At 48.4% G+C, this 140947-nt stretch overlaps 5 protein-coding genes across 5 annotated transcripts; 2 read left to right on the top strand and 3 right to left on the bottom strand.

The window, feature by feature from the left end:
• The first annotated feature begins 33291 nt into the window (after positions 1-33291).
• Positions 33292-48043, top strand: Krt7 (keratin 7). Its single transcript, XM_026398765.2, has 9 exons — positions 33292-33615; positions 35111-35322; positions 37181-37241; positions 38335-38430; positions 40605-40769; positions 41915-42040; positions 44739-44959; positions 47486-47520; positions 47886-48043. Exons 1-9 carry the CDS (start codon positions 33292-33294, stop codon positions 48041-48043), a joined length of 1398 nt encoding a protein of 465 aa, XP_026254550.2.
• A 1855-nt stretch (positions 48044-49898) lies between these two features.
• Positions 49899-56847, bottom strand: LOC113189787 (keratin, type II cuticular Hb1). The gene is made up of 9 exons (XM_026398767.2): positions 56467-56847; positions 54377-54585; positions 53637-53697; positions 52699-52794; positions 52058-52222; positions 51690-51815; positions 50749-50969; positions 50523-50554; positions 49899-50074 (listed from the first exon to the last, which is right to left on the bottom strand). Exons 1-9 carry the CDS (start codon positions 56845-56847, stop codon positions 49899-49901), a joined length of 1467 nt encoding a protein of 488 aa, XP_026254552.2.
• Positions 56848-80867: 24020 nt separating this feature from the next.
• LOC144254869 (keratin, type II cuticular Hb1) lies at positions 80868-85553 on the bottom strand. Its single transcript, XM_077798583.1, has 9 exons — positions 85185-85553; positions 84258-84466; positions 83599-83659; positions 82793-82888; positions 82431-82595; positions 82106-82231; positions 81612-81832; positions 81311-81342; positions 80868-81103 (listed from the first exon to the last, which is right to left on the bottom strand). Exons 1-9 carry the CDS (start codon positions 85551-85553, stop codon positions 80868-80870), a joined length of 1515 nt encoding a protein of 504 aa, XP_077654709.1.
• A 9957-nt stretch (positions 85554-95510) lies between these two features.
• Positions 95511-100936, top strand: Krt86 (keratin 86). The gene is made up of 9 exons (XM_077798593.1): positions 95511-95876; positions 96638-96846; positions 97434-97494; positions 98192-98287; positions 98483-98647; positions 98848-98973; positions 99247-99467; positions 100590-100621; positions 100755-100936. Exons 1-9 carry the CDS (start codon positions 95511-95513, stop codon positions 100934-100936), a joined length of 1458 nt encoding a protein of 485 aa, XP_077654719.1.
• Positions 100937-108681: 7745 nt separating this feature from the next.
• On the bottom strand, positions 108682-114865 carry LOC113189783 (keratin, type II cuticular Hb3). The gene is made up of 9 exons (XM_026398762.2): positions 114482-114865; positions 112764-112972; positions 111456-111516; positions 111234-111329; positions 110872-111036; positions 110532-110657; positions 110038-110258; positions 109328-109359; positions 108682-108833 (listed from the first exon to the last, which is right to left on the bottom strand). Exons 1-9 carry the CDS (start codon positions 114863-114865, stop codon positions 108682-108684), a joined length of 1446 nt encoding a protein of 481 aa, XP_026254547.2.
• Positions 114866-140947: the final 26082 nt, after the last annotated feature.

Raw genomic sequence — 140947 nt, 5'->3', positions numbered from 1 at the left:
GCCCTCCCAAGCAACATGTCTAATCAGCCCCTGTATGCAGGTGTGTGCACATGAGTGTGAGTGTGTGCATGTGAGTGTGCCTGTCATGGTCCTGTGTGTGCCTGTGCAATTGTGTGAACAAGTGTGGAACAAAGTGTGAACATGATTCTCTGTGCCCCATGTATGTGTGAGTGTGTATGTCTACTCTTACTGGTATGTGTGAACATGTGTGTGGTGCCTGCTCACTGTGTGAACACGAGTGTGCACACGGAGGGTATGTCTGCTCATGCTCCTCTACGTGAGCATGTGAGTGTGCAAATGTGTGCACTCGTGTCCTCACATGTGAATGTGAGTGCGTGGGAATGTGAATGTGTTCATGCTTCTAGGTGAGTGTGCAAGTAATGTCTGCTCACACATCTGCTTATGAGCATGTGAAAGTAAGTGTTCAGGTGTCTCCTTCCTCCTCTGTGTGTGAACCTGGGTATGTGAGTGTGCACAAGCTCCCTGCACCCAGCTCTGTCCTCTCCCCCTAGTTGGCATGGCCTCACCCTGTGACACAGCTGCTAATGACTGTTTGCCATTGTCTGTGCGCGGTGGCATCACCTGCTCTAATGACAGTCTCCCTGCCTAATGACCTGGCTCCTGCCCCATCATTTAGGAGCCACAGGGGCACTGGCCCCGTAGGGAGATGTTGACGAGCTCAACACATTTCCCGCTGGGTGTCAGTGGGGGTGGGGGAAGCACCATTGTACCCCTCCCCCGCAGCCCTCGGGGTGCCCGCCCGCGTGGGCTGGGAATTTCAGCTGGCTGGTGGCATTCCTGGGCAGGAAGCCCTGTCTCGGCAGGGCTGGGTGGCTGCTGTCTGGGCCTGAGGATGCTCCCTGCTGCCCCTCCCCACAAGCGTGCTGGACCCTGGCACGCAACTTGACTCCATCAGCCACCACACACAGGGTCTGCCTTCCCGCTCTGAAGCCCCAGGCCCTCTGGCCTTTGCTAAGGAAGGGGGATGTCCCTTCTGAACAAGCCTCCTGCTGCTCTGATATGCTCTGGTCAGGGGCCACCTCTGGGGAACAAGAGGGCCTGGAAATGCCAAGGACCCCCCAGGAGTTCATAGGCCTCAGGGTAAGCCACCCTGAGTTAAAAGTTCACACATACCAGTAAGAGTAGACATAAAAGTTAAAAATGGCCTTTGATTCTGAAGGAGGAACTAGAAGGTTCGCTGCTCGCTTTCTGGGCACTCACAGCCCTTCCTTTTGCTCTTACAGCTTTGAAGCTACTCCATCCAGCTGGTGGTCCCCAGTTATAGGTCTGCCTCCTCCTACCTGAAGTTTCCCTAGAGAGACCTACCACTCTCTCTGGTTCCAAGGGATCATTAGAGATTTTCCTGGTTAGGGATTCACGCCTGCAATTAGCTATGTGGCCTTGAGCAAGTGGTCCTCAGTGTCCTCTGCAAAGTGTGGATGCTGTCACATCTGCTTCCCAGGTTGTCCTGGGAACCGAATAGCTATCTGCAGAGCCCTCTGGACATGGAGGGGCACAGAGCAAGCACACAGTCAATCTTTTTAAAGCCTCCCTATGCCTTCATTTGTTGTCTATAAAACCAGGAGGACGGCGGCTGGCTGCTGGTGCTCGGCTGTGGGGAGGATTGGGGAGCATTCGTGGCAAGGGGACAGTTTATGGTGTTTCTCCAGGGTTCTCAGTCTTGGCACTTGTCTTCCTACCCATGAGGGGCCAAGCAAGGGAGGAAGAAGGAGCAAATGCACCAGTTGTCCCGTCTGCTGGCTCAGTGTCCCTGTCCTGCTGGGAGCACCAACTCCTTTGCCAGTGCGGGCTGCAGCTCCTCTAGGTCACTAGCAAAAGGGTTTCTCTGCCTGTCATTTGTGACTCTCAAGAGGCTCATGAAGGCAGAAAAGCATCCTAACGCATTATGAAGTACTGTTTTATGGAGATATGTATGTGTTAGTCTCTGAGTAAAATGTACTTGTCCTGTAGGGAGGTTAAGAAGCTGGAGACACTTGGCCCACTATCCCTTGGGCTGGGGCAAGACAGTAATGACCCCTGGGTTTTGCCTGGTTGCACTGCTCTACCATGAAGCCTGTGCTAAGGGCTCATGTGTGCTGTCTTGGAGTGACTGCTCTCCAAAATGGGCAGGCTCTGATCCATCTGGGGCATATCCCTTCCTGCCCCAGCTACCTTCTGGAAACTCTCTCAACCTTTGCCTGGATAAAGTCCTGGCTAGGCATTTAGGAGTGGCTCGAAGCAGAGAGTGTGGGGTGGACATTGCAGGGGGCCCTGTTCTGTGGACCTGCTCTTCGGTCAGGATCCCTTCTTCTCCTATGACCCAGGGCCCTTGGCTAGCCAGACCCATAGTGGGGCAAGGGCATCAAAAAACACTTTCTACCAAAGCAGACCAGTTGGGAGGGGTGGCAAAGAAATCTCAGCCTTAAAATTCAGGGATAGTCTCTTCTCTTTCCCCAACACCTGAGCTGAGGTCAGTGGTGGGTTAGAGCGGGGGATGCTATAGGACTGAAAACACCAAATTGCACTCGGCTTGCTGAATGATGAATTCATGCCAGCCACGGCACAGGTTGATTTACGTTTATCAGGTCCAATCTTTACCACCCTTGTAAAGAGTTCCTATTATTGTGATCGTTTCACAGATAGTGAAGTTGAGGTCCAGAGCAGTTAAGTCCACACAATTAGGAAGTGCCAGAGACGAGATTGCATCCTCCACGTCCTGTTGTGGCTTCTGAAGAAGCTGTGTGTGTGCTGGTGGGGACACTGTATTGGCAAGCAGCCTGGTTCCTGAGGCCAGAAAGAGCAAACCCAGTCTTGGAAGGGTTTATAGTACTCTTGAGGAGAAGCTGACCCCTTCCAGGTGGCCTAGAAGATTCCTGCCCCTACATGAACTTATGTGGGGCCTCCCCAACAATCAAAGCAAGAACTTGAACGTGAGGAGAAGCTGCTCATTGTTGGGAGTTTCATCAAGTTTAATCAAGCATCAAGTGAGATTGTATGATTATCAAGAGGAAAAAATTGCAGCAAGAGAGATGTGGCTTAGATTCCAGAGCCTTCCTTGGCACTCCTTAAGGGCAGGGACTAATCCTCTAGTAAAATGGGCTTAATTAACACCAGGGACTCTCACAACTAGTGATGATCATGGAAGGTGTAACTCTGTGAGCACGTTTGCAAAGTAACACATAAATGAGGGCAAATGAGCACGAGGTATTTGGATCTAAGTACTGAGGGGACACAGAAGAAGCTGGTGGTAAGAGTTGGGTGGTGTCCACCAGGCTTCTAAGAGCAGGGGAGTGTGGAATGGGTTGGGGAGGGACAGGGCTTTCTTTGAGGTGGGGGCAGGCAGGGGGAGCAGCAGCCATCATTTTAAAATAAGCCAGTCCTTAGGGGGCTCCACCCCAGAGACCCAGCTCAGTGACCTGCTAGCCCAGGAATTTGTCCTTCCTCCTGTCCAGCCACTCTCCTGCCCAGCCAACTGGAAAAATGACAAGGAAATATCCTGTGGCCCTTAGCCAGGTCCTCCTCTCCAGGGATTTTGGACCCCTGAATATCCAAGAGTCTCCTTCATGGGGCGTGGGGGGGGGCACAGGGAGGAGAGCAGCTCCCTGAGGTGGGGCTGAGGGAGATTCTAGGAAGTGAGTGGGGATGCTCAGCCGGCCAACAGCCTCCCTGGGATCCCAGGGCTCCCCTCCCCAAACCTACTTGGCTGCTTCTAGAACTGGAACCTGGGCCTGGGCTGTGGAGAGACACTCAGATTGCCAGAGCTCATGAGCTGGAGGGGACTTGAGCCTGCCCCTTTGTGGGGAAGAATGGAGGCTGGGGTTGGGGAGGGGAGGGGATGCCTGTGTGAATATGTGTGTGTGTGTGTGTGTGTGTGTGTGTGTGTGTGTGTGTGTGTGTGAATGTGTGGCAGGCTAACATGTGAGGAAGAAGAGATACTGCTGGTTTTCAGGGAGCTTCTGGAGGATGGGGGAGACCAACACATCCCTAGGCATTAATACTTGGAGGTGGGTGGGGAGGGAGAGCAAGTCTCATGGGCCCCCGTAAGAAGAGTGGCCCATGGGATAGGGCTTTGGGGCTACAGGGGCAGGGTCTTGGCAGGGGCTTCCTGGTGGGCAGAGGAGCTGGGACATGCTAGCACTTGGCTTCTGGGAGGTGGAGAGTAGACCCGAAGGAGCTCTGGCCAGCCCAGATTTTTGCCTGCAAATGAGACCAGAGGACCACCCCTGGGCTGTCAGCCAGGTCTTCTCATGCTGGGCTCAGGAATCGGCACCCTGTCCAACTAGGGCTTGAGGGAGGGGTCTCTTGACCCCAGATGTAGATTTTGGGGTGGGTGAAGACGATTATTTGGGGATGTGCATCTAAGAGTTGATGGGGACAGAGAAGTTGAAGGTCAAGGCTCAGGAGGACTTTGGGACTGGGGTTGACTCCAGTTTGTCCTACCTCTAGGGACGCCCTGAAACTGGGACAGAGGCATCTATTTGGGGATTCATAGTCATTTTATAACTGGCATTTAGGTGCATGCCTGCAGCAGTCTCAGGAATTTGGCTCTTCATCTCCTGCCCAGCAAACTCTTTGTGGCTTAAAACCAGGGCATCTCGTTCAAGGTCAGCAAAGAGGAATGGAGGGGAGGGTGCCCCTGGGGAAGGAGAGCGAGCTGTTCCTTCCCTTACTCCTTGTCTTTGGAGAGAGGGCAGTAGTGGTGAGCACCAGGGGGCCTGGAGTAGGAGCGCTGGCCAAAGGCCACAGGTGGAGGCCAGAGGGACACCATATCTGAGCCCCGTGGGGATGGCTCTGCTGTTGGCTCTCGGCTGTCTCCCCGCCCCTCCATCCCCAGGCTCTGTGCCCAGGCCCTGTTGTCAGCACCTGCTCTCTGAGCCAGTGCCTGGCAGAGGCAGCCATGAGATCATGGGGTGGGGTAAGTTGGCAGGCCCCCGATCTTCCCGGAGCCGTGGCAGGTGCATGTCGCAGCCCTGGGCCCGGCGCCTCCGTAATCTCCCTCCTGGCCCCATCTCCTTGCAGGGAGGTGGCTCCTTCAACCAGCCAGTTCGACTTCTTCTACCTCAGCCCTGGACTTCAGTAAAGTGGCATGAAGTCTTGGGATTAGACTCTGAGAAGGTATGAAGGGGAAATGTGATATAGTTGGAAGAGCTGAGATTTGGGGAACCTGCTATGTCCCCCCAGCACACAGAGTCTGAGAATGTTAGACACACACACAGAGTCTGAGGATGTCAGAGCTTGGCACGAAGTCTGAGAAGGATTTCCTACTTGAAAGATGCGATGGTGGGACAAGGGAAGGGGGAGTGAACATCAAGGGCAGGTGTTAATAATGAGCGTAACTCTTGACTCAGAGGGAGGGCTCATTCTGTGTCCCACTGTGTGCGAAGGGCTTTGCAGGTGGTTCTCATGTAATCTTCACGGCGACCTGACAGAACTAAGGCTGAGCTTTCACAGCCAGTAAGCAGAGGAACTGGAGTCACAACTCAGCTGGAGTCCAGGGAGACTGGCCACTGGAGGACCACAGGGCCCCAGAGTGCTCACTCCCGCCATGAGACAGGCTTCTGGAAGCCACGAGCTGGAGGTCAAATGGGCAGGAGAGATAAGAACGGTCACGTTCCTGAGGGTGGAAGTCAGCCACACGGAGTGGGTGGGCCTGTTTCTGTCTGGCACATCTTGAGTCAGAAGGGAAGCAGGGACATCAGAATTGCAGCAAGAGGGGCAAGGTGACAGCTAGACATTCCAACTCCTGAGACTACATGACATGGGCAGGTGAAGGGTGTGTTTCCTGGAGAGAGAGCAGTGGAAGGGCCTCCATTTGGAAAAGGGGCAGGCAGCCCAAGTTGGGGGTCTGTGAAGGTGTGTGTGTGTGCCCGTGTGTGCGTGTGTGCATATGCCTGTATGCCTGTAATCTCTAATGATGTGTTTTGGCCCCACCAACTCCAGACTCCCCATGGCATCTGTGTTGTACCACAGGCCCTAGAGAGGACTGATGGCCTGGGGGGTACTCTGTATTTGGTGCAGCGCTGCCTTGATTGGGTTTCATTCTTGTACCACAAATGTTTCCCAACTTGTCAGACCACTTATTTCAATCTTGAAGCCTTGCCCTTACTTATTTCCAGAAGTTTCTCTGCTTCCTTTCTAAGGATGCCATCTCTTCCCCTTTCCCTGGGATTCTAGGTCGTGGTGGGCATGATCCATTCCTCTCCCTGGAGCCCATAGCCCACCTTGTCCACGTTGTGTTCCAGCTTCCTTGGGACTGGACCCACTGTCTTGAGGCCATACATTTGTAGCACAGATGAATGGGAAGGAGGGACACAGATGAACCTGGGTGTGTAAATGGGACCAACCTTCAGGCTTCTCACTAGGGCTGCTGCCCCCGTTTGCCTCTGGTGTCCAAGCCTGTCCCCCTTATCAGGGGTCTCGTGTCAGATTCGATTTCAAGGCCCAGCCTTGACACACACAGAGTCTGAGGATGTCAGAGCTAGGTGGGACCTCAGAGACCACCCAGGCTCATCTATTGTTCATCCACAGACAAGCCATTGAAAGAGGGGAAGAGCCTTGCCCAGGGCTGTTGCGACCCCTTGCCCGCAAGGAAGACGCAACTCAGGAATCTTCTTTCAGCAGTTTATTCAGGTCCTTGATACTTTTTCTTCTTTCAGCTGTTTATTCAGGCCTTTGTATTGACATGTCTTTTAGCTTCTACTGCTACTCCTACTACTACTTCTACTGCTACTCTTACTGCCACTACTACTACTGCTACTACTACTGCCACTACTCCTACTCCCGTGTGCCCCAGCCTTAATAAAGCAGATAAAGCCCCAATGCACAACTGCCACGTGGACTTTTCTCATAGGGTGCCAAGTCACAGCGTGCCAACTCATTCTGATAAGGAGTTGTTTGTCACAGACTACAGGGGAAACCAGCGCCATCTTGTAATGGCGGCCACAGTTCACAGAAACGGCTCACCACACAGGGCCACTCAGCATGTTGGGGGGACATAGCAGGTTCCCTGAACCTCAGCTCTTCCAACCATATCCCATTGTTTCCCTCATTAAAAAAATTTTTTTTTTGGTTGTAGATGAACAGAATGCCTTCATTTTATTTTTTTTATGTGGTACTGAGGATCGAACCCCCACCAGCCCCTGTTTCCCTAATTTTGACAAGCCCTCCCCCATCGGTTTGCTCTTCTCCATACTTTTCTCATCCTTCCCCTGCTCAAGTTCACCACCCAGACCTTGTCCACACCTCAAGACATAACTGGCTCTCGCCCGTTCTGGAACCGTCAGTTTCTCTCCCTGCACTATTAGCAGCATGTCCTGCTAATTCCCATTCCCTAATTGTCTGTAACACAAATTAATGCTTTATTACTTGATGCTCTAATGACCTGGGTTCTACCCAGGCTCAATTGCTTCCCAGCTGCGTGACCTTGGGCTAGTGACCTCATCTTCTTAATCCTCTGTTTTCTTATCTGTAGAATGGGGCAGGCTGCTGCTGGTGAACAGCATGGGTCCTGCACGGCTCAGAAAGCCCACTGGAGAGATGGCAAGTTGAAATCTAAGATGTGGTGGGTGTGGGTGGGGATGGTGGTGGAACAGGTTATGGGGGAACCTCTACTGGGAGGGGTTATGTTACTGGTGGGGGAACCTTTAGAAGGGAAGGAACAAACCCCCTCCTAGAGTTTGGGGTGGCCACGAAGGGGAGTAGGCTTTGGAGTTGCCAAATTTGAATTTGAATCCCAGCTCTGCTACTAGCAAGCTGTGTGACATTGCACAAATTGCTGTATCTCTCTGAGTCTCCATTTTCAGTCTATAAAATAAGGACTACCTACTCTATAAAGTTATGGGAAGGATTAAATGAGAAAATGTCTATAAATTACTTAGCTTGGATTTTTTTTTAGAGTAAAGCGGATTGAACCCAGGGGTTCAATCAACCACAGAGATAAATCCCAACTCCTTTTATTTTAAATTTTGAGATAGGCTCTCACTAAGTTGCCAGGCTGGCCTTGAACTTGTGATTCTCTTGCCTCAGCCTTCTGACTTTTACTGGATTGGCTCCGAGTCCTGCCTTTCACAGTGCTTAATGAGGGGTAGCCAATGTCACTGTTGTCATCCCCCACCAGTGTGTGTCCACCTGCCTGTAGGCTGGCTTCGTGTCTGGGCCTTCCTTGGCTCTGGGTGTCAGGCCCGCTCCTCATTTTCCTATCTGGAAGCCTTCCAAGGGCAGGGCTCACAGGCATCATCTCTTTGCTCTAGCTACTGCTGAAAAACAGGTGATGTCACCCTTGGGGCCTCTGGGTGGTTCTGTTGGGGCCCCAGGGATCTGCAGTCAGGTAGGGGTAATTTAGAGTCCTCTAGGCCACCCACTGGCCTTACTGTGTCCAAGGGGATTGGGGAGCCCTGGGGAGCTCGGTGTGGACACGGCCTCTGCCCAGCTCTCTCCTGGACTGTCTAGCCATCTCTCTCAGGGATAGTCTTGAGGGTCTCAGGTGCTCTGCTAGGCCTGCTGCTGCTCATGAACCCCATGGAGGGGACTATCCTAGCACCCAGAGAGGGAGTCCTGGGTGGGGAGTTTAGGGGATACTGACTGCTAGCTACCCTGCCCCTTGCTGAGAATCTCCTTGGCCCATGAAGACAGAGAGGGGATCCAGACATACACCATCAATGAAATCATTAGTCTAATAATTATTAGAAAATATTTATAAGACGCACATTAGGTGTTGAGGCAGGTGCCATGGATAATCATTGGCAGGTTGGCTGGATCCCTGCCTGTAGAGAGGTTACAGGTTAGAGGGATTCAGACAAGCATTCAGAATATAATCCATTCCCCAGGAAGGGGGTGGTGCCAGGGGCTGCATGACTCCGAGGGTTACACTTTGGCCTGCCCAGAGTGGTGGGGTGTGGCGGTGTGCGGGAGATGTAACTGATCCCTATAAGCAGAGGGGCCTGAAAGCAGTTTTGTGATTTGAGAGCAGCCAGTGGCCTGGGAATGTCAGCTGGAGATGAAATCAGAAAAGTTCATGGGGGTCTTGAATGCCACATGGAGTTGTGTGCTCTCTGCCTCTAAGGGAAGTTGGGGGCCACTGAATGGTTTTTGAGGAGGGAGAGGTACGGTCAGATGCAGGGATATAGGAGCGGGGAAGGATCGGGTGGTCTGCCTTTAGGTTTCTGGAGGAGGCTGTGATGGGCAGTGGGGAGTATTGCGCTCCAGGCAGGGCTGAGGGGAAGGGCGGATCCTGCCTGCCATGGGGGTCTTACTGGAAGCTGTCCCTTTATGGTGTTAGGCAGGTGGCAGACTGGGTTGACAAGGTGCTGAGGCAGTGTACCCCCTCCAGGGGATTCCTGTGAGTGGAGGCTGGTGGAGGGGATCCTGCCTACCCCAGGAGAGGAGGAAGGGAGCTCCTGCGGACCCATGCATACACATGGGTCCCTGTTCCTGCAATGGAGCTCCAGCGGCTCACCCACACTTGCCCAGCGCCACCACCTTCCATGTGGGCTGGGGGAGCCCTACCTGCCTTCTGGGTCTCAAAATTCAGGGACACTTAGATCCTGGGTCTGGAGATGGGAGGGGGACAGGGGAAGCAGAGCCCTGACTCATTCTGTTATGCCTGGGGCTGAGGCTGGTAGGTCAAGGAAGCCAGCTGGCCAGCTGCAGTGCCCTCCTCTTCCCTTCCCAGCTCCTCCACTCTTCGTCCCCACTTAGACTCCCCGCTCCTGGAGTTCAAGCTGCCTGTTCTCCCTTCTTGGAGCCCCTGCCCATCCAGGCAGGAATCCAGGGCCATAGGGATGCCTCTCTCCTCCCTCCTCAAGGCTGGTTGGGTGCTGGCATGAAGCCCAGAGGTGTCACCTGCTGCCCGCCTGGTTCTCAAGCAGAGGTGGGATGGACTGTGCTGCAGAGCCCAGGGCTGGGGCTGTGGGCTTGACAGCAGCCCCCAGAGGTGAGGCGGGGGATTGCAGCCTCCTACTGGCCCGTGGCCCCTCCCTGCTCATATCCTCATGGCCTCCTGCCCCACCCCCATCTGCCTCCTGAAGGTTCCACCTGTATGTCTAAGGGTGTGAACAAGTGTGTGAATGTTATGCTGTCACTTGGGCATAGTATGTCACTAGACATACACTTGTGTCTGGGGTATGTGTGACTTGAGTGTGTTCATTCTTCTGGGCGTGGTGTCTGTGTGTCGGTGTCACTGTCCAGTGCACAGATGAGTGTGCTTGTGTGTGTGTGTGTGGGGGGGGCAGGGCAGACTATCTTCTACAGTCTTTGCACACCTGTGAGTGTGTACATGCAAGCAGTGTGACAGAACACAGGCATGTGTGTCTGTGGGCACTTGGAGGAACCTTGCCAAGTGTGAGCTCACCTGTGCTTGGGGACTCAGGGAGCATGGGAGTCGCATGAAGACCTGTGGACACAAGAGGGAGTGAGGGGCTGTGGGTGCTCACCTGGACACATCTGTGCTGGGAGAGCCTGGATGCCTGCCTGAATTAGGCTGATGTCCAGGGGAGGGAGGCGAGACGACCCCCTGCCCAGAGGGTCTGTAGTGCCACAGGCACGCGTGAGCCGCAAGGCTGGAAGGAAGCTTTCTGTATGTTCCTGTGGTTTCTAGGCTGGGGTGTGGCTGGGCTGAAAGGGGAAGTATTCAGAGATTTGTAAGCTTTAAAGAAATGCCTCAGCCCCCAATTGGACCCCAGACACCATGAGTCCCCTGAGTCACTAGGCCCTGACTCAGTAGGCACCTGAAACCACAGGAATGAGGGGTGGCTGCCTTGGTCCCACCACCTCACCTGCCCACCCCCTGTAGGACTGAGGCCAGGAGAGAGCAAGGACACCTGCTCTGAAGTACCCACCGGGAGCAGGCCTGTGCGGCCCAACCAGAGACCCCTCCCCAGCCCCAAGGCCATGCTGGTTCTGCCTCTTAGCTGAGGTGGGGGTATAGGGAACTTGGTGGACTTGGGGTCAGGGTGGTCCCTTTCCCAGCCAGACCTGGCTCCTTCAGGGGAGCTGGGTGGGCCTCCTGTCGGCTGTCATTTGGGATTGAGTGGCCATAAAGCAGCAGGGAGGGACCCTCAATAAATCTCAGTTGGGAGAATGAAAGAAATGGCAGTTCCTAAGGGGAAGGTACTAAGAGTAATTGGGTGGCTTTGTGCTGGGAGATCAGTCTCCGTATTCACCTCCGCCTGATCTTCTCTGAGCCTCACTTTCCTTCTTTCTAGGAAAGGGACCCCCTCTTTCCCAGGCTCATTATACCAATAAAATATGACAGTGTGCCTGGTGCTGTGCATGTGGTAAGTGTCAGGCAATGGCAGGTGTCTCCTCTGTGAGTGCTGACAGCCCGGCATTTCCTGAACTCCTTTCCTAGCTCCCCCTAGATCAGTCAGCTACTGCTGAGCAGCAGGACTCCTCAGGTTCCTATTTTGGAAGCATGAGTCAGGCCTGGGCTGAGGAGGGAGGTCACCCTGGGGTCAGATGCTGGACCCAGGCAGAGCAGACATATGTCCAGTTGCTACCTTAACACTATGGCTGTAGCTAGTACCTGAATCTTAGGAGCTGGGAAGCAAGTCCCTGGGGTTGCACTGAGCACCCCAGCTCTGTGGGCTGAAGGTATGTTGAAATGGATTGCGTGCAGATATTTTTAAGAACACCTGGAAAGGTCCCTGACAAGCCCCAGAAAGCATTGCTTTCATGCTACCGCTACTCATGCTGCTGCTGGGGGCAGGGGCTCCAGCTTTGGGCTGGCCCAGCCTGGGAACTTCCTCACTTTAATCAGAGCCCCCAATTTAGCTTGCTGGTCCAGACCCCTGCCTCAAATTCCCTGACAACTCAGTTCTTTATCTAGATCTGGCAAACTTCTGTCAGAACCCAGATGCATGTTCCCCAGGATTTTTTTTTTTTTTTTGGTATCGGGAATTGAACTCCGGGGCACTGGACCACTGAGCCACATCCCCAGCCCTATTTTGTGTTTTATTTAGAAACAGGGTCTCACTGAGTTGCTTAGTGCCTCACTGCTGAGACTGGCTTTGATCCTCCTGCCTCAGCCTCCTGAGCCATGGGGATTATAGGTGTGCGCTACTGCACTGGGCATTTCCCCAGGATTTGATGAACATCTAAAGAGTGGCTGTTCCTATTGTTAACCCTTTTTCCTCCATCCCTGATTCTGAGTAGAGAGACCTGTCATTCCCTGCTGTTGCAGACTATGCCCATTCATTACAATGGACAGCACCTACAGGTAGTTGGGGTGGGCAGGGGATGTCCGGTGCCTTGCAATAGGCATATTTTAGTCATATTACACATATTTCCGATGGGTAGCTTCTTGTTTCCAGGGGCTATTGTTTCTCTGGGGCCAAGAACTTGTTGATTTCTTATGGCAGGTCACTATGGCTTTTCCATCTCTCAGACTGCCATTCCAGTTATCCGCATATATGAATGAGCTTATTTAGGACGGGGTGTCTCAGAGAGAAACTGTGCAGGTTGAAAAATGGAGGGAAGCCATGTGGTGATGGGCTTTTCTCTTTGTCCTCCAGATGTGCAGACAAAGTGTGAATGCATACACATGGAGAGAAGCACAGCACTCATTGAGCATTTGCTATGGACCAGCTCTCATTAGGCACTGGGAGGGAGTGGACAAAGATGGCGGCATGAGGTTGATTGGCACAGGCCTTAAGGGGCGGCAACTTGCAGTTGGACAGAGGACAGACACATGGCATCAGTAGAAATTGAATTCCTTTTCCATTTTTGACATCTGCAGGACTATTCCAGAAGGTTCAAACCTGTTAAGATATGCAAAAACAAAGCAGCAGCTTTGTTGGGAGGGAAAAAGCCAAACCTCATAAACCTTTGGTGACCAACCATTGAAACTCTGATCTCTAAGGCAACTCACTTTTGGTTCCAGTGGCTACACACCAGTTGGTTCCTGCCTACCTCTGCTGGGGAAGCAATGCCAGGAACATGGCAGAGAGGTTCAAGGACAACAGGGTTTGATGCTTTAAATAAAATCAATAAATACAGGGGCCGGGATTGTGGCTCAGAGGTAGAGCGCTTGCCTAGCATGCGTGAGACACTGGGTTTGATTCCCAGCACTACATAAAAAAATAAATAAACAAATAAGATGAAAAGGTATTGTGTCCATCTACAACTTAAAAATATTTAAAAGATCAATAAATATGTATTTATTGTAAACATCTCACTGAATAAGTGTATAACTATGTACAGGTATTTATGTAGATACACATATAAACAATTTAAATCTGTATGCATTTTGAATCTGTCTGCCTATCCATCTGACAATACCAGAAGTCAAAGGTTCTGCTGTCTTCATCCTGTCTTCCCTCTCTTTCCAAGCTCCACATTCTCAGAGAGCTCAGGCTGGCCTGAGGAGAAGGTCCTGGTCCCAGTGGGGTATGGAAAAATCCAGGTTTGCTTCTCCTCCTACCCTAAGCCCCAGAGAATACAGGCTCCTGACCTACTCCCAAAGGGCTGAGGTCCCTCCCTTAAGCCTTAGCCTGTGGCCTTAGCTCAGTCCTCCCCTGCCCAGTCTGGGTCTGAACCCCTGGACAGAGAGGTGTTTGCCAGCCCACGCCTGGCACTCTGTTCCTGACAGTCAGGATGAGCAGGTTTGGCCACTTGAGGTGGCTACAGCCTTTGCTATTAGTGAGATAAACCAAGAGTCAGATCTTGGCTGTAGCTGAGAAAAGGTTTTTGGACTTTCTTTTTGAAATCTTTTCTAATTTATGGAAAAATTCCAGTAAGAGTACAAGGAACTTTTTCTCCTTGGAACTGTTGGAGAGTAATTTGCTGACCTGACAGCCTTTAACCCCCAATATTTTTAAGTATTTACAAACAAGAGCATTCACTCTCTTACTAAACTATAATACAATCATTGGAATCAGGAATTTTTAAAAATATTTTTTTAGATGTTAATTAACCTTTATTTTATTCATTTATTTATATGTAGTGCTGAGAACAGAACCCAATGTCTCACACATGCTAGGCAAATGCTCTACCACTGAGCCACAACCTCAGCCCTGAAATCAGGAATTTAATATCAATATGGTACTTCCATTTAATCTTTAAACTCCATTCAAATTTTACCAGTTGTTCCAATAATGTCCTTTATAGCAAAAGGACCCAGTCCAGAATGACATGTTATTGCATTTGATTATCATGTTTTTGTTTTTTTTTTTTTTTGTGTGTGTGTGTGTGCTAGGGATCGAACAATCCAGGGCCTTCAACATGCTAAGTGAACGCTCTACCGCTGAGTTGCATCTCCAGCCCATTGTTATCATGTCTTATTAATCATCTTTAACCTAAAAACAGATCCTCAGTTATGACTTTGTCACCTTTGAGGATGATTAGGCAGTTATTTTTTTATAATGTCTCTCAATTTGGGTTTGTCTGATGTTTCCTCATGATTAGATTCTGGTTATTCATTTTGGGTAGAAAATCACAGAAACCACGTCATTTTTTTTTGCTATGGCATCCTCTCAGGCATTGTATGATGTCAATTTATTCTGCTACTGGAGGAGTTAATTTAATCACTTGAATTAAGATGTATTTGCCAGTTTCCTCCATGGGTCAACCATAAAGAGAAAAGTCTTTGTAATTAAGAAGCACTTCATGGCAAGATACTCCGAGACCATGTAAATATCCTGATCCTCATCAAGCTTCCTTCTATTAGTTTTAGCATTATTGACATTTCTTGGCTTAATTAATACTATACAGTTGCCAAGTCCATTATCCCTATTACATTTATTAGCTGGCATCTTCTGAATGGTAACACACCCCCTCCCCCAACCAACAACAACACAACGACTTTCTCTTTTCTGTATTTAATAATAAATAAATTTCATTTATTTACATTAGTATAGACTAGACTAAGGGATCCCTACATTACCCAGTGTTTTCATTTTATTCATTGTTATTTTGGTGCTCAAAATCTTCCAACTTTGGCTGGAGGTGGGTGGCCTTTAAGCTGGCCTCTGTCCTTTTGATATTTCCCTTCCACTCTCTAAGCTCTTCCTAACTTTCTGAAAGGAGGAGTTCCTCTCTTCTTGGGTTTTCCTGTCCCAGCCCTGGAGCTAGACATTTCTCCAAGGAACATTCAATTCTTTCAGTGGAGAATGGTATTTAGATGCCAAGAACTGGGCACTAGCTGTGCTCATTGCCTTTGAGATTTTACTGTGGACCCTTGAGTCAGGAAGAAGGACACTGCTTTCAAGCTTTCACATTCTAGAACAGCAATTCTAAAATCTGTTCAGGTGGTGGACAACATGGAAACAATGGGATTTTTAATAAAATATGATATACAACTCTCTCTCCATGTCCACAGGAGATTGGATCCACCAACCTCTTTATATGTCAAAAATCCAAGGATGCTCAAGTTCCTTGTCTAAAATGGTGGAATATTTTCATATAAATTCATATTACATCACTTCTAATATTTAATACAATGTAAATGCAATGTATATTGGTGACATTCTGTGTTGTTTGTGAACAATGACAAGAAAAATATCTGTACCACTTTCAGTACAGATGCAGTTCACCCCCCTCACCCACTGCCCAAGTATTTTCAATTCACAGTCGATTGAATCTGAGGATTCAGGACCTGTGATTAAGGAAGTCTAGGCTGTATTGATTGAGTAAAAAATATTTTGTAGGAAATAAAATCATCCCTGGAGGGTTAGGCAATACAGTAAATGTATCTTGCTGAATAAGTGTCTAACTATGTAAAGGTATTTATGTATATACACATATATACAATTTAAATCTGAGTGAATTTTTAATCTGTCTGCATACCCATCTGTTTTTTTTTTTTTAGTGCCAGGGATTGAACCCATGGGCACTTAACCACTGAGCCTCATCCCCAGCCCTTTTTCAAAATATTTTATTTGAGACAGGGTCTTGCTAATCTACTTAGGGCCTCCATAAGTTGTTGAGGCCGTCTTTGAACTTGTGATCCTCCTCCTCAGCCTCCAGAGCCACTGGGATTACAGGTGAGTGTCCCCGTGCCCGGCTACCTATCCATCTTGAAGGCCATGAGTTCACACTAATACCTCTACCTTCCAAACAAAATATCACATGGTTCACTCAGTTTTTCCTTTCCTTTCTTGTAAAGCCCTTCTGCCACAGAGAGAAACCTGTCTTTCATCATATGCAGGTGGAAAACCCATGTCTCCCTGCGCTCTTCTGTGCTGGGACAAATGACCTTGTGTGCTGTGGTCTGGCATGGATGCCTGCCTTCTTAGGCTCCATCTAATTGCTCTGGGACTGAATGATTCAGAAAGGCAGGCAAGCAAGCAACATTTTGGATATTTTGCTAACCAATGACTCATGACATTTCTGATGTTGGGAATGTTTTGATCAAGAAGATGGCTTCCTGTTGGCTGGGGCCCGAGGGTATTGGGTCTTTCAAACTGAAGACATAAATCCAAGGCAAACCTCTGGCATTCATTGCCAGGACTGCGATGGTGCCGGAAGAGAACGTGAAAGGTGCACACAGGATCCTAAGCAGAGTTCTCATCATGGATGAGCTCTTTGAGGATGCTATGTAGTGGCAATACTATAAAAAGCCAGGGACAGTGGGTAGACTGTGAAACCTGCCACTGATTTTTTAAAATGTTTTTTTATTTGTTCTTTTTAGTTATACATGACTATAGTGAGTATTTTGACATATTATACATATTTGGAATATAACTTCCGATTTTTGTGGTTGTGCATGGTGTGGAGGTATACCAGTCATGTATTCATATATGAACATAGGGAAGTTATGTCCGATTCATTCCACTGTCTTTCCTATTCCCATCCCCACCCTCTTTCCTTCATTCCCCTTTGTCTGACTCAATGAATTTCTCTTTTCTCCACTGCCCCTTATTGTGCGTTAGCATTTGCATATCAGAGAGAACATTCAGCCTTTGGTTTTGTGGGATTGGCTTATTTTACTTAGCATGATAGTCTCTAATTCCATCCATTTACTGGTGAATGCCATGATTTCATTCTTCATCATTGCTGAGTAATAGTCCATTGTGTGTATATACCACTTTTTCTTTATCCATTCATCTGTTGAAGGGCACCTAGGATGCTGCTACTGGATCTTCAACCTGGAAATGGCACGAAGATCAAATTCTTGATGTGAAAGAAAGGGTTACATCTGTGACAGGGTTGCAGGAGCCTGTGGATGGAAGGCCCTTTTCCAGTTTGTGTCTCCATCTCTTTTTTTCTCCAACTCCATTTTCTGTTACCTTTCCCCACAGTGAACTCAATCACATGAAGGCCACTTACACAGACACCACCCACAGTCAGCAATGGGCGCTCTCTTCTTAATCGAAAGTCCAAAAATAGAGCAGAGTGGTGGTTGCCGCCAGCCCCGGAGGGAACAATCGGAGTCAGCGTTTAATGGGTGCCGAGTTGAAGCTTGCAAAGATGAAAACATCCTGCAGATGGATGGTGGTGAATGTGAATGTCCGTAGTAGTGCCACTGAACTTTATACCTCAGCGGTTGAAATGGCAAATTTTATGAGTATTTAACCATGACTTGTTTTTTAGAGTCAAAGAATGTTTGACTCAAAATTTGTCTTAAAAATGATGCTTAAAAATGACGTTTTAAAAACCAGGTGCAGTGGTGCACACCTGTTATTCCAATGACTTGGGAGGCTGAGGCAGGAGGATCGAGAGTTCAAAGCCAGCCTGAGCAATAGCAAGGTGCTAAGCAACTCAGTGAGACCCTGTCTCTAAATAAAATACAAAAAAAGGGCTGGGGATGTGGCTCAGTGGTTGAGTGCCTCCTGAGTTCAATCCCCAATACCCACCCTCTCAAAATAAAGATGTGTTTTGCCATTAGTAAAAGATCAAACTACAAGATTAATATTAGTAACGGAAAATTGTTTTTTTACTCACAACATTGTTGACACTAAGCTATGGTTTTTCTAAACCAAGCAACTGCAGTTCTCTCGGAACAACAACTGGCTGCCCTATAAGTTAATGAAATTCTGATACTAACTACCTGGAGCTTGTGGAGACCCTGCAAGGCAAGAGTGTAGTCCCACAGACTACCCACACTTCAGATACCCGTCACAGGTATTGGGCCCAGGGTGCCCAACACCTGTGTCCAACTTGGCTAAAATTCAGGGGTCCCTACCACTCCTGTGGCAGTTTTGATAATTTACTATCATGACTCACAGAACTAGAAATACTTCACTCATGTCTACCAGTTTATTATAAAAGAGGCTGAGGAGGTAGCTCAGAGGTAGACTGACAGCTTAACATGTGCGAGAAAGGCCTGAGTTAGATCACCAGTAACACACACACACACACACACACACACACACACACACACACGATACAAATGAATAGTCATATGAAGAGGTACACAAGGAGATGACCAGAGGGCCCTGAGCCCAGGAGCTTCTGTCCCATGGAGTTGGAGTCTGCCATCCTCCTGGCACGTGGCATTCACCCATCTGGAAGCCCTCCTGTTCTGGTAGTTTAGGGATATTTATGGAGGTTTCATCATGTGGGTATGGTTGGTTATTAACCAATCTCCAGCCCCCTCCCCTCCCTGGAGCATGAGGGATGGGCTGAAAGTTCCAAACTTCTAATCCTGGCCTTTCTGCAACTAGCCCCCTTCTTGAAGCCATCGGGCAGCCCACAGGAGTGGCCTCAGTACAAAAGAAGCAGCTTGGATCACCCAGGAAATTCCAAGCTCTGTATCAGGAACCGGGGTCAAAGAATAAATATTAGAACAAAAGATTCTCCTAGCAACTCTGTCAGTCATGAAATTCCAAGGGTTTAGGAACTCTGTCTGGAACTCGGGGCAGAGAGCAAATATATACTGTGTGTTTTATTATGTATAATCTGTCCCACAGAGAAAGAGAAAAGTCATCCATAATTTTACCTCTTGAATACAACAATCACTTGATATGTAAGGGTATTTCCTTTTTTTTTCTTTGTCCAGAGAATCTGTTTTTCTTCTAAGAACTACTATTACAAATGTGATGTTGCTACATCTTTCCATTCGCCTGTCTACTTAAGACGATGACAGCATATGCTACTTATGAAATACCGAGGACAGTCTGTGCCAGGCTCTGTGTGGATTGTTTTCTCTTTCTCTTTTAATCCTGACATAATCCTGCAGAGTAGGCATTTTCCTGATGTTAGAGATAGAGACTTGCTCTGCATTTGAAGTAAGTGGTAGAGCTAGCACTGGGACCTTGACTCTGGAATCTGCTCTCTGCCATGTGGTATCCAGCCTCTGCAAACCATAAATGTTGTTGTTTTGATAATAGAACATGATTCCCATGACCGATTCTAAATGCAGACATGATTAATCAATGAGGAACGGTTGCATAACTTACTCAATGACTCTCTATTGTAGAACTTGTGGCGGTTTCTCTCTCTCTCTCTCTCTCTCTCTCTCTCTCTCTCTCTCTCAATAATACCCTGATAGACATCTTCATGGATGTTTTTTATCAAATTGTTTTTCTAATAGGTTGTGCTAATTTAAATGCTAGATTCAAATCACAATGGCATATTGTTTTTTTTAAAAAAAACAGTTGATACTTTTTAAGGCAGAAAACCTTGGCACAGCTTTCTTTTAGTTTCAAGTGTACCCAGTAATGTGAGGCAGAGTGCCCTGGCCAGTGGGCTTGTGGCAGCTGCCATTTTGGCTGAGAAAGTGGGCCATTTCAGAACATTCTGAGTCTTTCTCATCAGGTCCGAAATAGGATGTGTCTGAATGGGCTGAGAATTGCTGAATGGAGAAAGTGAAGCTAGGATGTTTGGCAGCTGTAGGTTCCATCAAGTCAAGGATATCTCTTGGAGATGGGAGTCCACTTAACCATAGTCTTTCTTGATAAACCCACACAAATGGTTTATTGTTTATTACACTAAATAGCCACAGAACAATTTCACATTAACCATATTCATCAGTTATTAGTGAGCACTTAAGAAGGGATAGATACTGTGTAGACTGTGGGGATTTGGAGGTCTAGTTACCAGCCCTTGCCTGGAAGGTTCCACTGTCCCTCAGGGGTATACATATGTGAGGAAATGAATAATGGCTTCCATTTCAATATGGCAGGTGGAACACACATATTAGTCTTCTGCTTTTTGAAACCCATGAAAACTGCAGCGAGGTTTACTTACTTATTTAGATATATTCAGTTGAAAACAGAAATTGGTTTCAACATGACTGATACTTTATGGAACAATTTGAGCATAATGTGAATTTCACAATTTCTTATTTACAATTTTGTCTGTGAGCAAAACTGGAACGCAGAGAACCATATCATGCATAATCGAGCCCTGTGGGACTACACAAAAACACACACCTTAAACATCTTCAATTTGCTGTTTTCATTTGCTATCCATATCCATCTACATCAGGGGTGTTCTCAGATTTTGGGTAATTTTTCTGCCACTTCACAAAGCTGTAGCCTTCTAATTGCCCCCTTCTGCAAGCAAATTTCAAATATTTTCAAGGTAAAATATCTTATTTATTGCAGTAGTTATGCATTTCTTAACCACTTAGTAAAACAGCTACTATTTTTATTAAATTCTTATTTTTTTTTGTGTGTGTCACTGATGAAGTTTTTGAGTGTTACGCTCCTAACCCCATTTCCCCCTTTAAGTTTTGTTTTTTCTCCCAATATTTTTTGTGTATCAGGGTGCTTTTTAGGAATGCATCTGTAAAATTATATAGCACACCACTGACTGAACGTGAAGACAACATTTTCACCTGTCAGCATGTACAACAGACAAAGAAAACAGCAAGGGACATGATTGCAGAACTCTTTTGAAATTAGAAAGCAGAACAAGTTGTAACTTAGGCCCAAGAATGCTGAATCTTAAGCCAGCTATGGGAAACCAGGGAGCTGTGCAGGAGAACTCCAGCAATCTGCTGGGCTCCTTGAGTTCATTGCTGAATGGTGCATTGCATCTGTATAGTGCAAAACTCTGTCAGGCCAGGCAAAGAATAATGACTGAGGAAGTTGTAGGCTGAACAATTTCCAGAACTCAGGCGGGGTTCTAAGACATGTTAAGTTTCAACCAGTCCAAGAGGAGAGTCCTTATTGAACACTCGGGGCATTCAGCAGAGACCCCAGCAAGGTAGTGTTCGGTGGGAGACTTAGGCTTCCCAGAAGAAGGATTACTCTAAACTCACCCTACCAAAGCTTACTGTTGAATTAAGACTCTCATGTTCTTAATTCAAAACTTGATAAAAAAGTACAGTAATCAAGACAAGTGTGATACCAACAAAAGAATAGACATATAAATCAAAGAACAGAATAGAACCCAGAACAACATATATGTGGTCAGCTGATACTTGACAAACGTGACCAAGCAACTCCATGCAAGCAAAACAGTCTTTTCAACAAATGATCTTGGGAGAACTGGATATTCATATGAAAAAAAAATTTACAAAAATTTACTGAATATGGATCATATACTGCAGTAGAAAATCTAAAATTATAAAACATCTAGAAGAAAACCAGAGGAAAATCTTTACAATCTGGAGGGGCAGAGAGATATTTTTTAGCTAAAACACAAATACATGGAGCATAAAAGGAAAAATCATAACCAACTTAGACTTAATTAAAACAAAACATTTTGCCTTCTTGAAAGACAGCATCAAAAAATGAAAAGGCAGAGCCATAGACTTGAATAAAATATTCATAATTTTAAATATTTGATAATAGACTTGGCTGTAGAATATGTAAAAAGCACTTACAACCAAATGAGAAGACAAATAGATTTAAAAATGGGCAAAATATTTGATCATATATGTAACAGAGTAAGACATATATGGCCAATAAGCACATAAAATATGCTTTTTATTAATCATTAAGAAAATTAAATCACAACTATCATGCACTATCACTATAGCTCCCATTGCAAGTACTCAAAATATCAAGAGTTGAATATGTCAAACAACTAGACTTCTCATATGCTGCGGTAGGAAAGTAAAATGGTACAGCCACTTTGGAAAACAGCATCATGATTTCTTTTAAAGTTAAAAATTCACTTACTATATAACCCAAAAAATTTGCTTGTAGGTACTCATTTATTCAAGAGAAATGAAAATTTGTGCTATAACAATACTTGCACAAAAGTGTTTACATCAGCTTTATTCATTTAATAACCCAAACTGGAAATACCTTAAATGTCTGTTACAGATGGATTTATAAAAAAAAATTGTTCTATCTGTAACAATGAATGCTGCTCAGCAATAATAAGGAATGGAAATTGATACGTATTGTAATATGGATGAGTCTCCAAAAATTTGTGTTAGCAGAAGAAGCCAGATGGTCAGTAGTACTTACTGTATAATTTTATTTATGTTAAATGTTAGGGAAGACAATCTATTCTATAGTGACAGAAAGCAGTGAGGGTGTGCTTGGATCCTGGGTTGTGGGGATTGATTGTCAAGAGCACAAGGGAATCATCTGGAAGTGATGGGAATATTCCCTCTCTTTATTTTGGTGATGGTTACATAAGTGTGTACATTTATCAGAACAGCTTCAAATGCATATTGAAAATAGATGCACCTGATTGTGTGCAAATTGTACCTCAACCAAATTGGTTTAAAAAGCCCTGGGAGATTGATTAAATTTGTTTAATAAGCCATCGGACTTTTGAATCTCTGCTCAGAACAGGTAGATTCTGTCCCTTCCCACCTCAGCAGGGACTGTAGCTTCTTCTCTGGAATGGTTAAGTAGAGGGTCTTTGTGACAAAGCCTGGTGAGCCCTTTTGTGGGTATAGACATCTTGCTGAAAAGATGGAAGTAAATGAAAGTTTTCAGTCAAATGCAGAAACCTTTAGCCTTCTTGTCCTCCAGCACTCTGGAAGCCCGGTCTCTATGTTCCAGGCAGAAATTTGGAAGATTCTTCACTGGGCGTGACCAGATGAAAAGAAAAACCTCTAGAACACTCTAGAACATATGAGAACAGTTCAGCCAGCTTACCTAGGGTAGAAGGGCTGCCTCCGTGATCCTGGAGCACCCAGCCAGTCTTTTAGTGACACCCCCTAACTTGTGAGTTGGCCTTGGGTCATTGGTCATCTGAGAAGGGGTTCCCTCAAAAACTGGAGCTCAGATTATGCACAGGAATGAACAAACAAAAGACCAAATGAACAAAACAGAATCCCTAAAACAAGAAAATAAAAAAATAAAAAAACCCAAAATGCCGTAAGAAAGAAGAGATAAAGTAGGAAGATGGAAAAATACTGAAAGTGAAAACTCCTTTCCTTTTACTAATATTCTCAGAGAAAAAGAGAAAGTATTTCATTCATGAAATACGAACAGAATATAATAACAATGGCAGTCAGAAAACAAAATAATATTGGCCCTTGGAAATGGATGATAGCAGAACTGAAAAATTTAGAAAAGTCTTTGAAGATAATCTGAAGGAAATCTAAAATGCAATTTAAAAGGACAAAGAGATAGAAAGAGGGACAACAAAGATAAGAAAACTAAAGAATCCAGCAACTGAATAAGAAGAGTTCCAGAAAGAGTTTTTGGAGACTCATCCATATTGTGACAAGCATCATGGAAATAATCCCAAGGGAATTTTCAGAACAGAAAGGCATGAATTTGCAAATTGAAATAGCTCACTAAATTCCAACAGATCTCATCCAATCATTTCACTGGGACAGGGAAGATTTTATGAACTTATGGTGGGGGTTTCTATAAGAAATCTAAACCAAAATGGGACTTCTCAGCAGGGATACTGGTAGCTAATAGTCAATAGATACTTGCAAAAAATTGAGGGAAAATATTTTCACAGCTCAGAATTCTGCAACTGTACAAGCTAGGATTAGTTTTGAGAATGAGGGTGCATTTCCTTAGCACACCACTATCAGGTGTATAATTTACCAGAAAGCTATCAAATAATGTACTCTACCAAAAGCAGGCAGTAAACTAAGAGGAAGAAAAAGAATGTAGAAGATGGGGAGTCAGGAGCCAGATATAAAGAAGAGAGTCCCCTGGGAGATGGTGAAGGAGATGCCAAGGTGAGAGCACGTGATAGGCTTGGGGAACAAGGGAGAGAACTTGGGAGAAATGGCTCTAGGCAGTGAAACTGACCCGAAAATTGCCATGTTTGAACAGACTGAGAGGTTTACACAAGTGGGGGAGATTCTGGGGGTAATTTATGAACCCTGGGAAAATCAGATTAAGAAGGTATATTGATCACATGGTCCAAAAGGTAAATGAAGTAGAAACAAGGTGCAGTGGTGTACAACCTGTAATCTCAGTGGCTCAGGAGGCTGAGGTAGGAGGATCTCAAGTTCAAAACCAGCCTCAGCAACTTAGTGAGGCCCTAAGCAACATAGCCAGACCCTGTCTCAGTATCTCCAAATGAAAAAATAAAAAGGGCTAGGAAGGTGGCTCAATGGTTAAGTGTTCCTGGGTTCAATCCCTGGTACCCAAAAGAAAAAAGAGAAAGAGAGAGAGAGAGAAAAGAACTATACTCCATGGTTCTGCTGTGAATATGAATTAATGGAACAACTCTATCAGGATGAGGGGAAGGTGGGAAATGTGGTGGCCTGGGGGACAGTTGTGAAAGAGATGAATTCTTACTTTCCAAGGTGACAAGTCAATAGTTAATGCCTAATCCCAAAGAGTGGAGTAGTAGCAGTGTAAACATATTATTTAGAAATGTGGATATTAAAAATTAAAAAATTAAAGGTAAAAGGCTAAAACTTGAATGTGGTTGCCTTTTGGGAATTGAGGATGTGTGTGGCTGAGAGCTGTTATTTTTCATCACAAGCCTTGCAATTTGCCTCTTCAAATCACATGCATGCCTAACTTTGGTAAATTTATATTTCTATACCTATATCCATCTGTCTGTCTGTCCATCATCCATCTATCTCTAGGGCATATTGGGGAAATGGTGGATAAATTTCCCCAATATGCCCTAGAGAAGGGTAACTTCTTTTCTCATTGTCCTGCTGGCTCAAATGCTCAAATGACAGGAGAAAATGCTCTTCAGCTAATAAGGGTGGGTGTGGTTTCATATTGGAGCCCAGAGCAGATATACAAGTGAGAAGGGAAATGAGGTGACCATGGTTGTGTGTGAGGGTGAAGACAGATACTTTCAGATACACAAAGACACCCCCCACGAACCATTTCTAAGGAAACTATTCAAGAAAGTAGTCTAGGCAAATAAAAATTAAATTTTAAAAATGAATAAACAAACCAATCCAAAACTTGCAATCGGGGAAAACAAGTACCCCAAGAAATAGGAAAAGAGGGATGGGTATAAGGAGTACCCAGAATGATAAAGCTAGTAAAGCTTACAGTAAATAAATAGACGATGATAAAGGGATTTGAAGTGAGTATAAATTCAAAAGGAGTTTTGAAATAAAAGATAAGGGAGGAACTGGGGTTGTGGTTTTGTTGTAGAGCACTTGCCTGGCCCATGTGAGGCACTGGGTTCGATCCTCAGCACCACATAAAAATAAACAAATAAAATAAAGGTATTGTATCCATCTACAACAATACATACATACATACATACATACATACAAGGGAGAATAATCCTTAAGTACTAGGTTGGAACTAAAATTATAGATTATTTCAACCAAAGCCAGGATTGAGGATGGAGGTTTGTGGGGTTGAGAGAAGAAGGGATGAAGATAGGAAATAAAAAGGGCTAAGGTGCTATAGGGTCTGGTCCAAGTTAAGGGGGTCTGGCCCTAATTCTTTTGATAGAGCAACCTGGGCTCAAATATAACTTGAAAAATGAAAGTAACAGTAGAGAAAGAAAAACCTTCAAATCTCAGGGAGGGGAAACTTGCCTATGGGACAGGTAAGGAGAGTGGGATTTAGGGAAGGAAAAGGAGAACTTTTGATTTCCTCCAATTCTTCTTTCTTTTTGAGTTCTTTTTTTCTTTTTTTTTTAAACAAAGACTCTGCATTGATTCATGACCTTTATACTTAAAAAGAATGATGTAAGAAATACTGAGAAGGAAACAGCATTCCAAGATGCAAGGGGATAACCATGAGAAAAGTCTCTGGAGAAGCTTTGCTTCCCACCACCACTTCCTGTCTTTCCCAGCATGCTTTTCTTCTTCTTCTCAGAAACAATGAATAATGACTGTCACTAGGGAAAAGCGCTAGAGAATGGTATGTAGATAACCCTGGGAGGCCCCAAAGTCAAACCAAAGAACATATGACATAAGTAAAGATGGGTATCTGTGTGCTCACAAGTCCTCATTTGCTGGAGGAGGGCGATGTTCTAGCATGCCTCACAGGGGATTCCTTGTTCTCTTTTGTGAACATTGGCCTTTGTGATGGGATTTAGAAGACGAAAGGTTGGAGGCCAACAGGGGAGCAGCAGGTGAGAAGCTCTCTGGCCTGGAAGTTAAGGCGCCTGCCTGTGTTTTAGTTGTGTCTCTGCCATTTTTGTGAGCTATGTGTCATTGTGCAAATTATTTGTTCTCTCAGAGACTGATTTTATCTTCCCAGAAATGCTGTATTGCTGCACACTGTCAGCACTGGCTAAATGTCTGTTAAATTAATACTCAATAAATGAGCGATTAAAGTGACTTGCCCAAGGTCAACCTTAGGGCGAGCTGTTCCGGAGCCCTCAGGGGTCCCGATGGAGCCCGATGCTCTGCCCGGCTTAACATGTAGTAAGGAAGGGATTCTCTTATTTCCCTGTGCTTCACTTACCGGCCTCAGCAATCTGCACACTTCACCGAGGATCTGTTTTTGGTTCTTCATGGAGCATAGCACAGTGGTGCAGACTATCACAGCCACAAAACTGTCAGCCACCTGATGCTTGTTCTCCTTGGTAGCCACCAAGAAGCACTAAAATTGAGGTGACAGTTCTCGGCAGTTCTTTTGAATAAGAGATTCTCAAAGTTGGGGTTGGGATCATCAGTACAGGTCATCTGCCAGGTCGATAGAACTTGAAGTTCGTCCCAGTGCCAGAGCCTACCTCTAGCAGGGAGAGGTTCCCAGAGGGCCCCACAAAGTCCTGCAGGTTACTGAAGAGGCCATCTGGTCATTGTACTTCACAGAGAAACTTACCAAGAAGTAGGGAAACCATTTTTTTTGGATATCTAGTTCCACAAGTCCAGAAAGTTCAAGTGGGACATGGAAAAGCCAGCATGCAGATGACCAGAAAGGGAAAAGGGGGATGTGTATAATGAATACCCAGAATCATGGGGATGAGGAAGAGGCCAGGTGTGGTAGAATCTCCTACCCCCAGGACCATATAGTTGTCAAATGGGGGTCAAATCAAGGGCAGTGGTGTCCTGAGTCTTGATCTCCTTGGTCCCTGTTATGGTTTGGAAATGAGGTGTCCCCCAAAAGCTCACATGTGAGACAATGTGAGAGGGTTCAGAAGGGGAAGCGATCGCATTATGAGAGTCTTAATCCAATCGGTGAATCAATCTGTTGATAGGATTAACTGGGTAGTAACTGAAGGCAAGTGGAGTATGGCTGGAGGAGGTGGGAATTGGGGGCGTGCCTTTGGAGCATATATTTTGAATCTGGCAAGTGGGGTCTCTCTGCTTTCTGATCATCATGTGGGTCACTTCCCTCACCACACATCTTCCACCATGATGTTCTGCCTTACCTCAAGCCTTGAGGAATGGCACCTGCTGTCTGAGACCTCTGATACTGTGAGCCCCCAAATAAACTTTTCCTCCTCTACAGTTGCTCTGGTTAAGTCTTTTAGTCACAGTAATGAAAAAGCTGACTAAAACAGTCCCTCAACAGTAAAGAGAGGTCCACAGCATGGCAGAAGTTCCAATGATTGGCAGCTACAGTAATAACTTCAGTAACACAGCTCCCATTCATTGAGTCTTGGTGATGCGTTCAGGGTTTTAAGTACATTGTATGCATTATCTTCTCCAATACTTAAGCCTATGAGAAAGACATCGATTCCTCATTTTATTAATAAAAAAACTGAGTCTCTCAGAGGTCAGCTATAAGGTCATGTAGCTAGAAAGAGGCAGTTTGAGTCAAAGCGGAGTCCAACCTACCATTAGGGTGCTGTGTGGTTTCACTAGACTTCAGATCTTTTACAGGCTATAACTGCCATGTGGACTGAGACCAGAAAAAGTCCATGGGCAGGATGATCTGGTATAAAGGACTCAGTAAAACAGGCCCACGAAATGTGTCTATCTTCTCTAGAAGCAGAAATAGCTGTTGTCAGACTTTCTAGAACCTTCTCTAATCTGGCCTCTGCCCACTTGTGACTATCTATACCTTGTCCACCCTTAGTTCCTCCCTCCTGCCATAGACATGGAAGCATTTCTTCTGGGCACCATGACTGGCCCCACCTGGACTCAGACCCAGCCCTCTGGACCTTGCTCCATTAATTAGCTTTAATCTCTCATATTTATGAGAGATTTTAGCATGTCTCTGCCTCCCCTCTGTCACCCCCACTTACTCAGGTCTCACTGGTCATAATCATTCTTCACTTAAGCTGGCTTTCTGTGCAAGCTAACTTCCTGTCTCACTTTCCCTTCCTGCCAAACATTTTTGGAAATGGCGCTCAGCACTTCAAGTTTCCACTTCTGCACCCCATTGAAACTGGGGCCTGCTGACATCTGATTTCTTCCCCCACAGCTTCAACTAAAGTACAGGATGATAACTCTGCCAGGAAGCTTGGCTGTGAGAAGGGAGAGGGAGCCAGAAAAGGAGGGTTTGACAGCATTAGGAAGGAAGGTAACCAAAAGACCAGAATACCTTAGGAGGTGAGAGAAGCAGGTGTCCAGGATACAGGTGGAAGGATGGTGTGCTGCAGTCTGGAGAGAGGGAGAGAGGTGGAATGGAGGGGTTAGTTTGGGTGAGGGCAGGAAGGCAAAGTTTTTATCAGCTCAACTTAATGTTCTCAGTGAAGAAGAATGCAGTGATTCTTTGTTGAGGGGGGAAGAGTATGGGGGTATCCGGGGGGTACAATGAAGGTCTGGAGGTTTTGCAGTAGCAATTGGGAGGCCTGGGAGAGGCTGCCAATCAAAGGCAGAGATGGATGCCCAGTAGCAAAGAGGCTATGGCTGAGCTATAGAATGTGTGTTGTGGTGACACTGATGAAGTTTTCTTCCCTGGGCAATCCACAGTTTAGAGCTGCAGGAGGGAAGTTCAGTGTTCAGGCTGAAGAGGGCTGGAGGTTTATCTAGGTGGAGGAGACTGTAGATAAGGGGTCAGAGAGTGAGGTCATAATCAAAGTGTCCAAGTTGCAAGGAAGAGGGTGGTGGGTGGGGAGGAAATGAACAACCAGGCTCAGGGCTGAGGTGCTGGTGTAGTAAATGAGCCCATCTGCTGACACTGAGAGACTTCGGAATGGTCCTGCAGTTAAGAACTCAGAGATGGTGCTGTTTAGGATCTAGAGTGTTGACTATAGGCAGTCAGGAGAAGAAGGGAGAAAATGAAACTTACTGGAATTGAGTGCCTCAAGGAACCCTGAGAGTGAGATGTGGGTGGGTCTGTGTGGAAAATGAGGGTGCCTGGGGTGGAGGGGAGTGGCAGGACTCAGGTGCCAGGGTCCTGGGTGAACATGAGGTCAGGAGATGGCTGTGAGCCAGCAGGGATCAGTCACAGTGGAGGGAGGCATAGTTTAGCTGGACTGCCTGAGCCCAGGAGGAAGTTTTAAAATTACAGATTTTACAATCAATATGTAAAAGTTAAAAACTCAGCTGGGTGTGATGGTGCACGCCTGTAATCCTAATGGCTCATGAGGCTGATGCAGGAGGATTGAGAGTTCGAAGCCAGCCTTAGCAACTTACGGAGGTCCTAAGCAACTCAACAAGACCCTGTCTGTAAATAAAATATAAAAAAGGGCTGGGAATGTGGCTCAGTGGTTAAGGACTTCTGAGTTCATTCAGACAAACATACACACACACACACACACACACACGTATACACACACACCAACCACAACAAAAACCCCTCTATCAGTATATAAAAAGAATTTATTCATTTCAATAATAATTGTTGAATGCATAATGTAGCTCAATTCATTTATTCAGTTTCCTATAGACAGACATAAAAGTTCCCAGTTTTTCAGGAATATAAAATAGCAGCAGGGAGCATGTGTATGTATTTGTTGTGAACATCTGCAGGATAAGAACCTGGCAGTGGAACTACTTGTTGAAAAGACTAGTACATTCATTTTTATTTGCTTTACTTATTCATGTAAGGGATAATGTCTTTGTAAATTTGAGACCTTTTGCCAACTTGTCCTCCAAAGAGTATGTACCAATCCATAATCTTCCAACAAAGGACAAGGCTTTCTGTTAAGCATACAGCCACCAACCGGAAAGCTGTCATTAAATATTTCAGTCTTTGATAATTTGACAGGCAAAGAAAAATGGCTTTTTTGTTTCTATTCTTGTTGTATATCTTTGAGTGAAGTTGAACTTTTTTGTTTCGTATTTGCTTATTGATTTCCTTTTTTTTTTTTTTTTTTTGATGCTGGGGATGGAACGCAGGCCTCGCACCCACCTGCCTGGTAAGGACTCTACTTCTGAGCTATACCCCCAGCCCATTTTCTGCTTTTTTTTCCCCCCCAAGTAATCTGGTGATTCCAACTACCAAGGTTCAATCAAATCTTAGCTTTTCTACATCCTACTTGTGTGAGCTTGGGTAATTAAGTTCTTTGTACCCCAGTTTCTTAAAACCAGGATAATAATATTACATACCTGCATCATTAGGTTATTGTGAGAACTAAATGGCTCAATAAGACAGGACCAGGCACATGTGTAGGAGGCACATGTATGGCATGTAAGCTGTAACTCCTAGGATTCACATCTGTTGCTCTTTTCTTTTGGATCATTTATCTTTTTCTTATTGATTCATGTTTTCAGGAAAGTAGCCTGCTGCCTGTCACAGGTGTTGCTTCTTGTCCTATATCATTTGACTTTTTTCTTTTAAAGTATTATATTCCATGAAGGAAGTTAAATGGCTTTTATTACGATTATATGCATTCACATTCCAAGATAATGAAAAAAAATTATTCTTTTTTTTTTTTTCCTGAAGAATGAGAAGATACGTTTTTTTAGGGACTGTACAGTGAGTAATAGTTCTGAACAGGAGGAAGCCAGAAAGAACCGCTCCCAATGAGAGCAGAACAAGAAGTTCCACTTGGAGCCTGGGCTGCAGGGGCCCTGGTGTCTAGGTCAGGTTTAGTGGAGCTGGGCAGGGCTGAGAACCTGGTGCTGCTGTTCACAGCTGGGTTCCAGAGGATGCAGAGGGACCGAAGAAGGAGGGTGGGAGGATAGCAAGTGTGTGCCTGGCTTGGTGTCTGTGCGGGGGAGGGAGGGGGAGAGAGAGGATGCCTTTGGGTGGGCAGAGGACTACTGGCTTTGTGGAATTAATTTATTAAAATACTGTCCAGGATCTTGAAAGGTGGTCTGCCGGCAGACAGAGGCATGTGGGATATGCGCATGCGCACATGCGAAGCCTGAGTTTGGGTGCGAACTAGACTGCGGGGCAGGAATTTGATCTGAGGCCTTGTGGTACTGGCAGCTTCTCAAGAAGCCCTCCAGAGGCTGCTGTGTTCAGCGCTGCCTGGCACTGAGTGGGCTCCTGGAACTGGCTGGGAATGTAGCAATCTGGCCAGGGCTAGAGCCTGCAGGAATGCTTCCAGAAGGGACGAGAGGCCCAGGGTGGGTGTGGGGCAGGCCCTGGAATGGGGAAGTGTTGCTGGAACGTGGAGAGGAGCTCAGGCCTGAAGAGCCCAGACACCTCTTCCCCTTTGTAGAACCCTCTCACAGTTCCCATTAGGTGTGGAACCCAAGGATTTGGTGAAGGAACTGTGGGCCAGGGAAGGTCAGTGACTTGTCTAGGGTCACAGTGCACCAGCAGAACCCTATCAAGTCTTCTCGGCCAGGTTCTAGGAGGCAGGGAGGGACCCATGCGACAGGGAGGTGAGAGAGGTGGGGAGGGGTGAGAGAGGCCAGGATTTGGAGTTGAGCATGAACCCTTAGGGTAAGGAAGTTGGAGTGTGTATGTGTGAATTAACAGTTGGTCTCTTTTGCATGCCTAGGGTTTCTAACTGAAATGGAAAACCAGGAAGGACATTCCATTCCACCCTCCTCCATCCAAGAGCCTCCAGCTTGGCCAGCTCATTGTGTGGGGCTAGAGGTGGAGTAAAAGCCAAGCAGAGGGGGTATGACAGGGAGTGAGTGAGGTGTCTGGGAAAGATGGAGGAGGGTCCTAGAGGAGGGGAGGTGAGCAACTGACTGGGACCCGAGATTTCCTCTTCCAGCACAGTGCCTGCAGCTCTCTCCACCAGGTTGAAACTACTGGAAATTGTCTGGTGGTGACTTTAGGTGAGGAGACATGGGAGGTCCAGGGCTTATAACAGAAAAATTGGGGTGGGGATGGGAAGGAGTATTTGAATGTGAATAGAAGCATCTGCTTCTATTCAGATGCGTGTACAAATATGTGCAACGGGTGTATGCAGACCCTCCATGCACACACAGACTCCCACTTGTATAAATACACTCACAGATGTATATATTCAGGGATGTGGGCACCCAGAAGTGCACACATAGCCACAAAGTGTCAGAGATATACACAAGCATCCACAGATAAAATATGTGTGGAACACTGGGGAAATGTGAGTAGGGGGTGGAGGAGATGGGCTTCTAGGGTGCAAATGCCCAATGGGAAGGAGAAGGGCCAGAAGTGGATCCATCTAGTTTCTATGTGGAAATGTGATGTGTCATCTTGGATGCAGCTGAGGAAACCAGCTAGGTCAGGCCCATCCTGGGGTCAGATTATGCAAGACTTGAGCTGATCTTTCCAGGAGCAGCTGGACTTGGGGGGAGGGCGTGACAGGAAATGCCTTTCTGACTTGTGGTAGGGGGTTTTGGACTCTGACTTCTGAGCTGGAGCATTTTTGTCCACCTCTTCCCTAGTCCATTACCACCTGGTGTCTCAGCTGGCCTCAGGAATCTGGATGCTCTTACCCCTTGCAGAAACCTTCCCTGATACGCTGTAGATGGTCTCTGTGAAGTCAAGAGAGGGCTCTGCCTGCTGTTCCCTTCTGTTCTCTGTGGCCACCTGCAGAAGGTACGGGTGTCTACGGATGGCGTTTCTGCTTACTGCAGATCAATCCTGCTTGGATCCAGAGCCCGGCCGCCTTGGGGTGGGCGGTGCGGAGGGCGGAAGTTGGCGGAGGGGCCTGGCGGCGGAGGAGAAAGGTGCCTGGCGGCCAGCCCTGCCCCGCCCCGCCCCTACCTGGGAAAGCCCAGCCACCCGCGCGGAACCATAAAAGGGACACAGTGTGCTCGAGGTCAGCGAGTTCGCGCGCCTCCTCGTTCGCCGCAAGGTCCAGCGGGGTCCGGCCACTATGTCCGTCCACTTCAGCTCACAGGTGTTCAGCTCGCGCTCGGCCGCCCTCCCTGGCCGCGGAGGCCAGGTGCGCCTGAGCTCGGGTCGCCCAGGCAGCCTCGGCAGCAGCAGCTTCTATGGCTTGAGCGCCTCGCGGCCGCGGGTGTCGGTGCGCTCCGCCTATGGGGGTCCAGTGGGCGCCGGCATTCGCGAAGTCACCATCAATCAGAGCCTGCTGGCCCCTCTGCGGGTGGACATCGACCCCTCCATCCAGCAGGTGCGCCAGGAGGAGCGAGAGCAGATCAAGACCCTCAACGACAAGTTTGCTTCCTTCATTGACAAGGTGAGCCGGACAGGACCCTGCCCAGAGCCACACTGCCGGCCTCACCAGCCACCCTAACCAACCCTGCCCACGTGCAGGCCGGCGCTGGGAAGCTGGCGTCCTTCTCTCTGTCCACCAATGTCTGGAGAATAGCTCGGTGGCTTTTTCCGACCCCTTGAACTCTGTGGTTGTTAGTCTCCAAGCTCTCTCTCTCTTACATCAAGAGTCTCCAAGCCTCTCTCTTACCTGCAGGAATGTGTCCCCAGGTTCTGTCCAGATGGCCTGGAAGGCTGTTATCTCCAGTTCTATGGGGCTCTTGGGCCAGCTTTGTCAGACATCAGATTAGGAGATACAGAAGACAAGGCCAGGAGTTCTTTGCTCTCTAGGTCCCTTTCCCTGAGTGGAGGCTGTGTAGCATCAGGCCTGGGGCGGGGGTGACACTCCCTTTCCAGCTGAGGAGACACCGGCTCCTTCAGATGCTGGAAATAAAGGCCTGGAGGGAGGAAGGCTCCTGGCCCCACCCACCTGCCTGGTCCTGGTGGTAGGAGGTGAGGTTACACCTGCCTTTGGAGATAGCCCAGTTGGGGACAAGAAGTGGCACTGAGGGACCCTGGGAAGGAGACATTTGGGAGATGTTTTTCCTGGTTGTCTATTGTTGCCACACACATGAGCTTCTGTGGGTGGGAGGGAGGACCACTGGAGGGTCTGAGAGAAGGGGGCTTCAAGTGAAGCTGGACCTAGGAACCAAGTGCTGTGGCCCTGCTAGACCCTCCGGGCAAGACCCCCCTCCCTTGGGCGTAGACTAAGTGTGCCCTCCCTTGCCTTTGTGTACTTCCAGGCTCCTCCACCCCCATGTCCTCCTTGCCTTTACCTTTTGGACCTACATATCCTTCAAGTTCTACTGAAGCCTCCCAGGCCCAGGTTCCTTCCTTGCTATTGAGCAGCACTGTCTTATGGTGAACATTCAGGTCCTGGTGCCCCCAGTGGCTGATTTGGAGGAGGCCTTTCCTGCCCCCCCCCCCTAGGCATGTTAAGTGCTTCTTAAAGACCTTTTGGGCCCCAGGGTTGGGCATATGGGAGGTGCTCCTTTCACATTGGATTGATTATAGGCCCCTGCCCAAGGCCTTGCTGGAGGAGACAGGAAACTGACATAGCTGAGAGGTCCCAGCCTGAAGGGAGGAGTGGCTTGGTCATCCCCAGGCCCCACCCCACATACAGGAAGCAGGCCCTTCAGAGGCAGGAGATAGAGAATGCAAAGGGAGTAAAGGAAAGCGGAGACTCTGAGACATCAGTGAGGCAGTCTCACCTGGCTCACACTTGAAGACACTTGAGAATCTTAGAGGAGAGGGCCAAGTCACCCAACAGAGCCCATGTTCCCATCACTGGTCCCCTAACCAGTGCCAGGGTCCCTGTTGGGGGGAACATGCACTCTGTTGGGTGACTTGAAACTCTCTTTAACCATGCTGTGGTGGCCTGGTCAGCCCCTTGAGAGTCTCCTCTTCCACAATTCTTTCAGGTGCGCTTCCTAGAGCAGCAGAACAAGATGCTGGAGACCAAGTGGGCGCTGCTGCAGGAATCAAAATCAGCTAAGAGCAGCCGCCTCCCTGGCCTCTTTGAGGCCCAGATTGCTGGCCTTCGGGGGCAGCTGGAGGCACTACAGATGGATGGAGGCCGCCTGGAGGTGGAGCTGCGGAGCATGCAGGATGTGGTAGAAGACTTCAAGAATAAGTAATGCTCCTGGAGTCACCTGCTCTTGGGTCCCTGAGCCTCTGCATAATCCTCTGGTTCAGGGGTCAGAGTGTGCAGCTGCTTAGTATGATATTCCCTGAAGGACCGGGTCTTTACTAGCACATTTCCTGCCTCTTCTCTCCCCCTTCCTCCCTCCCCAGCCTCTGGAGCTGTTGGATGTTCTAGTCTTTTCTCTTGACTCAGTCTGGGGGAAATAGCTCAGTCTACCCTTCCCTGCATGGTCGGGTGCTTGAAGAAGTTCTCAAGGGAGGGCAGAAAAGGTATCCTAGGAGTGGGGTGCTTCAAACTTGCATGATACTCACAGGTCATTCTAGAACAGTTCCCTTTTATGCAGGTAGGGAATTTGGAAACCTGAGAAGTTCAAGGACTTGGTCAAGATCATAGAGTAGGTCACTGGGATCTGGGACTTGAATTTTGGGTCCCTGACTCCCAGAAGTGGACAAAGGGTGGGAAGTAAAGAAGCAAGGAGGGAGGATGATCATCCTGAACAATGAGTGGGGTTCAGGGGCTGAGGCAGTTTGGTCAGGGCAGAGCCAGGAAGGAGGCTAGAAGGGGAGGGCAGGAAGGTTTGGAGGTCTTTGAATGCTCACTGAGCCCTTCTTTCTCCTTGAACAGAAACCAATGCCTGAGGCTTGGGTGGGACCCCACCCCCAGCTCCACCCCCCAGCCCCACCCTGGCACACCTGCCAGTGGGCACTGGGGGCAATGAGTTGTGTTCTGTGCTCTCCTGTGGTCCTGTGACTAAGCAGGAGCAGGTATCTTGGCTCTGATTGGAGGAGAGCAAACAAGGCTCTGCAGAGGGTCCCCCAACTGCTACTTCCCTGGGGCAAAAGTCAACAGATGAATCCCACAGCAGGTGGAATCACACCAGGCTGGGCTGGGAGGGCATGGTAACCAGCCCCTGCACACCCATCTCCCCCTACTCCAAAGCCCTCAGGTCACCTTCCTATGGGGCTGGCCTGGGCTCCAAAGATTCAGGGAAGGGCCCCTGAGTACCACTGCTCTCAGACCCTCAGTCTGCACACCCTCCAGGCTCAGCAGTGCAGCACCAAAGCCTGGGTGGACAGAGGGCCTGGCAGAGATTTCCATAACTTTTTTAGAACTTAAGTACAACTTTGGGACTGTGGATTCCCTGAGCCTCCTGGAGGGGCTGGACTCGCCCAGAGGTTTTGTTTCCCATCAAAGCTGCTTCGGGCTATCCTCGCCTCTCCCAGCGACTGTTGGATGCTGCTGAGCTCTTGTTTCTAGACCTTTTTTTGAGTCCCCAAATAACTTCTGGGTTAGGTCCTATTTGTAGAGATTCTCCTAAGGAGAAGGGGCTGCTCCTTGGGAGGAGGAGGGATTGGAGGGCTGCTGTGGGAGTAGAATGGGGGCTGAGGACTCTATATAGCTTCCTCCCTTTAGACCCTTCTTCTCTCCTCAGGGTGGGCTGAACCGTGGTTAAGGCCTGGGCTATGGAGCCTCCAGGGCTCACATCTGGGGTTTGCCACTAAGTAGCTCAGTACCTGCCTCGCTGTGTCTTCATTCTCTTCTCTGAAAACCACAGTACCATCCTTCTAGGACTGTTGGGAGGGTGGAATGAGTTAGGGCGCAGAGAGCACCTGCAGTCCATAAGCATGGCTATTATATGCCGTCATTGTCCTTTAATTCACATGTATTTGCTTCACACCAAGACTCAAAGCCCTGGGAATAGCCATGCTCAGACATCTGTTTTTTTTTTTTTTTTTTCCAGGTGTGTCATTAGTAGAGGGTAAGAGAATAGGGTGGGTTTCACACCTGTGTGTGAGGGCACTGGAGGTAAAGCTGTGCCGACACTGTGTCCCCTCCCCTGCTGTAGGTATGAGGAGGAGATCAACCGTCGCATGGCTGCTGAGAATGAGTTTGTGGTGCTGAAGAAGGTGAGTGGGTGGACAGGCTGGAGGGGGATCATCTGTAAGCACAAGGGACAGGGGATCAGGGGATCTCTTACCTGAATGGCTGGTGGGGACCGGTAGCCAAGATCCAGCCTGGAGTAGAAGCCAGGCCAGAGTGGCCAGAGTAGCACGGCCTGCCCTGTGGGTGTGTATGTGTCTGGTGAGTGACAAGACTTACTTCTAGCCCTCCAGGGTTAGAGCTAAGACCAAAGGATGGAGGTTAGGGAGGGAGGTTTCAACCTCAAAAAATGCTCTATTGTAGCTTGAATGTTTTGTCCCAGGCAAGGGTGGTGGCACCTGGCCAGCCTGAAATATTTGCTGAGTGAATGCAAGGAGTAGTCTTGAGGCAAGGAGTTCTCTATCCCTGGAGATATGAGAAAGGAGCTTGGCAGGCCTTAGGAGCATGTGTGAAGGCTTTGAGCTACATGTCCCTTACTCACTGAGCAGCTGGTGATTCCAGGCCCATCCACAGAATACAAGATGCCCAGAGTGCTGGGCCCTTGGAGATCCAAGGGTGAGGAAGAGTGAGCCCTATCCCCAGGAGTTTAAGTGTAGGTAGAGAAGCCCAGACACCCTCTGACCTGGGCTCCTGTGTGTGACCTGCCTGCCTCAGAGCCACCGCACTGCTATTTCACAGGCTGCTGGACCTGTCCCTTCTGTAGGAGGGGACCTGGGAGTTGAAAGATGATAAACTCTCCCATGCATTAAGGAGTCTTGCAGAGTAGGAGTGATTTTGTTTCAGGTCACAGAGTTGGTGGCAGAGCCAAGGGGGCATCCACACCATAAAGACTTCATGAACTGGTCAAGGGCTAGGTCTGGGGCTTTAGGCTGCCCTGGGTTGCCAGTGCTGGGAAGCCAGCTCTGGTCCTGGGGCCCTGTGGAGACTATGCCCAGCCAGAGCCCTGGAGGGCCTGGGGAGGGAGCGTCCCACCAGTCATGTTAGTGACCTGGAAAAACTGAGTTTCTTACTAGGCCAGTGGTGTTTGGCCCTGGGGGTTGGACAGGTTGATCCTATCATTATTAAATGTTCCTGTTGCCATGGATATGGTGTCCTTTTGCCCTGTCCCTTTACCCCCAGGATGTGGATGCTGCCTACATGAACAAGGTGGAGCTGGAGGCCAAGGTGGATGCTCTGATGGATGAGATCAGCTTCCTCAGGACCCTCAATGAGACGGTGAGAATCTTGGGTGGCTGACATTTCTCCTTCTGTGCCCTAGGCAGGGAGCCATCTGGTCCAGCACCCTGCCTATGGACCACTAGGTGTGTGTTGAGGGTGATGGTATCATCCTGTTCTTTATTCTTTCTGGACTCAGGAATCCATAATGCATTAGGGTAGGAGGAGGGGGCTGGTAGCAGAAGGGGGAGGGTCTATCAGGACTGGTCTTAAGAGACTTGAGATGACCTTGGTAATTTGTCAGGTTGGGGGATTGGGTGGGGCTGAAAGGAGCCAGAGGAGGCCAGGCTCTGACACAGTTCACAGGTGCATTGAATGGGACAGGCTGGGGATCCCAGGTGAGGAGGGAACGAGTGTCTGAGAGTTTATTCCCAGAGGGACAAGGTGGGCGTCTGCCCACCACCAGCCACCCTTCTGTGATTTTCTCATTCTCTCTCTCTCACCTACGTCCTGCCTGGGCTTCCAGCTCTTTACCTTTGTGGAAATTTAAAAACATTTCCATTGCTCTCAGCGTGAGTTGCTGGCCTTAGGCAGAGGGACAGAGGATGGGCAGGAGCATAATTAACATGTGGGGCTAAGAACAGACCAAGTTCTCAGTTCTCTTCAGTTCTAGTCTTTGCCTGAACATCCAGCCTTCAAATGTCAGCATGTTTGTTCATTCCAGGGGCTGGGTCCTTGAGGCTACTTCAGGCAATCTAAGTTCAGTGAACCTCGTTGTCACTTCTACCTTCCTCCTCGTCTTCGTCGTCCTCCTCCTCCTCCCCTCCCCCTCCTCCTCCTCCTCCCCCTCCTCCTCCTCCTCCTCTTCTTCTCTTTCTCCTCCTCCTCCTTCTTCTTCCTCCTTTCCTTCCTCTTCCTCCTTTTTCTTCCTCTTCTCCTCCTTCCTTTCCTTCTCCCTCTCCCTCTCCTTCTCCCCACTTTTTTCTTTGAATTCTTTTTAGATATCCATGAGAGTAGAGTGTATTTTGACATATTATACACACTGGAGTATAACCTCCCATTTTCGTGGTTGAACATGATGTGGAGTTTCACTGGTTGTGTATTCATATATGAACAGAGGAAAGTGATGTCCAGTTTATTCTCCTGTCATGCAGGTCTTCTTACGTGTGGCACATGCTATATATATGTATGCCATCTGTACCTATATGCATGTTCACATGTACACTGTGTTTATATTAATATGTAATTGTTTCTTCTTATTGCAAAAGTAATGCATGCTTATTGCAAAGAAGAACAGAAAATTAAGTGAGGCATAACATGGAGAACAGATCACTTCTGCCTGTTGTAAAAACCTGGTGCTTGTCCTCGGGCTGATTCAAATAACAGAAACAAGGTTTTTGAGAAAAAATTTTAAAAAAATAGACTTATTGATATGCTTGCAATGGGGAAGTCAGTGGATTAAGGTCCTAAAAGGTTGCTGTCCTCCTCACAAGGAGAAATAAAGGCTTTTAAAGGGGGGAGGGGGCTCAAGAATTGGGCTGCACGTATAATTGTTGGTGGATGTAATGAATGTCCAGCTGGTGGCCTTGAGTGAGATGTTGCTCAGACTCACTGGCACTGGTTCCCAGGTCTGAATTTTCTTTGTTCTTGTGGTCATCGAAGGACATAATAACTTGGCATAGGATGGGAAAAAGGTTAACCTTGCTTCCCCTGCTGTTATGGAGGTGGGGGAGAAGAAAAAGAAGAGAAAAAAAGGAAAATAACAAAGCAAAAAAAGAACAACTCCCCCAATATAAAGTTTATACCCAAATCATGAAATGCACCCTGTTACATTACCATCTTTATATTGACATTTCCAGACTTTTTGGTGCATATATACACATGGAGAAAGAGAAATATTTTTCGCATTACAGCCTACTCCTGACATCCTTCCCCGTCTGTAAACATAGCTCATCACCAGTTTTAAAGGCTGTGGTGCATCCCATGGGAGTGTGATAGGATCTGTTTCATCATCCTCCACTAGTGCTGTGCCCTGAGGGGACCGAGCACCACACTGTCCTGTTACCTCCTTTGATTCCACCAGATCTGCTTTGAGACTCTAGGAGCCAAGGGTGGGCAGGCCCACTCCAGCCTCCCTTTTTTTTCCCCTTTCGCTTGTGCAGGGAGTTCCAGGGCAGGTGTGGGCATAGGGATGTGTCCTGCCTCAAGTCCACCATTCTGTCTTGTCCCTCCAGGAGTTGGCAGAGCTGCAGTCCCAGATCTCAGACACATCTGTGGTTCTGTCCATGGACAACAGCCGCTCCCTGGACCTGGACGGTATCATTGCTGAAGTGAAGGCTCAGTATGAGGAGATGGCCAGGCGCAGTCGGGCTGAGGCTGAAGCCTGGTACCAGACCAAGGTGTGCCACCCCTGGGGGCGTCTTTCCTCTTCCTGCCAGGGCCCTTGGTGGCAGCCTCCCTCCCTCCTCCTCACCTCATCTGGAGCCTTCAGGGCTGGGGGCCCCACTGTCTTGGAGGGCATCAGTGGTTAAATCTGTGGTGCTCTCTGGAGTCCAGGGAAGAGGACGTGGGCCAGGTCTCTGCTCTGAGGGAGATCCTAGCCCAATGCAGGGACCTGTCAGAGGAAGTAGACATGCATTACTAATAATGAGAATTTGTTAAGTGCATAATGCTCGGCATAGTTTCAGAACTTACACAGGCACAGCATGCTTACATAGTGCTAGGTGATATGTCCAGTATTTTACCTCTGTTGACTTAATCCACAGAACAGCTCTATTGTGTGTACCATTATTATTACTATTGTAAAGATGAGGTAACCGAGGCACAGAGAGTTGAAGTGATTTGCCTAACTCCACACCGCTAGTAGATGGAAAAGCAGGCTCTAGATTCTGAATGCCCAGTACTCCTGATCTGGGAGGCTTCATCCTGACACATACTTCATGGAGCCAGGGCAGCTGATGGTGTGGGGGCTGAAGGGATGGGAGGTGATGCGGGGGTAAGCTAGTGCTACTAGAGGCCGGAGCCCGAGGCAAGTCTTAAAAAGCAGCATAGAGGAAGTCTCTGCAGTGGTAAAGAGTCATCCATGGTGCAGGGGTGAGAGCCTAGGGATGCCAACAAGGGGACTTGAGTTCTGGCCTCCATGCTGTCATCGATTTGCTGTGTGATTCCTGGACAGTTCCTCCCCTACACTGGGACTCAGGCTCTGCATCTGTGAAATGGGTAGTACTGGGAGGTGAACGTTGAATAATGTCTTAGGCTTTCAGTTATTGTCCAGCAGTAGGCCAGGGTAGGAGTGGGAAGAGCCCCAAGGTCAAAGGGAAGGGCCCAGGGAACCTTCTGTGTCCTTGCTAAGAGGTGACTGAACCCCTTCCCCACCCCACTGCCCAATACTCTGGCCTCTTGGCATTGAGTGCAGATGGTTGGTTTTCTGATTGTTCTTCCCTGGAAATAGAAGTGGGGAGGGGCTCTCCTTGGTTGGGTAGAGAGACCAATCACCTGTAATCATGGCCCACCCCTGCAATACTTGTATCTGTGGCCCCTCCAGTTTGAGACCCTCCAGGCCCAGGCTGGGAAGCATGGGGAAGACCTCCGGAACACCCGGAACGAGATTGCGGAGATGAACCGGGCCATCCAGAGGCTGCAGGCTGAGATTGACAGCATCAAGAACCAGGTGGGGCTGCGCTGTCATCCCTCCTTCCTCTCTGCTCCTTGGGGCATGTGAGAGGCAGCCATCTGAGGCCAAGTTCTGGGTGAGGAGCAGAAAGGTGGAGGGGAGACTGTCATCCTGTCTCCCCTGGGCCTACGCTCTGCAGCTCACTTCTCAGGGCTGCTGGTGAGACCTTCAGGATAGAATGCTCTTGGCCAGATGCTGGCTTGGGGCCAGAGCGGGAAGAGTGCTGGCTGGCCACAGAGCCGGTGGATAGAAGCCTGGGCTGGTGAGCGAAGAGCCTCCATCAGTTACGCCATTGGTACTGAGCGCTCTGCTTGCACCCAGCTCTGGGGCAGTATGAACATCTGGGAACTCACCGTTCATTACCAAGGCTCACAAGTCCCTTCTCACCCTGACCTTGCTTCCCAACTCACTCTGCTTGGGCCATACTGGCCTGCTTCCTGTATCTTGCATTTGCCAAGAGTGTTCACGATGCAGGGCTTTTGGACTGGGCCTCTCTCTGCCTGGAATGTGGTTCTCCCAGCTCTGTCAATGGCTGTCTCTTTCTCAACCTTGGGTTTAGGACCAAAGACCCCTTCTTGGAGGTGACTTCCTCAAACACCTAGCCACTATATCAGCAGCTTGTCTGAAGTTCTTTGAAGCACCTGTCACTCTGAAATGTTCTGAATTATTATTAAGTTATGGACTGTCCCCATCCCCACTGGTTTATACAAATGCCTTGAGAGCAGGGACCCCATCTGCCCGCTTCTCTGTCCCTTTCTTCCAGCACCTGGCACACGATAGGGGTACAGATCTCCAACAAGAGACTGACTGAAAACTGGAAGCTAGGTTCGGCGGGGGTGTTGAGGAGGGGTCCCCAATCCCTGGTGGAGGTGTGGGTGTGGTCGGGCAGCTCAGCTGGAGCAGGGTCTCAAGGGGGAAAAGGGGCGGGGGGGGAGTGCAACATCTTCAGAAATCTTATCTCCAGACGAGCTGGGGAATGGGAAGTGAGGGTGAGTTCACCTCAGAGCCCTGAAGGCCTGTTTATACAGGGGTGGAGACTGCCTCCTGGCACAGATGTTGGGTCATGAATCACCTCGTGAAGTGGGCCAGTTTCCAGGCCAGGAGGGGAAGCACAGAATAATGAATGGCGGTTTCCCAAATCTTATATCCTCTACCACATCCAGTTCTTCTCCACACAACAGGGCAGAACCAGGGCTCAGAGTCAAGTATCTATCATCACTAAGGGGCCTTGAGAGGATCTGGGAGGGGCCTCCAGAGGCAGGGGCGTATGGTCTGTGGCTGAGGGGACACCAGTCAGACAAGACAGGGCACTGAGAGGTAGTCCAGGGACAGAGAATAAGGGGGGTGGGGCTTCAGCTGAGGGAAGACAACACAAGGGTAGGGGATGGTTGATGAGAAGTGAGAAGGAGGAGTCAGTCCTGAGCTAGGGAATGGGGGTAGCAGCTCACTGAGCTGAACAAGATACCTGGGGCTAGACAGACTTCTGGTAATAGCTGTTTTAATCAGCTTTCTGTCACTGTGACAAAATACCTGAGGAAAATCAACTTAAAGGAGGAAAACTTTATATTGGCTCAGTTTCAAAGGCTTAAGTCCATGGTTGCATGGTTGTTTGGGCCTACGGCAAGGCAGAGCATTATGGCAGGAAGCTTGTGGTAGAGCAAAACTGCCCATCTCCTGGCAGTTGGGAAGCAGAGTTGAAGGGGCAAGAGTTCCCATCTCCTCTTCAAGGGCACACCCCCAATAACCTAACTTCCTTCCACTAGGCCCCACCTCCTAAAGGTTTAACCACTTCCTGGGGACAAAGCCTTCAACACATGAGCCTTTGGGGGACAATCAAGATCTAAACTGTAACAGTGGGGGAAGAGCCCAAAACAGGGGAACATTAAGGCCAGGTAGCAAGTGGCAGTTGCTCAAGGCACACAGGTACACCAAACTCTCCCTACCCAAACCCATGACCTATGGATATGGTATATGGAATGATTAGTAGGGTCCCTCTGCCCCAAGTTCCCCTCTTCTGGGCTTGTTCCCAGCTGATTTTTATTTTGAAGGTTGTTTCTGGTTCTTGTCAATTGCCTGGCATTTGGAGACTCAACCCAGAAATCCATGGCCTTGGAACTCCTCTAGTTGGGGACTGGGGGACTGAGGATTTTACAAATCTAATAACATTTATTAATACTAGCAATCATAATAGCAGCATTTTGTGTGTGTGTGTGTGTGTGTGTGTGTGTGTGTGTGGTGCTAAGGATGAAACCCAGGGCTTTGCACATGCTAAGGAGATGTTCTACCACTAAGACACCCCACCCAGCCCTCATAATAACATTTATTAGGCGCCTGCAGTTTGCTAGACATTGTGATAAGAGTTCTTGTGTTTTATTTCTTTTTATCCTCTAGGATCCCTATGAGATAGATACTATGATATTGCTCTTTCAGGAAAGGGGAAGCTTTGGCTTGGAAAGGTTGATTCTTCCAAGCCCAGATAGCTAGTAAGTGGCAGAGCCAGGCTGGGAACCCGGGCTTTGGAGAGCCAAGTCCACAAGTGTTTAACTCTTGGGATTCTCTGGTGCTTGGGGGAGACAGCAGTTCAAGGAATCCACCTTAAGCAAGTCACCGAGGTGCTCACTGTTGGATGGGTAGGCAGGAAAGCAGTGGCTGGTGAGCTCTGTCCTCCAGCTCATAGTCCCACCACTGCCCGCAGCGAGCCAAGTTAGAGGCTACCATCGCAGAGGCCGAGGAGCGTGGGGAGCTGGCTGTCAGGGATGCTCGCGCCAAGCAGGAGGAGATGGAGGCTGCCCTGCAGCAGGCCAAGCAGGACATGGCGCGGCAGCTGCGCGACTACCAGGAGCTCCTGAACGTCAAGCTGGCCCTGGACATCGAGATCGCCACCTACCGCAAGCTGCTGGAGGGCGAGGAGAGCCGGTGAGGAATGGGAAGCAAGGCCAGGGATCGGGGGCTCAGTGGGGTGTGGGCCTGATGTTCAGCTATGTACCAGCATTTTCTGTGTGTCCCTTGTCTGCAAGGCACAGGGGTGGGAGGTACAAGGAAGGATGGATGCTGCTTTGCCTTAAATGAAACAACCTTCTAGAAGGAAAGGTCACTTAGCATAAAGCCCCTTTGCATGTATGGGCATTCATGGGCTATCTGATTTGATTCTCAGAACACAGGGAAGCAGATCCAATATTATTGACTCCCTAGTCTACTGTTATTAATTGATCAGTCGGCGCATAGTCAATGAGTGCTGATTCCTGGTCCGGCATCTTCCATGACAGCAGGCTGCTTCTCATGACGTAACTCAGCTAAATCAATGTGGTACTGTCAGAGTGTGCTAGACAGGGAGAATTCCTCTGTCCCCAGACATATGTGCATACTCACCTACAGTGGGAGAGGAAGCTGGGATGGGTTAGTCTTATAGGATATTCTTCAAGAAAGACCAGGTGCCTCTAACAATGGAGTTGGGCCTTTGTTTTCTCCTGGTTGGATTGGTTGAGCCTGTCAATAGATAAGGCTTTACAGTGTGCCTTGGGGGGAAGTTAGGATTTGGAGAAGTAAGAAATAACAGCCTGGCAAAGGCTGGGGCTCATCATGTTTGGCTTTGGCTTGTTAGAACCCGGCATGCAGATGGATAACGTGTAGACACGCTTCTGCCCTCAGGGAGGTGGCACATCTGCTAAAGAGATAAAACATCCTCAAAGGAAGTAGTGAATAGTAGCTTGTATTTTAATTGCTAAATGTATTTAAAAAAAAGAAAACAGCAAACTTTCTTTTCTGAGCAGCATTCCTAAGGGGTTGGGGAGGAAGCTGGAGGATGAACAGAGTGGAAGGAAGGGAAGGGAGAATAAGGGTGTATAGGAGCAGAGAGCCTGGAGAGAGGGGAAACCGTGGCAGCAGGTATGAGCTGGGAAGCAGGAAGGAGGAGGAATGGCTCTGCCCCGGCCCTTGACCTGTCCCTCCCTAGGTGGGCACTCAGTCTTTGTGAGAAGAGAGATGCTGACCAGGGCACAGAGCAGCTCCAAATAAGATGCCTCTCTCTGCACCCTCTTCCTCCATGGGATGGGGGGACCTCAGTTTCTTGAGAACTCTCATGCTGGGCCTCTTTTCCTTATAGAAGTCAGAGCTGGGGGACCCTTAGAGTAGGACCTGAACCAGCTTCCTTCCATGGGCAGATGAGGGGACTGAAGTTCAAAAATGATTAATGGCATACCCAAGGTCACACAGCAAGTGGAGACGCCCTCTTCTGAAGGCCTAATCTCAGTTCAAATTGCTCTCATCAGGCTTAGATCTTGGTGCTTGGAGAGGAGACTGGCCTTCCCTATCCTTGGGGCACGTGGAGATGGACACCTTCCTTTTATCTCTTAGCTTGTCAGCTTTTCTGGGGCAGATCCAGGGTCATGATCCCCAAACTCTGACAATTTTGGGGGGGTGCTTCTTTGAGAACACAAAGTTACAAATATAAAATTAGGCACAAAAATACTTAGAATGAGAAAAGAAAATCACCCAAATCTCTAAGGCTTGGACATGCAGCTCTCTTACCTCTGAGCCCTCTAGGTGTTGTACCAGAAATTCTTAACACAGGATTGTTGCTTGGTGGTAGGCAACTCACCCTGTTCTCTGCTTCTGGCAACTCCAAGCACTTACAGGGGCTATATGAACAACCATCCTGGAAGCTTCCAGAAAACACATCCCTTGTCCCCTTCTTGGGCTTGAGGCTGCTGAGACCTGCTGAGCTCCCCTCACTTCCTCTACTAAAGCAAGGTGCCCCTCCCTCCTGCAGAGCAAACTGATCCCCAAGGCCAAGGGCTTGGTGACAATGGGGCTGTGAGTCACAAAACAAACACACCCAGCTGTCTCAGATGGATTTTTAATTTCCACTGCAAGACCTGTTTCAGCCCCACAGGCTGCTTAAAGCCACCCCACCTACCCCGCCGCCCTCCTAGGTCCTGGCTGGAGCTGCATTCAATCAGTCAACAATTCACTAATTATTTCAACACATAGTAAGTAATTACTGTGTTCCGGGCCTGGCGCTAGGGGCTGAGACACGGGAATCAATAGGCAACAACCCACTTTTAGGACTTTATGATCTGGTGAGGGAAGGCAAACATGTACATATATAATAAGTGCGGCTACCATTTACCAAATCCTGGGTGTGCAGGGCTTTAGATAACTTCTGTAACTTAACCTTCACCAACAAATCTCTGACCTTGGTCCTATGTTAGACCCAATTTATAAGTGGGCAACAAGAGGTTGTGTGACTTTGCCCCTGAGCATGTGGCATGTGAACCTCCCCCACCCCTCCACCCATTTTGCAACAATGTAGAAGGCCAGCTGGAGGTGTGGGGACAGGAAGGAAAGAACAGGGATCCTGCTGGGGTCTGGAGGGGGGTGCCTGGGAGTGCTCCTCCAGTGTTGAGAGCAGAGCTGTTCTCATGGTTTGTCCTCTGTCCCCAGGTTGGTTGGAGATGGAGCAGGAGCTGTGAACATCTGTAAGTCTCCGGCCGGCCGCCACTCTGTGCTGTGCAGACTTGCTGGGTCATTAGAATGACAGTTTGTCCTGCGGGCCCTGCTTGTGGGGCTGGGAACCTCCTTTCCTTCTACCCTGGCAGGTTCCCTGCAGCTCTTATCCAGCTCAGTGGCCTCCATGTGAGAGGTCAGGGGGAGACAGAGGGGCGGAGTGGGGGAGGGGAGGGCAGTGAACCCCTGGGGTGCAGCCCCTGGTTAGAGACTCCCTTTGGGTTGTCCAGTGGAGGGGTCAGGGAGGGAGGCAGCTGAGCTGGAGGGTGGGGTGGGGTGAAGGGATGGAGTCCCTGTGGAGGGCTTTACCAATGGCGCCCTCCTTTGTCTTCCCCAGCTGTGGTGAGTTCTACTGGTGGCAGTGGCAGAGGGCTGGTCTTCGGAGGAACCATGGGCAGCAACGCCCTGAGCTTCTCGAGCAGTGGGGGACCTGGAGCCCTCAAGGCCTATTCCATCAGGACCTCATCTGCCACCCGAAGGAACCTTCACAACTAAGCCGTGGGCACAGATACACACATCCCCTGCCCTCAGTCATGGGAGGACTCCGGCCTCCCACCCCTGGTCCTGAGATTGAAACATAGTCTGAAAACTAATGTCAGAGGAGCTTCAATAAAGAGAATTTCTGAGCCCTGGGTGAGCCCCATGCCCATGCCTGACGTCGGGATTTCATTAGACTGGGCATGGAAGGGGATGGGGAGTGGGGACAGGGGACTAGGCAGGACAGAGTCTGGATGACCATGGTGGTGTGGGGGTGCTGTTCTAAGGGACTGGACTCTTATTGAGGGTGATGCTTTGGTTTCCTCCCAGGGCTGGGCCTGATTCTAGCTCAGGAAACTGGGGAAGACCATAAAGAACTTCAGGCCCCAAGTGGGCACGGAGTCCTCCCCAGTCCAGAGGATGACAGGACTGTTTGCGCCCCTCCCCCAGGCCCTCTGCTGCCAGAGCACATTCCTCTTCTAGTGAGAAGGACATAAACATTCGACTGCCCCAGGCCGGGGTTTCGGGTAGGCCAGCCAACTTTCATACCAGCTGCCAAAAGCCTTCCTGGTGCTGGGTCAGCCAGGCCCTAGGGCCCTGGATGCTGTGTCTGGATGTACTGTGTCTGGGGTGCTTGGGGGTGATGGACGAGGTCTGTGTGTGCATGGGAATGGGGTGTCAGAGTCTAAGTCCCTGGTAGGGATCTGGGCCTGGGTCCTTGGGCAGAGGTGTCTGGTCTCTAAGGTGGGAGGAGAGGGGAGGGGAACTCTGTGTATCATACCTGGGCTTGAAGGGAGCCTCCAAATGGCAGGACCTCTGACATGGGGGCCTGTGCATCTGTGAGTGTTGAGGGTTTTGTTTCAGAACCTGTGTGTGGGGACATCTGTTCCCGATGGGCAGCAGCATATCTGAGGGATACTAGGGAGGCAGTAGGAGGTCTTCATGTCTGGGACCCTGAGGGATGATGGTGGTGGTATGTGGGTGTGTGGTGGAAAAGGAGCATCTGGGATATGTTGGTTGCTGGGGGATATCTGCATATTTGATCCCATAGACAGGAAATTTTCCCATGTTGAACTGGGGGGGAGGGAGTAGGCATGATGGAAGCAGACCACTGGCGTCCCAGCAACTATAGGTGACAAGTCCCCTGCCTAAGGTGATAGGAAATCCAAGCTTCTCCCCTCCTGGCTAGAACTCCTCATGGTCCTGCATGTCTGGGTTTGAGGGCTGCTGACCCAGTGTGTGCAGGCTGGGCGCAGGATACCCAGACAATTCTTTGCCTCCATGGTGTAAAAGGCTCCTCTGCCTCCCCAGGAATGAGACTTGGGCAGAAAGGCCTGGTGGGCCACGGGAGGGGACAGTATCAGAGCACATTATACATGACTGTGAGCTTTATTGGAAACGTGGAGACCAAGCAGGAGGGAAGGGAGGGAGCAGAGGCGTTGATAGAATCTTGGTCCCTCCCAAACGGAAACGCAGCCTGTCACCATAGCTAGGCTTGGAAGGAGGAGGAGGCAAAGCGCAGGAAGGTTCCTGGGGCCAATCTGTGAGAAGCCACAGGTGTCCAAGCGCCCAGAGCAGCCCAAATTGGGATCGGATCTTTGCCCAAGGCGACAAGGAAACCGGTCATTTAGACTTCTGGGGGTGGGCCAGCGGGGCCAGACCTGCGGGCCAGGAGCCCCGCTCTTCCTGGAAGACGCCGAGGGACAAGTGCGGAAGGGGGTGCAGACCGGGGCGCGCGGCGGTGTGGGCAGGCCAGGCCGCAGTGCCCGCAGCCCTTCTTCCTCCTCAAGTCCGGAGCCTTCGGAGCTTCGGGACCGCGGCGGGGCACAGGGACTGTGGGCTCGCGGAGCGGGGTCTTCACACAGCCGGGGCGTTAGGCAAAGCGCACGGAGCGGCCGCTGCCACAGCTCTGGCCGCAGGGCGCGCACATTCCGGTGCTCACCGCCAGGTTCCCGCTGCACTGGGCGTTGCAGACGCTGCCCGTCACTGGCCGGGAGCCCGTCACGCAGAGGTCCCCGCACACGACTCCGCCCCGGGAGCTGCTGACACCTGTGGGAGAAGGCCAATGCTTAGCCCCAGGCGAGATCCTGGCCTGGGGGCCCCATCCTGCTGGCCAGAACCCCTTTCCTAGCTAGGGCTCCTCCTGGAGATTTCTAGTGCCTTCTCCCACACCATCACCTGGGCACTCCCTGGAGTCTAATCTCAAGCATCCCTGATACACTGTTGGCCCAGGAACTCCCCACAGGCAGAAATAGCTACTTAAACGACCATAACCACACTGCCCTACCCTCTCCTTCTTTTTAGTCTCTTAAACCATGGCTATATGGTGAACCCAGCCATTCCTGTTTAGCATCGGCTATGACTGTGGCTGCTTCATATTACCAAAGACCACACTGCCTGCAAGGCTGACATATTTACTATCTGACCCCTTAAGAAAAAGTTTGCCCACGGGAAACTCCAAGCCCTTATTTCCAAACCCACAGTGTGGCTTACTTACAGACATTTACAGAACCGATGCCCTCACACAACCTGGGGAAAGCAAAGAGACAAAAATTAGGAAGGAAAAAGCTGCTGAAATGTTTTAACCTACAAATTCCCTCCTTTAAGAAGTGTTGATGCAAATTAGATGCAAATAATATGCCAATGCGCTCGGGACCCTTGAAGTGCAGCAGCCCTACTTGGGGACATTGAAGAGGCACCCTCTCCATAGGTGTGGGACCCACCTCTGCTCCTCGCCCTCCAGCAGGCGCCTGTAGGTGGCGATCTCAATGTCCAGGCCCAGCTTGGAGTTCATCACCTCCTGGTACTCCTTGAGCAGGCAGGCCATGTCCTGCTTGGCCTTCTGCAGGGCGCCCTCCAGCTCAGCCAGCTTGCAGCGGGCATCGCTCAGGGCCGCCTCGCCCTGCTGCTCAGACTGGGTCACTGCGGTCTCCAGCTTGGTGTTCTGGGGGCAGGGGAGAGAGTTATTCAGGCCCCCTGTTCTGGGTTTAAATCAGAGGCCAGGCTTCCACTGATTGATGACTCTCAAACGAGCCTATTCATTTGTTAGGAATTGCAAATTCATGCTCGGGGGAACATAGGCACAGTGGGCCTCAATTTTGGAAATTTAACATAACAATCCAGATTCTGGGTTTCTTTTGAAAAATCAGGAGATCTGATCACACTAGGCCTGCAGTTCTGTATGGCCTGTCTTGGGGAGATCTGGTTGGTTTTGCTCTTTGTGTTTTCCATGAGCCACAGTCCCTGCCATACCACCATATCCAGGGCCTTGGGTACAGCCTGCTTCACCCATTCACTAGTGTCTGACGACATCTGAGGGTGTGATCACTGATCCAGAACACGGACCAGAGAGGGCAAATGACTCTCCCACCTCACATGGTGAAAGGGCTGGTTGGGGAGCCCAGGTTTTCTGCATCCCTGACCAGTGCCATTTGCTCTGTTCCATTCTGTGCCTGGGTCTAGGGAAGCCCTTGGCACCTCCTTTCCTTCCACACTACCCTGCCTTTTCCATTCAGTGGGAATGTAGAGCATTTTTCATGAAGAAGACGGCCTGATGTTTGATGTTCGCTTCTATTCTCACAAAGTGGCAAGATGTCTAATTGAAATTCCTCTATGCAGGCTGACCCCACTCTTCCCACACTGAGGGGGACCTGGGCTCCTGTACCTGGCACTTGGCATTCTCCACCTCGGCCGTCAACCTCTGGATGATGCGGTTCAGCTCGTTGATCTCTTCTCTGGTGCGGCGCAGGGTCTCCCCATGCCGGATCACTGTGGCCTTCATCTCCTCGCACTGGGGGGAGGCACAGATGCTCATGAAGCTCAGCATGGGACATCCCACCCACTTAAGACATCATTGATGTCTATGTAGGTGGTATAGTGCTCAACTTGTACAACCAGACATGGCAGCCGTCTCAACCTGAGAGCTGTCAGCCCTTCTCTTGTCATGCTTAGAATAAAAGAAGGCCTTTCTAAACGATACCTCACACCCCTCCCACTGCCATGCGCAGAAGGCAGGTGTCCGGGGCCTCTCACCTTGGTGCGGTACCAGGACTCAGCCTCAGCCCTACTACGATTGGCGATGTCATCATACTGAGCCTTGATCTCAGCCACGACACAGTCCATGTTCAGGTCGCGGCTGTTGTCCATCTTGACGATGACTGAGGTGTCTGAGATGTGGGAGCTGAGAACGCGGATCTCCTGCAGGAGGAGGGGAGGGCAAGAACTATGTGCAGAGTCCGACTCTTGGCATCTCACCATCTCACAGTCCTTCCCTGACCCTTCCCCTGCTTCCTTCCCTGTGTGAAGTCCCAGTCATAGTCTTTCCCTGAACCCGGGGACCCCACCACACCCCTCAGGCCCAGAGTCCTGGGGCTGAGAGGAGAAGGTAGAGGGAGTCCAGGTCTGAGACCAACTGTCTGATCTCAGACAGGGTCTAGGACCAGAGCTGACGTCCTGTAATGATTGTTAACGCAGTAACCAGGAAGTAACCACTTGTCAGGGCACAGGATACAAGAGGTCAAACTCTCCTTCTTCACTCTTGATAGGCAACCTGCCTCAGTCTCTCAACTATCTGTGCTCCCGACCTGCTGCCTTAGGGCTTGGAAGTCAAAATGGTGACGAGTCCTTCCAAAGCCTAACACTCTTCTTGCTGCCCCCTGCTCTGAGCCCCTCACCTCCTCATACAGTCGTCTCAGGAAGTCGATCTCCTGGGTCAGGGCCTCCGCGTTGGCTTCCAGGTCTGACTTTCTCAGGTAGGCGCAGTCCACGTCCTAAGGGGGAAAGATAGGCCAGGTGTCTCCTTGGGAACACAACCCAGAACTCTCACTGTCCCCCCAGCAGGCTGAGCAGACTCTTTGGGAAGCTCGCTTGGATGCCATCCTAGTGTCTGGTGTCATGGCTCAGGCAAAGCCCTTTATGAAGCTAGTGGGCTCAGAAGCAGGTGTGGGGAGAAGAGGGGGTTCCCCCAGGTTTCCAGGCACTTCCTCTGGGACCACTAGGATGATTCCTCTAGAACTCACACCTTGCCTTATCACCCAAGCTTAGGACCTAGTGTGGATGCCTCACACCTCTCCGCTCTGGATCTCGTGCAAAGAAAAATCTAGATCTGTGGTCAGAAGGGTGCCTGGCCATCCAGACTGCCCCTTCCAGCCCAGGGCAACTCAGAGCAAGACCTTTCAACTCTGTGCCTCATTTTGTCACACTGAGGTGGCTGGAAGGAGAGGCAACGTGATGGGACTTGTGCAGAGTTAGGCTGAAGAGTTGAGGAACAACAGCTGTCACCGGCCTGAGGCTGTCGGCATTGCCTGACATTCAGCAGCTCCTTCAGTCATGGGTATTTATTGAGTGCCCAATCTACATCAGGCACAGGGCCTGGGGAACTGGGAAGCCAGTGGCCAGATGGACAAGAATGTTGCCTGCTTGAAGTTGGCCCTGTGCTTGAACGTTGGGGCTAAAGGGGAGCTGTGGAGCCTTTGGGAGAGAGGAACAGGGGCGAAGTCATTCTGGGGGAGCTGTGATTCTGGGGGAGCTGCTCAGACTCTCAAATGTACACAACTTTCTGCTGCCTCCGCCCTCAGTTCAGATGTGGGATGAGTCCTCTGGGGTCACTCACCTTCTTCAGAGCCACAAATTCGTTCTCAGCAGTGGCCCTGAGTGCCACTTCCTCTTCATACCTGGGGACCCAGGACACAAAGCTCAGATGAAGAGAGAATAAAGGCCCAGACAAGCACAGCCCAGAGCATTGAACTAGAAGGGACCTTGTCTATTCTTGTGCTCTGGGCATTCAAACCAGCCTGTCACCCAAGGCTCTTCCAGTTTCAGGGATTCTCATTGCTGATGTGGTTCCTGGGTGGGTGCCTTTGAAGGTGCATGCTCTGTTTCTGGACTGTGACTCCCTGAGGGGCAGGAATTTGTTCTGGTAAAACTTTCCCCTCTTATTTCATTTTTTTTTTTTGTGTGTGTGGTGCTGGGGCTTGAACCCAGGGCCTTATGCATGTGAGGCAAGCACTCTAACAACTGAGCTATATCCCCAGCCCTCCTTTTCCATCTTCCTTACTTTCTTATCCCTCCCCCACTCAGTGCCTAACACAGCACCTAGAATGTTGAATAGATGTCCAATGAATGTTTGATGAATTAATGAAATAAATATATCATGACGAGGTAGCTGGAGTAGCTCAGAATCTCTCTACGACCATAAACTCCCAACCCAGAAAAAAAATCCCTCCCCTTCAGAGGCTTATTGTCACTGTCTTCTTTCTATTGGGAAGTTCCTCTGGTAGTCTAATCCAAATTTATATTGTCTTGACTTAATCCTGTTTTATTTCTCCAAACCTGCTTCCCCACTGCACTCACTTCTTCTTGTAGCCCTCCAGCACCTCCCGCACGTGGTTGAGCTCTGAGGCCAGCCTCCCGCTGTCGGCCTCCACACACTCGGCCTCCCGCCTCAGGGTCTCGATGTAGCCCTCGAACAGGGGCTCCAGGTTGCTCTCGCAGCACTTGCGGTTCTGGTAGAACTGCAGCTTGGTCTCCAGCAGCTTGTTCTGCTGCTCCAGGAAGCGCACCTAGGGTGGGAGTGGGAGAAAAGTCTGCGGGAGGAACCAGCATGCCCCGCTCTCCTTAGAGAAAAGGAAGAGTCGAGACAGAACCAGCAGCAAAATGTGTAGAGGCCAAAAAGTGTGTAGAGGCCAAGGTGGATGTCATGGTTCTTTCTGGGCTCTCCTGACCTGAGGATGCACCTGTGGAATCCTTGTTTCATGGCTGAGCAAATGAGAGACATAGGATTGTGCTGGGTTACTGTGGGAACAGGTAGCCAAGGAGGATAGTGACAATCATGGAAGGCTCCCCAAAGCAGTACTGGGCAGGATTAAGTAGGAAGGAAGCCTTCCACCATGAGCTCCCTCAGTGCAGACCGCGGGCTTATTTATGGCTGTCCTTGGGGGTCAGCTGGGGCATGGTGGACAGTTGCCCAACAGTCAGGGTGGGAAGGGCTTCCTAGTTGGGGAGGGCAGAGAAGTTAGACTCTTTCCAAGCAGGATGCCCAAGGTTGGAAGAGGCCTGGGGAGATGTGGGGTATGTATGGTCGAAGGTGGCCTACACTCATATAGGATACAGTGTCACACAGCTCTGGAGGCCAGATTGACAAGGTGAGGCATGCCACCCTTTACTGGAAGTCATTCAAACTGGAGAGACACAATGGCAGCAATACACTGTGGGCCAGGAAGATGGTCAGTAAACAAGACTAGGCCCTTGGCCTCCAGGTTTCCACTCCTCATGCATTTCAGGTGGAGTTGAGGTGCCTCCTTGCCTTTTAGCCTCAGGACCCTTCCATCCAACTCCTTGAGTGTGGCTGGGAATTCCCAGGCTGGAACTTCCAGATGAGGAATAGAGACTGTTGGTACTTTATGGATAATTTTAGGTGGTCTTGGCTCATAGGATCTCATGGCTACCTTAGCCCCATCTTCCCTTTCAAAATCATGGCTAGCTCACCCACAGTCTTCATGGGGAGGATGCTGGGGTGGAGCTCAGGCCGGGACCTTTTCCACATGCCATCTCTTGCTACCTCCCTAGGATGCTGTCCGTGGAGGCATGCTAGCCCCTCCTAGAGGGGAATGGTGCAACTGGGGATCTAAGCCTTGGACCTTCTAGCCCCAGGAATCTGTGGAGCAGGAGAGATCCTGGGCCTGGAGTCTTGCTCTGGCAAATCTTTCTGTGAGCCTTTGATGGTGGTGATGGGGGGGGGGGTGTCCTTGCCTTATCCCTGCCCCTTTTCCTTTCTGTGTACACTCAAAGGACTGCACTCTTGGCAGCAATTCTTAAATATCCACCCTTCACAGGCTGACTTCAGAATTTTGCTACCCTCTGTGCTATTTTACTCATGTGACATCTCTAAGCATATTCACTCAGTGAAATCTGTAAACATTTACACTGAGGGAGTTAAAGTGGTAACTTCATGTTACCACCACTGAACCAGCATCACTAGGCAGGCACAAGGAATTCGCAAAACAAATCCTAGCTGAAACTATTGTCCCAGACAGCTCCGAACCCAGGGCTTGCTGTCTTTATTACAAGCAGAAGGGAAGCAAGTAGTGGATGTCACACACATTGCCACACAATGAGATTTTTCTCCAGCTACTTTAAAAAAAAATTATTTGGTTGTCAATGGAGCTTTGTTTTATTTATTTATATGTGGCACTGAAAATCCAACCCAGTGCCTCACACATGCTAGGCAAGCGCTCCACCACTGAGCCACAACCCCAGCCCTCTCCAGCTACTTTTAAGGAAGAAAACAGGACATGAATTTTCTCATCAGATCTTTCAATGCTATTTAATATCATGGGTCTGGACACCCGAAAATTATCATAAAATAGCGGTCCTCATTTTGCATTTCTATAAAGACTGGCCTGGGGCAACCCATCTCCTTCTAGAACATCCAGGACACCCACCTTGTCGATGAAGGCAGCGAACCTGCTGTTGAGACCCTTGATCTGCTCCTTCTCCTCGTGCTTCACGCACTGCGCGTTGGGGTCGATCTCCAGGTTGAGGGGCGTGAGCAGGCTCTCGTTGACGGACACGGAGGTGATGCAGGGTGGGCTGGGTCCGCACACGCCGCCAGAGCGGTAGCCGAAGCTGCGTCCGCAGGAGCCAGAGCGGAAGGCTCCGCAGACGCTGCGGCTGCTGAAGCCCCCGGTGATGCCGCGGTAGCAGGAGATGCCGCGGTAGGGGGCGGCGGTGATGCAGCAGCGGCCTGGCCGGGGCCCGCAGGCGGAGGCGCAGCTGAAGGCTCGGACGCCGCAGGGGCCGCTGAAGCCGGAGAGGCAGGACATGGTGCAGTGGCAGGGGCAGGGGCAGGCTGGACCCCGAAGCCCGCGCGGAGCCTTATATGGCGGCCCGCGGGCCCGGGGAGGGAGCTCGCCGCCCAGGCGTTTACGAGCTTGGAGGGCTCGGCCCTCGCGCCTCGCCGAGCCGGGAATCAAAGCGGGCCGGGCCGCCTGGCAGCCCACATGAAACGGCCTTAGCTTCCTGCCAGCGCTTTATGAGGCCGGGAAGCGCCTGGTCAGCTCCGAGGGCCATGCACTGTGGGCACCGCGGGCGGGTCCCTTATGCCCCGCTGCTGGGACTCAGCCCGGGAAGCGCTGGGTTATTGGCTCCATCCCGGGCGTGTGGCTGGACACACCCGGCCCCCTCTTGGGTCCCAACCCCGAGGTTTGGGAAGCCCTGGGAGTTACCTGTGCATGTGTGCACGGTATGGGGGGCCAGTGTGTGCGCGTGTGTTGAAGGGGTCAGGGCCCTCGAAAGCCAAGGGCAAGTTCATGTCGTAAGGTTGGATAGGTGTATAAACTTTCTGAGTCTCAGTTTTCTCATAGGCTAAGTAGGGATAATGATAAGACTTGTTGGGAGGATCTAATGAGATAATGGACCAGAAAGCATTTAGGGCTCTCCCTAGCACTAAGAACTCCACAAATGTTTGTTTGTTTGTTTTTTATTCTACTATTATTAATTTGTCATTTCTACCTGTGTCCCTTTAGGCAAAAACTTTCTCTTTTCTCCTCAGGACTTACTTCATATCTCGTCTCCTCTTCTAGTTAGTGTCCCCCTCACCCTGAGCAAGGACTCCCTATACTCTTCTCCTCTCCACTTGGGGGAGAAGGGAGCTAAATGTGCCTCACTGCTACACAATGCTCCTTGTACTTTGGGGAGGGCTTTTCAATACATAATTCATCTAATTTCCTAGGCATCCTTCTGAATTTGATATTATTGGGCCCATTTATCCGTTAGGAAGTTGAGCTTAGAATGATCCAGGGACTTTTTAAAGGTCTTACATGGAAGGCTCCATAGAGGCCTGCAGTCAGAATCAGAAAGGAGACTCTCTGGCCCTCCTCCATGCTGGCCTCTCCCAGGGTTGGGGTTTTGGGAGCTCAGTTCTTGGAGCTCGGGACATAGACTGATGGGCTCTTAGAGGGAGGGGACTGATCCAAATCCTTCCCTGATATCCACTGATACTTGGTGGTGGCCACCAACTCCAGAAGGCCACAACCTGTCATAAAGAGGTTAATTATGGGTCCAGTGACTGCCAGGGGAAACCAGAGTGTGCGCTCAGCAGCTGGCATTAAAGAGAAGCATGCAAGTCACCCTGAGCTTCCTTTGCTTTAAAGATGAGTTATTATTGTGCATACAGTAATTAAATCTTGGAACTCCAGAGGTCATCACAGCCAGCCTGGCATCTCATTGCCAAGGAGTGTCCCATTGTCCCCTTTGCTGTCTTTTCCACATTCCTGTGGGCTTGTCTTTGTCCACACAGCAAATTAAGTCCATTTGAAATTCAGAGAGGTGGGAAAGCTGCAGGCTGACTTGTGCCCACTAAGAACACAACCTTCTGAAGAAGAGGAAAGTGAACACTGGACAGAAACCCCACAAACTGTTGGCACGGATCCCTGATCCAGCTTCAGGGAAACGTGCTCCCTGGTGGCCCCTTTATTATTCTTGGAACCCAGGAGAAATGGGTTGAAACATGAGAAATTTCACAGTCAAGGAAAGACAATGAAGGACAGTTCCCTATAGAGAGGGATGGTGGTCACAGGCTATGGGAACAGGAGGACTTTTCCATTCGTGGCCAATAGTCTCCTTCCCCTTTCCATGTCCAGTGCACCATTCTATGGATGGAAAGCTGATGTCCTGTGTTGTTCATCATGTCTCCTCCCCAGTGGATCCCAGGAAGCAATTCAGGACAGAGAGCATCTCTGATGATCCTGCAGAAACCAGGCTCAGAGCATGAGGGAGGATTCTGCATCCCAGACAGGGTAGGTGTGCTCAGAGGAGCTTCATGCAAAACTGCAGGGGTCTGGCTATAAGGCAGCACCAGGCTGTGGGGACTTCCTGCAGTGTGAACCTCCAGTATGGGTGCTTGGGGCTGAGGTCAGGGCTGAGTCCTTGGAGGACACAACACTTTGGTTGGGCTTGAAGAATGTGAGGAATTAGAAGTGACAAGATGAGAGCTGAGGAGGAGGATTAAGTCTGAGGAAATGGTATAAGCAAAGACACCAAGCAAGAGAGGCCAGAACCCATTTGGGGAATGGCAGGCAGTCCTCTTTGACTGATGAAGGGGTAGATACGGTAGGGGTGGATAAGCAGGGTGAGCTTAAAACATCAAGCTGAGCACCAGAGCTGCTTGACCTAGAGGAGTCCATGCTCACAGAGGGGACACGGGGATAGTACATGGAGGGTGCTTGTGTGTGAAAGTTGTGTGTGTGTGTGTGTGTGTGTGTGTGTGTGTGTGTATGTGTGTGTGTGTGTTTATGTGTGCTTGTATATGTTTGTCTACTTTTGGAAAATTCATCATGAAATACCTTAACCATCAGTATTCCCATTTCAGAAATCCATTTCTTCCTTCTCCGTGGTAGAGTGATCAAGTGTCTCTGGAATCAGACACACTTTGGCTCTGCCATTTGTGATCTGGGTGAAAACATACATATAATCTCTCTGAGTCTCAGTTTCCCTAGTATCTAGAATTGAGATAATAAAACTTTCCCAGAGACATTCTGAGGATAAAGTGTGTCTATAAAGCATTAGCACAATGCCTGGTGTATAGCCAGCTGTCAATAATTGTGGTTGTTATTATTACAGTTATTATTTTCCTCTCCATTGCCTATTGCACTGGTGACAATCAAGGGAGCCCTCCATGGCCTGGCCTGCTCTTCCAGGTCCTGGGACTGTGGCCTCCTGCAAACTGATGCTCTCCTGACTGAGGACTCCAAATTCCACTGCTCTTTTAAGGCTTTGGGGACCCAGTCTCAGAGCTATGGGACAAGTTCTCCTGAAGGATCCCCAGATAACAGAGACTATCTGGAGAGTGTGGTCTTGTGCTTTCTGTTAAAGGGGGGAGATGAGGCAGTGAGGGAGAAGTCAGAATCCTGTCTTTTCCTTTAGATCCACCTCCTCCAGCCTGGAGTTACCATGATTTGTGGATGGTCTTGCCTGAGCTCTGGTAGTTCTGCTACTGGGTGACCTCTCAGAGACATGGTTCAGGCCGCACTACCAGCTGTGCCTTGGTCTGTGGACCCCTGCCCAGCCACTGCTAAATCTCCACCTTCCTGGGGTTTAGGCAGCTGCAGCGCAGGCTTTCTGCAGTGGCTCCTGCAGACACAGCTGGGCTCTTGCTCTTGTGGTGTGTGTGGACCTCCCCTGCATCACCACTGTGTCACCAAAGAGGGCCTGCCCACGTCCCTCAACTGGGAGATGGACCCCAACGTGCAGCACACGAAGCACAAGAAGGGGCAGATCAAGTGCTCCAAGAGCACGTTTGCTGCCTTCGTCAGTAAAGTTGGGCATCCAGGTTCTCCACACCCACATTTATTATTATTATTTTTTCCTTTAGGTACTGGGGATTGAACTCAGGGGCACTCAACCACTGAGCCTTAACCCTGGCCCTATTTTGTATTTTATGTAGAGACAGGGTCTCACTGAGTTGCTTAGTGCCTTGCCATTGCTAAGGCTGGCTTTGAACTCCTGATCCTCCTGCCTCAGCCTCTCAAGCTGCTGGGATTATAGGCATGCATCACATACCCTGCTCCATGCTCACATTTCTGACACCTCAGTCATCATCCGGATGGACAACAACTGTGACCAGAACATAGACTGCATCGTGACTGAGATCAAGGCTCAGTATGATGACGTTGCCAACTGTAGTTGGGCTGAGGCCAATTCCTGGGACCGCAGCAAGATAAGGGGCTCAGGACACCTGCCTCCTAGACGTAGCACTGTGAGGGACAAGAGCTAGCTATTAGCAAGGCTTCTTTTGGCTGAAGAAACTGTCCCCTGCCCCCAACAAGTGACATGCGTCCTTCCTGGGGAATGTGTAAGCGAAGATCAAATGATTCTATGGGGGACATAGACAGGGCAGGCACATAGGTGTGTGCAGGCTGTGGACATGCTGGGGATGGTGCCTTCTTGGTTGTGAATGGCTCCTCTTGCAGGGATGTGCATGGGGGGCCTTGGCATAGAGAGAGGTGGTGGCTGCCCCATGCTGAACTTCACGAGCATCTCTGTCTCCCCCAGTGCAAGGAGATGAGGGCCACGGTGATCTAGCACCAGGAGACCTTGCACTGCCCCAGGGAGATCAACCAGCTGAACTGAATGATCTGGAAGCTGACAGCTGAGGTCGGTCGAGAATGCCAAGTGCCAGGTATGGGTCACAGTGCCCAATAACAAGGAGTCTGGGGCTTACCCAGTGCCACACAGCCAGGGTGTACCCTGTCTAAACTTAGGCAGTGGCCAGGAATACAAACAATAATAAATGCTGGAAAGGATGTGGAGGAAATTGGACACTTTTGCCCTGTTGGTGGGATTGTCAATTAGTGCAACTACTCTGGAAATCAGTATGGAGGTTCCTCAAAAGACTGGGAGTGAACCACCATATGACCCATTTATACCACTCTTCCATATTCATCCTAAAGAATTAAGGTCCTCAAACGATAGTGATACCTGCATACCCATGTTCATAGCAGCACAATTCACAACATGTGAACTATGGAATCAGCCCAGGTGTCCATCAAAGGATGAATGGATAAAGAAAATCTGATATATATATATATATTCCCAATGGAGTTTTATGGAGCCATACAGAAAAATTAAATTATGTCATTTGCAGGAAAACACGTGGAAATTAACATTATGTTAAGCAAAATTTCAAAGGTCGTATGTTTTCTCTCATAGGTGGAAGCTAAAGGGGGAAAAATAAAGGTGGTGGAGAGTCTTGAAAATCAAAGGGAAATCAGTAGAATAGAGGAAAGGGATGTGGGGGAGAGAGTAGGGGTGGTGGAATGTGATTGGGAGTGATATTGGCCAAATTATATTGTTGTATTGTATGCATGTGTGAATAGGTAACCACAAATCTCACTGTTAAGTACAACTATAAGGCACCAATAAAGATGTGAAAAAAGAAAAAATATAGCATATATGATTATAAGAAAAAAATAGTTCAACATCCAGTCTCTAGTCCACTTGCTCAGGTAGAGTCCCTGGTTTGGTGACTCAGGGTGACCCAACTGATGAAGGCAAGACCCACTTTTGGGGGGGTTTCCTAGCCAGATAGATATACTGAACATATTGAGGTAACGAACAGACACACTCAGGGGCCATAACCTCCCCTGTTCTCCTCTGGGCCCCCAGAACACCAGGCTGGAGGCCGCAGTGACCCAATCTGAGCAGCAGGGTGAAGTGGCACTGAGCGATGCCCGCTGCAAGCTGGCTGAGCTGGAGGGCGCCCTGCAGAAGGCCAAGCAGGACATGGCCTGCCTGCTCAAGGAGTACCAGGAGGTGATGAACTCCAAGCTGGGCCTGGATATCAAGATCACCATTTACTGCCTTTGCTAAGAGCAGTAGCAAATCTCTTTACTTAGATTTGCAGGGACCCCATTGGGTAACTTAAAGCAGGGTGAAGCTCAGCCTCTGGCTTCATTTCTCTCTGTCTCTTTTATTGCCTTAAACCTTGGGTCAGATTCTTGCTAAATCTGCACATGAGCCTGTCAATCGCTTAAGGAATGTAATACAAGGTTATTAGCCCTAAATCGATCTAACCTATCTCATCCCCCTTCAAGACTGAGGACACTGAGATCAGAGTTGCTAAGATATTTTCAAGATTTGCAGGGACATTCAACTTCAGATCCTGGAAGTCTCCAGTCATTGCCCTAAACCTTTAGTCACCTTGGAATCCAGGAATAAAAGATCCTCACAGATGACAGTACTGTTCATGATAAAATCACACCCTCCACCCCCACCCCACCAAATGGGAGTAATTATCCCCTGACAGGGACTGAGGCTGCCCACCCCCCCCCCCAGCAGGAGCAAACATCTCAGGGGAACCAGATTGCTCCCTGAAGCTGACATCTCCATGGTCACCTCTTACAATCTGAGCTGAGGCAATGATGGGCCGGACCGTGGTCTGATCAGGATGACCTACTCTGTCAGCTATGCAAATCCCTCAGTCATACAAGTCCCCTTTTCTGTAAAACCACAAAGTTTCTGTCAGTCCTTTGAAGATAGACTTTTGATCACTATACCCCTATATCTGTACTTCCTGGTATAGCCATGCTGATTAAAAGCTCCTTTCCTGCCCTTTACCACTGCTCATCTCTTTGATTGACATATGGGCTGGGTGGCTGAATCTGGTCTCTTGTGATAGAGTAGGGGCTATTCCTAAAGGACTCTGGTAACATTAACAGTATTTGTAAGAGAATAGGGCGTGGTTGCTTTAAGTTTGTTGTCAAATGCCTGATGGTCCATCTAAAGGAAGGGGTAGGGAAAGTGTGGAGCCCAATCTGCTAGGCAGGGAAGATGCCTCTAAGTTCTTTCTTCTGCCCGTGGGCCGGTGCCATTTGGTGTGCTGTTCTACTTCTAATGCCTAGGCAGCAACCTTTGCTGTGTCATTCCCATTAAAATAGGATCAGTGGTCTGGAAGACAGATGCATGGAAAATTTCCAGTACAAAGAATAAAGGAAAAAAAAATAGAAGAAAAATTAACTGCCTTAGGGCCCCTTGGTACCACATCAAATAATTTAGCATATATGTAATAGGTATTCCAAAAGGAAAGGGAATAGAAATGAGGCAGAAAAATATTTGACAAAAAATGTCCTGTATTTGATAAAAACATCAACTCAATTTATCAAGGGGCCTCATGCATAATAAATAAAAATAATATCACACATAGACATATAGGGAAAATTCTAAACTCTTGAGAGTAAAAAAAAATTTTTTTTTTCAAAGAAACCAGGGAAAAAAGGTCACATTACATAGAGAGCCACTGACCAGTTGTCAGAAACAATCATGGCCAGATAATAATAAACTAAGAATTTTATAACCAGCAAATGTATCTAAAACATGGTTGAAATAAAGGCATTTTGAAACCCAAGAATGGAGCAAGCCTGTAATCCCAGTGGCTCGGGAGGCTGAGGCAGGAGGATTACAAATTCAAAGCCAGCCTCAACAACTCGGCAAGGCCCTAAGCAACTCAGCAAGACCCTGTCTCTAAATAAAATATTAAAAAGGGCTGGGGATGTAGCTCAGTGTGTAAGTGTCCCTGGGTTCAATCCCAGTAATGCCCCCCCCCAAAAAAGAGTGGACAAAATGTACCCATTGCTGTGCATTGCAAAAGATATGATGAGGGAGGGGGCTGAAGCTCATTGGCAGAGCATTTGTCTAGCGTGTGGGAGGCACTGGGAGGGCGGGCAGAGCTTTCAAGCCTCATGACCGCCCTCCAGAAACCCCCATGCAATCAGCTCTTCAGAAACTCTCCAAACCCTGTCCTTTTGGGCTCTTAGGATGGTTTCATTCCATAGGCATGATCGATTCAGTCATTAGCCACTGGTGACCAACTTCATCTTCAGCCCCTCTCTGCTCCCTAGAGATTGGGGGAGGGGCTAGAAATCCCCACCTTTAATCCTGACTTCTTTTTTTCCTCTGACCAGTCCAGATCCAGACACTCCATAGGGCTGTGCCATCCGTCAACTCACTAGCATAAAAAAGATACTATCACCCCAGAGATTCCAAGAATTTTAAGGGTTGTATGCCAGGAAACTGGACAAAAAGCAAATATAGATTTCACAATAACTCTGTGGGACTGTGAATGGTTCTGTGAAGGATGAAATGTCAGCTGAGAAGTGTGCAGTAGCACGATGTTAGCTCTAAATAGACTTTGATAGATTTAGGATACATATTGTTATTCTAGAGTGATTACCAAAATAAAATATTGCTATAAAGCCAATAAAATAAATATGATTAAATATTTTAAAATATTTGATTAATCCAAAAGAAGGCAGAAAGGGAACAATAGAGAACAATCAAAGCAAAGCCAAAACAAGCAAACAGAAGGGATTATAGGAAATCTAGTCATCAATAATTACATTAAACATAAAATAAAGAAGTCTGACCTCAATAATAATGAGAAAAACAACTCAATTAAAATGGGCAAAAGACTTGAATCAACCTATTACAAAAGTAAATATATTAAGGGCCAAGGAGCACGTGAAAAGTTGCTCATCATTATTAGTCATAAAGGAAATCCAAATTAAAACCACAAGGAGAAAATATGTAACACCCACTGCTCGGCAGTTCTTTGGGTGTCCGTGGTCTGACGCAGTTCTCTCCATTACTTGCTTGAAGTTCCAAGAAAAACTGCAGAATGTGCTGAGAACCCGGCATCCTGAGACAGGGAGTGGCTGAGGAACAGCCTGGCTTCTGTCCTCCTGAAGAATGTCCTTCAATATTTTAGCTCAGTGTTTTATGTCACCTCTGAGGTGTAGAGCCCAGGGCAGCTGCCTTTAGGGGTCCTTCATCTGTGGTGCAAATGGCAGCTTCCTGAGCCTTGGGCTCACAAGAGATTTTAGGCTTCCATTGTTCTTTGCAACTGGTGTGCAAGTAACAAATCCACTTCATGTAACTGGATGCATATGAGTGTGTCTTGTCTTGGTGGACCCAGACAAGATGGCAACCAGTGCACTGTGAACCTTCTTCATACTTCCTGTTACGGACCCAAGGCTCAGAAGCTCACCCCATGGAAAAAACAATCTGAGAGATGAGTTGGGGAGAAAGAAAGGCTTTGTTCATGGCCAAAGAATGGAGAAGTGGGAATCCATGCTGGCAAATCTGCTTCTTGACTGCAGGGGGTTGACAGATTACAGATATGGTATAGGAATTATGAAGGAAAGAGATAGGCTAATAAAGGGGAGGAATATTCAAATATTTTCTGGAAATACTTCTAGGAGCTTGGATTGCCACCTCTTTTCATGGTCTGGTGTTTCTGGTCCCCTCCCTCCCTCCCTCCCTCCTTTCCTTCCTTCCTTCCTTCCTTCCTTCCTTCCTTCCTTCCTTCCTTCCTTCCTTCCTTCCTTCCTTCCTTCTTTCCTTTCCTTTCCTTCCACAGTACAAGTATTGAAACCAGGGGTGCTCTACTACTGAGCCACGACCCTCAGCCCTTTTTGCTTTTCATTTTATTTTGAGACATGGTCTTGCTAGGTTGCTGAGGCTGGCCTTGAACTTTACATCTTCCTGCCTCAGCCTCCCAAGTCGCTGGGATTATAGGCATGTGCTACTGCACCCACCTCATATTCCTAACTTCTAGGCTCAAGGAATGAGTCAGTGTTTTTAGCAAAAATGGCCATTAAGTCCCTGTAGAGCAACCTAGTGAACTATAATCATCATAACACACACATCAGAGTTGTTTTCTACAGCAAAACCAGTGTGAGACTAATAATGCATTGCCCAGCTGTGAATTTTTAAGTCAATTAGGTGTTTTGAAGCTGGAGGTTGTGTTTAGATTCCCCCCCCCAGTAATAAAAAGCTAAAATATGAAAGATTGACAATGCCAAGTGTGAATCAGCTGGAATGTTATGGAGTATAGAATGCTAGTGTTACCTTGGAGAGCTGTATGCCAACCTCATTTTATTTTGTAGTGCTGGGAATTGAATCCAGGGCAGCGTGCATTCTAAGCAAGTGCTTTATCACTGAGGTACATTCAGCCCCTGTATGACAGTTTCTTTTAAAGTTAAATGAGCACTTATCAATCCATTGTACTACTCCCTGCAGAGGACCACTGATTCCTCAGTGGAAGGTTTCTTTCTCTTCAAGATTTGGCTACAACCTCCTTGGAGTGGAAAACCCATTTATTGAATTGAATTAACATCTTTATACAATAAAAGAGCAACCCTTCTTAAGAGAGCAATCACCTTTTTGTATGAACCTTGTGTCTTATGACATTGTAATACTCTCTTATTAGTTCAAGGAGTTATTGGTAGTTTCTTCAAGTTTTCCCACATAGACAACCATGAACACAGTTTTATTTTTTTCTTTCCAATCAGTAAAAGTTTAATTTCTTTTTCTTATCTTATTGCACTAGTTGGCATTTTTAGTATGATGTTCCATAAGAACTGAAAGAGATGGTACTTGACTTCCTTCCAGACTTTAAGGAGAAAGCATGTGGTATCTCACTATTCAGTGTGATGTTACTTACATTTAAGAGAAAAATCTAAACTATTTTTTATCACACCGAGATGTTTTATCATGATAATACTGGATCTTGTCAAATGCTTTTTCTGTAGCAACTGATATAGTCACATGATATCGCTTCTTTAGCCTATTCATCTAGTGGATAATAATTTCTTTTTGAATGTTGAAATAGCCCTGAATACCTGGAATATTTCCCTCTTGATTGTTATATAGAGTTATTTTACTTCAATTTTATTTGCTAATGCTTTGTTTAGAATATTAAAGTCTGTATGCATGACAGAAAAAAAAATGAGCACTTATCAAATGGCACAGTGATTGGGACATTTACCCAAGAGAACTGAAAAACAGGTCTATACAGACACTTGTACATGAATTTCATAGGGATTTTATTCATAATCGCTCCAAACTAGAAACAACCCAAATGTTTATCAACAGATGAATAGATAAACAATCTGGGATACAGTCAGACAATGGAATATCACTTGGCAATAAAAAAATGAACTACTAGTACATTCATGAAACAATGTGGGTGAATCTACAAAACATTTTGCTAAATGGAAAAAAGAAATAAAAATATAGACTGTATGCTTCCATTCATTTGAAGTTCTAGAACTAGAAAAAATTGTCTTCAGTGATAAAAATTAGATCAGTGTTGGTTTGGAATGGGGTGAGAGACCGATGGCAAAAGGCATCAGGGAACTTTCTAAGGGGATGGAAATGTCAAAATTTGTTGAATTGTTCTCTTAAAATGTATGCAAATTATATCTAAATAAAATTGATAAAATGATTTAAAGTCCACAAGATACTTAGAAATAAATATAATGAATATGGGAGAGGCCTATACCTTGAGAAATATAAACATTGTAAAAGTGTTATAGAAAATTAAGGATAAAAAAAGATCCAACTAAATGAAAGATGTACCATGTTCATAGATAGGAAGCATTACTACGACAAGATATTGATTCTGGTTCAGCTGATCTACAGGGTGGATGTGACTATAATCAAGTTCCAAACAACATACATCTTGATGAGTTAGTTCTAAAATTTATGGGGAAGAACAAAGGGAAAGAATAGCCAAGGTACCAATAAAAAGGAATGAGTGGACTACTCTTCTTTTAGGAATCTTAACTTATTTATTATAAAGCAACAATAATTGGATACTGGGGTACTCATACAAGGATGGGCAAATTAACCAATGGAACAAAATAGATAGCTTCTACATTTATATACATATATAAACAAGTTTGTGCATAAGCTTTGATAAACAAGAGCATAAACTTAATATAACCTTAATGTAACATTTTTTTTTGTGTGTGTGTGTATTTGACATATAACAGAGTGCAGGGAAAGGAGGACCCATACATAGTTACATATATCCACAGGAAAAAAGTTAAACTGGATATCTGTTCTTTATTATACACAAAATCAATTTTAAACAAGTTAAAATCATAAATGTTAAAAGCAAAACTTTAAAACTTTAGAAGTAAAACACTGGACCTTGGTATAGGGAAGATTTTTAAGCAAGAAACATACTATGCTCAAAATAAAAGATTGATAAATTAAGGATACATTACATTTAGAACTTTTATTTATCAAAATAGGCCATGAAGACAATTTGTAAACTTGAAGATGATATTTGTAGTACATAGAAGTGACAAAGAAGTAATATCCAGAAATACAAAGAACACTTATAATTTAAAGAGATATTAAAACTTCAATAGTAATCATGAAAATGCTTTCTCTATATAAAAAAGGTTAGGAAAAAAACTACAAACTACATTTTTAGTTATGCATGTATTTGATAAAACAAAACAAAACAAAATCAAAGGGATATAGCACCATTCAGGGAAGTGACGAGCTCTGGTAAGCACAGGAGAGGCAAGGGCAGGAGCCTGTAGGTGGCTTGCTAGCAACTCCGTAATACATTTGGTCTGGGAAAATATTCATGGATCTTTCCTTTTCGTTATATTACTAAATAAAAAAAGACAAGTAAAATGCCGTTTATAAGAAGTGAAGCTAAAACACAAGGACATAAATAGAAAGTGAAAATCTGTTAATGAGATTAGTCAGAATATCAGAGTACATTACATACAGTAGGGATGAGCAGTTTTTTAACAAATAATTTTATATCATAAATAATATAATTTCAGTTTATATATTGTGTATGTGTGTGGTAGTGATTCAGGCATATACACACATACACACATACCCATACACATATATACACACACATATATTATTCCAAATTATAATAAAATGACATTTAATCCCAGAGGCTGAGGAAGGAGGATCGTGAGTGTAAGGCCAGCCTAAGTAACTTAGTGAGGTCTTAAGCAACTTAGCTAGACCCTGCCTCAAGATAAAAAATAAAAATGGGCTAGGGATGGGCTCAGTGGTTAAGCACCCCTGGATTCAATCCCTGGTATAAAAAAATAAAAAAAACCTGTTTGATTGCCAGTAGCCCTAAGAACTTCTTGTTGAAGTGTGCCCACAGATAAGTACAAATATCTGTAACAGCGTGGTTTGTTACAAGAAACCAAAAAGCACATATGCACTACTAATAGGTAAATGAATAAGCACATTTGGAATGCTACACAACACTGAAAAATAAACAAAGCTTCATCAAAAGAGATAAATCTCAAAATACAACTCGAGAGAGGAAAAAGCAAGTAGTTTTTAGAAGCACACAGTGAATCCCTAAACTATTACCTGGTTTCACCTACAAAGCTTAAAAGTAGGTGAAACCAGGTAATAGTTTAGGGATTCTTGCATATGATAAAACAAAGAAAGGCAAGGAGAAGATTAACATAAAATCCCAGGGGAAGGGGCAGGGCCATGGATCATGGGTCAGCATGGGTCCCAAGGAGACTTTTGGAGGTACTGGTAAGCGCACAGGTTTGTTATGTTATTGTGGCTATTTACATCATTGAACATATGTTACAGATGCTCTTTTGCAGTAAGAGAAATTTATATAGAAAAAGAAAATATCAGCGGCAACTTGTGCTCTCTGGTCTGGCTCCCTCCACCAGTTTAGTCAGAGCCTCACCCCAGATTCCCTGCCAGTTCTGGGAACTGCCATCCCCAGTCCAGTTTCTTACCCTCCTGTATCTTCCACATTGTTATCAGACTGGCTTTCGTAAATGACATTCCACATCAGGCCACTCTCCTGCTCAAGCGCCTTCTGTAGCTCCCCATTGTACATGCCACAAGCCCAGACTCCCTAACTTCACACATTTTCCCCCATCTGAAGTAGCCTTCTCTCTCTTCCAATTTCCTTCACTTTCCCACTTCAATCCAGGGACTTCCATTTTCCCATCTCGGCCACAGGACGGCCTCTTTCCATCCCATCTCTGAGACCTCCAGGTCAGAATTTTGCGACTGAAACAAGGTGACGTCACAAAGCCCCCAGGAAGGAGAAGCCTCAGTGGTGAAGATTCTGGAGCTCCTCGGGCGCTGGAGCTGGGCTTTGGTGTTCAAGAGAAACTGGAGGAAACCATAGCTCCTTTCACAAGGTGAGACTTGTCCGGGTGACTCATGGGTCACCCAGGGATCAAGGGGGCTTAGATTCCGCTCTGATCTGTGGGACCCAGTCAGGCACAAGCTTTTCTGCTGCGTCTACAATTTTTGGGAAAAGGAGCAGGAACGGGTGGGCAGTGGGGACACAGCAGAAATTTGTGGGCGAGGTTCCCACTGTCTGGGTTGTGAGTGACTTTACTGTCCCTCAGGGTATAAAATGCATTCTGGGGCTGGGGTTGAGGCTCAGTGGTAGAGCACTTGCCTAGCACAGGTGAGGCACCGGGTTTGATCCTCAGCACCACATAAAAGTAAATAAACAAAATAAAGGTATGTGTCCAACTACAACTAAAAAGATTTTTAAGACATGCATTCTGGCTCAGCACCTCTGAGCCCCTACTTCCGTGCCCACGGTAGATGGAATGAGTACCCGCCTGCTTGCTCAGGGAAAGGTGACAGACGGTCGCCTCTACCAGGCCTATTTCACAGATAGACATGAGGCACCAATGAGATGGTGGCAGTAAAAGATTAGGAAAAGTGTCAGGCACTGTGCCCCAGCTGTTTACGTATTGCACGTGGAGGCAAAAGTGCCACCAACTTCATCTCCTGTAGGCCGCGCTCCCCATAGTAGTCTTGGTTGGAGAAAAGGAGCTGGTGCTTGGGTCCCCGTCACTGGGTTCTGATTTATCGCATTCATCAAGTTAAGTGGGTTTCCTCATATTCCCAGATTTGGAAAAAGTACTTTTAAAATTAGGAATCATTTAAAAATTTTATCGAGTGCTTTTAATATTCATTTTGGTGGTCACATGGGATAAACTGTGATAATTGGTGTGGAGTGCGGACTGGCGTTATCATCTCCTGGCTGGGCTGCCTGGTGCAGCCAATGACCCTGGAGACAAGGAAGATTGCTAGCCCCTTTTTAGGTGGACATACAGATGACCACAGAAGTGAGCTGGCCGTCTGTGACGACCATGGAGGGTGGACACCGGAGCCATGGGTCCTGATCTCCTCATTCTCCTCTCCTGCCCACCCCCAGTGTGAGGAGATGGAGATGGCCACACAGAAGCACACGCAGGGCCCGAGGCACAGCAAGGAGGATCTGAACAGGCTTAACCAGGCCATTCAGCAGCTGGCTGTGGAGGTGGATGGTGCTAAGGGTCAGGTGTGTGGGCGTAGGGGTGGCAGCCTGGTGACGGTGGGAGGGTGCCCATTGTTTATGACAACTATTCCAGACCCTCCCATCCTTTAGACAGAAACCCTCCAGAGTCTTCTGTTTGTAAATGTGTGAGCAAACAGAAGCAGGCTGCATGCCTACCTTTGCCTGGAACTCTAGGTACGTCAAGTGGGTAACTAGCGTATAAAAAATATGTATGAATATGATTATTTGTATAGTTATGTTTATATGGGTATGTATATTTCAGAAGTTGCAAGATTTTTACCTAGAATTCCTGTTTTCTTTAAAACATGAAGATCTGGCCATATTAAGCTGGTAACATTAGGCTGGAGAAGAGACATCTCTTTCTTCTCCATCTTCTTCTCGTAGGGTACAAGTTCAGGGGTGCTGCAGGGCCTACCACTCCCAACTGCATCTTTGGGTACCTAGGCCGAAGACCCTTTGCCATTTCACACCCTGACTTCACTCTGTGATCCTTGTGGAAGAGAAAAGGCGTAGAACCCTTGCCTAGAGAACCAAAAGATAGAAAGCTCGAGAGGGTTCCTGGTGTCATCAGGGAAATGGAAGAGAGTGTGTTTCTCTGTGGAACTGGATAGACTGATGTCTGTTTAACACTGGGCCTTCACCTCTAGTACTTCTAGCCAGGCAGGCCCCTGCAGACATTTGTGTTTGTGACTTGAGCTTTGGGCCTTAGGAAGAAGAGGATCCTGATGGATGCTTCCTTTCTCCTAATCTCTCTCTCCCTCCCAGCCCTCTTTTCTTCCCCACTATCCCTCTTTGTTACGCACCCCCTGGAAGGGCTCCTCCTCCTGCTCCCAATCTTGTCTAACTTTCTGCAAATGCAAGTATCTCAGGCCTGAGGGACATTCCCGGTGAAGCTTTGCTCTTGTCCAGGCACTGATGACTTTAAGGGGGCAGGGCTGGCAGGGTGGGTGGGGTGGGCCTGTCATGGTTCACCTCCCTGGTGAGGCAGCCTGTTCCCCAAGCAGCAGGCTGGCCTCAGGCTTCAGTATTTGTTACTATTATTATTTTTCTCAGAGACCCCATACTTGAGTGTCTGTGGGGAAAGGTATTCTTTCTATTGGTTTTCCTCATGAAACACGAACACCAGTAGCATTCGATGCTTCCTGGATCCTAGCTCCCATGAGGGGTGTCACCAAGCTAGATTGCAAAGCGCTCTCTCTCAGTCATCCCAGATGGCTGGCCCCAAATCTCCACCCGATTGCAGGGGGTGGGTGGATTGTTTTGTATCCTGCAGTCTAGACACAGGCCTAGCACAGGCCTGTTACCTCTTCTCACAATCATGGACAGTCTCCAAGCCCTCACTGGCCCTTTCATCCCTGAGAAAGATCTGAATCCTTGAGGGCAGAAGAGTGGAGGCCAAGGATGTCTTCTGTCCCTGGTTTTCCTTCACCCTCAGCCCTGTGAACTAGAGAAAGCCAAGGACCTGGCAGCCCTGCAGGAGGAGGGCGCCTCGGGAGGTGCTAAGGGCAAGCTGGCCTGGCTGGAGGGCGCCCTGCAGCGGGCCAAGCAGGACATTGCGCGGCAGCTGCGCGAGTACCAGGAGCTCATGATTGTCAAGTTGGGCCTGGACCTCGAGATCGCCACCTACCGCAGACTTCTGGAGAGTGAGGAGAGCCGGTGAGGGGAGAAGGTGCTTCTGATAGCTGTGGGTGAGCAGGGCATGGCGGAGCGGCCACAACCCTTGTTAGATGGGGAGGGGTCACTTGGAGGGTAACCAGTTCTTCTGGAGCCAGTCTCCCCACCTTCTTACAGCCTGGGAACAAAAGGGCTCTGCTAATGAGGACCCTTGGCACTGGGGAGGGGGGTGATCCCACAAGTATCTTGCCCCTCCCCCACCCCCATGACAGACAGCAGGGGCCAGTTTGTCCATCAAGACAGCTGCAGAGACCAGGGATGGGGGGATAAGGTTTCTAGTGTGATGTGCCTTCATCTCTGCCTCTCTTCCTCAGGCCTGGGAATGCTTTTTAAAAAGGAACGGGTAGGGCTGGCTTGTCACTGTAGACAGCAATAGGAACCAAGCATTTCCAGTGTGAACTGGGTAGGCCAGGCTGAAGGGCAGACAGGCGTGAACTCCCAGCAGGCGGGAGCCACATAGGCATGCTGCAATGATCGTCTCCTTTAACCCCTGCAAAAGCCCAGGGGGGAGGAATTACTACCCCTACACAAGGGACAAGTCTCAGGGCAGGTAAATGACAACCTCAAAGACACACAGGTAAAAAGTGATGGTGTGAGGCTTCACAACATTCTTTAGATCACTGAGCTGTCTCCTCTGTGGTCTCCCTTATAAGTTTAAAATGCCCCCCCCCTTCTAGTTTCCAAGATCAGTTGAGGCTAAAGAAAGGGGGCGGTCTTTTGCTTTCTTCTCCTCCAAGAAGTCATCCACTGAAGTAAGTCATATGGATGAAAGCAGGAGGAACTGAGTTTAAAGGTCAGGAAGGAATTTTGACGAAAAGGCTGTGGGGATCAGACAGACCCATGGAGCTTGCAGGATGGAAGTCTCTTGGCTGTCTGCGGAGGGTTAGAGCGTGCGTCTTGGAGAATGGAGAGTATCAAACTTAGTATATAGATTCACTTACCTTCTTGCTTCTTCCCACAGGCTTGGTCTGGGATTTGGGGCAGGGAGTGTGGGTAAGTAAACAATGTACCTTTCACAGAGGCCAACTCTTGTATTCCCCCACCCCCATTTTGGATGCTTCCAACCTGAAGGGTATTTCTGTCCTTACATTTGTGCCTGCCGTCTCTGTGCAGCTTGCCTTGGTTGGGGACCCTTCTTCTCTTGGGGGCGGTTCTTTGGGTGTGTTGGGGGAAGGCTCTGTGAATCTGTTTCTTTGGGGGCAGTTTGCACAAGTGTGGTGGGGAGGGTCTGGCTATCTGTGCCCTGTACGTCGGTCTTCTGGGCGGGGCGGGCACCGGAGGGCTTCCTTCCTTCTCACACGGCTCTCTGCCCAGCCCTGGGCAGCGCTGCGGCCAGCAGGCCATTGACCTCTAGCCCCTCCCGCCTGCTGGCGCCTCGAGCCGGCTCCGGCTCCCTGGACTTGAGCGCCCCCAGCGGCGGTTGTGCGCGCTGCGGCCGCCCAGGTTGCGACCGGGGCTTCAGCTGCAGTGGCTCCCGCGGATGCTGAACCGTTCTCGCCAGCTCCGGAGAAGACGAGGAACCCCAACTTCTGCCCCCAGAGGAACCTCAAGTTCTGGCCCTTTTGTCTCAGATGCCCTCTCCCATGGAGCTGGCCCTCTCTCCACCTCTTCCTCTCAGTCCTCGCTGCGGAGCGTAAGGTCTAGGAACGAAGCTTACAGAACTGTGACAGATCTGTTCCCAGTGCAGGAAGTCTGATCGCTGGTGCCATGAAGTAGGCGTAGCCTGTGGCTTCCCTGCACCCAGCACCCTGCAGCTCTGAGCTGCCCTAACCCCTCTTTTCCAGGGACTCCTCCTTTACAATAAAAGTTCTGTAGTGACTGAGCTGCTAGGATTTATTCCCCAGGCCACCCCCGCAATAAAAACCAAGTTTGGCCCCATTGGCAGGAGGGGGGGGGGCAATACCAGGAAGCAACTCTCCCCTTGTGGTGTGTGGGCCCACATGTGACTGATGTTCGGTAACTTGCTATTGGTCTTTAGGATGGGGAGGGCAAATCAGAGAGCCCTTGGGGAAAACCAAGAGAAGGGGAAATTCCTCCAGGAGAGTCTAGCCTGGATTCTGCAGTCAGCTCTCTTGGGTAGAGTTGCTGAGGACAGTATTTATTCAGCCACTCCTTCACTCTATCAATATTTCTTGAATGGCCTCCCAGGGTCTTGCATAGTGTTTGGCACTGGGGGGTGTGACCATGAGCAAGACATTCTAGACCTGGCTCTCTGGAGATGATTTCCTATCCCAGGAGGAGACAATCATAAACCAGGAAACAGACCAGAAAGAGAGGAGAGTGGGGTGAAGTGAGTGGGGGCTGCCTGTTTTCTGCTGCCCTGACAAGGTACTTGAGGACAGGCTCTGAAAAGAGGGCCTCCACAGGTGGCACTGGGGGAGATGAACACAATTGGGCAGCCCAGGCCTGGGTTCTGGTTTAGCAAGTGACCTTAGAGTGGCAGAGGGCAGCATGGGTACCTATATACTTCCAGGTCTAAGAATTAGTGTGATTTGAGGTTTTGCAAGGCAACCGGACTTTGGGGGAAGAAGATGGGATAGTTTGGGGTGGAGCAGCCAGAGCAAGGCCGAGTTTCTGGGCTCTTTCCTTACCATGCAAACTGGGGAGAGCAGCTTCTGCTTAGTAAACTCACATTCTTTTCTGTTGCACAAAGGATTACATCACCAGTGTGTCTTGGGAACAATAGTTCCTGCTTTCTATGTCTCTGGGTGGGGCTAAGGTGCGTCATTCGCCAGAGGCCCTTGGCTTTACCTTTTAAGGTACTCTAGTGCCAGACTGTCTGCTGTGTTTTCCTGTTTCTCTGTCCTGAGAACAGGTATTCAAAAGGCCCCCTTCTTGGGTAAATAGAACAGTCTCATGCAAAAGGAATGAGAGAGAAACTTGGCTGGTAGGTGGCCCCCACCTGAGAGGCAGGGCACGTGGCCCTGCTGGGCTCATGTTAACCACACTGGATCAAAGCTGACCTACACCAATAGTATAAATATTCCTCCTACGATTCCCAATGCAAAACGGCTGCCCGAAAGCAGACTGCCCTGTTGCCAGATACTGGATCCAGCTCCATATTCTTGCATTTTGCTAGGAGGTAATGAGATTCTGTGATTTTCAAGGCCAGTTTTTCCAGCTCCTGCTGCCATGAGCATGTCGATGAAAGAACTTGGTGGGAAGTGCAGACAGAAATGTCCCTGAGGACTGTGGGCAGGGTTTCAGGTGTGTGTTTGCAGCCTGCATTTCTAAGGACTGAGCCTGCATCCTGCTTTCAGAACCCTGAGCCTGAACTTGCCTCTGATGTCCAAGAGATCCCCAAGGTCACTGGGTTCAGGTTAAAGTCTCTAGGCCAGGGCCTTGTGGGTCACCAGCAATGTTTGTGGTTTGGGGACCCATGAGAGACTACCATGGCCATGGGCCACATTCCAGTCTGGGGTGGGAGAAAACGCCTGGTGCTTTTATGGAGAGTCATTCACCAGTCCAATTGCATGCTCCCTGAGTCAGGTGATTTTTGAAGGGAGGACTGTCACCAGTCAGTCACTGCTTCTTGGCATCAGGGGACAATAAGGAATCAGCTTTCTGTTGGTGTCACACACCTGCCTCACATTTCATAGCACTCAAACAAGCGGGATGCTGTCTTAGCTGTGTCCACAGGCTCTATTTGAGTCTCCCGAGGGCGGTGACTGTCTCATTCATCTATACTCAGTGCCTGCCACAGAGTGGATGTGAATGGGGAACGAAGGCTTTATGATTCAGGTTAATCTACCCCGTCACTATCTACCCTGCTGTCCAGAACCCCACCCCATGTCCTTTCTGTTTTGGTTAAACATCCCCAGCTGCCTCAACTCTACTGAAGTTTAGCTCAGTCTCTAAGTGTCCTATTTTCCTACCATTATCATGCCTCACCCCACATAACTCTTCAGAAGTCTTCTGTGGTAACCCCATGTTCAAGATATCAACCAAACCTGCTTGGAGTAAGGAAGGAAAGACCTGGAGTCTGCTCCAGTCTTGATGTTACCTGGACCAAACTCTTCCCCTATTTCTGGGTCTCAGTCCCACCCCACATCAGACTTCAGATCTAATTGGTAAAGTGATTTTTCCTTCCTACTTATTCTCTATGAGTCAAAGTTTATCTGTAAAATAGAATAGTACTTTCGCAGGGTGTTTGAGAACAAAAGACATTCCTGTATGTAAAGAGCTTATAAAGTACTTAAAATGATAAGAGTTAAATGCATTAATATTTTTAGTTATTGGAGTTCTATGGAAGTTTTTTGAGGGATGCTGGCAATTGAACTCAGGGCCTTACATGTATTAAGCACACACTGTACCATTGAGTTCTACCCCCAGCCCTTTAGAAACACTTTGAATACCTTTAAAGAAGGCTATCAAAACCCTAAGGCCCTCTGATCTCTCTGTTCCAGCTGGAGCTAAAGAGACAGATGGGCAAGAGAGGTAGGCAGGCAATCCCAAGGGTTAGAACAATGACTCCCTAGCCAGAGGGCATCTCCCCAGAACAGCAACCAGCAGCACCTGCCCATAACTATTCCCACCTGGGCCTGTCTCCATCGGTGATCCCTGCCCTACTACCACACCCACGTGTACCCACAACCCCTCTCTTCAGCACATGTACACATCTGTGTGCCTGGTCACAAACACAGAAACCTTCACAGTCACATGCATACATGAGCTTCCACACAGCTGGTAGAGTTGAGAGAATACCCAGATATAATCACGCTGCTTCACTCACAGCCACCTGTAGACCCAGAGTCATGCAGTTTGAGCAGATGTGTAGATAGCACGCACCCACGCAGCACAGTTACAGCCAGCCTACACTCCCCATTTCTCTCCAGCCCCAAGACCTCTCCTACCTCTCCTAAAAAAAAAAAGTTTTAAAAAATTGGTTCTTTTTAGTAATACATGACAGCAAAATCCGTTTTGACAAAATTATACAAACATGGAATACATTTTATTCTAGTTAGGATCTCATTTAACAGACCTTTATATTGATAAGAGATCTTAGCAGTCATCCAGCCTAGATTAGATTGTATATAGTGAATAAATTATATATAAATTATTATATGTAATAATTATATAAACTATTAGCTATATAAACCAAATATATAATTTACATAAATATTATAATTTATATATAAATATGTGAATAGAATATATAAATGTAATATATAATATAGATTATATCGCATAATCTATATTATTCTACATATAGAGTATATATTATAATCTATATAAATCATATGAAAATTATTTTATATAATTATATACATTATTAATTATATATAAATTAAATAAACATAAATTAAATATATATAATTTGTATTATATAGCATATAATACATAATCTCTATTACATTATAATACATATAATCTAGTCCAGACTAGATTAATGAATACATTGAAGCCCATGGAGGGGGGAGGGGACCTGCTAATGGTCACACAGTGAAGAGGTCCATTTTTGTGACTGTTCCACAGATGGACATGATGTGTTCACCTTTGCTTCTCTGCCTGAGCCTCACCAGCAGCAGGATCCTGGAGGGAGGAGAGGGTTGTGGAGCTGGACTGGGAAGGAGAGAGTTAAGACTTGGAGTAGGTGAGGGAATGAAAGTATGGCAGAGCTTCAAGGACCAATTGGGTTGACAGGACCAGTGGCACAGGAGGGGAGGAGGGATCAGGTGGCAGAGATGGGGAGTCCATCAGGACTGGAGATGTAGGTGACTTCTGGACTGGGGAGGGACGGAAGTGAGGAGCTGGTGTTTGGGCTTCAGGATCCTATCTTAACTAGGCCTGCTTCTCAGCGGTGTGGTGTCACAGTACAGAGAGCTGGTTACAACACCAGCCCACTATGGAACTCTGCGAGGCTCTGTCCTGCTCAGAATTTCATGAGAAATGTCCAGGAGACCTTAGCTTGATTCCTTATAAGAGCCTTTGTTAAGGCCGCTCACTTCTCCTTTCTCAGTATTCTATTTTCTCAAATTTGTCTTGTCTCGAGGCAGAGGAATTCCATTTCTACTAATTTTTTTGGCCCTGGGACTTGACGTTTAGAGATTCACCCTGCTCTAAAGATGCTTGTTCAGGAACTCACCAGGGCCCATGGTGCCGCTGAGCTGCCAACCCCACCCCCTAACACATAACACTTGCAAAACCCTCGACAGTGTTGTGAATACTTCCTTGACCAAGGGAGCTCACTGGTCCAGAAGATGTGGAGATTTCTCCATGTACTTGTAATTTCTGATCATGAATGAATGTGATAAGAGGCTGGCCATGGCCCTGACCCCTGGAGACACTTCTGCTTTGCATTCTGCAAAAGAATAACACTAATGACAAATGCATATAGTGATAATTTTGTGGCAGGCATTAAGTGTTTTATGTTTAAAATACTAAATTGACCTTGAGGTAAGTGCTCTTTTATTGTTATTTTAGAAATATGCCAATAGGTACAGAGAGAACCAGCACATTGCCTGAGTTCCTGAGTCATTTTGGACCCAGGCAGCCTGGATCCAGAGTCTCTGCTCTCACCTCTGGGCCACATCATGTTTCTGTGTGTAGTTTTCTGTCTTTGAGGCAATGCAAACCTTTGAGGCAATGCATCTCCAAACCTCAAAGAGACTCTATTTAAAAAAAAAAGAAAGCCATGTCAAAGGCTTTTTGAAACTTTAAATCATATTCATGTATCTACACCTAAAGAATTCCAATAAATTACCCAGGCATGAGTCTTCACCAACAAAGCAGTGAGTGATGTTTCCTTAAGTTTTGAGTCATGACAGAATCTAACACTCATTATCCACCAGTTTACAGACGTGCGCAGGATGTCTTTGAGGTAGCTCCGGTCTAGTGGAACGAGCCCTAGAGACCCACACAGGGTTCAAACCATAGTTCAACCACTCAACCAAGTGGAAAGCTGGTTACCACAGGTCTCCACTTTTGATCTCTTCATCTGTGAGATGTATCGTTGAGGTTGTGTGGGTAAAATCATTAAAGTTGTGTGGACCAAATTCCATCATGCAGAGCCTAGCACAAACCCTGGCTAAGTCAGACTGTTGTGAGCCCAGGGGTAAGGGAAAGTCCTGGAGGCAGCCGTGGGTCTTTATCTGATCCATGTGACTCTGAGGCCCTTCTCAACCCCCAGCACCTGAGGAGCTTAACAGACATGCACACAAGGTCCACTGTTGGCTACATTGATTTATTGGAAACACAGTAAGACAGAGATGAACAGGGCGGAAAAGGAAGGGGGAGGCTGGGGGGGGCTCCAACCTGGGCCCCATGGTATCCCAGGATATGGCCCTGGTCCTGGTCCTCCCCTTTCTAGGCTCCAAGGGGACTTCTTCTCCGTCAGCAGAGCCCAGGAGCAGGGGATCACACAGGGAAACCAAAGGGGCTGGGAGTAGAAGGGACCCATCAAAGTGCAGAAGCAGGGGAGCCCTTGCCTCAGGCCCTTAGGCTGAGAGGGGCTGAACTGGCTCCTCAGGAGAAAGGCCAGGGCCTGGGCTGCAGCCTATGCGACTAACATTTCCGGCAGCTGCTGGAGCAAGAGCCCACTCCGAAGGAGCTAATGCCACAGGAGCCCACTCCGCAAGTGCCCAGGCCGCAGGACGTGACAGAATTGCAGGGCGCGCACATTCCAGTGTTCACCACCAGGTTACCGCTGCAGGGGGCGTTGCAGGTGCTGCCCGTGACTGGCCTGGAGCCAGACACACAGAGGTCCCCGCACGTGACTCCGCCTCGGGAGCTGCTGACACCTGTAGTCCCAGAAGGCTGAGTCAAAACTGGGAGGCGGGGCAAGGCATCCCATTTCCCCAAGGGCATCTCCTCATGGTTTTTCTGGTTGTCCCTCCTGAAGTGACACCAGCCCCCCATTTATGTTCTGCTCTTACTGCTATCCCTCTTTCCATACACCTCCGCCACAAGAAGGGGGAGATCTGTTCCCTATGGGCCCCAATACTCACAGACATTCACAGCCCCAACGCCTTCACACAACCTGAGGGAGGACAAGAAAAGGAAATTAGTGACCGGCCCCAGTTGCAAACAGAGCTCTCCAAAGTCTTAGGGTGGGATCCACAAGGAAGTCTCAACAAATTAGGAGCCAAGGCCCAGAGGGAGCGGGTTGACCATACACACCCTACTTTCCCAAGGTATAAATCTTAGGTTTTACCCCCAGAATCTTGACCTTTGATGAACCAAGGAAAAGATAGGGTCTAGGCAAGGTATCAGTACTGGGGACACAAACATCCAGGGACTGGGACACACCTCTGCTCCTCGCCCTCCAGCAGGCGCCTGTAGGTGGCGATCTCGATGTCCAGGCCCAGCTTGGAGTTCATCACCTCCTGGTACTCCTTGAGCAGGCAGGCCATGTCCTGCTTGGCCTTTTGCAGGGCGCCCTCCAGCTCAGCCAGCTTGCAGCGGGCATCACTCAGGGCCGCCTCGCCCTGCTGCTCAGACTGGGTCACTGCGGTCTCCAGCTTGTTGTTCTAGAGACCCAGAGGAGAACAGGGGAGGTTATGGTCCCTGAGTGTGTGTATATGTCATTGCCTGGATGTGCCAAGGGTCTCCTCACAGCTGGGAACAGTCCAGAAACAGGCCCTCTTGCCTTGTTCACCTGGATCACCCAGATTGACCACCCTGGGAACCTGGTCAGGCAGATGGGCTGCAGAATGAGTGGTGAGGCCCACATAGGGCACAGCCTGGCTGTGTGGCACAGGGCAGGGCCCAGCCCCCCTGCTGTTGGGCACAGTGAGCCATACCTGGCACTTGGCATTCTCAATCTCGGCCGTGAGCCTCTGGATGATGCGGTTCAGCTCGTTGATCTCCTCCCTGGTGCGGCGCAGGGTCTCCCCGTGCCTGATCACTGTGGCCTTCATCTCCTCGCACTGGGGGAGGCAGACATGCTCTGAGGCTCAGCATGGGGCACCCTGAGTCTTGCAACCAGCCAGCCAGCCCTGCCCTGGCCCCAACCTCAGAGCTGTCTGTCCTCCCCTCACCACCTCAGGGCATCAGAGTCCCCAGGCAAAGAGGCCTTGTTCCCCTCCCACTACCACATGCACAAGGCAAGGGTCCTGAGCCCCTCACCTTGCTGCGGTACCAGGACTCGGCCTCAGCGCGGCTGCGGTTGGCGATGTCATCATACTGAGCCTTGATCTCAGCCACGATGCAGTCCATGTTCAGGTCACGGCTGTTGTCCATCTTGACGATGACTGAGGTGTCAGAGATGTGGGACTGGAGAATGCGGATCTCCTGCAGGAGGAGCATGGGGACATGTCAGAGGCTCCTTGAGACCAGATCTCAACCCAGCACACCAGTGCCCAACTTCTCAGGCTCTCTTGGCCCCCAGACCCTGCCTGATCACACAATCCCAGCCTGGAGCCCCAGACACAAATCCCTGTCCACCTCCCCACTCCCTCTAGCCCTCAGCCTGGCCTAGCGACCCTCACCTCCTCATACAGTCGCCTCAGGAAGTCGATCTCCTGGGTCAGCGCCTCCGCGTTGGCCTCCAGGTCTGACTTGCGCAGGTAGGCACAGTCCACGTCCTGGGAAGATGGGGGTGGGGTGAGCTCAGAGGGTCCCTGAAGATTGTGCCTCTAAATGCCTCTTTCCTCTTACCCCTTCCATTCACGCCAAGGGAGAAGGATCCCTACTGTCTCTACCACCAAGCCATCTCCTGCCTTCTGACTCTCCCCAGATGTACCCAGCAACCTCCTCAACTGTGACAACAAAACTTTGGTGCCTTGGACATGGCCCACCTGCCTGGCAGAACCCCTCCCACCTCTCTTTTTTACCCCTCCTGCTGTAGGAAGCCTGCCCAGGGGACCCCTCAGTTCTGCCACCTGGTCCTTCCCTAGCCCCCAACAGTCCCCCAAGTGGCCCCCTGACCACTCCTGGTCCTACTGCATCATCCCTAGGCTCTGGGGTCACGTCTTTGCTTTGTCATCAGACTTTCAGCATGCCAACAGACCACACCACTCCCAACAGGCAGACTAAACTCCTGGACTCCAGGGGACCCCAGCCACAGACCTCCTAGGCACCCAGAGGTCAACACAGCCACCCCCTCGCCCCAGGGCAGGCATTTCCCTTGTCACAGCCCTAGGTGTGCCATTTGATGGTCTGCCTCTCTGGGCACTGCCCATCCTGATGTGGAGAGGTCACTGCACCCACCCTGAGGTTCAGCCCCCACGGTGACCCCAAAAGAGTCTGCCCCCAAATCCTTCATGGCTCTGCTTCCCTCTGCCATGCGACTCACCTTCTTCAGAGCCACAAACTCATTCTCAGCTGTGGCCCTCAGAGAAACTTCCTCCTCATACCTGAGATGGGAGAGAGGGGAGGTGAGGGCAGGGCAGTGTCCACAGACCCCACCCCGCAGGCCAGCCAGGGGCTGGGGAGGGAAGCCCACACTGCTGGCCCCAGCCGCCCTGCCAAGTCCTTGCTGGTTGGAGTTGGGGTGTCTGGGATCCTCTCTCCACTCTGAGTTGGGGATGGAGAGGGCTCCTGTGGGACCTTCCAGTCCCAGTGCCAAGGCTGCACTGAGGTCCCCTCAGGAGGCAGAAAAGGGAGTGGACACTATGACCTCTGGGGTACTGCAGCCAGCGCCCTCTGCCATGGTGTCAATCCTAGCTCTGCTGTGAGGTGTCATAGACCCAGAGGAACTCAGAACTGAGCACCAAGGCAGGGGGCCACCTAGTGTGGCCTCAGAGGATGGAAGGCTGAGGTGGGTGCAGAGCACTCCAGGCCTCAGGGCTGCTCTCAGGCAGGTGTGGACGGTCACAGCTCCATGAACAGGTCCTGCACTCCCTCAGCCTGCGCTGGGCCACACACCCTCCCTGGGCATTCTCATCATCTGTGCCAAGGGCTCTCCCAAAGCCAGTCTGTGCAGGAAGGGACACCAGAGCCGGCCCCACTCACTTCTTCTTGTAGCCCTCCAGCACCTCCCTCACGTGGTTGAGCTCTGAGGCCAGCCTCCCGCTGTCGGCCTCCACACACTCGGCCTCCCGCCTCAGGGTCTCGATGTAGCCCTCGAACAGGGGCTCCAGGTTGCTCTCGCAGCACTTGCGGTTCTGGTAGAACTGCAGCTTGGTCTCCAGCAGCTTGTTCTGCTGCTCCAGGAAGCGCACCTGCCATTCGGGGTAGTGGAGAGAAGGGATCAGGGGTCAGCCAGCTCTTGGCATGGGGGTGATTGTTTGAAGAGGCCTCTGACCCTGGAGCTCACCAGAGGTCAGGCAGAGGTGGGCCCTGAGAACAGGACAAGTTCTCCCTTTTTGATCCTGATCCATGGTGGGAACCAGGGGCTGGTGGAGATATGTGCCTGTTCTCATGTGAGCCCAGTTCCCCATCCAGATGGATCCAAGGGACACATGTCAGGGCCCAGGTTCAGGGCTCAGCACCCCTACTCTGAAGGCAGTGAGGCTGGAGCTCTCAGCCAGCGCCCCACATTCAGACCCCATCATGGGGTTCTGGTGTGGGCATCATGGAGCTAATGTCAGGCCATCCAGGACAGAGCTGGGCTATCCTGCCCTCCCCCACTTCCTCTGGTAGACATCCCTTCTTGCCCCAACCTGGCCTACCTTCAGTCTGGACCAGTCTCAGCAGCCACTGATGCATCCCTCTTATACTTCCTGCAGTCCAACTTGTGCCTAGATAAGACTGTTCACTCCATTTTCCCACATAATCTGCTTCTCTGAGAGTTGAGTGTTTCTGGGTTTGTGTCTGTGTCCCATCAGACTGTGGTCTCAATGATGTAAGGTCATTCTGCCTCTTCCTCCTCCCTCAATGCCCAGGCCTGGCTGTGCACCCGTGTTGGGGATCAGGAAGGGTGCGATCCAGGACACCCACCTTGTCGATGAAGGCAGCGAACCTGCTGTTGAGACCCTTGATCTGCTCTTTCTCCTCGTGCTTCACGCACTGCGCGTTGGGGTCGATCTCCAGGTTGAGGGGCGTGAGCAGGCTCTCGTTGACGGACACGGAGGTGATGCAGGGTGGGCTGGGTCCGCACACGCCGCCAGAGCGGTAGCCAAAGCTGCGTCCGCAGGAGCCAGAGCGGAAGGCTCCGCAGACGCTGCGGCTGCTGAAGCCCCCGGTGATGCCGCGGTAGCAGGAGATGCCGCGGTAGGGGGCGGCGGTGATGCAGCAGCGGCCTGGCCGGGGCCCGCAGGCTGAGGCGCAGCTGAAAACTCGGCCTCCGAATCCTGATCCGCAAGTCATGGTGCTTCTGAAGGTGTTTGCTGCAGAGGTGAAGATGGGAGGGCTGGAGTCGTGGTGGAAACTCCAATGTGCTGGTCTGGGCACCCCAGTCCTATTTATGCCCAGCTTCTGAATGGGCTTGGCTATGAAGATGGATTGGGGCAATTTGAGCTTTATGGGCTTGGGCGGTTAGCCTTGTCCAACCCCTCTCCAGAATGTTCTTTAATGGTGGAGTGGCCCGCACCCTCTTCTTTGTAAAACATGACAGCCTCTGGGCCCTTGGGGACTCAGCATGTTTCCACTTCAAAGTGCCAGGCTGGCAGGCATGCACCCAACACGCACTTGAGGCACAGAGGAGGGCTGTGCAGAGGGCCAGCAGAGGGGAGAATGGGGCTTGGGGAAGGGGACCTGTGACTAGAGTGTGATGTATGGAGGAAGGGACCTGGGACAGACTGAGGCATTTACAAATAACAACTGGCTATCTCCATTCCACAGTTAGTGAAGTTCGTTCGTTCATTTATTCTTTCTTTCTTTTATTTATTTTTTTTCTAATTAGTTATATATGACAGTAGACTGCATTTTGCTTCATTGTACACAAAGGGAACACAACTTTTCATTTCTCTGGTTGTGCACTATGCAGAGCCATACCATTTGTGCACTCATACATGTACTTAGCTTAATGATGTCCATCTCATTCCACCATCTTACCTACCCCTGTACCCCTCCCTTCCCCAACTTCCCTTTGCCCAATCCAAAGTTCCTCCAGTCTTTGAACTATTTATTTATTTATTTATTTATTTAATGTGGTGCTGAGACTTGAACCCAGTGCCTCACATGTGCTAGGCAAGCCCTCTGCCACTGGGCCAGAACCCCAGCCCCAATGACTAAAGTACTTCTAAAACAAACCTGCATCTCTCCAACTCTAGATTCTGCAACAGGCTGCTGAAAATCATCAGATTTTCCTAATATGATAGCTGACAGCAGATTATTAAATATTTTTTACATCTTTTTCAACTTTTATTATAAAAATTTTCAGAGAAAAGTTGAAACACTATAACAAACACAGACAGATATTCCACCTAGATTTCTAAAGAAAACCCCTGATAACATTATGTTACATTTGCCCCATTATTTGATGCTTTCAGAAATCATTGCTGGTAAACCTTAAATACTTTAACAGGCATTTATGGTGTGTGTGTGTGTGTGTGTGTGTGTGTGTGTGAGAGAGAGAGAGAGAGAGAGAGAGAGAGAGAGAGAGAGAGAGAGATGTTGGGGGTTGAACCCAGGGCCTGGTGCTCACTAGGCAAACTACACCCTAGCTCCATCAGCACAAATTTCTTAAGATTAAGGATGGTACTTTTTCCACATGTAAGAAAATTAACAATAATTTCAAACACCACTTATTATCCACCCCATATTCAATTTTTCCTAATTATTCCTAGGTGTGTGTGTGTGTGTGTGTGTGTGTGTGTGTGTGTTACATGGAATTGAACCCAGGAATGCTCTGAGCTAACCCTCAGCCCCTTTTATTTGATTTGTTTATTTTTTTGTGATGCCCAGAGCATCATTCATGTCATGCAAGCACTCAACCACTGAGATACCTCCCCAGTCCTAATTTTCTATTTTGAGACAGGGTCTTGCTAAGTTACTGAGGCTGACCCTGAACTTGCAATCCTCCTTCAGCCTTCTGAGTCACTGGTGACTCAGAGTGTGCCACCATCTCAGGCTGCCCTAGATTTTTTAAAAATAGATTTTATGTGATTTATCTGTGGCTTTCTCCCTTGTGTTTTCTATAAATTGGAAGTTGGATCTACAACTGGTTTGCTAATTCGGTAGGTAATAGATACAAGTGGCTATTTAAATTTGTATCAGTTAAAATCAAGTAAATAGAAAATCAAGTTCTTCTGTTGCACTCTGTGTATTTAAGTCCTCAATTACTACACACCACTAGTGCCTACTTCATTGGTAGCACAGGTGAAGAACATTTTCACCATCCCATAATTTTGTTTTGGACAATATTGGGTTGGGATCTTGAATAGTTTTAAATTAAACATTTTATAAAATATGCTATATCAGGGGCTGGGGTTGTGGCTCAGTGGCAGAGTGCTTGCCTAGCACACGTGAGGCACTGGGTTCGATCCCCAGCACCACATTAAAAAAAAGTAAACAAAATAAAGGTATAAAAATATTTTTAAAAAGATGCTATATCATATTATATCAGCCCAGGAAGCATAAAATGTCAGATTGGTGATGCTAATTGGATCACTTGAATATGTTTTTTGTCTTTACAGTTGGAAAGGACTCTGTAGGGAAACACACATCCTATTATGATAAAAGGGTATTTTATTGTTTATGTACTATATGATCATCACTATATGACCTAAGTGATCTCTAATTCACACATCAACAAAATGAAGGGTGTACCATTACCTCTATTTTACAGATGAGGAAACCGAGGTGCAAAGGGGTTAAATGACTTGACCATAGCCTCATGGCTGGCTAGAGCCAGGAGATATAGGTGCTTTCTCACCTGAAAGCAATGACATCCCTTGTTTTTCCTACTCCCTATAAGTAAAGTTGTTTAGGAGGGGATATCTCTGGATTTATGGAGGGGAGAATCAGGAAGATGGGCAGAAGCAGAGGGGATTGAATAAGGAGGACATGAAGGGACGGGGACCGGGAAAGAAAAGGAAAGACAGTGGATGAATCTGACATAATTTTCCTGGTAAAACTATGAATACAGCACAGTGAATCCCACCAGTGTGAATATCCGCAAGACTGGAGTTCTAATAAGAATAAGGTATTCCTTGCTTGCATAACTATATCAAAATGGGTTCTATGTCATGTATATCCAAAAGGAACTGATAAAGTTTAAAAAAAAAGAACTAGGAGTGAATGAGGGGTGTGAGTGGCAGGGGGCACCCTGGTGCTGTTTGAAGGCTGGACAGGAAGGAGTTGGGTTGGCTGTGCAGGGCAGGCAGGGGATGGACACCATCACTTTTAGCTACTGGGATACCTCTGGGATTTTTAGACCTGTAATTCATTTGGTAGATTGCACTATGTCCTATTTACCCATGAACCACCCATACTGAACAGGTCTAGAAAAACTACTGCATAAAATACAGAGGCATGCATTAAACTGAAGAGAACAGGGTTGTGAAATGACTTGACTCATGGTCCTGGGGGGCCAAGGCAGGCAGAGGTGCCTTAGGGAAGGGGCAAGGGGGTGGCTGGTGGGAAAGAGCAGGAAGGGGAAAATCAGGGCAGGGTTCAGTGTGTCTGTGCACAATATTCAGAGGGGGCCTGTGACATGATAGATACGGGGTCACAGACTCTGTGGGTCACCTGATCATCTAGAGGAGGATGTGGCAGTTGCTGTTACCTTATGTGTTCAGTTGCAGCTGGGCCAATACTTCTGAAGCTCTTTGTACCCTCATCTGCAATTCTGGGCAATGCCCACCATCAGACAGCAGTGTCTCCCCAAACCAGCTGGCTGGGTGTCCTGAGGATGCTGAGTCAAGGTGCATCTCACACACTCGACTTTTTCTGCCATGTAACTCGTTATAAAAATGCCATGCATAAGCACAAGCTAATTACTAATGACTGGCCGTGGCTAAGCAATTTTTTAAGACGCAAGAAACAATTTCAAACGGGATATGAAGAAACTCAGATGTGACACCACTTCATAAAACTTCACAAATTATTGATTGCTGCTCATTTTTGAAGACATAAAATTTCCATTAAACCTGTTTTCTTCAAGTGGAAAAACTCGCGGTGGTGGTGGTGGGAGGGTTAGAGACTCACCATTCTTGTCTCTGGCAGTGTATAGGTATTTTTTGAAAGTTAAAATTATTCTTATAAAATTTGATTTCATGAAATCATTTTTGTGAAGTATGTCAACACACAGGAGATTGTAGAGGTGTGTACCTGCCCCTATAGGAAGAAACCATATACAGGAATCTTCCAGCCTCCTATGTAATATACCCCATTCTTTTTGTATTTTCCCCCTTCCTGGCTAGGGTGACCCCTCACCTGGACTTTGTGTTTAATTATCCCTTGTTTTCCTTTTTAGTTTTAGAATCAATGTAAGCATCCCTCAATGATGTATTATTTTGTTTCCCAGTTTTTGAACTTCACATCAATGGAGTCATGCTGCAGTCTTTTTTCAATTCTGGTTTCTTTTGTTCAGGGTTGCTTCCTGCGACTACAGTGCTCGGCTTTCCCCTCGGAGTGCTCATTGTATGAAGAGAACAGAGTTATTCACCTTTCTACCCCCATATTTTCATGGGTATTTGAGTTCTGTATGGTGAGCAGAGTTGGCACCAACAATCTTTTCTGTGTCTTCTGGTGCACCTGTGCGAGAAGTTTTCTGGAGTGAATGGGTTTTTTTTTTTGTTTTGTTTTTAAATTGTGGAAGTAGTATATCTTTAGAGTAGAATGCTATTTTATGAATGTTCTTCCAAACTTAAAAAATAACAACCTAAATCAGGCACAGTGGTGCACACTTGTAATCCCAGTAGCTCAGGCTGAGGCAGGAGAATTCAAAGCCAGCCTCAGCAACTTAGTGAGGCCCTAAGCAACTCAGTGAGACCCTGTCTCTAAATAAAATATTAAAAAGGGTTGGAGAATGTGGCTCAGTGGTTAAGTACCTCTGGGTTCAATCCTCAGTACCAAAATCATCATCATCATCATCTTAGATGTTTATCATTCTCCATACTAGATATGTTTCTGAGAACCCAACGTGTTTTGACTTACGTGATTTTTATTGATGACCCCCTGAGACCTGTGTTCTTAGACACTGAGGCCTGGGGAGGTTGAGAAATTGCTCAGGTTGTGAGTTTGAGATAGAGCTGACACAGCCTGGTGCTGTGGACCCCTGTAGAAGGGATGAGTTTGTCCTATTGTGCCTCTATCTGACCGCCACCTGCCGTCAATAATGGTAGCACCCATTTGGTGGTGTTTGTGTGTAACACACAAGCACACACTCAGTCATCTCTTCTCCTGTGCCCTCTTCAAGGCCCTGCAGGGTGCCACTGGGACTCAGGACTAGAGGGTGGAGGAGAACTCACCCTTGTCCTTGATGAGCTTTCAGTTAGAAAAAAAAAAAAAAAGCTGGATGTGGGCCCAGACCCTGGACAGAAGTGCAAAGACTGCATCACATCAATGTACAAAAGTTTGGTTTGTGGATATGTTCCAAGGGCTTGGCACATAGTAGGTATTCAGTAAATATTTGTTGAATGATTAAAATGTACTAGCTACATATTAAGTGCTGAGTAATGGAGCCATCAAAGTTTGGTGGCCAATTTTGTCAAGCTTTGTGGTCGGATGGGGTGGGGACCAAATGAAGCAGAGCAGAGGGTGCCCATTCCTGGGAGTGGGGAGGGGGAGGGGTGATGTTCCCTGCTGGGACTTGAGTGAAGGGAGGAGGATGTGTCCTTGGACAAAGTGAGCCAGCTGACGGAGGCAAGGATCCTGAAGGCCTTGGGCAGAGTGGAGATGGGGTGTATGCTGGGGGAGGGATAGAGAGGCATGGAGGGAAGAGAGGATTCCTAGGGAAAATGGAGAGAAGGAGATGCTTAATCTTAGACTATTACTCTAAAGAGCCACTTGGAAAAAAAAACAAAGGAGGCCTGTGGTGGGGAGTGGCTGGGGAGAATGGGAGGGAGAGAGATGATTGGGGGACCGCGGAGGAAAAATGGGAGAAGATCCAGGGGATAATGGAAGAAAGGGGGACACTCCAGGGATGGAGGAGCAGGGGAGGAGGAGGAGGGAAGGGGCCCAGCACGGAGGGCAAGGTCCAGACCTACTGGAGTGGTGGGCAACCTGAGCTCCAGATTTATAGCAGTGAGCTCTGCAGGGCCGGGGCCAGGGCTGGGGTAGGCGCGGGGCCTAGTTGGTGGGAGGGCTCTCGGAGGCAGAGCTCAGTGTCCAGCCCCACCCAGGCTTCCTACCAGGGCCTTTGCCCTCTATCTAATGGGACTCCCCTCTGGTGAATTCTGATAGATAACTGGCCAGTGTGGTGGGCTCTCCTGGCTGAGGAGGCAGGGTTCTACCTTGAACGTCTCCCCAGTTCACTAACCCACTGCCTGCCTAGTGGCTAGACTTGAGGTGAACCCCCCAGCGACAGCTTGGTAGCTCTGCTGTTCTGTAAATAGCCACTCTGCTACCCCCTCAGTGTCCCTCACTGGAACTTGGCCTGCCCACAGACAGCCAGGACTGCAAGGTTAGAGAGGACCCAGCCCCCTGGACACCAGCAAGCCTGGCAGCCAATGTTTTGGTATCCTCCAGATGTAGGGCCACAGGCTGCCTCGCAGCACGCAGTCTCGGAACAGTCTCAAGGATGACACTGGCCCTGCTTCACGGCTCTCGGCCTCCTCTGTCACAGTACCTCTCGGGCCCCTCCACTCCCGAAACGGCCTGCAGGCTCCCCTTCCATCCACCCCTGGCCCAGTCTCGCCTGCTCCCACTCTCTGAAGTATGCCGGGGCACACCCTTTTGCCAACGCTGTCCTGACTGCCTCCTTACCCAGGCCTGTCCTCGCTCTTCCCCGGGAGCCCTCCCTGCTGCTCCAGTCAGGCCAGCTGCATTTTGCACTGTCCCTGAGTGGACACAGGCAGAGTCACTGTGTTCCTTAACATCTGGTGGAACATCTGAAAGCAGCCCTCTCCAGACATCTGGCCTTTGTTGTGAATGAGGGTCTGTCTTCCCTGCCAGACCCAGAGCATCTCCCTCCTTCCCTTACTGCCTCCTTCCCCCGCCCCCAATTAAGATAGGATCCAGCCTACCATATCATATGATAGCCCCCATATCATATCAGACACCGAGTCCCTGAATGCCCCAGCTGGAAGGTGACATCCGGTCTTAGCAATCCTCCATTTTGGGGAATCCACCTCACAACAGGCTGCACCAGAAAGGCTGGACTTAAGGGAGCTCTGAACAAGGACTTCCTAATGATAAAATTCTCCACTTTGCTCATTTTTTTTTCCAGGCACAAAGTCCACTTGGGCTGAAGGAAGGGACTGATGTCCAGATGACAAGGTCTTTTTGTTTGACATATCTTCTCCAACAAGATGGCCAGCCCGGCAGGGATGTTTTCTTTGATAGAAAGTTTCCCTAAGTACAAACTTTTTTTGGAGCTTCTGGGAAGTTCTTCCTCAACTCCAACTTCCATTTGTCCAGCTGCAGTGAGAGTTGACCTTCTCTTGCTCTTCTTGGCGTTCCATTATACTTGGATGGATTATCAAGGGCATCTTCCACTCTCAGCCACTCTGCCACCCCCTGGCTACCCACAGATCAGGAGGTTTGGGGATCAAGATGAGTGAGCATGACGTTTTTGATTCATGACTGAGGTTTGTTGATAGTCAGTTAAGGTCACATAATAAATACAATCTATGAATTATTCACCAATTACTGGCTTTTCATATTAACCAAACTTCTTTTTGACTAGTGTGGTTGTCCAGGGATGAATGACATTTTTTTCTTGGTTAGGGTGATAAATTCTCAAAGGGCCTCACTGAGGCATTCAGTCTGGACTGGGGATTGGAGGAGGGGCATTTAGGCTCTTTCCCAGGATGTGGGAAATGAATACAGTAAAAGGTTTCAGTTCTTTCTGCCCCTTGGACAGGCCCAAGTGGTAGAATGATAGTAGATAATATTCACTGAATACTTTCTTTGTGCTATGTGTCGTGTTAAGCATCGCTCATACATTATACTGCATTCAGTCCTCTTACTAGCACTTAAAAACAGGCACCATTGATGTTAACTGATCATAGATGGCTTAGGAATGTGGGTGGGTGAATCCATCAAACATGCCAACATGGCCGCAGCAGCAGCAGCAGCAGCAGCAACAAAAACAAAAATGATTGCACACTTGGAGTACGTTTGGCTCAGTTCTAAGAGCTCTGCACGGACGAATTCCTTTCATCCCCACAACAACTTTATGAGGTGGGCACTATTATTATCCTCATTTCACAAATCATGGAGGAGGTACAGAGAGGTGAAGTAATTGCCTAAAGTTACACAGCAGAGGACGGCAGAGCTGGGATTTGACACCAGGCAATTTGGAATCTGGTTCTGTCGTCTCAACTGACATGTCACCTATCCTACTTTTTTTTTGCAGTCATATTAAGACATCAATTTACACAGTGACTGAGTGTACACACACACACACACACACACACACACACACACACAATTGAAACCCAGACTATGGAACAAGAGTTACACAGGAAGCAATATAAAGCACTTTGATATTGTTCTATTCTATTTTATTTGATGTTGTTTCATCTAGTTCATTAAAATAAAAAATTTAGTTCATTAAAATAAAATTCTGGTTGCTCTCATTGGTGGGTCACAACATGAACTCTAAATACATAAATAAATAAGACAAACAAAACACTGCCCCAGAGCCAATTGCATCTTTTTCATAACTTTATTTAATTTATTTATTTTTATGTGGTGCTGAGGATCAAACCCAGTGTCTCACATGTGTTAGGCAAGTGCTCTACTACTGAGCTACACCCCAGCCCCACAAATTGCCTCTCAAAGATAACAACAAAACCCATATGCATGGTGCTCTGGAGTACACTGAGCATGTACACATCTCTGTAAATGTCCAGTGCGTGGCAAAGCCTTAACCCACTTCCCAGAAGAGTGAAGTGACTTGCTCCTTGTCCTGCCCCCAGGGCTAGTCAGGAAAGTGCCTTGGCCCCTACTCAGTCATTGGAAGTTCAGGTCCACACTGGATGGGCAGCAATCTGGATCTCTTCTGACCCCTGTCAAGGTTAATGACAAACTGCTGTGCATGGAGGGGCATTCAGGAGGGCAGAACATGGAAAGTAGCAGGATTCAGGGAGTGAGGTGGGGGCTGGACCAGATAGCTCTATGGGGTTTAGTATTCTGAGCCAATGGTATGCAGACTGGTAGAAGTAGGGCTCACCCAGACCTTGGAGGAAACACAGAGGCCTGCAGTGAAATGTAGATATTTGGTCATTGCTCGAAGCCTTGGTGGAAATGACTGGGTTCTCCTGGGATCAGTGAGCAAGTGTGTTCCCCCGAGACCTTGTGGAAGATCCCAAGGGAAGGCATGCCTCCTTATGGCATAGATTGGCCAGATGGCCTAAGAGCCTGTACACACGTATTCCTGTGAGGATGAGCGAAGGTGCAGATGAGTACCTGAGGACGGGTGGTGTGTGAGATGGTGGAGGGAAGGCAGCCAGTGAGTGGAGAGAGAGTGAGAGGGAGGGAAATGAGAGGTGAGGGAAGGATGGAAGGACTGGAGAGATGAGAGGGGGGAGGGAGGGGGAGGGAGAGAGAGGGAGAGCGAGAGAGAGGTTTTGACAGGTATAGGGAAGGATTTGGGAGCAGGTTGAAGGCGTTGGGTTCCTGTGTGAGAGACTAAGTTAGATACTTTTGTAAATGTGGGGATTTTGGGGTGCAGAAAGGGACCATCTGGGTCAGGGAGACCATCAAGCACACCTCAGGTTTTACATTATCTGATGTGCTGGCCCAACCTTTCTGAGCCGGTCAGATCAGCACCAAGGACAGCGGCACCGGACCCCCCCCACCCCCCCCCCGCAAAAAAAAGCAGCTAATCTGAGCCCCAGCTCCGCCCTGGCCCCTCTTTCCAGCCTGAATCAGTGCGCCCCACGTCTCTCAACCTCTCAATTTCTGTGTATTAGAAGGCTGGGGTGTGCGTGTGGGGGTGAGCTGGCCCTTTGAAGAAGAAAATTGTGCAGTTTAGGGCAAAGGACCATAAACATGGGCACCAATTAAGCACATTTAGGGGAGAGCCACAGTAGCTTCACAACCCAAGCCTATAAAGGCATCTAATAGTCCCCAACCACGTGGTCAGCCAGGCTCCGGGGATATATAAAAGGCCGACAGAGGTGGAAAAGGCAAACAATTGAATCCACGTCCACTGCACCCTCCATTTGGACGTTTCCAACGTCAGAGCCTCCCGTCTCCCGCCAAAGCACCATGACTTGTGGATCCTACTGTGGCCGTGCCTTCAGCTGCGCCTCGGCCTGCGGGCCCCGGCCAGGCCGCTGCTGCATCACCGCCGCCCCCTACCGCGGCATCTCCTGCTACCGCGGCATCACCGGGGGCTTCAGCAGCCGCAGCGTCTGCGGAGCCTTCCGCTCTGGCTCCTGCGGACGCAGCTTTGGCTACCGCTCTGGCGGCGTGTGCGGACCCAGCCCACCCTGCATCACCTCCGTGTCCGTCAACGAGAGCCTGCTCACGCCCCTCAACCTGGAGATCGACCCCAACGCGCAGTGCGTGAAGCACGAGGAGAAGGAGCAGATCAAGGGTCTCAACAGCAGGTTCGCTGCCTTCATCGACAAGGTGGGTGTCCTGGATCGCACCCTTCCTGATCCCTAACAGGTGCACAGCCAGGCCTGGGCATTGAGGGGAGAGGCAGAGGCAGAGGCAGAAAGACTTCCGTTTCACTGAGATCACAGTCTGATGGGAGAGACATACACAGACAGGCACTCCAGACCTACACAGGTACTCCAGAGCCAGAAAGACTCAATTATATTAAAAAAAAAAAAAAAAAAAAAAAGGAGAGAGGACAGGCTGCTCAGGTACAAACTACTCAACTTGTGGAGGAATGCAGCAGCTGCTGTTGGTCTAGAGCACTGGGCAGCCCCAGCTGAGGGCTGTGTGCTGGGGCAGGAAGGGATGTCTGCCAGAGGAAGTGGGGAAGGGCAGGATAGCCCAGCTCTGTTCTGGATGGCCTGACATTAGCTCCATGATGCCCACACCAGAACCCCATGATGGGGTCTGAATGTGGGGCGCTGGCTGAGAGCTCCAGCCTCACTGCCTTCAGAGTAGGGGTGCTGAGCCCTGAACCTGGGCCCTGACATGTGTCCCTTGGATCCATCTGGATGGGGAACTGGGCTCACATGAGAACAGGCACATATCTCCACCAGCCCCTGGTTCCCACCATGGATCAGGATCAAAAAGGGAGAACTTGTCCTGTTCTCAGGGCCCACCTCTGCCTGACCTCTGGTGAGCTCCAGGGTCAGAGGCCTCTTCAAACAATCACCCCCATGCCAAGAGCTGGCTGACCCCTGATCCCTTCTCTCCACCACCCCGAATGGCAGGTGCGCTTCCTGGAGCAGCAGAACAAGCTGCTGGAGACCAAGCTGCAGTTCTACCAGAACCGCAAGTGCTGCGAGAGCAACCTGGAGCCCCTGTTCGAGGGCTACATCGAGACCCTGAGGCGGGAGGCCGAGTGTGTGGAGGCCGACAGCGGGAGGCTGGCCTCAGAGCTCAACCACGTGAGGGAGGTGCTGGAGGGCTACAAGAAGAAGTGAGTGGGGCCGGCTCTGGTGTCCCTTCCTGCACAGACTGGCTTTGGGAGAGCCCTTGGCACAGATGATGAGAATGCCCAGGGAGGGTGTGTGGCCCAGCGCAGGCTGAGGGAGTGCAGGACCTGTTCATGGAGCTGTGACCGTCCACACCTGCCTGAGAGCAGCCCTGAGGCCTGGAGTGCTCTGCACCCACCTCAGCCTTCCATCCTCTAGGTGGCCCCCTGCCTTGGTGCTCAGTTCTGAGTTCCTCTGGGTCTATGACACCTCACAGCAGAGCTAGGATTGACACCATGGCAGAGGGCGCTGGCTGCAGTACCCCAGAGGCCATAGTGTCCACTCCCTTCTCTGCCTCCTGAGGGGACCTCAGTGCAGCCTTGGCACTGGGACTGGAAGGTCCCACAGGAGCCCTCTCCATCCCCAACTCAGAGTGGAGAGAGGATCCCAGACACCCCAACTCCAACCAGCAAGGACTTGGCAGGGCGGCTGGGGCCAGCAGTGTGGGCTTCCCTCCCCAGCCCCTGGCTGGCCTGCGGGGTGGGGTCTGTGGACACTGCCCTGCCCTCACCTCCCCTCTCTCCCATCTCAGGTATGAGGAGGAAGTTTCTCTGAGGGCCACAGCTGAGAATGAGTTTGTGGCTCTGAAGAAGGTGAGTCGCATGGCAGAGGGAAGCAGAGCCATGAAGGATTTGGGGGCAGACTCTTTTGGGGTCACCGTGGGGGCTGAACCTCAGGGTGGGTGCAGTGACCTCTCCACATCAGGATGGGCAGTGCCCAGAGAGGCAGACCATCAAATGGCACACCTAGGGCTGTGACAAGGGAAATGCCTGCCCTGGGGCGAGGGGGTGGCTCTGGGTGCCTAGGAGGTCTGTGGCTGGGGTCCCCTGGAGTCCAGGAGTTTAGTCTGTCTGTTGGGGGTGGTGTGGTCTTTTGGCATGCTGAAAGTCTGATGACAAAGCAAAGATCTGACCCCAGAGCCTAGGGATGATGCAGTAGGACCAGGAGTGGTCAGGGGGCCACTTGGGGGACTGTTGGGGGCTAGGGAAGGACCAGGTGGCAGAACTGAGGGGTCCCCTGGGCAGGCTTCCTACAGTAGGACAGGTAAAAAGGAGAGGTGGGAGGGGTCCTGCCAGGCAGGTGGGCCATGTCCAAGGCACCAAGGGTTTGTTGTCACAGTTTGGGAGGTTGCTGGGTGCATCTGGGGAGAGTCAGAAGGCAGGAGATGGCTTGGTGGTAGAGACAGTAGGGATCCTTCTCCCCTGGCGTGAATGGAAGGGGTAAGAGGAGAGAGGCATTTAGAGGCACAATCTTCAGGGACCCTCTGAGCTGAACTCCCCATCTTCCCAGGACGTGGACTGCGCCTACCTGCGCAAGTCAGACCTGGAGGCCAACGCGGAGGCGCTGACCCAGGAGATCGACTTCCTGAGGCGACTGTATGAGGAGGTGAGGGTCGCTAGGCCAGGCTGAAGGCTAGAGGGAGTGGGAGGTGGACAGGGATTTGTGTCTGGGGCTCCAGGCTGGGATTGTGTGATCAGGCAGGGTCTGGGGGCCAAGAGAGCCTGAGAAGTTGGGCATGGTGTGCTGGGTTGAGATCTGGTCTCAAGGAGCCTCTGACATGTCCCCATGCTCCTCCTGCAGGAGATCCGCATTCTCCAGTCCCACATCTCTGACACCTCAGTCATCGTCAAGATGGACAACAGCCGCGACTTGAACATGGACTGCATCGTGGCTGAGATCAAGGCTCAGTATGATGACATCGCCAACCGCAGCCGCGCCGAGGCCGAGTCCTGGTACCGCAGCAAGGTGAGGGGCTCAGGACCCTTGCCTCGTGCACGTGGCAGTGGGAGGGGAACAAGGCCTGTTTGCCTGGGGACTCTGATGCCCTGCGGTGGTGAGGGGAGGACAGACAGCTCTGAGGTTGGGGCCAGGGCAGGGCTGGCTGGCTGGTTGCAAGACTCAGGGTGCCCCATGCTGAGCCTCAGAGCATGTCTGCCTCCCCCCAGTGCGAGGAGATGAAGGCCACAGTGATCAGGCACGGGGAGACCCTGCGCCGCACCAGGGAGGAGATCAACGAGCTGAACCGCATCATCCAGAGGCTCACGGCCGAGATTGAGAATGCCAAGTGCCAGGTATGGCTCACTGTGCCCAACAGCAGGGGGGCTGGGCCCTGCCCTGTGCCACACAGCCAGGCTGTGCCCTATGTGGGCCTCACCACTCATTCTGCAGCCCATCTGCCTGACCAGGTCCCCAGCATGGTCAATCTGGGTGATCCAGGTGAACAAGGCAAGAGGGCCTGTTTCTGGGCTGTTCCCAGCTGTGAGGAGACCCTGGGCACATCCAGGCAATGACATATACACACACTCGGGGACCATAACCTCCCCTGTTCTCCTCTGGGTCTCTAGAACAACAAGCTGGAGACCGCAGTGACCCAGTCTGAGCAGCAGGGCGAGGCGGCCCTGAGTGATGCCCGCTGCAAGCTGGCTGAGCTGGAGGGCGCCCTGCAGAAGGCCAAGCAGGATATGGCCTGCCTGCTCAAGGAGTACCAGGAGGTGATGAACTCCAAGCTGGGCCTGGACATCGAGATCGCCACCTACAGGCGCCTGCTGGAGGGCGAGGAGCAGAGGTGGGTCCCATAACTCTTTACTCCCCCAATCATGCTTGGGCTCTCAGCATGCCATGTCCCTCACACTCCCAGCATTCTCTCCACCTCCGTTACCACACCTCACCAACCTGCAGCTGGACAGGAAACCTGTGTAAGTCCTTTGAGTCTGATCTAGCCCCATCTGAATGTCATGCTTACCTAGGCTGTGATATGGGATTGACGACTTTTATATATCTGAATTCAGAGTTGTGTATACGTAGGGTGATGTCTGTTCCTGAGAGTCTAACTTAACCTCCGGTCACCTTCCTTGAATGGCACTCCCTCTTTCCCAGTCCTGGTTTTTGTGTCATTCAGGATTAGGGCTCTTACCTAGCCTGGTCCTGCCTAATTCCAGCAGTAGCCTTGGGAATTCTGATTCATTTCCTAAAGCCTGCTTCAGCAGGAAATCCCTTCAAACTTTGCTTACCTACTGTAATCATAATAAAATACTCCACAATGGTCTTCCATTATAGCCTGGGGCTGAGGTAGACCAAGAGCAGGATCTGTCCCTTGTGGCAGGTTTGACTTACTCTCAGGAGTTTTGTTTTTGGCCTGCCCTGGACGTGGGGATGGAGGTAGAGGAAAAGATCCTTTGGTCTTTCAGACTGCCCATGGCTAGAGGGCAGCTCTACAGCTCCAGCCTCTTAAGGAGAGACTCTCAGAACTAGAACTTAATCTTTTCCTTTGAGTTTTGTCCCATAATTGTTTATTTGGGTGGGAGGTTGTCTGTCCCCCCTCAAATACATTTACAAAAATCAGAACCTAGAAACTGCTGCAGGGAAGGGTTCTCAAGTGCTCACTGCATGCTGGGTCCTAAGCTTTGCACGTATGGGAGCCCATTTTCCTGATGAGGAAACCTAGGCCCAGAGAGGTTAAAACTCACAATGCATAGTTAATAAGCAGCGGGCAGCAGACTGCAGGTGGTTGCAGGCCGACTCCAGCACCCACGTGGTGACGGGGATCTGGGGCCCCCCTTGCTGGTTTCTTACTCCTTTCCCCTGGCAAGTCCCCAAAGGGAGGCCCACGAATCACACCTTGCACCTGGTTGCTGATCGCGGAGCCTTTCCCGCGGTACTGACCTGTCAACTTTTCATCTCCCAACAGGCTGTGTGAGGGCGTTGGCGCCGTGAACGTATGTAAGTAGTCCGAGCCCTCCCCTTTCTCCAGCTAGGATGGCCCGAACCTTTGGGGAGGGGGCATCGCGCTCGCTGCAAAGCCACCTGGCTGGAGCTGTGCCTGACGCGTGGCTCCCTGTTCTCCCCCATGCAGGCGTCAGCAGCTCCCGCGGTGGCGTCTCCTGTGGCGATCTCTATGTCTCCGGTACTTCCCCTGCTGTCAACACCAGAGTTTGCAGCGCCCCCAGCAGCGGCAACGTGGTGGTGGGCACCCCCAACGCCTGCGCCCCCTGCGCCGGGGCCGGCGCCTGCAGCGGCGGCTGTAGGAAGTGCTAGGAGGCCACCTACAATCGAAGCTACAATCAAAGGCCACCGTCACTCTCTGCCTAGCCAGGACCTCGCGCAACCGGAACGCACCACCCACTGCCGGCCTCCCTGAGCCGGTTGGTTGCCTGATGTGTACACCCTACACTTCGTCCCCGCCTGCTCCCCTCTGGGCGCGCTGAGCCCGGGGAGGCAGGGGCGGCGCCTTGGTCTCTTTCTGTAACCTTTCCCAGTAGTCAGTTTGTTGTCCCAAGGATTCATCCTTTTCTTCCGCCTTTTGTTTTTTGCTGGATTCATTGGTCCTGCCTGCCCCCCTTCTCCAGAGCTTGGAGGAACAGGGCCGGCCCCAGAATCTCCCTTTCTGCCCTTTCCAGGAGGTTGCTAGGTGCTTTCACCTGGAAATGCAAATGGGAATGAACATTGTTGCACCTGGTTGCCAAGGGAGGGAGGGAGAGTACCTCTTTTCTGGGCTGCCTGCAGAAACTTCTAAAAAAGCCAATGACTCAGCTGCCTTCCTGCACTTTTGTCTGTCTCACTCTGTGCCTCCAATAAACTAATTGTAGCGAATCAAATCTGCTGTCTTGGAAGTGACTGGGCCCTACTACAATAGCTGGGACTTGCTGTGATTGATAGGTATGGCTTGCTGTGCCTAATAGGTAGGCCCTGCTGTGATGGATAGGTGGAACTTGCTGGGATTAATAGGTGGGCCCTGCTATAATAGGTGGGCCTTGCTGTGATTGATAGGTGGACCCTGCCACAGATTTCCTCAGTCCTTCACCATCCACGGAGATATTTTCAGTAGGTGAACATGATTGCAGAAAGTGCTGTCCAGCTGGTCTTGAGCAAGCAAACTGGGGACTTGGGGAAAAACAAAGACTCAGGGGGACTGTGGGTTTCTCTAATCCAGGGTTGCTTGCAGCAGCACTACTGACATTGCAAGCTGTGTAATTCTGTTGGGGGTGGGGTCGTGGGGCCCTGTTCACTTTGTGGTCCTGCTGGCTTCTAGAACTAGATGCTGGCAGTGTTCCCCTCTTCCCTATTCTGACAACCAAATATGTCTCAAGATATGGTCAAATATGTCCTAGAGGTTCTCAACTATGGCAATACTGTCCCCTCACCCAAGGGCATTCCTTGGGGGATGTGTGTGAGTGAAGGAGAGAGTGGAAGGAAAGTCGTGAGAGCCATGGGTGGTGGTGGGGGTGGTGGGGATAGCCAGATGGAAGTCAGGAGAACTGAGCTACTAATTCAGAGTTCTGATGGCCATCTGCAACAAGGGTCACTTGGGCAAATGGCTTCCACTCTGAGCTTCCTTCTGTTTCCTGACTGGAGAGTGACGGAGGGTGGACAGTATTCCTGAGTTCCCTCTCGGCTCTTTGAGTGAGACAAGGTGTTTGAAAGGGCTTGGTTTATACAGACCTGGTTTGAACACCGGTCCAGCCACCTGCTAGTTCTGTGATTGTAGTCATGTCTGTCATCGTCGCTGGGCTTAAGCTTCTTTGTGGATATGATGCCTAGGGGGCTGGAGGGAAGAGTTTCAGACATCTAACCACAAAACAAATCATGCAGATGGAGAGGCTTGGCATGATACTTTATCATTTCTCATAGTTCTGTCGGTGTGCTGTGTGCTTCTCCTTTGTCTGATGTTGTTTGGGGTGCTAGGATGGCTGGAAGGACAAAAATGGCCTCACCCATAGGGCTAGATTTTGTTCTAGTCACCAGCTTGGAGCTCAAGTGATGCTTTTGGGCCAAGATGTAGCTGTCAGGATCTAATCAAAGGATAATAATTGAATAGAGAAAGTTAATATAAAGAGTTGTATTAGAGGACTGGAGGCATTGGCTGATACATAGCAAACACTAAAGAATATAAGAACTGGGGACAGGATTGGCTCAGTGGCAAAGTGCTAGCCTAATTTGCATGAAGCCTTGAGTTTGATCCCCTGAGTTTGATCCACTGGAAAAAAACAGAACAGAGCTGGGATTGTTTCTCAGTGGTAGAGTGCTCGCCTAGCATGCACGAGACACTGGGTTAGATCCTCAGCACCACATAAATGTAAAATAAAGACATTGTGTCCACCTAAAGCTAAAAAAATAAATATTAAAAAAATCCCGGACCACCAAACATTTAGGAACTATAAACATAGGGAACAGCTCCTACCCCTAGGCCTTTTTTCCAGGATTAATTGGTAATTTCCCCACACTTTAGCTAGACTTGTCTTCCTGAGGACACTCGGGCTCAGCCTGATGCCAACTCCCAGAGCCAATGCCACAGGCTTTAGGTTTTGTTATAGCAGCACCCATGACCAGGTACCAACTTTTCTTCCACTTAGCTATTGCAGCATAACAAAATAGCCCCAAACTTGGTGGCTTAAGACAACAATATTTTTCATGATTGTGTATGTTGATGGGTGATTTATTGGCTTCCTATGATTGGCTAGGGCTCTGGGATGGTTTGAAGGTCCAAAATAGCTTCACTCCTATGGTTGGCATTTGGTGGTGTCCACTGGCTGAGAGTTCAGCTGGGGTGATAGCCAGGGGCCTCTGGGTTCCTCCAGGTACTACCAACTGTCATCAGTACTATAAAGAGGGTGGTTGCAAAAACATTCCTGTGGGTGGTATTGGAAAAGTTCACCATCACCAACATGTTTTCTATGAGCTCAAGCTTGTGCCACTTAGGTTACCTCTGGTTACCTCCATTTCAGCACTACTCTAAAAACCTTCTTACAATACTGCCTATTGGCACTCTCTGAGCCCTCTATAGAGGGAGGATGAAAACAAGAACCTCAATGTGCTGTTTTAACATTCTTTCCATGATTGCAAGCTGGTACCACACTGGTCAAAACCCTTTCTTTCTTTTTCTTTTCTTTTCTTTTTTTGGTACCAGAGATTAAATCCAGGGGTGCTTAACCACTGAGCCATATCCCTAGTTCTCTTTTGTATTTTATTTAGAGACAAGATCTTGCTGAGTTACTTAGGGCCTCACTAAGTTGCTGAGGCTGGCTTTGAACTCATGATCCTCCTCCCTTAAAGCCTCCCAAGCCACTGGGATTATAGGAGTGCGTACCTGTGCCCCAGTGGTTAAAACCCTTTCAAATGACTCCTACAAATGCCAAAGAACAGAGAAACAAATTAAAAGATAAATAAATAAATAAACAAACAAACAATTCAACAAAAAATGGCTCCTACAAGCTCTCTTATAATAGCACCTGTTGGAATCTTGTTAGCATTATAGAGAGAGTGGCAGAAAACCAGAATCTGAGCATGCAGTTGAAAGGTTCTCCATTACCAGTGCATTTTCTGTGAATGTAAATTGTGCTTCTAGGGGTGCTCTGGTCACCCCATTTCATCTACTCTCTCTCTAATGCTCTATAGAGCACAGAATCTCCCTTCCACCACATTCTGTTCCATTAGTCAAAGCATTCTCAGGGCCAGCCAGGATTCAAGAGGAGGAGAAATGAGTTTTATCTTTGCTATGAAGAGCAGCAGGGGCAGAGAGGGAAACTATTGTTGGGAGACCATTCCTAAAGACAGCCACCACAGGAGGATTAAATGAGACAAAATGGATACAAGTTTGGAGTATAGCGTGCCACAGAAGAATACTGGAAACTTGGCATTCATCGTTGATGTTATTACTATTACTGAAATAGCATAACAGCATCCCGAGCCTCTGAAGAAAGGGGGCAGAGTGAGGCAGTAGGAAAAGAGGGAAGACTGGAAGTCAAGAGGCTTGGATTCTCATCTTGGCTTTGCCACCAAGAGTGGTTGGTCAAGGCTGTTAGCACAAGAAGACTGGGCTGGATACAAACTTCACTGATCAGCAAAAGCCTTTATTCAGGAATGGAGTCATGCCTCTGATGGACCCACTTTCTTGGTGGACAATAAGCCCCGGGCCAAATGGGGAGTTTACACTTACATGGGTTACACTGAGAGGCGACGTAATTAATGAGCATGTCACTTTAGGCACTTAGGCATTTGGAATCTGTTTTGCTGGGCGAGATGGTGTGGGGGGTGGCTGGGGCCAGTGGTCAGTATCTGGGATTTGTCTTTACTGGGCCAGATGGAGGGTCTGGGGAAGGATTTTTTTTAGGGAAGGATCAATGCTCTGGCTTCTTTCCAGAGACTGTCATTCCAGACTTGATGGATATCTCCTCCCTGGGGCCTGTCTTGTCCCTGAGAAAGAATGTATTGGGAAAGGATCAATGTATTGCCTTCTCTCTCATTCCTTCTTCCCCGGCCACACTATTTTGGGGTTTGTCATTTTTCATATACAATAAAGGCCCTTCACTTTGGGGGCCTCAGCTAGTTCATCCATGTGAAATGGGGGTTAGACCACCAGCTCCTTGGATGTGCAGGAGCCTCAGCTGGTGCGTGAGCAGGACAGGTGTGGAGGGACCGCTGCTCAGGAATTGTCACTACCACAGGCTTGCCAGCACAGAGGGCTCTGATGGTCGGATGGCTCACAGTCATCAGGGAACTTTCAGAGAAGAGGCAGTTGGCTCTCTGAGAAGTTCAGAAGGCCTTGCTAATTGGCCGACCTACCAAGTGCATGGGAAATACCATGGCTGATACCACACAAGGTGACAGGCCAAGAAAGTGCCAGCAAGGAAGAGTCCTTGAGAAACACCCTGGGAGGAAGGAGAGAACTTTTACGGGGTGAGCTGGAGCATTCTAAGCTTCTAGGGGGCTCTGGAGAGCAGCCCCCCAGCCTTCTCTGGCCTTACTGAACTCATCAGACTGCCTGGAGGGTTCCCGGCTTTTGGTCTAACCCAACCTCTTCACATGCTGTTCTCGGTCTGCGGAGCTCGCCTCTCCCTTCTGGCTCATTCCTTACCCACATCAACCTTTTGCTGTAACACGGAAGCCTCAGGGATAGGGACAGCATTGCTGATCATTTTCCTCACTTCTGGGAACCCAACCCGGGTAACAGCAGGTCTTGGTGTGTAGCGGGTCTCAGGCACTATCTGTTGATTCAGTGTGGACTCCTGATCTTCCTGTGGGCCTCAGCGTCAACACTGCTTCCTCTAGAAACCCACCCACTTTCCCAGGCTAATAATCCTCCAATGGTGCTCCTCTTTTTGTCCCCCAAACAAACTGGGGCTTGTGGCAGTGCCCTTCCTCTTGGTGGAGAGGAGGTGGGGCCCAGGACTCAGATCAGAGGTTCTGACAGATGGAGAGTTTGCAGCCTTGGTCTTGCCTGGGCCCTCAGGCCTTCGGGTGGAAGGAAGGTGCATCACCTCCCACAGGAATGGGCCCCTCGGGCCTCTCAGGTGTGCTGTGATTACCCCGAGACTAGGACTCCTTAGGTCCCTGGGAAGGGAGTGTTAAAGCCCAGAGTGGAATCAGAGCCATTTCTCAAGGTCACGCTCCAGAGGCCCTTGGAGAGAGAGAGCTTCTGGTCCCATCTCTCATTTGACCTGTGTCCACCTGAGTGAAGTGGAACCCCCTTTCTCCACAGAAAAGCCCTCTTCACCATGGCTGATTTTAGGACTGTCAGCAAAAGAGTCTCTGCAAAAGAGTCCAATGTAGATAAACTTCCTATTTTTGTATTGCCCTGTTTTACTTGGCCACTGGCCAGGAAGATACCAGCACTCCAGGTGCTGGACACCCCTTACTAGTTTTTTAAAAACATATCCAGTATAGTACTTTGTAGAACTGTGCAAACAAGGTCTCTGGCCTTGAGCTGGGCTTCACAGAGATGTCTACATTTTTAAGATGTTACAGATAGGCTCCATGGTAACAGCTGGCAGGGGGAGGAAAGGGAAGAAGAAGCTCTCCCCTTCTCAGATGTTGTCCTTGAAGGGTTAACTTGCCAAGAACAGGGAAAGAAAAAGCTGCTTTTATGTGAACTTCTGCAGACTGTGAACTTCTGAGCCCCTCCCCTTACACACTGGGTATAAAACTCTGAAACTCCCTGAACTCGGGGTTCAGGGGATTAATTGATTACAGCAAAAACTGTGCCCTCTGAACCTGGTTGCAGCCAAATAAAACTGTTTCCTCCTATCTTCGGTGCCTTGCCTCCTCTGTCCCTACAACATGAGGCAGAGCAGGGGAGAGAGGTGGGAGCAGGGGGACTGGGGAGCCATGAGATTCTGAGTGGTCAGTCAGAGCCAGATGGGTAGGGCTGGCGTGCCATGCTTGACAGTCTGGGTCACCCTGATGGCATTGGGGGTCCATGGAAAGGTCATGCTCATGCTCCCTGAAGGTCTCTCTGGCTGCTGTGGAGCAGGGGCTGGAAGGGAAGAAGAGAGGGCCTCCAGGCAAGATGGAGGTGGCCTGGCCAGGATGGGGCAGCAGGGAGAGAGGGGAGAGCGGGTAAGAGAAGTGTACGGGAGGCAGGAAGGGAAGCCCTTGGGAGCTAACTAGTTTTGAGGAAAAGGCATGAATAGATCTGGATCTAGTTCTGGCTGAGCTGTGGGGCCTACTGTGCTGATGGTCTGGGCAGGGGAGACGCGAAGGGGCTCTGTTGAGGGCATGGGAAGTGGTGAGCTTGGAGGTCATGGGCTCCAAGTGTGTCTAGGAGTGCCAAGGGAGCTGTCCTGTGGGAACTGGGGCATGGCAGTCTGCAGCAGCGCAGGGAGGCAGTGGAGGATCCTCAGGCCTCTGAGCTCAGCTGAAGGTGGGTCCTCCAAGAACAGCAGGGGAGATGGGTAGGGAGCCGGGCAGGTGGAAGAAGGGGAAGGGGAAGAGGGCGGGGGAGGATGGGATGGGGTGATGAGGAGGAGGGCAATGTTCTCACCAGAGCTCTCCCAGACCTGATCCTGGAGGGTGGGGTTAGGGGCCTCTCAGCTCTTCTTCCACAGTGTTCCAGAGCACAGGAGAGGTCAGGCAGAGGGGGCAGGGGAGCCTCTTAGTGCTGAGGTTGAAATTCCTAGGTATGTGGGGACAGGGTGCTGGGCAGGCAGCTGAGGCCAAGGGACGGTGCCTCTTACCAGCTTGAGGGCTTTTGGGAGCAGAGGAGGGTGTGTGTGGAGAGCAGGATGGGGAAGGTCAGGGTCAAGGATTTCGTCTCTTCTTGTTTGATGAGCAGCATGGTGGGGAGGACAGTGCCAATGGTGTGTGGCTTCCGGATGGACACAGGGTGGCTGTTGGCCCATCTGGTGGCTATTGCTGTGGGTGGGTGTGGTGTTGTGGGGCAGAATGCAGGTGTGAGGGGAAGAAGCTCGGCGTGTGCCCAGGAGGGGGTGAGAACCAAACACACGTTTGCCACACACAAAGGTTTCCAGCAGACCAGTGGCCTCCTCTGCTTCCCTCAGGAGAGTTGGAAATAAACCAGGCTGGCAGGTGTACTGTAGGTAGAGGTGCCAAGAACACCGCCTGGCCGCGGAGGGCAGGCCCCACAGGTGCCCAAGCTGAGGGCAGGCCAGAATGACCTTGGTCCCCAGGACTTATGGCTGGGCCAGGTGCTCCCCAGATGGTGGGTATGGATTCCCTCTGAGAAAGTAAGCAAAACACAGAGGCAGGCCTCACAGTTTATTGGAAAATGGGCGACCAGAGGGCAGAGAGGCGTGGGAAGCACTCCCACCCTGCTCCTTCCAGGGAGGGAAAGCTCTTCTCCCAGCAGGGGCTGGACCAGATAGGGGAGGGGTGATCCACTCCTGGCAGCAGGACAGGAGGGGCAGAGGAGTGGCGGTGGGCAGGAGCCGGGGTGCGTTCTCAGAACGCAAGGGGGGAGGCCACAGATGCGCTGCCGTTCTCAGTTGCAGGAGGAGCCGTGGCAGGTCCGGCAGGCTGGAGGGGCTTCCCTGGCTCTTCCGGACCACCTAACACCTGCCGGGGCCGCAGGGTGCGCACATCCCAGTGTTCACTGCCAGGTTCCCGCTACAGGGGGCGTTGCAGGCACTGCCTATCACCGGCCGGGAGCCGGACACGCAGAGGTCCCCGCACACGACCCCGCCCCTGGAGCTGCTGACACCTGCGGGAAGGACAGTAGGATCAGGAGGCCTGGCTGGTGGCCGCCCCAGCCAGCCATCTTTCTTTGGTCTAATATGTCTAGCCCTCCTGGGAAAGCCACATGAAGCCTTTAGTTCTAATTCTGAAGCTGTGGAGGAAACCCTAGCCTGGGAGCCAAGAGGTCTGGGTTCTGGTGCAGATCTGCTTTGAGCCTTGAGCAACTCCCTCCTTCTCTCTGGGCTCAGCTTTCTCACTTATACAAGGCAAGGATTACACTGAGTGACATCAGTTGGCCCTTCCTTCAGTGACATCTTCTTTCCCTCTTCAACCTCAGTTATGTTGTGAGTTTCTTCCTGCAAGCTAACTTCAGTCTCTCCTGCTGCGTGACCAGTCTTGTCCCCTTTACTGGGGGGATTATTGCAAATGCTTTCCCCAGGGTCTCTGTATACCCTTAGTCAGGAGATCCTTGTTGTTGCTCAACCTAAAATTGTCCTTTTCGGGGCTCAAGATACTTACAGACATTCACAGCTCCAATGCCTTCACACAGCCTGAGTGGGGACAAGGTGGGGAGGGGAAGAGAAAAGAAACCAGAATAAGATTGAGATTCCCTTAGGTGCTGGAGTGGTGCAGCTCGGGGCTGTTTCTGATTTACATTTCTGTCTTCATGCAGTTTAGGAAAAGGTGTCTTTTGGGCACTTGCAGAAGTGCAGAGGCAGACTACTCAGCAAGCAGAGCGACGGCTGGATTTCAACTCTCATTTGCCCTCATCTGGCTATCTTTGCACGGTGTATAGCCTGAACTACCATACCCAGTAGACTTGGATAGGCCCAGTTTTAGGAGTGGAAGGTCCTCTTGGGCACACAAGGTCATCACTAGAGTCTGATTAGCAACTCTGCTGTGGGGCAAGAGATCTCCTAGAAACCAGGCAGGGTGTGGATCTTGGAAGATTGAGGATGGAAGTCTTGAGGATGTTCTGAACCAATATTCAGGAGCTTGAGGTTCTAATCCTAGCAGGGCCCTGGGTTACATGGGGCTCTGGATACCACAGTGGCCCCGGCCTTGTCTGATGAGAGGGAATGTGCCCAAGTTTCAGACCTGTGATATCTGGAATCTAATCAGTAAAGAACACAGCTTGGGGCCAGTCCTCGGGATTATGACTGAGACACTAGGAATCAGAGGTGGCAGGCCTATGCAAGTAGTTCTTGGGGCAGGTGGGGTGGACCCACCTTTGCTCCTCGCCCTCCAGCAGGCGCCTGTAGGTGGCGATCTCGATGTCCAGGCCCAGCTTGGAGTTCATCACCTCCTGGTACTCCTTGAGCAGGCAGGCCATGTCCTGCTTGGCCTTCTGCAGGGCGCCCTCCAGCTCAGCCAGCTTGCAGCGGGCGTCGCTCAGGGCCGCCTCGCCCTGCTGCTCAGACTGGGTCACTGCGGTCTCCAGCTTGTTGTTCTAGAGACCCAAAGGAGAACAGGGGAGGTTATGGTCCCTGAGTGTGTGTATATGTCATTGCCTGGATATGCCCAGGGTCTCCTCACAGCTGGGAACAGCCCAGAAACAGGCCCTCTTGCCTTGTTCACCTGGATCACCCAGATTGACCATGCTGGGGACCTGGTCAGGCAGATGGGCTGCAGAATGAGTGGTGAGGCCCACATAGGGCACAGCCTGGCTGTGTGGCACAGGGCAGGGCCCAGTCCCCCTGCTGTTGGGCACAGTGAGCCATACCTGGCACTTGGCATTCTCAATCTCGGCCGTGAGCCTCTGGATGATGCGGTTCAGCTCGTTGATCTCCTCCCTGGTGCGGCGCAGGGTCTCCCCGTGCCTGATCACTGTGGCCTTCATCTCCTCGCACTGGGGGAGGCAGACATGCTCTGAGGCTCAGCATGGGGCACCCTGAGTCTTGCAACCAGCCAGCCAGCCCTGCCCTGGCCCCAACCTTAGAGCTGTCTGTCCTCCCCTCACCACCTCAGGGCATCAGAGTCCCCAGGCAAAGAGGCCTTGTTCATACAGGGTGATGCCCCCTCCCACTTCCCCATGAATGAGGCAGGGGTCCTGAGCCCCTCACCTTGCTGCGGTACCAGGACTCGGCCTCGGCGCGGCTGCGGTTGGCGATGTCATCATACTGAGCCTTGATCTCAGCCACGATGCAGTCCATGTTCAGGTCACGGCTGTTGTCCATCTTGACGATGACTGAGGTGTCAGAGATGTGGGACTGGAGAATGCGGATCTCCTGCAGGAGGAGCATGGGGACATGTCAGAGGCTCCTTGAGACCAGATCTCAACCCAGCACACCAGTGCCCAACTTCTCAGGCTCTCTTGGCCCCCAGACCCTGCCTAATCACACAATCCCAGCCTGGAGCCCCAGACACAAATCCCTGTCCACCTCCCCACTCCCTCTAGCCCTCAGCCCGGCCTAGCGACCCTCACCTCCTCATACAGTCGCCTCAGGAAGTCGATCTCCTGGGTCAGCGCCTCCGCGTTGGCTTCCAGGTCTGACTTGCGCAGGTAGGCGCAGTCCACGTCCTGTGTGGGGTGACAAGGGGTGGTGAGGCCAGCTCTTCTGGGGCACTCTTGGCATGTGGATGCAGTGAGTCAGGCCAGAGGGGACAGGTGGTGTGGCCTCCAGGTGGGTTGGCTTCAGATACTCACCTTCTTCAGAGCAACGAACTCATTCTCGGCCGTGGCCCGAAGTGTGACTTCCTCTTCATACCTGGTGGGCGAGAGAACAGGGCCTGGCTGCCGGCTCTGGGCCTGGGCTCTGGACATGCCTACAGATGGCCTGATTGCCGGCCCTCCCCCTGCTCATCCTGCTTCCACAAGACGCGGGCAGGGCCCAGGAGAGGTCAGGCTATAGGTCCAGGCCTCCTGGTTCCCTTGGGGCACGGAAGCACCCACTCCGGTGTCGGCTCTTTTCTGTGGAGGCAGGAGGGCAGGCGTGGAAACTGTGCTGGTGGGGGTGTGCGTGGGCATGTGCGCGCACACACATGTGGTTGGGGAGAGGAAGGTGGCCGTTTGTCTCCCCTTGCCTCCGTTTTCCTTTCCTCTGAGCCCTTCCCTGGCTATGACTGTGCAGCAGGTAGAGGGAGTCCTCCCTGTCACTCCCCCTTGGAGGAGACAAGGGAAGTAGAGCCTGCCCATGTCCTACTGTGTGGGCATGCAGCTCCAGGACAGGGTGGGGGTGTAGGAGTGTGGTGGGCCAGGGGACACCATGGCTGAGAAGGTTCTTGAAGGAGGCTGCCACCCTCAGAAGGAGTGCCTTTTTTTTTTTTTTTTGTAGAACTGGGGATGAACCCAGGGGTGCTCTCCCACCAAGCTACATCCCCAGCCTTTTACTCTATTTTTAAAATTTTGAGCCAGGGTCTCACTAAGTTATTCAAGTTGGCTCTGAACTTTCAGTCCTCCTGCTACATGCTCCTGAGCTGCTGGGATCACAGGTGTGCACCACCATGCCCAGTTACACAGATGCCTTTTGAAGGTCCAGGACTCACTCATCCTTCTCGTCATGTCACACTTTGTCACTGAAGGTCTAGACCTGTGACTGTCGTGTCTGCTTCCCAAGGTCAGGGGCCATGCCTACACTTGTCCTGGGATCTCCAGTGCCCAGCCCAGGGACTGACTGGCACAGGTAGGCTTAGTGGATGGAGCAAAGGAAGTCCACTTAAGAGTCAACTTAAGAAGGGTGTCCAGGACTTTGAGAGCTGCATGCAGGGGGACAAAGGGACCCATATGCTTCTGAAGGGTCTGGTAGATGAATAAGGGGAGGGAGTAAAGTTGCCCTGAGCAGCTGTTAGGAAGGCAAAGTGAGCCCTGAGGGCCAGGACCTCAGGGAGACCTGTGCCTGGAGGAAGGGCAGGTGCACAGGTTTTTCCCATTCCCAGCAGCGATCTGGCTGCAGGCCTGATGCTCCCCTGGGCTGCGAGCTCCCACCAGAGCCAGGCTCTTTCCTGTGGCACTCACTTCTTCTTGTAGCCCTCCAGCACCTCCCGCACGTGGTTGAGCTCTGAGGCCAGTCTCCCACTGTCGGCCTCCACACACTCGGCCTCCCGCCTCAGGGTCTCGATGTAGCCCTCGAACAGGGGCTCCAGGTTGCTCTCGCAGCACTTGCGGTTCTGGTAGAACTGCAGCTTGGTCTCCAGCAGCTTGTTCTGCTGCTCCAGGAAGCGCACCTGCCACCCAGAGGAACAGCCTGAGATTCTCTTCTTGCAGAGTCAGAGGCCAAGAGGGGATCCCAGGACCGGGATCTGAAAGGCTTCAACTTTGAGGCCCTGATAACTGCTTGTTGGGGGTATCATCCTTCTCAAAAATCACATTAGGAATTAAATCAGTTCACCGCCTAGAAGTCCTTCTTGAGAGCTAACCTCAATCTCTTCTAAGGCAATTTACCCCGTGTCATGAAAAGTGTTTAAAAGAAGCTGATTGTAGACTTTGATCTACTTGTTGACAGCGTGACCCTGGACAAAGCACTTAGCCCCTCTACAGAGTGGGGCAATTAAAGTACACCCCACTGTAGAGATTAAAAGAGACCCAGCACAGAAGGTCATGTCCACACCGAATAGCTGCCTCAACAAGTCAGGTGACAAGAGCCCTGTGCAATTGCACAGATGCACCTTTTTTAGAAAGGCAGGCTATAAAAGTTGAAAAATAAAGCATGTACCAATTATTCAAACCCTACAACAACAATGCAATTAGAATAATAGTCAGCTGGGATATTTGAGTAGGAATGCCGGTGCCCCGCCCTTCATCTGACAGAGCAGACAGGAGCAGGAGCTCACTGACTGCTGAGCCCTTACCTTTGCTCTGCAGGGGGTCTTATCTCATGGTCATAATTACTGACTGTTGGGTCCCAAGCAAAGTTTAACAACCATCTATCTCCCTGCCACCAGGTTGGTCCATTGCCCCACTTAGATTCTTTTGTCTGATAAACTGGCACATCCCTGCGAAGTTCTTTCTCATGCGTCTTTGGTGTCTCATGTTGTTAGCCTCTTGCCTTTAGATATTTTGGACCTTCCTGGCCAAGTCTCTACTGGAACTTGAGGGTGGCTCTTGAGAGTCCCTCTTGGCTCCTCATGGGAGACTTTCTTCCTGGAGCGTGGTGCCTGGACTCTGTGACATGGGCTGCAGACTTAGCTGGATGCTGATTCTGCAGATGGTGCCCTTGAGGGTAGGGATGGTCTGTTGCTCCTGCTGATCCTGAACCCTACATAGTGGCTTGAACAAATTACTCTGGCCCTGCTCAGTAGCCAAGTCACCCACTACGAGGGGTAGAAGTAGCTCAGTGTGGCCCATGGGATCACCACCAGAAAGTCTGTCTTGCCATGTCCTGGTCACTGGCCCTGACATAGGAAGCACCTCCTTGCCATGTCAAGAGTCACTTGGCTTCAAACGCACCAAACACCCACACTGTGGCCTTTAGCTCACAAGGTGATATCATCTCCCTGTCTAAAGGTTCTGCCCCTAGTTCTGCTTTCCAGCTTTTGGTTTGTCTCCCCCATGAGATTGTCAGCTCCTGATCCTAATCTTGTCTTTCTGTCTGTATCTTAGAAGTTGGATCACTCTTCCCTTTGGTCTGGGAGCTTACCTGGGCATGTACTCACTTTCGACTATCCCCATCAGTGCCCAGGCCTGGCTGTGCACCTGTGTTGGGGATCAGGAAGGGTGTGATCCAGGACACCCACCTTGTCGATGAAGGCAGCGAACCTGCTGTTGAGACCCTTGATCTGCTCCTTCTCCTCGTGCTTCACGCACTGCGCGTTGGGGTCGATCTCCAGGTTGAGGGGCGTGAGCAGGCTCTCGTTGACGGACACGGAGGTGATGCAGGGTGGGCTGGGTCCGCACACGCCGCCAGAGCGGTAGCCAAAGCTGCGTCCGCAGGAGCCAGAGCGGAAGGCTCCGCAGACGCTGCGGCTGCTGAAGCCCCCGGTGATGCCGCGGTAGCAGGAGATGCCGCGGTAGGGGGCGGCGGTGATGCAGCAGCGGCCTGGCCGGGGCCCGCAGGCGGAGGCGCAGCTGAAGTTTCCAGCGCGGAATCCGCAGCCAGCAGAGTTGAAGCCACAGGTCATGGTGGAGGCGAGGAGGTGTCTGAACAGTGGAGAAGTTGACGACGGATGCAGCCAAGGGCCTGTGCTCCCTGGGCCGTAGCAGGCCTTTTTATGTGCCAGGAGCCGCTGGCATTAAAAGGGGCAGCAAAGAGACAATAGCTGTGTTTTATTGGCTTGGCATCACCCGACCTCTTAAGCTCCAACCCGCTTGCCTCTTCAGTGTGGCTGTGTCAACAGTCCCAGCGACAGGCCCTGTTTCATCTTCAAAGCCCTTTACAAGCTTCCTCCTTGCCTGTGCCCCTCCCCTGGGCACTAGAGTGGCAAAGGCATGGGGGCTCCTGGAAGCATGGCTCAGACCCTGTGCTGGGGGATGCACTGACCTGCAGAGCCAGCTCTCCAAATCCTGTTCTGAGCTGGGCCTTGTGTCCCAAACAATCTCTTTACTCTAGGCCTCCTCGCCTTCCCCTTACCTCTCAGCAAGATCCCTTCCTTATGGTCAAGAGGAGCCTCTGCTAGCCCACTTCTGCCCAGAGCCTGGCCAGGGATGGAGTGAGGGTGGAGATGGCAGGGAGATGGTGTTTGCATTTTGGGTATTCCTAGTGCAGGGACCCCAGAGGGGACATGGGAGGAGCTGAGTCAGAGAGTTCAGGACAGAACCAAGGCTGTTACTTCTGAGTTCTGGGCACCATTGCTGGTGGGATTTGGAGCAGGGATGGGGACGTGGTATCCCCTGGAGCTCCAGGGTCTGATCAAGAAGGGCATCATCCGGGAGAGTGAGGAGCTGGGTTTGAGGAGGATTGGGGCAGAGTGGTGTGGGTTTGAGAGGAGATAAGAAAGAAGTCCTGCTCTGGTATGGAGATTAGACCATGTTCCTTCCTTAATTCTTCTGGAAGTGCTTACTGGGTGCCACCAACTTGTGTCGTCTATAGCACTCTGTTCTGGGAATCCAGCAGAGTCCTGGGCGTTTGGAGATAACAGAGGGTGGCATGTACTCCAGCGTTTGGCTAGTGGGGACGGTGAGAAGTCACAGGTGGAGGGGATGTTCCCACAATGTCCTGCCTGAGGAGTTGGACTCTGATGGGAGTCCTTTAGGTCCTCAGCAGGGAAATTCAGCAATGGAGTCCTGGTGTGCTGCACCCACTAGGAAGGACGAAAGATGCTGTGGGTGTGGGGGTCATCAGGTTCCTGAAATGGAATCACTTCCTCTCCTCAGAGGACCCACTGGGTGAGAGAGGGTCCTCATGTGGGTATCCCAAAGCCATTCTCTCTTAATTTGGCCCCTCATTCCTTAGAGCTGGGTAAGGTGATGGCTTTGGTGGATGGACAGGAGGACTGAGCCAGGAGGTTTCCCCTAAGCAGAGGACTTGAACCTATAAATCCTCCTAAGCACACGTCTCTGGACTTCCTTTGAGGATGGCTCCTTTGATGGAGCTGAGTCCTGACCCTGCTTCACAGGCCTGGTCTGGGCTAAAAATAACCCTCCACGTGTCATGTTGGGCCCTTGCCTTTTACCCTCCCCACTGCCACTCAGGGTTCCTGGAGATTTGGGGATGACAGGGAAGGGGCTCTCCCTTTGTGGGACCTGAAGATGGGTGGGAGATGGTGCTGTGGAAATTGGCCAGGGAGCTGGACAGCACCCGCCTCTATGCTGGAAGAAGGCCTCTCCTGTCCCTCCTCTTGGGCCCTATGCATATGCTTCTGGTCTTGTCTCTGGGTGTGGGTTGTGGAATAGGGCATGAGGGACACACCAAGGGGCCTCAGGGCCTTGGGCTTGGGTAGCGGATTTCAGTTCCAGTGGCTGCTGGGACTTTGGAGCCCCTTTCAGGGAGCTAGGACAGGCTGTGCTTTCTTGCCAAGCCTCTGCCGGGTCACATCTGCCAGTTATCCAAGGAAGAACCCAGGCTTTCTCGCCTCTCATCTTGACCCACACTGCAAGTGGTGAGCTGAAAGGGTCTTGGTACCTATTTAATAAATCAGTGCTACTTTTTTGGGGGGAAAATACTGAGGGATACAAGAGCCCGTGAACATTTCCTCCGTCTCTGCCCCAGTGACTCCATGGCCCTTCTTTGACCCAGGGGGCCTGGTGTCAAGTTGGACCCCTTCACTGGGGGCTCTGTGTAGACACGTACTTCCTAGGGTGGGGGGAGCCATGACAGTGCCCACCCCTGTAGGGACTGGAGCCGATGGAGCACAGATTCCAGAGATTAAGAAGAAACAGAAGACACAGTTTGAATCCCAGCTCTGCCGTATACTAGCTTTGTGACAAGGCACTGGCTGTCCCCTCGTTTCCATACTTGTCAAATGTGAATGGCAACACGCACCTTGCTGGGCCCTGGGAGGAGTCAAGGTACCAGGTGGGAAAAGGGCCACTCCACCCCCACTCCATGCAAGCTGGTGACTTGGTTGCATGTAGCCTGCGGGGACTTGCAAAGGGACAGCTTCATGAGCCAATGACATGCCAACTGCCAGGCTTGGGTCAGCAGAAAACAGCTGATGGCTTTACAAGGCCACATCACCACCTCAAAAAGCGTAAATTAGAGCACTATTTGTAAATGGCTCAGAACAAAGAGGACGGGGACCAGGAGCCCCTTGGAAACACAGACAGGAAGCTGACACAGGACAGCGGCAGCCCGAGGCTGGGCTCCTTCTACCTGCTCAAGGGCCTAAATAAAGCCTCTCATCCAGCCCCGTGTTGCTTTAGTCACCAAGGCCATTGCTCTGTGCCTGCCCATCTGGCAGTTGGCCTCGGTCTGCCCAGGGGTCAGTGGGAAACTGGCTGCTCCTGGCTGCCGGGAATGGCTACCTGCCTGTTGGTCTGTCCTCTGGTTCCTGCCCAGCTCTCTGGGCCAGGAGCCTCATTCTTGACTGTATTTTTTCTGGTGGTTGACTGCCTCTCTGGCTTTTGATCCACAGATGCTTTGACTTTGTCATTTATTCTTGTCTTAATATCTTAATGGAATTCTCATAAACAAGCCTGTAATGAACATTAGTAAATACATCTTTGTGTGCTTCACTGATTTCCTTAAAATGAATCCCTAGAGGTGGACTTGTTGGGACCGAGGGACCATCCTGGTTCCAGGTATGCCTACTTGGTGCTTGCTGGCTGTGGAAGTAGTGTTTTCATGGAGAGGAAGTAGTAGGTCTAGGAATCAGATACAAATCCCATTTCTGACATGGTGTGACCTATAAGTCAATCTCTGTAAGCCTTGTTTTCTCAGGTGTAAAATTAGGATTGTAAGACTGGCCTCCTGGGCCTCCGTGAAGATGAACCAGCTGGAGTGTGGAAGTGCATGGAAGGAATTGGATCAGAGGCAGCTGCATAGGCAACTGGCTCCCTGCCCTGGGCAGGAGGAGTCCCTGGGCCCCCACTCACCTTCCTTCTCCCAACCTCATGCTCCGGCTTTGCCTGTTGGCCTTGAACTCCTAGCACACCAAGGCCTATGGGCTCTAGCTGATGAAAGGTGGCACTGTCGCATATTCAATAAGTATTTACTGAATGAGTACTGTGTACTGAGAGTAAAGAGAGGGACTTAATACATGCTCTTTGTTTTCAAGGATCCAACTGTTGAGAGGGTAGGTTCGTAAACACGCACTTGTTAAATATGTACTAGATAAAACAGTTCTTAGAGGCAGTTCATGACCTGTCACCCACAAGCACATCTTGTCTCAGGAGCTTAGAGAAGCTTGCCGTGGCTGCTGCAGTTGGAAATGCTCTGTAGGAAGTCAGGCCTGAGCTGGGCTTTGAAGGGTGGGGAGAGTTTGGACAGGTTCAAGGGGTGGGGTCAATGCCAGGCAGTAAATGGCAGAAAAGTGCTGGCTCAGGCCTAGAGAAGTCATGCTGGAGGAGGAAGCCCAGCCTGTCCCAATGAAGACTGAGAGCAGGACAAGGATGAGCACTCTCAAGGCCCTGCTCTCCCATGCTGGAATTCCTGGCCAAGGAAAGAAGTATGTGTTATTATTAGAAGCAAAAACACAAAACTAGCATTATTTTCAAAGAAATGGGACCAGTTCCACGGAAACCCCAACATAATTAACCAGCATACTATGGAAATAGCAGGACAGGTGAAGCAGAACAACTGCCAGTTACAGGATCAGCTTACAAAAATCAAAAGCATATTCTATTATCAGTGACAACCAATCGGCAAATGATAGAAAATAAGATACTATTCCTAAGAACGATAACAACAATGAAGCATTTACGATATAACTTTATAATTATTCACAATATTTTTTATGGACAATGATGTAAAACTCTGTCATGAAAAAATGTGAAAGAAAACCTGATACCATCTTTAGGAACACCTTGGCCTAGCATTCTAAAGCTATACATTCTCTCAAAATCAAGTTGCAAGTCCAATGCAAACCTAATAAAAATTCCATCTGGAATTTCTTTTGAGGAACATGATAAAACCAATATAAAATTTATATAAAAGAAAAAAATTCATTTGTAGTAAAATCAGTTATGAACAAGAACTCGGGCAAGATATCTGAGGACTAGAGAGCCATAATAATGAAAAAAGGACAGTACTTGGGCAGTGACAGGCAAATGGCCTAGTGGATCAGAATAGATCAAAATGGACCCCTTACCTAGAAGGTAACTTTGGTATTTGATGAGGGCACCAATGAGCAAAGGGCCATTTATTGGGTTGGTGAAGATTTGTTAAAAATAGTCTCACCACTTGGGAGCCTGAGACAGAGGGATTTCAAGTTCAAGGCCAGCCTTAGCAATTTGGTGAGGCCCTCAGCTACTTAGTGAGATCCTGTCTAAAAATTTATAGAAGCTGAGATGGGGGCACTGGGGAGCTGGCACAATGGTAAAGCCCCCCCCCCCCGGGTTCAATTCTAAGTAGGAAGACAAAGTTTCACCATGTAGAATGTATAGAGCTGGAGTCCAGGTTATACCACACAATAGGGGAGACCTCAGATGAATTAAAGACCAGGACATGAAAGATAAAACTAAAAAGCCAGGTGAAGAATATGTAAGCAAATATCCTTATAACTTAAGGGTGGGGGAAGACAAGACTTTATAAGCAAACTGGAAAAAGTCAAACTCAAAAGGTAAAAAAAAAAAAAAAAAAAAAAGGATTGGCATGTACTACATTAAAATGAAGAATTCCAGTTCAGTGAAATATACTACCTAGAAAAACAAAATTGACAATTGATAGCTTAGGAGAGTGATATTTAAAATATTGAATGATTCCTAGGCATCAACAAAGGAGGATCCAGGGAGCTCACAGAAGGGAAAATCCAAACAGCTAGAAAGAGTAGGAAGAAAGGTTGACTGTCCCTGGTCCCTGGGAAGAGACAGATTAGAACCATGAGATATTATTTTGCCATCAGAATGGCAAGGATCAGAAAAAGGTGGATATTACCAATGATGAGTGGAGTGGTAAAGGATGGGAACCCTCATGCCCAGGGGCCTGTCCAGATGTTCTGGGAAGTGCCATAGCATGGCTCAGTGGATTTAGGCATGAGTAACCCCTGTGACCTGATGCTAGGGTGCGTGTATGGTTTAAGTATGTCCCCCAGAACTTCATGTGTTGGAAACTTGGTACTCACTGGGGGGATGTTAAAAGGTAGTAGGACCTTTAAGAGGAGGAGCCTAGTGAAAGGTTATTTAGGCAATAGTAAGATATGAGCCACCAAACTAAGTGTTAACTTGTAGGGGATGGTGATGCTACACTCTCAGGTTGATTTTAATTTCCTATATAACAAGGAACAATTATCTCAGGCTGTGAGATATCAATAAGTGACTTCAAAAGGGGAATTTAGGCTGTTAGACTAGAAGCAAATGATCCTTGCAGTGTGGAAGATAGGTTGCTTCAAAGGTTCCAGATTATTTCTCTGTATGTCAGGGAATAAGATGGATAAATGCAATAAAACACTCCCCTCCAACCAGTGAAGATATAGCCAACTCTAACTGGTCTGAGCGACTGAGAGTTGTCTTTGCTTTATTATAATAGCATTTACATCTCCTTGTACTTGTAGAATTGTTCTATCTCCTGCGGGCTTTGCTTGGGTGCCTATGGGTAATGAACATGTGCACTACCAAAACGATTATATAATTGGGTAATCATAAATCACAGGAATAAGGGAGAATAAATTACCCAGTAGGCAGAGTATAGTTATGGTCCATGCTTAAAACTAAATTAATTGTAGAGAACAAAGAAACATGAAGTCCATTCCTCCTTCAGTGGTCTGTCCACTCTCCCACTTTCTCTTTCTCTTGCTTCCACGAAAGTGTATTTTCAATTCTTTTCCCACGTTCATTTTGCCTAATAAAATCTTCTTATGCTGAGACTTCAAGCCTTGCCTAAATTTTTTCTCTCATGAGAGATTCAAGGATGGAGGGAATTTCCGCTCATGATTCTGGTATCAGGTGGTTTGAGGGTGCTGATCTCTGAAGGAATTAAGGTAGTTCATGCCATGCTCTGAATTAGGTTTTTATAAGACTGAGCCTGGTCCTTCTCGGCTTCTGGCTTCCTGTCTCACCAGGTGACTGCTGCCTTTTGCATGTGCCCCTACCATGATGTCATCTGCCATGTGATGATGCAGCCAGAGAAGCCCTTGCCAGAGCTAGTGCTATGCTGTTTGGACTTTCAATCTACAGAACTTTGAATTAAATAAGCCTCTTTTCTTTATAAGTCCTTAGTCTCAGATATTTTATTGTAGCAACACAAAATGGACTGATTCACTCAGCAATTCCACTCTTGGAGAGAAACCCTACTCCCACTGTTGTAGTTCTATTGCAAGGACAATCCTATTCATCATGGCATTATTTGTCTAACAAGAAAGTTGGAGGCAGCCTGGGTGACCATAGATTGGACAGAGACAAATGAAAGATAATGAATCCATTCCATGGAGCAGAATGCAGAAGGTAGAAGCGACCCAGTTGATAGACTTACATGGTGTTGAGTTAAAAGGGAATACCAGAGCAGGTGTTTGGGTACCTTAACATTTATGCAGATACAAGACACACACTTCAGAAGCATTGTGACTTTCTTTACAGTAATGGATATGTATCTGGGGACATGTACAATACCCTAGGGTCCTTTGGGAATGCGGAGAGAGAGAAGAGGAAAAAGAAACAAAGGGAAGTACATGAGGACCCCATGCAAAATAGGGATGATGTGGTGGACAGCCCTGTCTGGGATGTCCAAAAGAAAGCCTGCACATCAGGTGGAGCGACCCTAAAAAGGAAGTTAGAGATGGGGTGGCCTGATGTATGAGGCCACAGAATCTTCACAGGCCTTCCTTCCCCTGAGCCTTTGGTGCCTGGGAAGATGCTTCTTGGAATGGATTTTTTTTTTGGAGGGCAACTAAGGCTATCAAAGTATAATATAGGCTGGAGAAGGGAAGCCTGGGTTCCAAATCTGTTTTGGGAAGTTAATGTACACAGTGGCGGCTGTGGGCTGCCCAGGGAGGGGAAAACCGCAAGGTGTTGAGCACTTGCAGGGAGGCCACTGGGAGAGTGAAAACTCCAAGCAGGGAAGAGCCAGGGAAGCCGCACTCCACATTGATGGACCCGGGAGAGCTTTGTGGAGGACAAGAGCTTTCCCAGGTGGTAGCACCGGGCACCTTCTGATGCCAGGTGAGGGTGCCCTCTAGTGGATCTGCTGCTGCAGTCCTGACTGGCTCAGAGCGTCTTTTCTGGCTTTCCCCAGCACCGTGACTCAGAGCTCAGGATTTTGATGTGTGCACATCGCTAAGTTGTGCGGCAGCTTGAAGGGGAGCTCCTGGCAGAAGACAGGAAAGGCCTTATCATAAGCATTTCTGGGCCCGTTTTTTCTTCTGGTATGTCTCCTGAAACAGCTACTGCGCTGGCAAACCTTCTCAGCTGCCAGAGTGGGGAACTTCATGCATCGTGTCCTGCCCCACTCTCCAGGCTACATTGCTCCTGCAGGATCCCTCCAGGAATAGGGAAGCTCTGGCCTGGAAGGGGGGCCTTATGTGGAATCCAAAGCTGAGTTCCTGTTTTAGACATTGGTCATCATCTGCCTCCTTGGATATATCCCACAATAACCTTTCCATCCCCCAGAGGTCTCTACTCTGCACCCTACCCCAACCCAGACACATACACAGCCTGCCTCTTCAGCACTCATCACAAAGCAAAGTCACAGGTTCCTGGGTACATGTGACACAACTCTGGTACTGTTTTGATCAACAGTGTCCTTGGGGAGCAGCGAGGGACTCAGGCTGGTCACTCTTTCTCTCATGTGGTCTGGGCAGCAGCATTGGACACAGTGACTCTGTGGGTGGTGCCTGAGAATTCAGGAGCTGCTTAGGACAGAAGCCATGAGCTATCTCCACCAAGCCCCACCTGAATTCAGAGTCCCCAGTAAAACACCGGTTTTCAAAGTTGCTAACTTTTGGGGCTCAGTAGCTTCCACAGTAACTGGAACAGATTCTTAGCTGGATTCCTTCATTTGCAACCACTCCTGATGATTAGCACCATCTTCTTCCAAAACTTAAGATGTTCTAAATTCATTGTTAAATTTTAGTTTTAAGTGCCACTAGGCCCTCTTCTTTCTCCCCAGTGCTAATTTTCCCCACCCCTATGTCTGTTTGTGGGTCTCTTGGCTTGGTGGGGTGGGGTCTTTCATCACTCACATTTGCCTTCTGTCCTTGTGGAGCTATTCAACATGGACAGAGTCAGGGGAGGGATTGTTAAGCAGGCCTTTGTGAAGCAACAGCTATAAGAGACCCAGCTTCAGCGGCCGCCTATATAACTGGCTGGTGGCTTCATAAGCTCATCATTCCAGGCCTGATTCTCATGAGGCCCTTGCACTGGTGCTGGTGGCAACGTTTGGCCACATCTCGCTCTCTGTGCTGCCAGGAGCTGGGAAGATGTACCCTTCTGTCTCAGAGGTCCTCCTAGACCATCTTCTGGGCTTGGGACTCTGAAGGGAGATGGCTGGGTGCAGTGTACAGCTTTTTTAGAACAGGGGAACCTAATTACCTCATGAACTCAACTTTGGATCTTAGTTGCAAACAAAGGACCACAGGAAAACCCTCCTTGCTCTCCCATTCCTCACCCAGACCCACAGAGAATATCCTGGCTTATTGTACATATGTTTCAGTAGCTTTTTAGACCATTTCACCCTAGAAATCACAAAAGCCTGAGCCTCCCCTTCCCCATCAGACACCAAGTTGCTCACCCTGTCTCCCTCCTCAGTCCAGCAATGTCCACTCTCTTCTGAGAACTCCAACCAGCCCTGCTCCTGCCTCCTGCCTGCCTGCAGCACACTGCTGCCCTCCCCTTCTCCTTCTGGTACAGAATTCTCATTCTGCCCTGAATTCTCTGACCTCTGCTGCATCTCACTCATTCTCAGTTGGAAGCATTTTAGAAGCAGGGATGAATTTTATGGGCATGGAAATACTTCTAAAATATTTAGTTATTAGCTTTCCTGTTACATTAAGTGCATTGTAGTGCAAATATTAGTGGCTTACAAATTAGGATTACAAAAACCACCTGGCTCTCAGAAACCACCCTGGGCAACCCCCACCATTTCAGACTGGGAGATGCTCAGAGAGAGTAGAAAGCCGTCCTCATGCTCCACCTCCAGCTCAAAGCTGAGATAGAGCCAGTTCCTGGTTCCCCTTGAAGTGTCTCTGCCTCAGTTTTTGTGTTAACCAGCAAAATAGAGGCTCTGCAGCAGTGCTTTGTTGATTTGCATGTTTTACATCTAACCTGCACAATGACCTGAGCTTGTGCCGCATGAGAGAGAGAGAGAGAGAGAGAGAGAGAGAGAGAGAGAGAGAGAAGAGAGAGAGAGAGAAAGAGACACTAATTTGTACCCATACTTAAAGGCCCCATGATTTGTGCTATTTTCAAGTACACATTGGCTTGAGATGCTGTGGGACCTTGAAGTGGAAATAACCTTCATTATTTTATTATATCAATAAATAAAATCTACTATTTATTGGGGCTGTGGCTGTGGCTCAGTGGTAGAGCGTTTGCCTAGCATGCATGAGGCACTGGGTTCGATCTTCAGCATCACAAAAAAATAAAATAATAAAATAAAGATATTGTGCCCATCTATAACTAAAAAATAAGTATTTACAAAAAAATCTACCATTTATTGAGCATGCAGCCCACTGTAACTCCCTTTGCTAAATGCATGTACAATTATCTCATTTAACCCTCTTAGTCTCTTCAGGCAGGAGGACTGTGATCCGTTTCTTTCTTTTTTTTTTTTTTTTGACACAGAGGATTGAACCCAGGGCACTTAACCACTGAACCATATCCTCAGTCCTTTTTTAAATATTTTATGTAGGGACAGGGTCTTTCTAAGTTGCTTAGGGCCTTGGTAAGTTTCTGAGGCTGGCTTTGAACTTGCAATCCTCCTGCTTCTGCCTCAGGAGCTACTGGGATTATAGGTGTGAGCCACCATGCCCAGCTGATAAGTATATTTTGATGTTTGTTGTTGACTTCTCCTGTATACAGGAAGGGCTTAATGTTGGTTGTACTGTCAGGGAAGGGCAGTTGCCTTGGGTGGCAAGATGGCCTCCAGGGAAGCAGAGTTCATGAAATGCCAGGTGCTGAGCTGGAAAACTCTTTGAAGAGATGTCCCAAGTGCCAATAATCATCCTGTGCACATGGGGGATGTGTGGAGTCATTAAGTGGGGATCAGTAGCAACCTAGGGCTCCCCATCTTTGCCTGAGTCCCTTGCTCTCTCCTTCCCCTTGACAGAGTGGTGTGGGGCTTAGGAGACTTGTTTTGGGTGTCAGGTGGACCTGACTCTTCTACTAACCAGCTGTCTGATCTGTCCACTTAACTGAGTGCCAGGGACCTCTGGAGTGAGAATAGTACATCTTCCAGAGGCTGTCATTAGCCTGCCCCTCACTAGTTCTAGGCCTTTCCCATAGGGCACATGCAGGACTGCCCTTCTTTGCTCTTTGATGTGACTGGTTCCACATAGTGAGGTGTGAGGGACAGTGATGCACTTACTTCAAGTAGTCCTGAAGTTCACTGTCAGTGTGATACTCCCCAGACTCTGTCCCCTGCCAGAGCAACTGGAAAAATTCCAGGGAGTGGTTCTGCCATTGTGGCTGGCCTAGGGTCATCAGAGTCCTCAGGCAACAGTGGTGGACGTAGAGTGTGAGTTGGAAGTGAAATGCTGTTGTTTTAAGCCACTGGGACTTTTGGTCTGTTTGTTACCACCAAAAAGTGTAGCCCATCCTGGCTGATCCCCCCTCCCCCATGGGGTTATAGGGTAAACCAAAGGAGCCCATTCCTGCCAAGCACTGAGTGTATTCTGCCTATTGAGAACATTTGATAATAAGGGCAATGTTTGTCATTTTTCTTCATCTTCTTCATATTCATATCCCACAGGCATCTCAATCTCAGCATATCTAAAACTGAGCACAGGTGCATACCTACCTGAACTTCCTCCTCCTGGTTCTTTCCATCTCCCTCCTCTACTTCTTCCAACACTATCTTAGCTGTCTTAGCTCGGGCCTATTTCACGTGATAGCTTGTTAACTGAATTTCTGCTTTAAGTTCTGATAGTATGTTTTTCACCCCACTACTTAGTTGGTCTGGTCATACAGCCAATCTCTTTCCTCCCATCCACCCATCAATTCACCTGTCACCATCCATCCTAATCCCACCACGATTGTATGGCATTATGATGAAAATTCTTCCCTGTCAACAGGAGAAAGTCCCAACTCTTAGGTATGATGCACAGATTCCATGTCTTGGCCCTGCCCATGTTTCCAACTTCACTTCTCATCACTCTGCAGAGAAGGCCCTGGGCTCCAGCCATGCTCACTAGCTGTGCCCAATGGGCATTCTTGCTTGTGCCTCATATTTCTGCACACACTGCCTGGGTATGGGAGTTCAAGACCTGGTTCTGGAACCATTTTCTTTTAACAGAGCCTGGTATCTTTGAATGTCTCCAATAAAATGTTACGGTACTAATCACACTATACTGTAGATGTTTGATTTTCCATCTTGTCTAGTAGACTGTGAACTATTTGAAGGGAGGGACAGGCTTTTTTGCCCATGTTGACATTGCTAGTGTTTAGTGCAGTGTGGGACAAATAGGATCTCAAGTAGTTGTTGAAAGAGTGGACGCGTGGATGATATTAAGGCAAAGATTCAAGGACAGGAAGGAAGATGAACATTCAGTGGCCACTATGCTTTCTGCGTGCCACAGAGCATCAGCTGGCATGGCTATTGTACCCTTGCCAGACATATTCAGGAGTTAAGTAAAGGCTGGCCGCCAAAGATGAATGTCAGGGGGAGGAGTTTTGGGTGGTAATAAATAGGGTTTGTTCTGTAGCTTGGCTCTCTGCCAACAGGGACCCCACTCCAGTCCTGGTGGTTTCCTACCTGGACAATTGTTCTTCAGTAGCTGAGCATATCAAAAGATCCAAGCTGAGATCTTCCCTTCTATATTTTTTGAAACACCTCATAATTTTGCTATTGTTCATAAGGAATCCAACATTCTTCAAGCTGGAGGCAAAACAGAAAAATCATGCAGGGTACTCCTGTGCTCGCCAAGTCCTAGAGGAGCCCCAGCTTTCCTCTGGCAATTTATCCAGCATTGTGCAGCTCAAAGACTGTTTCTATTTTGCAACATTTATCAGAATCTGGGTTCCTGAATGGCTCTGTGTAGGACAGCATCCCTGCTGACCAGTGTATACCCTCAGCAGTGTTAAGTAGGAAAGGATTAAGACTTATTGAACTTGAACTATTCGGTGATTAGTGGGTGAGGATAGGGAGTGGTGGGAGTGGTCTACATTGTGCATAGGCCATAAGGGTAAGATTGGTTTTTTGTAGAGAATTTTAAAACAACAATAAAATGGACTAAAAACCAGTCTGTTTTCATTATCACCAATCACCAGTAAATTTAAAGAATGTCAATGATAAGATTCTTTCCCACCAGAATAGATTGCTTCCATCCCCCTCCTCACCTTGACGATACATCACTGGAACCATTGTCCATACTTTTAAAAGCAGCAGCTATCCTTCCTTATAATACAGGAATACAGCAATGTATTTAGTTATCTAGGATGTTCTGTCTTCTCCAAGTTGAGGTTTTTCTGGGGAAAGTGGTCCCAGATGCTTGGCTCATAAAATTAGCATACTTTGTGTTAGGTGGCCCTGGGCACAAGATAAGCAGGATCAGGTCTGACATTTGTACTTGAACTATAGGTAATTGGGACCAGCCTGAGTGTCAGAGAGCAAGCCAATCTTGATGAGGAACTCGCCCAATAGGGATGCTCCACATGGAGTGTTGGGGAACTAGTCTAATCTGTTTTCTATCTTTGGGAGTATACATGTGGTACCCTTCTCTATCTTTGGGACTATACATGTTTCTCAGAGAAAACAGCAGGAATGTCTTCACTCTTGTAAAGATAACATGGCATTTGGGTCACTAATATTGAATAGCAGTGAGCCTTCTATGAGTTTTGTACACCTTGGAGCAACTTGATGCTACTGGTGAAATGGATGTCCTGGATTCTCATGTCCTTAGTTAGTCTCACAGTAATCCCTCATCACCTAAACTGCTGAGACATGGGTCTTCCTGGAATCCCGAAAAGCATAATGAATATAAGGAATTAATAAGTAAACATGGAATGTTAACAAAAGACATAATTATAAATTCTCAAATTATTGGGATGGACCTCATGTCATAAGGACAGTTCACTTTATATAGATGAAAGATCTTTAATATAAGGGTGAGGAGAATCATACTCTGAAGAAGGCATTTGAAATTCCCTGGACTCAAGGAAGGAAGTATTTAAATAAGGATAAAAAGATTGAGAAAAAGAAGCAAAATTGTATGGGAACCAACCATCTCATAAGAGGCTGGAGAGGATGTTTTAAAAATAAAGACTAGAAACATTTAATATTATTGAATGAAGAATTTCATACATCAGAACACCTGAACATAGATGCTAAAACAGAACACCTAAAATTCTTAAGATTCTTCCCCAGTAGTTTAATCTATCAGATAAAACAAAGTTTCCAACTTTGCCATGAACTTTAATACTATCAGAGGGTGGGGGAAACCATGAAGCTAAGTGCTTCTTCCTCCAGGAAGCTCTGGTTGGTGATGTGGCAATAAATGAACCCAGAAGAAAGCGACCTTGTCTCTAGCAATGGAAGAACATTTTGGACAAATGAATATTTTATTAAGACTCTAGAAAAAGTATGTATTAAATTTAAATTTCAAGAAATTATTAGTTTGAGCACAATTGAGACCATAATAAGGAATATAAAATGAATTCTGTAGGTACTATCATGCATAATTTTAATGAAAAAGGAAAGAGATAGGTATTTAAAGAAATCCATGTTGCTAAAGAGAGAGATAATGGAACCTAGATTTTAGAAGGCTACTTTCATATTACTTTGAAGGCAGGCTGTTTTATATTGATTCCCAAAACAATAACATAAATTTGTTTTATTTTCCAAGCAAAATTATTGGAAACAAAAGAAGCTTGGTGGGCACAGGTGAGGAATGGCACAGGTGAGATGAGGGACAGGGAAAAAAATGCAAAGACATTAAGAGAAGCAAAGACCAACATTCAGGGTCTGATTGCTTCTTTCTTCCCCATCAGAGAGAAAAATCTTCACACTTGAAAAGCAGGAAAGTCCTAAGGACACTCTTAAAGCAGGAGAGCCATAAGGTGAATTGAAGTTCAAATGCATGAGAGTGAGGCTGCATGCATTTTGATGCTTTAAAGGCCTGGGGTTCAGTAATCTCACATTCAGAGAGACTGAATGAACTTATAGAAATGATGCAATAATTAGAAATCTTGGGGGAATGATGTCAGCAAGATGATGGAATAGAGGTTTCAGTTCTCAGTCTCTCAGAAAAGAACAAATTTACAACTGTCTATGGACAAAAATGAGAGAGAAGCTCCAGGCTTAGGAACTCTTCTATGGGAGAAAAGGACAGTTAATGAGTTTCCAACTTTGCCATGAACTTTAATACTAAGCTTTAATACTAACTCCAGGGCCAGCTCATTTAATACTAAGCTTTATCTTGCAGGTGAAAGATTCAGCAAGCTCAAAGGCATTTCTTTTGAAATTCACCAAAGAAACAAAAAGATAAAAAGAAAAAAGTGAAGAAGCTTGTGGGGCTTAAGGATACCCCAAGCAAACCATTATACTTATTATGGGAGTTTCAAAAGGAGAAGAGAAAGAGAAATGCACAAAATGTTTATTTAAAGAAATAATGGATAAAAACTTCCCAAATGTGGAAAGGAAAATGGAGATTCAGATTCATGAGTTCCAAAGGATACCAAATAAGTTGAGCCTAGAGAGGTCTATATTGAGACTCATTATAACTAAACTGCTAAAAGCCACAGACTAAAAGAATTTTGAAGGCAAGGGAAAAGTGGCTTATCACATTCAAGGGACCTACCCTCCTTCTTACCCACCACTATCAGTGAATTTCCTAACCGATCGCTTGCAAGCCAGGAAAGTGTAGGATGATACATTCAAACTATGGAAAGAAAAACCCCACCAATCAAGAATAATAACACCTGGTAAAACTGTCCTTTAAAAATGAAGAAAATTCCAGTCCCATCAGATTTTCCACATCCTGGTGGTGGCCGCAGCTTTTGTCCACTTCTATGGGGTCACCAACCTTCAGGAATTCCATTGTGACCTAGAAGGTGGCTGTACTGATGACTCCCTTTTCTGAGCCTTCCCACCTTGAGGTGGAGGAGGAACTTCCCAAGTGCTATTAAAAATAACTTCTTTGCTGAAGTGAAAGGAAGAATCTGAGTTGTCTGTTTCTAGAAGAGACCTCTTAAGAGAATTCAGCACCTATTAAGCTTCAGCTCACTTTCACAGCCACTGCCCAGGGACTTTTCCATTTCCATTCACCTAGCTGGGTAGAGTGGGGGTGGTCAACATAGTCATCTGCCTCCTCAGCAAGACAACTACTGGTCCCTCCCAAAGACAGTACTCTGAAGTTCATTTTGAGATTTTATCCCCTCCTTCAACCATTTTGGGAAAATATTATGGACTGGAGTCTTCAGAAATTCTGTTTTTTTTTTCCTGAAAGAAAATGTCCCTCCCTTACCCACATTCTTTCTTTGTAACCTGGTTCATAACAGGCCATCCATTTTTGTAGCACACTTTTCAAAAACAATTATAATCTGGGCCCATCTTTTTAGAGCCTAGATCTCCTTACATAGCAGGAAGAATAAAGACACTGACTTTTATGTAGCCCAGCTAATCATGGAAGTGTGAAATTCTGTTTGTTTTTTTTTTCTTGAAAGGCTTCAGATAACTTGAGTTTAAAAACTTTTTTTTTTTTTTTGGCAGAGTAATGTGAAATTAAACTGGGGAAAGATATTTAATACTAAGCTTTAAAAAGAAACTTGCTATCATTGCTATGCATCTTGATGCAAAGACTATGATGATAATAAAAGGAAGTACAGAAGACAAAAGAAAGAAAATATTAAGACTTTCCTGGGCAAACAAAAGCAGAGGCAGTTTGTCCCCACTAGACTAGCCTTACAAGAAACGTTAATGGGAGTTCTTCATGTTGGAACAAAGGACAATGGCGCTGGGTAGCAACATAAAAACATATGAAAGCATTAATTTCACTGGTGTTATGGTTTGGATGTGAGGTGGCCCCCAAAAGCTCACATGTGAGACAATGTAAGAAGGTTCAGAGGAGAAGATTGGGTTGAGAGAGTCTTAACCAATCAGTGAATTAGGAATTAACTGAGTGATAATTGAAGTGGTAGGGTGTGACTGGAGGAGGTGGGCATTGGGGGCGTGGCTTCGGGGTATATGTTTGCATCTGGCAAGTGGAGACCTTTCTCTGCTTGCTGATCAACATGTGAGCTGCTTCCCTCTGCCATACTGTTCTGCCATAAACCCTGAGGAATGGAGTCTGCTGTCTATGGACTAGGACCTCTGAAACCATGAGCCCTTAAATAAACTTTTCCTCCTCTATAGTTGTTCTGGTTTGGTCCTTTAGTCACAGTGGCAAAAAAGCTGGCTAAAACAACTGATAAAGATAAATATACAGACAAATACAGAATCATGTAATATTGTAATACAAGTATAAAAGTTAAAAGATGAAAGCAGGAGGGCTAACTATAACCACAAATGTTGGGGATAGATACAATAAAAGAGGTACATATTGATATTAAGAACATAAAGTGATAAAGTAAAAGTAGAGTTTTTACATGCAATTGGAGCTATCAGCTTAAATTAGACTGTTACAGCATACAGTTTGGTTGTTACAAGATGAACAAGAACTAGAGAACTACTGTATAACAACATCATGCCTCCAGTTAACAATAAAATATTGTACACTAAAAACTTTGCTAAGAGGATAGATCGTATGTTAAGTGTTTTTTTTTTTTGGTTTAGGAATTTAACCTTTATTTTATTTATTTGTTTTTATGTGGTGATGAGGATCAAACCCAGGGCCTCACCCAAGCTAGGCAAGCACTTTACCAATGAGCTACAACTCCAGCCCCTGTTAAGTGTTTTTAATCAAATAATAATAATAATGGTGACGATGATAATAATTTAAAGACAGAGTGTGGTAGGAACATTTTACTGATGATGGGCAGGTTCATGACATAGATGGTGATGGTGATTTCATGGGTGTGCACATATCTTTGAACTCATTATGTTGTATACATCAAATATACATAGCTTTCGGAAAGACAGTTACACCTCAATAAAGTAATTAAAAACCCCAAACACAAAAAACAAGTCTGTAAACAAAACGATACAAATAAGATCTTGATTCTGGGAACAAGATGGGGGCTATTGAGGTTGGAGAGGTGGTGATCTCCTGATTTCCAAACCTGGGAAGAGGAAAGTTTTGGAAATATTAAAATAGCCAACTTGATGTATAAAGGATAATTCTGGATCAGGTTGTTTTAACTAAGGTAATAAGTGCATACGAGGAAAAGTACAGTTGCCTCTTGGCCATCCCATCTCTGCACTCTGGACTGAGTTTGTGTCCACAGAGATGATGTAACAAAGCTGGTGATTAATTGGATTTTGCTGATGAGGGTAAGAAATTGATATCAAATAATTTATCTGCAGATCAAAGTTGATCCTAATATTTTCTTTTTTTTTACCACAATTATCCTGATTTTATAGATGAGAATGAAGCACACAGAAATATTGAGTGACTTTCCCAAGGTACCATAGCTGATAAGTGGTGGAGCCTTGACAGAGCCAGGCTCTGACCAGGCAAATAGTTAGTTTTAAGGTCTATAGACACTCTTTTTTTATATATTTATTTTTTAGTTGTAGTTTGATACAATATCATTAATTAATTACCCCAGCCCCTATAGACACTCTTAATCATAATGCAAATAGTGACTCTGTATCTGCTTCATCTCATGGACAAAACTATTTGCTAAATATAATTAGAACAGTAGGCTTTAGAACCAGACAGGCTTATGTCTGAAAAATTCTTTTTGTAATTCACCAGCTGTATTTCTTGAAGGCTGCCAACTCTTTTATAAAATAAGAGTAACAATGTCTACTTTCCATACTCATGGTGGGGAAGAGATAACAGGGATAAAGCCTATAACTCTGTCAAGCATATGGTAGGAGATCAAGTTATCAGTAAATTACATTCTCTTTGATGCTTTTTTATGATCTACTTTTTTTATTGGTTGTTCAAAACATTACAAAGCTCTTGACATATCATATTTCATACATTAGATTGAAGTGGGTTATGAACTCCCAATTTTTACCCCAAATGCAGATTGCAGAATCACATCGGTTACACATCCACATTTTTACATAATGCCCTATTAGTAACTGTTGTATTCTGCTACCTTTCCTATCCCCTACTATCCCCCCTCCCCTCCCCTCCCATCTTCTCTCTCTACCCCATCTACTGTAATTCATTTCTCTCCTTGTTTATTTTCCCATTCCCCTCACAACCTCTTATATGTTATTTTGTATAGCAATGAGGGTCTCCCTTCATTTCCATGCAATTTCCCTTTTCTCTCCCTTTCCCTCCCATCTCATGTCTCTGTTTAAAGTTAATCTTTTTTTTTTCCTGCTCTTCCTCCCTACTCTGTTCATAGTTGCTCTCATTATATCAAAGAAGACATTTGGTATTTGTTTTTTAGGGATTGGCTAGCTTCACTAAGCATAATCTTCTCTAGTGCCATCCATTTCCCTGCGAATTCCAAGATTTTGTCATTTTTTAGTGCTGCATAGTATTCCATAGTGTATAAATGCCACATTTTTTTTATCCATTCATCTATTGAAGGGCATCTGGGTTGGTTCCACAGTCTAGCAATTGTGAATTGTGCTGCTATGAACATCGTTGTGGCAGTATCCCTGTAGCATGCTCTTTTAAGGTCTTCAGGGAATAGTCCGAGAAGGGCAATAGCAGGGTCAAATGGTGGTTCCATTCCCAGCTTTCCCAGGAATCTCCAAACTGCTTTCCAAATTGGCCGCACCAATTTGCAGTCCCACCAGCAATGCACAAGTGTACCCTTTTCCCCACAACCTCGCCAGCACTTGTTGTTGTTTGACTTCATAGTGGCTGCCAATCTTACTGGAGTGAGATGGTATCTTAGGGTGGTTTTGATTTGCATTTCTCTGACTGTTAGAGATGGTGAGCATTTTTTCATGTACTTGTTGATTGATTGTATATCCTCCTCTGAGAAGTGTCTGTTCAGGTCCTTGGCCCATTTGTTGATTGGGTTATTTGTTATCTTATAGTCTAATTTTTTGAGTTCTTTGTATATTCTGGATATTAGGGCTCTATCTGAAGTGTGAGGAGTAAAAATTTGTTCCCAGGATGTAGGCTCCCTATTTACCTCTCTTATTGTTTCTCTTGCTGAGAAAAAACTTTTTAGTTTAAGTAAGTCCCATTTGTTGATTCTTGTTATTAACTCTTGTGCTATGGGTGTCCTATTAAGGAATTTGGAGCCCGACCCCACAATATGTAGATCGGAGCCAACTTTTTCTTCTATCAGACACAGAGTCTCTGATTTGATATCAAGCTCCTTGATCCATTTTGAGTTAACTTTTGTGCATGGTGAGAGAAAGGGATTCAGTTTCATTTTGTTGCATATGGATTTCCAGTTTTCCCAACACCATTTGTTGAAGATGCTATCCTTCCTCCATTGCATGCTTTTAGCCCCTTTATCAAATATAAGATAGTTGTAACTTTGTGGATTAGTCTCTGTGTCCTCTATCTATACCATTGATCCACCCGCCTGTTTTGGTACCAGTACCATGCTGTTTTTGTCACTATTGCTCTGTAATATAGTTTGAAATCTGGTAACGCTATACCGCCTGATTCACACTTCCTGCTTAGAATTGCTTTTGCTATTCTGGGTCTTTTATTTTTCCATATGAATTTCATGATTGCTTTCTCTATTTCTACAAGAAATGCCGTTGGGATTTTGATTGGCATTGCATTAAACCTATAGAGAACTTTTGGTAATATCGCCATTTTGATAATGTTAGTTCTGCCTATCCATGAACAGGGTATATTTTTCCATCTTCTAAGATCTTCTTCTACTTCTTTCTTTAGGGTTCTGTAGTTTTCATTGTATAAATCTTTCACCTCTTTTGTTAGGTTGATTCCCAAGTATTTTATTTTTTTGGAGGATATTGTGAATGGAGTGTTTTTCCTCATTTCCGTTTCAGAAGTTTTGTCGCTGATATACAGAAATGCCTTTAATTTATGCGTGTTGATTTTATATCCTGCCACTTTGCTGAATTCATTTATTAGTTCTAGTAGTTTCTTTGTAGACCCTTTTGGGTCTTCTAGGTATAGAATCATGTCATCTGCAAATAGTGATAATTTAAGTTCTTCTTTTCCTATTTTTATGCCTTTAATTTCTTTCGTCTGTCTAATTGCTCTGGCCAGTGTTTCGAGAACTATATTGAATAGAAGTGGTGATAGAGGGCATCCCTGTCTTGTTCCAGATTTTAGAGGGAATGCCTTCAACTTTTCTCCCTTCAGAATGATGCTAGCCTGAGGCTTAGCATAGATAGCTTTTACAATGTCAAGGTAAGTTCCTGTTATCCCTAGGTTTTCAAGTGTTTTGAACATAAAGGGATGCTGTACTTTGTCGAATGCTTTCTCTGCGTCTATTGAGATGATCATCTGGTTCTTATCTTTAAGTCTATTGATGTGGTGAATAACATTTATTGATTTCCATATATTGAACCAACCTTGCATCCCAGGGATAAATCCTACTTGATCATGGTGCACAATTTTTTTGATGTGTTTTTGTATTCGATTCGCCAGAATTTTATTGAGGATTTTTGCATCTAGGTTCATTAGAGATATTGGTCTGTAGTTTTCTTTCTTTGAGGTGTCTTTGTCTGGTTTCGGAATCAGGGTGATGTTGGCCTCATAGAATGAATTTGGAAGAGCTCCCTCTTTTTCTATTTCCTGAAATAACTTGAAAAGTATTGGTATTAATTCTTCTTTAAAGGTTTTGTAAAACTCCGCTGTATATCCATCCAGTCCTGGGCTTTTCTTGGTTGGTAGTCTTTTGATGGCTTCTTCAATTTCATCCATTGATATTGGTCTGTTCAAATTGTGTGTATCCTCCTGACTCAGTCTGGGCAAATCATATGACTTAAGAAATTTATCAATGTCTTCACTATCTTCTATTTTATTGGAATATAGGTTTTCAAAATAATTTCTAATTGTCTTCTGTATTTCTGTAGCATCTGTTGTGATACATCCCGTATGTTAGTAATTTGAGTTCTCTCTCTTCTTCTCTTCGTTAGCAAGGCTAAAGGTCTGTCGATCTTATTTATTTTTTCGAAGAACCAACTTTTAGTTTTGTTAATTTTTTCAATAGTTTCTTTTGTTTCAATTTCATTGATTTCTGCTCTGATTTTAATTATTTCTTGCTTTCTGCTACATTTGCTGTTGTTTTGCTCTTCCTTTTCTAGGGCTTTGAGATGAAGTGTGAGCTCATTTATTTGTTGGTTTTTTCTTTTTTTGAGGAATGACCACCAGGCGATGAATTTCCCTCTTAAAACTGCTTTCATTGTGTCCCATAGATTCCGATATGTTGTGTCTGTATTTTCATTTATCTCTAAGAATTTTTTGATTTCCTCCTTTATGTCTTCTGTAACCCATTGATCATTCAGTAACATATTGTTCATTTTCCATGTGATGTAGGATTTTTCCTTCCTTCTTTTATCATTGATTTCCAGTTTCATTCCATTATGATCAGATAAGATGCATGGTATTATCTCCACCCTTTTATATTTACTGAGGGTTGCCCTATGGCATAATATATGGTCTATTATTGAGAAGGATCCATGTGCTGCTGAGAAAAAAGTATATCCATTTGATGATGGTTGATATATTCTATATATGTCAGTTAAGTCTAGGTTATTGATTGTGGTATTGAGTTCTATAGTTTCTTTATTCAACTTTTGTTTGGAGGATCTGTCCAATGGTGAGAGAGGTGTATTGAAGTCACCCATAATTATTGTGTTGCGGTCTATTTGATTCTTGAACTTGAGGAGAATTTGTTTTATGAATGTCGCAGCACCATTATTTGGTGCATAAATATTGATAATTGTTATGTCCTGTTGGTGAATGGTTCCTTTTAACAGTATATAATGTCCTTCTTTATCCCTTTTGATTAACTTAGTCTTGAAGTCGATTTTATTCGATATGAGGATGGCCACCCCTGTATGCTTACGAGGACCGTGTGCGTGGTATATTTTTTCCCATCCTTTCACCTTCAGCCTGTGTATGTCTTTTCCAATCAGATGTGTCTCCTGGAGGCAGCATATTGTTGGATTTGTTTTTTAAATCCATGATACCAGCCTATGTCGCTTTATTGGAGAGTTTAAGCCATTAACATTCAGAGTTAATATTGATATATGGTTTGTACTTCCAGCCATGCTTGATTATTTATCCTTTTTTCTAAAAAATTTAGTTTGTTTCTCCATGATTATCTTTCCCCTCGCCCTCTGTCTTTACTGAGGCACTTCCCACTGATGGTTTTGGTTATTGTTTTTCATTTCTTCCTCATGTAGTGTTTTGCTCAAAATGCTCTGCAATGCTGGTTTTCTGGCTGCAAATTCTTTTAACTTTTGTTTATCATGAAAGATTTTTATTTCGTTGTCATACCTGAAGCTTAATTTTTCTGGATACAGAATTCTTGGTTGGCATCCATTGTCTTTCAGTGTTTGAAATACATTGTTCCATGACCTTCTTGCTTTCAGCGTCTGTGATGAAAAATCCATTGTTAACCTTATTGGTTTACCCCTGAAAGTAATCTGTCTCCTTTCTCTTGTAGCTTTTAATATTTTCTCTTTATTCTGTATATTGGATATCTTCATAACAATGTGTCTTGCCGTTGGTCTACTGTGATTTTGTGTGCTCGGTGTCCGGTATGCATCTTCAATTTGTATATCTGTTTCCTTTTTTATTTCTGGAAAGTTTTCTGTAATTATTTCATTCAGCAGGTTACTCATTCCCTTGGTTTGAATCTCTGTACCTTCTTCTATCCTGATGACTCGTAAGTTTGGTTTTTTTATGTTATCCCATAACTCTTGGATGTTTTTCTCGTGATTTTTTACCAGCCTTTCTGAGTTGGCTAGACTCTTTTCAAGATGATATATTTTGTCTTCATTATCTGACGTTCTGGCTTCTACTTGCTCCACCCTGCTAGTGATACTCTCAATTGAGTTTTTAATTTGGTTTATCGTTTCCTTCATTTCTAGAATTATTGTTTGATTATTTTTTATAATCTCTATCTCCTGACAAAGATGCTTAACTTCTTCTTTTATCGGTTCATGTAATTCATTCTCAATGTGTTCTTTCGCTGCTTGAATTTGCTGTCTTGTATCCTCTTTAAGGTTCCATTCCATCTGTCTAAGGTGTTCCTTGAGTTCTTTATATGACCATTTTTCTGATGACTCTAGGTCCTCCTGAATATTTAGGCTGTCCTGCATTGTTTGTACTCCTTTTCTTCCTTGCTTTTTGAAGGTGCTCATGTTACTTCTTGTTCTGTTTGACTGCTGAGTTACTGTTTACTCCTATAAATTTATTTGATGCTTGGGAGGAAAGGTTTTAGAAGGGAAGGGAAGAAGTCACTAAAGAGAATGAGAGTAAGCAGGTAGAATTCATGGAGGGGGGGATAAGAAAATTGAAAAGAAATGAAAAGACAAAAGAAGAAAAAAATAGGAAATAAAAAAAGAAAAATAAATTAAAAATAATAATAATAAAAATTAAAATTAAAATTAGAAGAAAAAAAATTTAAAAAAAATTGTAAAAAAATTTAAAAAAACAACAAGAAAAATGAAAATGAAAGAAAAACCCAAATCAAAAAAAAAGAGAAAAGAAAAAAGAAAAAAAAAAAACCTAATAAATGCAGTCTTAGAGTTTGATTAACTTCTCTTCCAGTAGGTGGCGCTGTGCCCTCCAGGCCAAGTTTCTCCTGTCAATACGCGGGAACCAATCACTGTGCAGCAGCTCCTCCTCCCAGACTGGGCGAGTCTCCAATCCTGAGTGCCTAGGGCCTCCTCTTGTGTCTAGTCACTTCCCCACTTTTCCTCTAGCCAGGCCCCTCTCACGGGTGCCGCTCACCACAATACTGGGTACACGCCAGGTCTGCTGCTCCCGGGAGCCCTGTTTTCATGGATGATTGGGCACACTCTCCCAGATTGCCTGTCCCTCAGACCCTAAGTTTGTGGAGCTTGGGGCTGAGAATCCTCAGTGAATTTTACTGCCCCTCCGGTAGCCACGCCCCCAGTAGCTGGTGCAAGAGACCTCAGCTGTCAGCTCTGGTGGGAGCGGTAGTTTCGCGCCGCGGGTCCCTCGCCACCTCTAATTCCCTAGGTCTGGCTACCGCGCTCACGGGAGAGCTGGGAGGGGCCCTTACGGGAGAGCTGGGAGGGGCCCTTAAGGTTTCCCCGATGTGTGGAGAGGGAAGGCTAGGGGATTACACACCTGTAGCCACAGGTTTCAATGAAGTTCTCTCCTCCGCCGCAGTCTGATGACGTCAGTTCTCTGCCATGGTGGTATCTCTTGCAAATGGCGACAGTTCATTTCCATTTGCCGGGTGACCAATGCAACGGGTGGGTCCTTACTGTCTCTCCCAAGCCCCGTTTCAAACCTGTGGCCACTACCTATGAAGGCTCGGTTGGCATTTACCTCCGTAGGATCAGAAGGGCCGACCAGTTGTTTCAGCGGGATCATTTAGTGCTGAGTCACAGCTGTTTGTCTGCGGGTAGCAGGTGAACGGGAGCTTGAATTCAGCTGATCCGGGCTCAGTGTGTGTTCTGAGAGGCCCAGACTGTTCGCCCCAGATCCACGTCAGCTCAGCATTGCCTAGTGATCCTGAGCAAACAGAATTTAGGTTGTTTATGACTCCCTATGCCCGCACAGCTGAAGAGGTCAGAGACTTGATCTCTCTGCGCCCACCGCCATGTTGGAATCCGATCTCCTAATATTTTCTTATCACTTCCAGCTCTCCCTATCCACCTCCCATGGCACCCCATTCTCACCAAATTAAATTACAGGGATGATGTCAATCCTATATGATGTCCTTCACCATGGAGATTTGCACAGGCTGGGGGTGGGGGAAGGTTGCAAGAAAACAAAACCTAACTGATTTTAGCCAATCTCAGATTCCTGTCAGGCTTTGCCACATCTGACTCTGCTGGTGGAAGACTCCCAGAAAAGAGAAGATGAAACGAAGTGTACAGAGCCATGTATGGTACTGAGGATCAATGAAGTGATTATCTATCTATCTATCTATCTATCTATCTATCTATTCTGTCTGATCATGTTATCTCTCCGTCTATCCAGTGGACTTCTACAATGCACACAGTGGAGTGATGGTCTCTAAAGGTCTTCACTACAAGGCAGAATACCTGGCTTCTCTGGGAAATGTTAAGAGTCATCTGCTCTGACCTTGGTTTGTATGGTGGAGAATACTGGGGACCAGTGAGGGTAGGGGACTCGTACCAGGCTGCACAAGTCAGCAAAGCCAGGAAAGCATTGGTGACATTTAGCTTTTGCACTTGTCTCACTGTATTACTGCCTTTTTTGGTTGTGAGGGCAAGTGTAACCCCCAAGTGAGCCTGGGGCCTCCTTGGTCCCTCCTTCTCTCAATGTCAGATTCAATCTGTGAAG

Source organism: Urocitellus parryii, chromosome 5, assembly GCF_045843805.1.
Source record: "Urocitellus parryii isolate mUroPar1 chromosome 5, mUroPar1.hap1, whole genome shotgun sequence".
In the NCBI taxonomy this organism is placed as follows: domain Eukaryota; kingdom Metazoa; phylum Chordata; class Mammalia; order Rodentia; family Sciuridae; genus Urocitellus; species Urocitellus parryii.
The sequence above is the reverse complement of the archived record's forward strand: the minus strand, read 5'-3'. Positions and strand labels throughout refer to the sequence as shown.

Bases quoted from the DNA above. Each gene is read 5' to 3' on its own strand.
- LOC144254869 (XM_077798583.1), bottom strand. From the start codon at position 85,553: ATGACTTGCGGATCAGGATTCGGAGGCCGAGTTTTCAGCTGCGCCTCA. The intron at 81,833-82,105 runs GTATGGCTCACT...CTGGGTCTCTAG, and splicing joins TTGAGAATGCCAAGTGCCAG to AACAACAAGCTGGAGACCGC. The intron at 81,343-81,611 runs GTGTGTCCCAGT...GTCCTCCCTCAG, and splicing joins CTGGAGGGCGAGGAGCAGAG to GTTGTGTGAAGGCGTTGGGG.
- LOC113189787 (XM_026398767.2), bottom strand. From the start codon at position 56,847: ATGTCCTGCCTCTCCGGCTTCAGCGGCCCCTGCGGCGTCCGAGCCTTC. The intron at 52,223-52,698 runs GTGAGGGGCTCA...CTCCTCCTGCAG, and splicing joins TGAGACGACTGTATGAGGAG to GAGATCCGCGTTCTCAGCTC. The intron at 50,970-51,689 runs GTACAGGAGCCC...CCCTGCCCCCAG, and splicing joins TGGAGAATGCCAAGTGCCAG to AACACCAAGCTGGAGACCGC.
- Krt86 (XM_077798593.1), top strand. From the start codon at position 95,511: ATGACTTGTGGATCCTACTGTGGCCGTGCCTTCAGCTGCGCCTCGGCC. The intron at 98,648-98,847 runs GTGAGGGGCTCA...GCCTCCCCCCAG, and splicing joins AGTCCTGGTACCGCAGCAAG to TGCGAGGAGATGAAGGCCAC. The intron at 100,622-100,754 runs GTAAGTAGTCCG...TCCCCCATGCAG, and splicing joins CGTTGGCGCCGTGAACGTAT to GCGTCAGCAGCTCCCGCGGT.
- LOC113189783 (XM_026398762.2), bottom strand. From the start codon at position 114,865: ATGACCTGTGGCTTCAACTCTGCTGGCTGCGGATTCCGCGCTGGAAAC. The intron at 112,973-114,481 runs GTGGGTGTCCTG...TCTGGGTGGCAG, and splicing joins TCGCTGCCTTCATCGACAAG to GTGCGCTTCCTGGAGCAGCA. The intron at 108,834-109,327 runs GTAAGTATCTTG...TCCTTCCCGCAG, and splicing joins CATTGGAGCTGTGAATGTCT to GTGTCAGCAGCTCCAGGGGC.
- Krt7 (XM_026398765.2), top strand. From the start codon at position 33,292: ATGTCCGTCCACTTCAGCTCACAGGTGTTCAGCTCGCGCTCGGCCGCC. The intron at 35,323-37,180 runs GTAATGCTCCTG...CCCCTGCTGTAG, and splicing joins GTAGAAGACTTCAAGAATAA to GTATGAGGAGGAGATCAACC. The intron at 40,770-41,914 runs GTGTGCCACCCC...TGGCCCCTCCAG, and splicing joins AAGCCTGGTACCAGACCAAG to TTTGAGACCCTCCAGGCCCA.